The sequence below is a fragment of the Dasypus novemcinctus genome, chromosome 15 (genome assembly GCF_030445035.2).
Source record: "Dasypus novemcinctus isolate mDasNov1 chromosome 15, mDasNov1.1.hap2, whole genome shotgun sequence".
NCBI classification, from domain to species: Eukaryota; Metazoa; Chordata; class Mammalia; order Cingulata; family Dasypodidae; genus Dasypus; species Dasypus novemcinctus.
In genome coordinates, this window is record NC_080687.1 from 69,992,829 (window position 1) to 70,137,007 (window position 144,179).

General features: G+C 36.3%; 1 pseudogene; it reads left to right on the forward strand.

Annotated features, from left to right (window-relative positions):
* Nucleotides 1-29,232: 29,232 nt before the first annotated feature.
* LOC101431693 (thiopurine S-methyltransferase-like) lies at nucleotides 29,233-88,406 on the forward strand (annotated as a pseudogene).
* Nucleotides 88,407-144,179: the final 55,773 nt, after the last annotated feature.

Consider the following 144,179-nt stretch of genomic DNA (forward strand, 5'->3'; position numbering starts at 1 on the left):
TATCCCAGCAAGCTGACAGGGAGGTGAAGAAGGTCAACCACCACACCAGTGAGCTAAGAGTGCCTACAACTGCAAGCAGGAGAATTGTATCCATCGTCCATGTGGAATCAAAACCCCCTGTCAATATAGAGATGGAGTGGACATAACCATCCTAGGGTCCACAGGATGGAGAAATAGAGTATGGATTAAAGTGGACTTACTAATATTCCACTATGGAACTAGTGTGATTAGTAATGGAAGAAATTGTAGCATTGATGTGGAAAAAGTGGCCACATTAGTGACTGAGAGTAGGGAGAGGGAAGAAGAGATATAATAAGGGGACATTTTAGGACTTGGAGTTGTCCTGGATGGTACTGCAGGGACAGATGCTGGACTTTGTATGTACTGCTGTGGCCCACTAGGTGGACTGCGAAGAGTGTAAACTACAATGTACCATTATCTATGTGGTGCAGCAGTGCTTCAAAATGTATTCACCAAATGCAATGAACATGCCATGATGATGAAAGAGGTTGTTGATGTGGGAGGGTTGGAGTGAGGGCGGTGGGGGGTATATGGGGACCTCTTATATTTTTTTAATGTAACATTTAAAAAAATAAAGAGAAAAAAAGGAAAGAAAAAATAACAAAAAAATAAACTGAGTTAAAAAAAGAAATAATTCCTTCTTTATTTTTAACTCATATTATTTTAAGTGTATCTTTAAAAACAAAACATGATCATTTGATTTGATTATTTTTATTTAGTTTTATTATAAATAATGAATTATCTTAAATGAAAATTTTATGATGACAAAAAATAAATAAATAAATAAAATCATTATTGTGGATTTCTCCATTTCTACCCTGAAATCTGCCAGTATTTTTTCATTCATTTGAAGCTTTGTTATTATCCACATACAAATGCATGGCTATGGCATCTTTCTGAAGAATTGATCAATTTATTATGATCTGTCACTCTTTATTTTGGGTAATAATATTTGCCTGAATTTGATATTAATCTAGCCATTCCAACCTTCCATGTGTGGAGGGAATATATATTTTCATCCATTTAACTCAGAAATTTTTAAATATCTTTATATAAAATATGTGATTTTTTAAAATATCTTTTTTTGGTATTGCTCTTTTAATAATCTTGAAAAGAACTCCTTTCTAATTGGTGAGTTTATCCACTTGTACTTAATGATATTACTCATATAGTTGGATTTAGGCCAAACATTTGGCTTTTTTTATTTTGATATAATTGGATTTAGGTCTAACATTTAGCTTTTTTTTGTTTTTGTCCCACCAGTTTATTTTATGTTGTTGTTATTTCCTCTTTTTCCAATTTCTTACTTTTGGCAGGTTAGATTGCAAGGTGTTAAGAGAAACACTCAGTATTTGAGATGTACTTATGTGTTTTCCATTTTCAGGGTTCTTTATTCTTTCCGAATATCTTAGTATTGTCATCTATCAATTTTCTGCAGATCAATAAATTCTTTTAGTAAATCTAGCGTGGCATTGCTTAAGTTTCAGTTTATCTAAAAATGCCTTTATTTTATCTTTGTTCTTACATGATATTGTTTCTGGTTGGACAATTAGGAACTGGCATTATTCTCTCTGTTCAGTATTTGAAGGATGATGATGTTTCACTCACTTCCAGCTTATAAGTTTTTGATTTGATGTCACTGTCAAACCGCCTTATCTATTTTTTTTCTGACTGCTTTCAGCATTTCCTCTATTTTTTGAGTATGATTGATAGATATAGGATGACTAAATACCTGAAAGTAACTTGTTTCTTTCCCTGTTGCTAGGATGCAAAGAAAAGAATTGTATGTAAATCAGAAAGTAATGAAATGCAACCCTCTTTTTAGGCCAGATTCCACTTTTGGTGGTTAAGAATATCCTGTTGCAGCAATGAAGTATCAAAACCAACTTTAACCAGTTGGCTGGCCCTGCGCAAAAGCAGCCCTTGCTATTCTCACTTCAACTTGCTTAATTAATATAGTGAAATTCCCACCCAGGGGTGGAGTTATCCACCCCTTTCTTGATCATGTAATGTATGTGCAAGCATGATTTTCTGAACATACTAATTTTACAATTATATAACCAGCTATGTGTGTTCATCTATATGGATGAACACTGATGCATAATTAAAGCAAATGCTAAGTAGTAACTTGGGTATTTAAACAAGAGTGGAACTGCAGCATGGGGAGTTGGTTGGAGTTACTTTAAACTGGCCTTGGCTCTTTACTTCTGCAGACATAATAAATGTGAGTTTGCTTAACTTTCGTGTTACAGTTTTTTTTCTTGCCATCTCTGGTTATTCATAAAGGCCTTGCTTTGAGGTTTAATAAATTGGTGATCCAGATGGGACAAAATAAATAAATAAAAATAGTAACCAGAAAATGTTTCCAAGGTGAGCTGTGGAGGTGGTTGTCTGCACCGAGGCATCCCTGAGTCCAGCAGCCACTCAGGATTTTCCCAAGGTCTCGGGGGTTACCCGGGCAGAGCCCCTTTCCAGCTGCCAAAGGAGCCAAGGCTCACAAGGTTAGGACAGAGGACTGGGTCGTCTCCTTCCCCTGGCAGGTGAGTTTGTTCCTTTATTCATTACTCTTTTTGTTTTAGCTAACTGCAAGTTAGCATTTAGTTTACCTTCACTGTGGTAGTGGAGGTTTGGTTACAGTGGGAGAGGTCTTGGTGGGTTTGAGTCCCATTCCCTCACTCCCTTAAAGGGGAAACTTGCTGTTTGGCTTTGGCTAACTGTGAGTTATAGCATTTGGTTTACCTTCGCTACCTTAGCGAAGGTTTGGTGGTAGTGGGAGAGGTTTCATAGGTTTGAGTTCCACTCCCTCAGTCCTTTAAGGGGAAGCCTGCTGCCTTTTGTGCCTTTACTTTTGGCTGTTCTCTCTCTCTCTCTTTCTGCCGCCATGGGGAATGAGTCTTCGGTACATGAGTGCTCCCCACTAGGATGCATCCTGAAAATTTGGTCTAAATTTGGGGGATCTGAATTACAGAAAAATAAATTAATTACTTTTTGTAATGAAGCTTGGCCTAGATATAGATTAAATAACAGAACAATTTGACCAGAAAATAGATCTTTAAATTTTAATACTGTACTGCAATTGAATTTGTTTTGTAAACAGCAAGAGAAATGGGCAAAAATCCCATCAAGTCTTGAGTTGTGGAAAGATAAAGAAACTAGAAAGAGTTGTGGGTTAATGTTGTGTGGGCCCCCTTCAGCCCTGGTTACAAAAACAGTTGAAATCCTAGGATGTCCTCTCTTAAAACCCATTAATGAACTCCTTGACTTAAGTACTCCATCCCCTCTCCCCCACTTATCGCAGGCAAAGGCCTTGAGAGCATTGAAGAACTGAAAACCAAAGCCAATGACCTCACTACACAGGAAAGTAATTTTTCCTTTTTGAACCCATCTAACCTTTCCAAATGGCTGCTCCCCTACATAGAACCATTTGTTACTATCTTAATTCTTTTAGCACTTGTACCTTTACTTATATCATGCATGCAACGCTTTATTCAAAAGCAACTGCACACTTTAACAGACCAACTTTTCCTCCTTATGCCACCCTCTTACAATAGTTTCCTAAGAGCTCAATGCCCATAATGGCATAAGGTAGTTACAGAAGATCTGAGCTTCGTCCCTTTCCCCTGTGATAAGAATATCGCCAAAAACTAGGAGGGAATTGATAGATGTAGGATGACCAAATACCTGAAAGAAACTTGTTTCTCTCCCTGTTGCTAGGATACAAAGAAAAGAATTGTATGTAAATCAGAAAGTAATGAAATGCAACCCTCTCTTTAGGCCAAATTCTGCTTTTGGTGATCAAGAATATCCTGTTGAAGTAATGAAGTATGAAAACCAGCTTTAATCAGTTGGCTGGACCTGTGCAGAAGCAGCCCCTTGCTGTCCTCACTTCAAATTGCTTAGTTAACATAGTAAAATTCCCACCCAGGGGTGGAGTTATCCACCCCTTTCTTGATAATGCAATATATGTGCAAGAGTGTTTTCCTAAACTTACTAATCATACAATTATATAATCAGCTATGTGTATTTGTCCATATGGATGAACACTAGTGCATAATCAAAGCAAATGCTAAGTAGTAACTTGGGTATTTAAACAAGAGTGGAATTGCAGCATGGGGTGTCGGGTCTGAGTCACTTTAAACTGGCCTTGGCTCCTTACCTCTGCAGATGTAATAAATGTGAGTTTGCCTAACTCTCGTGTTAAAGTTTTTTTCACGCTATCTCTGGTTATACATAAAGGTCCTGATTTGAGGCCTAACATGATATCTCTAGATATTATTTGCTTTCCACTCAACTGTTTTTGCTCTGCTTTCCATTCAACTGTTTTTGCTCTGCTTATTTACTTAAAATGTATCCTATTGTTTTCAAATTATTTGGTAAATTTCATTCATTCACATTCAAGTATATTTTTCTCCTCTATTTCCCCCTCCACTCTGTTATTCTAATCACAGGTAAGTTGGATTTTGATAATGGCACTTAGGTTTCCAAAATTCTGCTCATTTATTTTTCTATTTTTAATTTTTTTCTTTAATGAATTTTTTAAATTTACATTTATATATCTAATAAATAACTGACACATTCTGCTCTATCTTCTCCTATGCTCAAACCCCTACTCTGAATTCTTATTTTAAATCCATTATTTTTTAATTTTAGAAACATTGCTTTATTTTCATAAATATATTGACCTCAGCTGACATCCAATTTGTTCATTCACTATGAATACAGTTTATGTTACTTCCCCAAGCAGATAATGGTTTCTTTGAAATATGTATTGTTAACCCAAAATCTCTGTTTTCTCAAGGACATTATTTAGGGATTGCCCTTTTTCTTGAATATGGCTAACACTTTCATGCTACTTTATACATCTAGTAATTTTGGTTTGCATCATGGACAGAGTGACTTCTTTGTTGTAAAACTTTGGATTCTGTTATGTTCTTTTGAAGAGTAATGACTAGTTGTTTTAGAAAACTGTCAATTTTGCTAGATGCAAATTGAACATTTTGTATTGCCTGTGATGGGCAGCAAAAGAAATTACCATGCAGATGCAGTTCTTTTAATATCAGCAGAGATACTCAGAATTATTTCTTTTCTTGAATGTCAGGAGCCACCTAGAGATTTTATCCTAGTTTATATGAAAAATCTAGGTCTTCCCTTCAGTTAATCCTTTCTGAAGTTTCTATATTGCTTTCCAGCCACAGTAATTATATTAAATTCTGTCCTCTGTTCTTCAATCCAAAGGGACTATGGAATTTCTAGACATTACTTGGGGGTGAATAATGCCTAATCTCAGGGGGAAAAAAAAGTAAATAAAACAAAAATATTAATATAGAAAAACAGATTTTTTTTAAATTTTCCCAAAATTTATAGTAATTTTCTTGGAACAGGATCAGTCAGTTAATGTTCTACCTCAAAGACATAAAACCATTGTGTTATTTTTAATGCATTATAGTATTTTAATTTATTTCACTCAATACTTCTATTGTTTTATTTGGTGTACTTATTCAGAGTACCCTCATAAATGGTCTTTAAGTCTTTAATATTGCCTGAAAAATTTTAATACATTTTGTCTACACAGTGAAATAATATTAGCTGTTAGAGAAATAATTATTTTTCTGACTTTAAAGTGTGGTAAAAAACATGTGCTGAGGCTACTCCTAAAATATAAGCTGAGTGATGCAGTGTCAGATCCTCCAAAATATTTTAATAATAAATGAAGTAATTATCTAAACTTAAATTTGTGTTTGATAGAGAGCTAATATTATAAATAGATGCTTAGATGCCTCAATTGTTATCAGTTTGAAGGCAAATAGGGCAACATTCTTCCTTCTACATTTAAACCACCAGAGAATTTCTCCATAAACTGTTTTATAAGTTTTACTTAAAATTTATTTTGAAAATAAAACTTTTACCTTCTGAAAATATTTTTGAAGTTTGTCCTATATTATTCCTTTCTCATTTTGGAGTTTATTCCTTTATAAATGCAGAAGTTAAATTTTAAACTCCATGAAATGGTCAATTAAAAAAGAACACTCTCTTATCAACTCAGTTATCACATCTAAGATTGTCAATCACAAAATAGTAAGTTCAGCATGCTATTCTGAATGAAATATCAGAGAGCATCTTTACTTTTTTTACATTAACTTTTTTCCACATTCTTCTATAGTTAAAATAAGACAATTTTCCATTTCTAGAAAGTTGCAAGGAAACTATGATGAAAAATATGTACCATGTTACTTTTTAAAGGTAGTAGAGTAATACAATGCACAATGGCTTTTAAACTTTTTATTCTTTCCATCCATTCATGAAAAACTTCAAAATTTATTTCATTTCTCCTATATCTGATTTTGTTCCCTGCCTTGCTCTTAATTTGGGGAATTTAAGTCAAATCCCTCTCCTATCCATATTATTCTACTTATTTATTTTTATTTTTACTACACACCTGTGGCTTTTGGCCATATTTTTTTTCCTGCTTTCTAATTAATTTTACCTTGGTCAATTCTTCTTGCTGATAGATAACTGGTTGAAATATTTTTGGCAGAAAATGATCTATGATTTAAAATTGTTAAATCTCCATGGGAAATAATCTGTCTCCTAAGAAGTACAGAAAATTTGTGATGGTTAGGTTGATGGACTCAGCAACTCAATGATTTCCTCAAAGAACCATGCATTTTCCATTCTCCATTATTACTATTTTCTTGTGCCTAGAGGGCAACAGCAGTTTTAACAGTAACAAACAAATCAATAGCATTCTGAAAAAAGAAGATAAATCATCCTTTGGCTTTTCTTAACCTTTCATTGCCCAAATTTATCACATATCTCTTCTTGAGTAACTAAGTGGCAAGCTGAAAGTAAGTATCTCATATTAATTAGTCTGACCCATGGAATTGGTAGTGGAGTAAATGACTTTGTAGCATAGAGTTGTCTGGAGAAGAAAGAGTAGCTAAAATATCTTTTATGATGGTAAATATCTGAAAAGATAGTAAAGAATAGATATTCTGTATGCAGTTAGTAATATATAAAAATATTTTTCTCGAATTATTTGCTATTCTATTTCTTAGTTTCTTGTTAAATGACTAATTAATCATCATTACTATTATTATCATTTCCAACATTATTATGTATTATTAAAGAAAAATTTGAAATATTAGTGAGTATAGTGAGTAAGGCACGTGGATTTCAATGCACACTGTAATTATTTTCCAAGTATTCTATGATAACAACAATGACTTCAACTTTTAGGAAGATTCATTTTAGATATTGATATATATATGCATATAAGAGAAATATGTGAGTATATACCTGTATATCCATATCTTTCCATCTATATTTGAAAAATCTTCTAAACATTATGTTTCTTTTATTTCATAATGATTGATTTTTTAACTTTTTAATATTTTATAAGTTTAGGAGGCCTACTTGCTTTTTAATTTTTGTAATTATTTGAGTATTGTGATATACAGAATATTGTCTATGTTAGAAATATCTCAGGAATGAATTAGATAAAGTTTCAGTTCTCTTTTACCAAAGACAATACTATGTTTTGCCATTTCAATTGCAATGGGGAATGGAATGAGAAGACCCACTTTCCATACCATTGAGACTCCCTTTCTATGCTATTTTGCTTCTTCAAGTGAAATTCACCCTGTCTGCTCATTTTCCTAAATAAGTGTGGTTTTGAACCAACAACAGTTTAATCATCTGTAGGCAGAGATTCAGCATTCATTTAACCTTATGGTGCTGTAGATACCTTGAAGACAGTAATTTCTTTTTTTATCCTTGGACCAGACTGCTCTACTAAATTTAGGACCTCCAGCATGCTTAGCAACACATTCTATAAAATTCTCAGCTAAATCTCATACTCCAGCTGGGGTCACAGGAAATTCTGGATGTTTTACTATGCAAAGCCTGATAGAACTTGAACATACTTGGACATAATGAGTTCTCTTACAGATGGTCTCATATCTCTATACACCACATTACCATTCTGGTCTGCATTGCTCCACCATATACAAGAAAGAATCTCCTACAGTATTTTTCTGGGTACTTAGGCCTTACCTGGATTCAAGATTCAAATTCTGTCTGCTCTCTTCCTTTAGGATGGTTCTTTAATTGCTTCCAGTTCCCATTCTCAGTCCAAATATTTACAGGAAATTGGGTGCACATGGTTACCACATCTTATTCCATTACTTCTCCAACTTTTGAGAAGATTATTTAGTAACAGTGCTAAGTAAAATATCTTATTCTGATTTCTCACATCATGTTGAATCATGTCTATTTTAAACTTGGAGAATGACTTTTTAACTTTGAAGCTGAAAGTGTACTTTATCTGTTTTCTGGTCTTTTCTGACAAGACTAACCTGGGAAAATCTGCAGCCTCATGCCTCAAACCTACAACTGTCTTGTTCCAGGGAAGAGTTAAAGATAAAAAAGAGGTAAAGGGAATGTTGCATTCCATAACTATATTAGTCAGCCAAAGGGGTGATGATGCAAAATACCAGAAATTGGTTGGTTTTTAAAAAGGGTATTTATTTGGTGTAGAAGATGACAGTCACAAGGCCCAAAAATGCTCAACTCAAGGTACCATAAGAGGAACTTTCTCACCCAGAGTCTGTTGGTTCAAGATGGAGGGCAATGTCTGTGAAGGTTCAGTCTTCCTCCTCCTCCCAAGGCTCCATGGTTCCAACTTCTTCCAATCTCAGCTTCAGTCTGGGACAAGGCTTGTCTCTTTCCCAGGGCTTAGTTCTCTCCAGGACTCAGCTTCTCTGTTCTCTCCACAAGGTTAGCTGTAAACCATCAGGTGAATGGCTCATTTCTCTTCCTAGGACCTCTGCATGTCTAATGGAGTCTTCTCTCTTTCCTTACTTATCTGCTTCTCTGGGTACTTACTTTCCAGACTCCAGGATTAATACTCCAATCTCCCTGCTCTGTGGTGCAGTTTCTCTGTGAGTCTCAGGCAAAACCTTAATCATTATTCAATCAAGTAAAGGTGAAATCTCTGAATCCAATATAATCTAATATGCCCAGAGGAACAGACCAGTTTATAAATACTATCCAATATCTATTTTTGGAATTCATGAACAATATCAAACTGCTACAATAATATTCTTTGTGTAAATCCAAAATTAAAAATCAAAGACCAATATTTAGAAAGAATTAAAAAACAGATGAGGTATCCACAATTGTTTTCTGAGCAACAACCCGAGCTCTGTTAAAAAGTACACTGCCAAATTGCTTAGGAAGAGAGAATTTTGAAGGGGAAGTGAGCATGTGCAAAGGGCATTGCTTTTGTGCCCATGCTTCATTCCCTAAACTAATTTCTGTAGCTGGGGCTTGGAGATGGTGATAAAATCCTGCCGTAGTTTTACAGGTTCTAAGATAAGAGAACTAGAAAACCAGAGACCTTTCTCTGAATGAAAAAATATTTGTTTCTTCTATGATGTTCCTCAGTTCAATAAAGAGTAGCAATTACTCCAAGTTGTTAATGCCAGCAACTAGGAAATTGATCTATGTGCCTCCCTCTTCCTAACCTTCTATTTATCTACCAGCTTTTAGAATTTTACCTCCTAATCTTCATCTGTTTGTCCAAATTACTGCCCAGTTTTCCACTAATTCATAGTCCATACAGTTGCTTAAGCAACAATGAATAATGCACAATGGATCATTTCACTCTCCCCTCTTAAAATCCCTTAGGTAGTATCTAAAACTTTTAATGTGTTCTTAACATGGTAGAACTCTGGTTATCTTAATAAATATGTTTTATGATAATCACTGTCTTCTCTCTGACTCACCCATTTTTAATATAGTTCTGAGTTTTGAAATTTATGTTCTCATCCAGTTCTCCATCCCTGCATGAGTTATCCCTTCTGTCTAGACTGTGTTTCTCCCTGTCTTCATGTCAGTTCATTCAATCCCAGTTATCCTTCTGGTTTTAGCTTGAAAGTTCTGCTTTGCTCAAATGCAAATATATAATGTCTGTTTTTCACACTTTACCAAGTCAGGAAAAGCCTCTATTTTGCTCACTAATCTATTCTGAATATTCAGAACAATAAGTGGGGAAAACTCAGTTTTTTAAAAAAGTTGCAACTAATCAATAGAAAAAGTGACATGGGAGACCCGAATTATTCAACATTGAATACTGCATTTATTAAATAAATTGCATTGCACTCTATAGTCGATGGAGATTATGTCATCAGGATTTCTTAAATATATCAGTCTTTGGTTTTCTAGAATAACATATGTCTAAAAAATCATTGGTTTTATCTATCATAAAATGTGAGATGTAAAATATCTTGGGAATTGGTTTGTAATTTCATGATATGGGTGGCAGGGAAATGAGACAATAAATGCTCATATGCTTCTTAGAAAAAAAAATGGTACTTTTGCAACAAATATCAAGTTATCTTATAAAAAGAAATTTTTACTAGCTAAACAGAAAGCATCAGCATCTGTGTTTGTAAAAGAATAGCCATCAGAGAAAACAACTTACAACATTCTTTAGTGTAAGATAAGTATATGAAAAAGTAAGAGTATATACAAAATTCACAGACATTTGCTCATGAGAACCCCAAAGCAGGACATACATTTGTGAAATAATTTTTATATTTTGACACAATATAAAGTGGCTTACCATTTCAATCATAAAAATTAATAACCATTTGCTGATTGCATGAGAAGCCAAAAACGCCAAAAAAATATCTATCATAGCCCTTCACGTGCCCAACCACAAATATGTTACATTGGTCTATTAGGCTGAAACATAAAAGAAATGACAGTGAAAGGGCTAGAGAGAAAAATCTTTGACTGGTATGGTATTAATTATTGCCGTATTTCAGACAATTTTACAACTTCAGTTTAACATGAAAAATGCTGACTCAAGAATAATTTACAGTATTCAGAGTGATACAACAGCAGGTCTTTCCAGAGCATTGTAAATTTAAATGAAATATTTTAAGACCTAATGAGGTAACTTGATAAGAATATTTATGATGTGCTGTCATAATTTCATAACTTGGAAAAGAAATATGATAGTTTCCACAGTCATCTCTTTTATTTTACCAAATCATATTGTGTCTTTATCAATTATGATTTTAAACCTTATCACACTCTGACATGTATTGTGATTAGATGTATATGTGTTCATTTCACTGAGTAAATTGTGAGTAACTTGGGGAATTGAACTATGTCTTACTCATTTTTCATGTCATAGTGTTCTTTTATATAGAAGAGGCTTAATATTAGAAAATTTAAATGTACCAAAAACAGTATAAAATAAACGAGATTCCAAGATACAATTATATATTATAAAATTTTCTGGATTTAAAATAATGGAGGAAAGACAGCATTGGCGCATTTCTTTGAATCCAACTGAAATGAGGGGAACAAGAAACATTAATTCTATCTTGGTTTAAAATAGGTCAAGCTCTAATCTTGACTATAAGAATATAAAGAAATTGTCAAGTTAAATTAAGAAAAAATGTGTGCTGCAGAATGAGGGAAGGTACAAGGAGGACATTTTGTGTCTTAGAAATAAAGACATGTTGGCAGGTTAAGGAATTCTCCAATGTAGGTTACACACCTTGAAAACCGAAATCAAAGATCCCTGTTTGAACAGATCAGACAAAACAGAAGAGCAGGGAGGAGTGGGTGGAATTGGAAATCAGTTGGCATGTAATTTCACTAAGAGGTTTAGCCATGTCACAGTGCATAGGATTAACTTGTGGGTGGCAAGCTCTCTTGCTGATATTTATTATGAGCAGAAAGTAAAGGCTAACTCAACACACATGCTCATACATACACACATACACACACACAGACATACACACACACAGAGACAGGAAGAAATGCCCACGGTCACAACCTTTAAAGTATTCCTGGAGATCACCTAACTATTCAAAAGCATTATTCTGTGTCTTCCCAGAATAAATTAGTTTGGAAATAAGTTGCTCAGGGAGAAACCTCCTCTTTATAATGTGAAAGTAATTGACAATGAAAGGTATGGTGACTATGAAAATGTGTAAAAGAAAGAAAGAAATTAATAAGGAGAAAAAGTTATTTGAATAACCAGTATCATTGAAAAATGACTCTGCATTGGTTAAATATTTTCCAAATGCAGAATTTGGAAACTAATAACTAAATATTTTTCATTAAGTCAAAGGGTCTAATAAGTAAATACTGCATTTCTAAACTTGGATTTTTACTTAGAATACATAAAATTAAATAAAATGACCGTATAATGTGAAAAATCACCCAGCATTGTTAAGGAAGGAAGAAGTAAGAAAATAAACCACATGTGAGATAACAGAAAGAGGGAGAAGGGAGTATAGAGACATATAAATTTGCAATCAGAGTCATATAGATATGTAAAACAATCTTGAGGTATGTGGGCAAAATTAAATGGAAAAGATGAAAAATAAAAGACTAAAATGAAAATCGAGGAAATATGATAAATTGAACAAATGAGATGCAAAATATAAGCATTTTGCATTACTTTGAGAAGGAAACTGGTAGCAAATTTATATTTGAAAATATAATTTCTAAAATTTTACTATTATAATGATCTGTAGGAAACATGATTGTCTCATTCCTAGAAAGCATACACATAAGCCTGAAAAAACCCCTGGACACAGCTTGATCTGTATAATTACTGGAAACCATATTTTGGGAAATACAAGATATTTTACCACAAATTTTCAACTTCTACTTTAGTCAAGTACAAACATTATAAATATATTCTTAATCATAAAGCTGTTAAATGGGGTACCAGGTTATTTGTAATTTATTCTAAAATGCCAGCAGAAAAGATTCAGAGCTCACAGGATATGTGGAAATGGAAACAAACATAAACAATAATAGTATAGAAATATACATTACATATTTATACAAATATTGTATGAATACACACATTCAGGCATTTATTTTTAATTTAGTAATAGGGTAGGAGAAAATAATAAAAACTATTGGCATGTTAAATTCTCATTTTGGTGGGTCAGTAAATATTTTCCATTAATGATAATTCAGATATGAGTGATTTAAATATATTATATTAAAAGAGCAAAGATATCAGAAAGAACTTTTATTAATGTCATTTTTCATAAGGTGGCCATGGATAATATATAGCAAAAATGGGGATAAAATATATGATATATATGATACATACATATAATCACTAGAAGAACTAAATATAAACTATAAACTTTCAAATTAAAGAAAACAAAAATATAAATAAAGAAGAGGCAAGAGGAAATTTCTTGATTCTATTTATTTACACTTAATGTAGTTCTTTGTACAGTGAGTTTATGCATACCTCACTGACATTTTTTTCCTATTTAACCTCTAATGTTTGTTCCTCTGGTCCTGGTATTTTTCTTTCTTCTACTTCTCTGAGTAGATTATGCATTTTGCATGGAAAAAAAAGTAAAACTGAAGAATCAAATATCAAATAAGATAAATATAAATAAGTAAATAAAATCAAGAAATTATCTTCAACATTTGAGCACTCTCATTTTGTAGTTTACTTTTACATGTGCTGTCTACATGTTATAAATTCCATAATACATTATTTCTAAATGTGTTTTGAACAGATAATTGTTTCCCTCTTTACTTAAACCCATTTAAATCTATCTTTATAGCTCTACTAAGCTTTTTTAAAATGTTACCATTTTGTGCTCTTTATTCTATCACACATATCCAAAATGCCGATAGTATTTTGAATCTTTTGTGGGCCCCAGAAAATCAGTTCTTGGAACTGGTCCATGTCTGTATATGTAAGTCTATTGTAGGTGGGACATTTTGATTACATTATTTCAGTTAATGGACTTTGATTAGATTGCATGGCCCATGGTGGCTCTGAATCATTTTACTGGAATAAAAAGAAATAAAAAGCCACAGATAGAGAAAAAAGCTGTGGAGACAGATAGATGACTCCAGAAGTTGACAAACCCTAGAGACAGAAAAGCCATAGACCAAACAGCCCAAAGCTGAGACAAAGAGACCTGGAAGAGAAGGGAGAGCCAGGGCAACATCTCCCTGTGCCTGAATCCACAGCTGCAGGTCCAAGAAGAAAGAATCTCCTGATGATATCTTGATTTGGACACTTTCACAGCCTTTTCAACTAATAAGTTCCCATTGTATAAGCCAATTGGTTTCTGGTATATTGCTTCCAGCGGAATTTAGCAAACTGAAACAATACCTTTTGATATTTCCCATCTGCCCGAATATGTTTTTATCAAGAGATCTCTCTCTGCCTGTTTCTCATCCCTCATATTTCAGAGGGTAGAACAAGAGTTGGTGAAGACAAATGAGAAAAAAACTGATAAACTTGTACTGACTTGTTCTATGTTTCATTCTCAACAGAATTCTAATGCCATGTAGCACACAATTTCTTCTAACTTCTTGTAATTATGAATAACTTCCCCTCCACCCACTATACCAGCTTGGGATTTAGATCACTGTGATTTTTTTCTCTCATAGATAGTGCTATCACTTCTGGAATTCAGTTTAGTTATAATTCCTTATGTTCTGAAGTCTCTGGTGAATTAAAGATATATAAAACACCATGATTATGTAGCTTATTATGACAGCCTGAGATTATTTTTATGAATTCCAAAAAGAGAAGATTATGTTTGTAAACTAATCTATTTCTCTGGGTGTGATACTCTTTGATTATATTGAATTCACTTGAGGGGCTTTTGATTAGATTACCCATTAAGATTGCTTTGAGGGCTTTCTTTGATTTAACCACATCAGTAAGGCATGACTCAGATTGCATTCCCACCTCCTTGGTGGGTGGATATAAACAGACACTCACTCAAGAAGAAACATGTTCTGTCATTTTTTATCCTGGGACCTCAGGGGGCGATGAGCCATTCTACTGAAGGTTTGCTGCAGACTTTGGGAAAAGAATAGAGCAGCTGCGAAGGCCCAGAAAGAAACAAGAACGAAAACCCTGAGAGACAAGGTGTCTTCCAGCCTGCAGCTGAGGAAATGGAAGCCCAGAGGGAAAAGCTGAAGCATGCAGAGATCAGGGACCATCTTACTTCAACACGTGGCAACTGACTTTGGTGAGAAAGCAACCATGAGTTGAATTCTTTGGGGCCTTGTAAGTGTAAGCTTTTATCCCAAATAAATATCCTTTATAAAAGCCAATAGATTTCTGGTACTTTGCATTGGCACTCCTTCGGCAGACTTATATACTTGTCATACATTTTTATTTGTTTGATTTTTACAGTGAAAGTTATGGTTTCTTATAGCTTTTTTATATCCTTACTGGAGATGGCAGAATCCACAATATTTTAGGTTAAAAAATAGAACTTTATTTTATACAAATCCTGACATACATGTACACATGCATAATTTTCAATTACTAATTTATTCTTAATTTTATAATTACTCCAACTATTTTCAGAGATTTTAATGTGATAAACTTTGAGGCCATGTGTGCTTTGAATATATCATTATTGTGTCCTGTAATTTAGATGGATATAAAATACTTGAAATTTTATATAACCTGAGTCTGAAGTCCCTTTGATAATGTAAATTAGGTTAAATATAGAGAGAGATATATGATAGATAGATCACTAGATTGGTAGATAGAGGAAAGATACAAAGTTCTTAACTCTCTAAGAGCTTTTAGCTTCCTAATCCCTGTTATTTTTATAATGTGTCACTATATTTATTGAAGTATCTATTCCCCCTTGTTCCTGCTATGAGTAATTTTTTTGTATCCTTTGTGGTTTCTAAAAATAAGGTTTTACCTTCTCTCATGAAATTATGGATATTTTCAGTTATGCCACTTGATATTGACCTCTCCATTTATATTTTACTTTTCTACTGGGATTCTTATAGTATAGATACTGTGTTGCTTTCTCACTGCAAAAACAAATATCATAGAGTTGGTTGGTTTAGCAACAGGAATTTATTGACTCACATTTTCAGAGGCTAGAAGACTTGCTTTTACCTGCTGTCTGTCTTCTGGCTAGCCAGCCATACTTGGGATTCTTGGCTTTTCCAATATGTGGCAATGCACATGGTGATGTCCTCTCCTTTCTCTTCCAGGTTCCATTGACTTACGTCTTCTTGTTTCACCTATGGATTATTTCCTTGTGTGCAATTTTCTGTTTCTAAGGACTGAAGCCATATTGCAATAAAGGCCCATCCACATCCAGTTTGGACACATCTTTACTAATAACATCTTCAAAAGTCTTATTACAGAAGATTTCATACCGACAGTCCAGGGGTTGGGTCCTGAATATGCCTCTTTGTGGGTTACATGGTTTAATCCCCTCCAGTTATTAATATGGGCCCAAAATGAAACCACAAAATAAGTAAGATCAGATTTTGAAGAAAATGAAAATCGACATATTAAAATAGCTGAGATGCAGTCAAAACAGTACTGAGAGCAAAATAATATGTAGCTTTAAAAACGTTAGGAAAAGAATTTATACTTCTTTGTAAGGAAGCTAGAAAAAGATCAGAATAAACCCAAAGTCGATAAGAGGAAAGACATATGAATATGCAACAAAATTGAATAAAATAGAAAACAGAAATACATAGAAATACAATACTCCATTGGTGCATTTTCATTATTAGATACAAAGGAAAACTCAATGATTTGTATTTAACTGATGAGTTAAACCCTTAAAAGATGGTTATCCAATGAGAAATATTAGGGTCAAAAACTATTTTATTAATAATTTTAATTCTGCTATTAAAGTGGAGTTGAACTTGATTATGTTTGTGCTCTCCATTTATTTTGCCATGCTGCTAATATGCTCATGAGATTAAGTTTATGATTATGCCACACAAATTTTGTATATAATAACTATTAATATTGAATTTTCATTGGATAAAATACTGAGAAAACTGTGATAAAATTTCTCACAAAGATGGTAGATTTATCAGTATATCCTTTTGTGGCACAGCCAATTTTTTATTTATACATGGGCAATCTCAGTTATTAGCTATTTTTGGATTAAGACTTGTTAAACTTCCTAACATGTTGTAATTTATCAATATATGTACAGACCATTTTTATATATTATCTTTTGATATTTCCCTTTAGCCTATATGTTAGTAATTTTTTTTTCTTTCACCTTTAAGAACTATTTCAGTTACTATGTAGCCTTACTATAATATTGGGATATGTCTTAATATGTTATTTCTTTTTCTAACTTTATAATTGTTCTAACCTAACAATGTCATTGTATTTCATAAAGAGTATGGTTTTAAATAGAAAAATAAAATTTGACAAACATTGTCTTTTAATATTTTATGCTATTTTTTATATATTTCAGTCACATTTATTTAGGTTAATGCCGCTAAATTATTTTGTGATTTTTAAAAAATCTGCTTGGTTTGTGCTTTTATTTTTTCCTTTCTACATTATTTTGGAAGAAACAAATTTCTTTCTTCAGGCTCAATGTGTTTGTTTCATACATTCTATGCCCTTATATATTAGGCTATTTCTTATCTATTTATCTTTCTATCTACCTGCCTACCTACCTATTTATATCTTCATTATTTCTTCCAATCCAAATGTGGTGAATTGAGTCATATCACCCATGTAGCAGTTTGATATCGTTTATGAGTTCCAAAAATAGATATTGGATTATGTTTATAAATTGGTCTTTTCCTCTAGGCATATTAGATTACATTAACTTCAGAAGTTTCACTTTTACTTGATTAAATTATGATTAGGGCTTTGATTGGGTCACTTCAGTAGGACATTGACTCCCTGCCCCCATGGTGGGCAGGAATTCACAGAGAAAATGACATGGCAGAGGAGAGAGTTGAAATTTTATGATGCTGGAGCCCCAGGAAGTAAACACACAGTAGAAGAACACAGAGAAATAGAGATGGCTCCATAGACACAGCAAAGGGCCCAGGAGAGAGAGGGAGGCTGATAGTCTATAGCTGACCCTGTGGAGAGAACAGAGTAGCTGAGTTGAGAGAAATGAGCCCTGGGAGAGTGATGAGACTTATCCCAGCCTACAGCTGATATTGGAAGAAGCTGGGACCATGGAACCTTAAGAGGAACAGAAGGCAGGACCCTTGCAGATGTTGGCAGCCATCTTGCTCCAACACATGGCAACAGACTTTGGTGAGGGAAGTAACTTATGTTTTATGTCCTGATAACTGTAAGCTTCTACCCCAAATAAATATCCTTAATAAAAGCCAACAGATTTCTGGTATTTTGCACCAGCACCCATTTGGCTGACTAATACACCACACAAAGACCTGTGCAATCCTAACCCCTGTTATTGTGGGGTGTGAATCATTTGTAAAAAGGACCTTCAAAGATCCTATTTGAATGAGGCTAAGTTGAATCAGTGTGGGCCTTAATTCAAAATGGTTAAAACCCTTATACAAAAAGAAATTTGGACATAGTAGAAAGCAGAGGAGGAGACACAGGAGAGACATATCTCCATGTGATGGAGGATTGCCAAGGACCTGTCAATAGAATGCTACAGACTCCAGGAAAAAGCATGGCCTGGTAATACCTTCATGTTGAACTTCTAACCTTGAAAACTGTGAAATATAAATTCTGTTGTTTAAGCCAAACAGTTTGTTGTATTTATCAGAGCAGCCCTGGCAAACTAACATACCAAGAAAAACACATTTTTTAAATGGAGATTTAACCAAATGTCTTTGAATGTGCTTAATGACAAACTTTGATTCGTTATTACTACCTTACACTATACCCTCTATTTGTTCCCTTTCTCTACAGTTCTTATTTCCTTCATTAAGTATTTAATAAAACTGTTAATTAAATTCTTTTGTTTAATAATCTTTTTGAATATACTGCACTCTACTTCAATTCTTCTGGTGAATACTATATAATTTTGATGCAAATTTTAACTGTAATTTCTGAAATTAATCAGCAACTTTACCCATCTCTGAAACTGGCATAGTCCATTGTTTTTCTGAATCTGCTCCTTTTCCTGCCAATGTTTATGGAATATATTAATATTTTGATTTTTATTATACATAATAGATATTTTTTTCTTAAACTTAATCACGAGTCTATTTTTCTTGGTCAACATCCATTATTTAATCTCAGTTCTTCATTGGAGGTACTATTTTTTTTTTCTTACTGAAACGCACCCAAATGGGGATTCATTTACTAAAATCTATTCTATAATATTGTTTTATTTTTCTCTAAAATTTTATTTTGGTTTATTTTAGTTTATGGGTTATAGAATTCTAATCTGACTTTTTTCTCAGAAACTTGAATAAATCATTTACTCTTTCTGGGCTTTTCTTTCTTTTATTCTATTACTCATGTCTTATTTTAATGTATTTTTCCTTTATATTGTTTATTTTTCCGATGAAATATATAATAAAATACATAAGAATAATCTATCCATGAGAAATTTAGACAATTTATCTACAATTTCTGCTCTTAATTTGTGTAAAAGAATTATTTAAAAAGTTTATCAGTTGAACTCATTTAGACCATCAGATTATCTTTTAGTGAATATTGACTTAAAGTTATCTATTTTTTAAAGAAAAATTAAGATAAGGGTCCCAAATCTGGCAATCTGTCCTTCTTGACACCTCTGTGACCATCCTTGTCTTTCATCCTCACATCCAATTAAGCATTAATTCCTATTAAACGTTCTTCCTACATGTCTCCTAAGGTCAAGACTTTTCTCTAGGTACTCCACCACCACCCCATTCTAGGCAACTACACAAATTCAGTGGTCTCCACATGGTTCTTTCCAAATCCTTTTCTACTCTGTAGCAAGAGTGATTGGAAATGAAAATACAATTATCTCCCTTTCCCACTTGAAACCTTGCAAAGATATCCTGTTTCCCTTAGGATAAAGTCCAAACTCATGCACAGACTAAATGTATTTTGCTTTTTTACAGACAAAATATCTTGCCATTTTCATCCTTATTTGAAGAGTTCTAGCCCTAGCTTACTTATTTCATTAAAACATTTTATTGATGTATATCGTTTAAATATGAACATGTGTAAAAAATAACTGTATAATAAAAGTTACGAACTTACAAAACAAACATGCATCTCATCATACAGAGCTCCCATAATTCACTCCACCACCACCAACACATTGAATTGTTGTGAATCACTTGTTACAAACTATGAAAGAGCATCTTCAATATATTACCCTTAACTCTAGCCTATATATATATATTTTTAATGGGGGAAAATATATATATATATTTAATGGGGGAAAAACAATTTATATATATATATATTTTAAAGATACTTAGATTTCATAAATGTTACATTAAAAATGTAAGGATTCCCATATGCCCCACTCCCACACTTCCCCACATTTACAACATCCTTCATTAGCGTGGTACATGTTACAACTGATGGGCACATATTGGAGCATTGCCACTAAGTGTGGATTATAGTTTACATTAGAATTTGAACTCTCTCGCAAACAATTTTGTAAGTTATGACAAGATATATAATGGCAAATATCTGTCATTGCAACATCATTCAGACAGCTCCAATGTTCCAAAAATGCCTCCATGTTATACCTACTTTTCCCTCTGCCTCCCCTCAGAACCTCCAGTGACCACTGCATCCACATCAATGATAAAGGTTCTTCAACTGCTAGAATATCAGTAAGTCTATAGGAGAATAATATAAGTCTACTTTAGTTCATTGTTCATTTCCTAATCATGAGGTTTCTGGGATGGGAATGCCCACTTCACGTCTAATTGAGAGGAGGCTTAGGTCCCATGGGACAGATGGATGGAACTCTCTTTCCTGTAGTTGTAGACTCTCTCTATATTCCTTGAGATGGTCATTGCCCATTATCATCTCCTTGTCAGTTTCCCTGGATGAGTCCTATGAACCGGAGAGTAGGTATTGAAACTCTGCTGAGATTCAGGGCCCAACTGGCACATGGAAAGCCCAACATAAACCTATCAACTCTATGTTAAATATTAATAGAGAACAGAAGAGCCATGTGTAAGGAAACCACAACTGAGTCCAACTCGGTCACACTGGGGAGCATGAATTCCAAAGTAATATAGCCCACATCTTACATTGGGTGTATTTTTCCCCCAATGCACCAGATTGTTAACACCCTGTATTAATATTATATAATTGTTATAGTTCATGAGACATTGTGCTCATATTTGTTCTGTTAACCTCAATAAGAGAAATACTTCTCACACTAGTAGATGTTCTTATGTAAATTACTCTAATTTTCTCTAGTTGTTTAAATAATCTATTTTCATTTATCTATTATTCTTTAGTTTCAGTACAATATTTTCCTTTACTTTTGCTTTGGTTAATTAGCTATTTTTGAACCAGAAATCTAGTAGTTTTTCATTTAATTGGAAAATTTTGCAGTTATTTCCTCTTTAAATATTTTCTCTTGCATAGTTTGAATAATATCTGTTTTTTACAATTTCATTCAGAAAATGGTTATAAATCCATGCACATAATCATGTTATTGTCTTTTAAAATCCCTCAATATTTTTTTTTATCTCTGGTTCTCATCATTGAGTTTTGGGTTATTTTTCAGCCCAAATCTATTCAGATTTTAATAAATTATGTTTATTAAACTCTTCCACTTTCTCAGATGATCTTGCTTTTATTTCAATGAGTCCATGAAATTTTCACAAGGGAATTTTTCATGTACTCTCTCTTTACCACCTCTCTATGAAACATTCTTTTGACAGTATTACCACAAACTAACACTGTAAACAACATTTATTATCGCACCAATTCTATGGTTCTGGAATTCAGACATGGCCTGTCTCTGTTGCTCTTTGGGTCTCTGAAACAGCTGCAGTCAGTGAGATGCAGCCTCTCTGATGCATGATTAGGGAAGGATTCACTGCCAAACTCACAAGGTCGATAACATTATTCACTTCCTCCCACTACGTCAGACTCATGGTGGTCTTTGGCTCCTTTTAGACCCTCCATTAGTGACTACTCTCAGGTCCTTAAGACACATGCTTGTTCACAGTTTGGCTTTACTTCATAAAAGCCAGCAAGGGAGTTAGCAGAGAAAGACCTCTAGCGAGATGGAAGTTGTACTAAATGGGATTAGGGAAATGATAGTCCATCACCTTTTCTATTGTTAAGGTGCAAATTGGAGATTCCCAGCCACACTCATGATAGGAAATTTCAAAGTTTGTGAACACCAGGATTTGGGATAATTGAAGCCATCTTAGTGCTTGTACACCACAGTTTCTATCTAAATCCAACAGCATCACTTGTGCAGTATATCTTAATCCAAATTGATTAGAATTGAGTGCATACTAGATACAGATTTTGTTTTCCTAGTACTGTATATTTTTTCATATTTTATATTATATACTTATTATAAAATTTCCTTATACTTGCTAATGTGACCAAGTGTCAATTCATTTTTTTCCTTTTTGTATTTAGAAAGCACTTATGTAATTTCTGAAAATATAAAACTCTGCTATTTGCAAATAATATAGTAATTATTTTACTTACTTAATCTAACTTTTTCTTCATTTCAACTTCTATTACAAGCTAATCCAATTCTATACAATAGGATGAAATTTATACGGTAATTTCAGAGTCCCATCTTCCTTTACATTCTAAACTAAAGAAACGTTTTAATATACTTATGGCTCTTCCTTTTTCATGTCACACCAACTTTTTTGCCAACTTTAAGCTCCCAGTGCTTTAGTGAATAAGATTTCTAATTTCCCCTGTTAATTATGATTTTTATTGTAAGTAGTTGCTTTTTCCATTTGAAATAATATGTCATAATTTTGCAGAGCTGCTATAACAAATGACACACAATGATTAGCTTAAACAACAGGAAATTATTGTCCCACAGTTTCAGAGGCTGGTAGTCCAAACCAAGTTGTAGGAAAGTCATTCCTTCTATATAGTACGTAGCTTTGTAGCGGTGGATGGCTGGCAACCAATTTCTGTGTCTGTCACGTGGTAATCTGTCTCTTTCTAGATCCTGCTGTGGCTTTCACTTCCATGTGCAAATTTCCTTTGCTTATAAGGACTCCATTCATCTTGGATTAAGGCCATTCTGTTTCAATTCAGTCTTTTCTTAATAGGATGTCCAAAAATTTCATTTACAAAGGAGTTCACACTGGCTGGACCAGGGTGAGGGGATAAGCATTCAAATTTTCTATGATTAATAAATTTATACAAACAGGACTTGGGGTTAGGACATTAACATGTCTTTGTGGGGCATGATTCAGTCTACCATAGAATATTATACATACTTTTGAACCTCAGTATTGTGTTCTTTCCCTCAATATAGGACACAGCATGTGTCTTTTTTCCTCTAATACAACCTATAACTCCATTAAGACAGGTCATTTGTCTCCTTCAACATTCCTGAGTTAATAGGTGATGGTTTCTGATTATTTTGTCTGATGGACCAGCATTGTTCTCATCAGCTCAGTAAGTCTCAGATATTGTTATTGTGGTATATTGAAAACTGGAATATTTGCAGTATGTGAGACATAATAGAAATCCTGACCTTGATTTCCCACAGATTGAAGCAAACCTTTAGATTCCAGTTGATATTACTAATACTAGTTCCTGTGCTCTCATATTGAACTTCAGTCTTCACATTTCAGTAAAAAGGAAAGTGCATAGACTTTCAGTTATCTCTTGGCTTGTTCATGTTCCTAAGATGTAAAAATTCCTTTCAGTGTAGAGTTGATCTTTCCTCTTGAAGTCCTCATATCACTGAGGAACAGATCTTTCCCAGTATCTACCATTTTTTGGTGATCATCCTTGTACTCTGATTCTGTTCTCTGTTCATTTATCAAACCCAAGGACTAAGAAGTCTTGCAACAATTGTCTTGGTTGGGACCCACCAATGCTGAAAATCTTACTTATATTTAGTAGTCTACAGTATTGAGGAGTGCTAGACTCAAGTGAGCTAAGTATCTTTGAACTGGTTGTAGAGAAGGAAGCTGCATTCAATCCTCATGATCCTTTCAGCCCTTGTCCTTAAGTAATAAATAAAAATCTTATCTGATAAGAATGGTGCTCACTTTATTAGCTTTAGATTAAAAATAACTGAAACACAATGCAAAATACCAAATGTAAATATAAAGCTATATCTCTGAGATTTAGGAAACAGAGATCAACTCTTCTGAATAATTACCTACAGTTTTGTTTTTCTGGATGTCTTGGATTTATTCCCCTTAATGAAAGGGAAAGTGTTCCATTAATTAATAATTCCCATGTCACATAATTTGCTCTAGTAGACTAATAATTCACATGTTGCAAAGTTTTTGTTGGATATAATGAAATTCATTTATGAGTCATTTCTATAGCAACATATAATTAGACAACATTCTGACTTAGTTGACATGGTCTATATAAGTCATAGTCTGAAGGGAATTTTGTATCTAAAAAACTTCAGAGTCATACTCTTTCATTAAGGTAAAAACAGGTGATGAGAAATCATTATGAGATAATCAGACTTCTTATTTTTGTCTCATAAAACTCAAAATTTTGAAGAATAGGTAATGTTTTAATTATATCAATTTCGATTTCTGAATTACTTTCATATTTATTATGGAATCCATAAAAATAAGGAAGGCTATGTAATAGCATGGAAAGAGTAATGGATTTATAAATAAACTGACTTGATTTATACCCTGGCTCATTTAGTCTCTTTGATACCTTATAAATAATTACAGTTTTCCTTTAGTCTTAGTTTTTTTGTCTTCCTCATTGGTTACTATAAGATTTAAAAGAATTAATATACGTAAACATTTTATTATAGTGGGTAAAGTATAATAGCTTTGAAAATGTATGATTACTTAATTTATATTAGTTTTGTAACTTTTTTCTACACTCTTCTATTTTAAAACTGTATTGTATTATGGTTCAATACTCCCATAGTAAGAACTAATGCCACAATTCTTTACCGACCAATAATGTCAGATAAGCTATTTAGGTAAAAGCTTAGAGGTAGACTTTAGGTTCGCTTTAGTCCCAGAAGATGTTCTGATATTACCCATGGTTAAATGTGCCCACTGACTAGTTCTCACCTCTGATGAAATAAGGAGAGAGCAGCTGTCCCAGGAGATCTTAGAGGGTAAAAGTCTCTTGTTCTTCTTGACAGTATTAGCAGTCCAGCAAGAAAGGTGAAGGTCTCACTTCCTCTAAAAATGAGTTCACACAAAGGGCATTGGAGGGAAAATGTGTTAGTTTGTAAGTGTAGAATGATTGCTCTTTAGAAAAATAGAAGACCTACATCCCAACTATCTTTGAGCTGAAATCTCTCAGAAGTATTAAATTTACACAAAAAAAATCCCATGGGTTAAATATCTGTTCATGACTTTATTGTTTAAAAATATTAATCATTTAGCCAATTATAAAATAAAAGAATTGTAAAATCTCAGTACAATCCTCTGGTGATAAATTCCATTGTCACCCATAATTTCCATTCAAAAGATTTTCAATTTAAAAGTAGATATATTGTAGAAGGGTGAAATATATCAATTTATTTTCTGGTCTTATAATTTTTCAAAGAAAGTCAATTTTAACCAAGAATTCCTTGATGAATTACCATTGTGAATGCTTTAAAAAAAGAAAGCTAAAATCTGATTTAAAGAACAAAAGAGGCCTATTTTAGTACATGGCAATTATCCATTTATGTAATTTTTATCTTATCTTCATATATAACACAGTATTGTAAAATATGAGATTTTAATTTTTATGGTCTTTTTAAGTAAGATAGTTCAATAAACAAATTTGAATAAAAATTTTTCAAATAAATAAATCAAAAGTGTGCAATTACCATAAAGGCACTTCTTTCCTATGCAAAAAATACAAGTGGAAAGATAAATTCGTTAGAAAGAAATCAGACTGACAACCATTTAAATAGCAGTGTAGGGAAGCGGCTGTGGCCCAATCAGATGAGCGCCCATCTACCATATGGGTCCCAAACCCAGGGCCTCCTTGTGAAGGCAGGCTCACCCTTTTGCCGCAGAGTGCCACCCAGCCCGCAGATGCCATGGAGAGCTGACTCAGCAAGGCGATGCAACAAAAAGAAGGGAGACAAGTGAGAACACAGAAGAGCCCACAATGAATGGACACAGAGAATAGATAGCAAACAAGCTACAAAGGGGGGGGAGGGGGCGGGGGGCAGGAATAAAATAAATGTAGACACAGAAGAACATACAGGGAATGAGCAGAAAGAACAGAGAGCACGCCAAAAAAGCCACAAAAGGGGGGGGGATGGATTAAGAAATAATAAATAAATAAATAGTAATGTAGTGTTACAATTTATTTACTTTCCCATAGTTAAGCTTCCCAAAGTTGTTACTATGACTACGTAAATCCTTTGTTCTTTATCATTATTTTCTTCAACCTTGTAGAAAGGATCAAAATGCCCAACATCCATGGGAAATCACTGGTTTTGATTTTGATTTTGAAAATCACCCAGAGTTTTGAAAGATTAATTCTGAAAAACACTTCTGCTAGGGAAGTCATGGATATGTTCAGTGGCCATCTCCCAACCCTCACTTAGCACCCTCTTTTCCCTTCTTACTTGATTGTGTACAGATGTTACAATGTACACAACTAACAGATTTGAAGGGAAAAATTGACGGTTCTACATTAATAGTAGGAGACTTTAATATGCCACTTTTAATAATGGCCATACTTCTTATGAATTTCCCTTTCAGTATTTCACATAATCTACCATATGTCCATTTTATTTTGAATGGCATACTTTTGAATTTCTGAAAGAATCTTTATAACTTCTTGTCTCCAAATATTTGTCATTTCTGTGGTCAACATTTGTTTTCAATTAAATATTATCTTTGTCCTGTGTTGAACAAATGTTCTTATCCTGTCCTCAACCTTCTTCAGATCTATATTTCTTTCAGGCCTATAATCCTTATTTGTTTCTCCATTCCATACCTGTCTTTCTGCCATGAAAAGACTGAAAATATATTATTTACAAAGCTTGAGAAATTAAAAATAATTTATTTCCAAAAAAACAAAACTTAAGAAAATTATAAAAATAGGACAGAATGTTTTCTTAAACAAATGACACATCTTCTATGTAAGATATTTCAGAAAGTGGTAGTAAATTGATTTCCCAACTCATTTTTTTTATTCTTATTACACCCGATTTTAAAGTTAGAGAAATAACAATAAAAAAGTAAAAGAAAAAAGGATATCGAAATCCAATTCAACTTATGAAGAATGATGCAAAAATCCTAAAAAAGTATTATTTTTGTTCATCATTCAGTAAATAGAAAAACAAATTATACTAAGTGAAAGAAGTCAGACATAGAAGATATACATTGTATCACTCCACTTATATTACATTTCAAAAACTAATTATTGGAGTGCCGTGCCACGCAAGGGTGTCCCCCGCGTAGGGGAGCCCCACGCGCAAAGAGTGCGCCCGTGAGGAGAGCCGCCCAGCGTGAAAAGAAAGAGCAGCCTGCCCAGGAATGGCGCCGCCCACACTTCCCGTGCCGCTGACGACAACAGAAGCGAACAAAGAAACAAGACGCAGCAAATAGACACCAAGAACAGACAACCAGGGGAGGGGGGGAAATTAAATAAATAAATAAATCTTTAAAAAAAAAACAAAACTAATTATTGGGAGAAAACTATTCAATTTTGTCAGGAACCATGATATGAGAGTATGGATGTTTACAAAAGATAATTGTGGGGAAAGCTTTAGCGTGCTGTAAAAGTTCTGTAAGATACTGTGAAAGTAATTATGTGACTCCATGAAGATGCCAACAAACAAAAAATGATGTACCATAAAAGGTGAAATAGATTGTATGTAAATTAAAACAACATCCACCACCAGGATGGAGGGGGAGAGATAAAATGCCAGCTGTGTAAAATGAATCTTACTGTATGAAAATGAATCACATAACCAACAGAAGGGGATGGAGAAGAAAGATGCTGGCCTAAGTTAAGTGGGAAAGTAATATTTTTTACTGGGTATTTAAAAACTTAAGCAGAAATAACTGCAAGAGATGTATAAATATATTATAGATAATGATAACTACGTCTGTCACTGTAGGAGAAAAATGTTACAAATAAGGAAATTATTAACCCTTTGGTTCTAAAATGGAGTCTGAAGTATCAACAAAGACTAAGTTTTAGATACCTAGCTAGCTGTGGATATATAAATTGATATAATAGAGATAGAAAAAGAGGGCATTACAGAGGACGTACATACACATATATATGTTAGATAAACATATAGATGTAAACATAGAAATCATTAGAGCTGCACATGTACACATGATTTAGTGTGTGTGTGCATATATAAATTTTTTCCTCCTAATTCTATCTACTGAAAAGCAGTGACATTTCAGTAGATGTGAGTAAACCTACCACTAGCTCTTGGTTTCTAAATGCCATTTTCCAGTGAGAGGAGCTAGAATTTCTTGGAGAACTTGTTGATTACCTGGCTAAGGAAGAAGAAATACAATATTAACCTGGTACAGGCCTTGAAGTAGTAATAAAAGAAGAAGAATGATGACATATTTGAAATGGCATGGAAGCCAATTTGAAAGAGCTCCAATAATCAAATTGAACAATTTGAAAGCAAATTAAATAATGATAGTTAGTTTATAAGAAAAGGAATAATTACCCGAGTCAGTAACAATATAATAACTGAAAAAATAAATAGGGAAGAGTGACAATTCTTCATTACAGAAGAATTTTGTATCTAAAGGGAAATGAGGCAAATGAATGAATATATGAGGTAAAGTAAGGGGAAGGTAAATCACTATTAGAACAACATTAAAAAATGTGATGATTCCAAAGCCAGGACACATGGAGCCTTTCATTCAATAGGCAAACATTTAGGGAAAAAACTCATATATGTATTTTTCTTATACATTTAAGCCATCAAATGATTAGAATTTAAATAACATCATAAATCCATAGGTTGGAATTTAGAAGTTCATCCATTTTTATGAACATGCTTGTATTTATTATATTAGTGTTCAGCTACAAAAGCAAACCAGCTACTTAAGGTTTCAATATTTTACTTACGGAAGCATTGCTATAGCAATGAACTAGAAAGTCGAGGAAACACACATTTACTTAACTTTTGAAAAAAGACTGAGTTCCTTAATGACAGAATGGGTGTCTTACTTTTTTTTTTTTTCCCCCATTATCTACCCAAGGATAATGCCTGGTACAGACTGTTGCTTATTGAAATGTTTACTTGTGGGGAGCCGCCGGGAGCTATGTGCATTTGCGTCTCCAGCAACATGGCCGTTTACCTAAGTACGCCTACTCCACCCCTGTGCTTCTGCCTTCTTCTTCCCCTTTCCCCAGTTTCCCGGGCAAAAAGTGTCACGCCTACGCAACAAGATGTTGAACCCATGACCAGCATTAAAGGGTGTAACAGCATTTTATTGCCTTATATGGAAGAGCCGCTTCGTCAGTCTATCACCCCCTGCTAATACCCTCCCCTTAGTATATATTCTGATGCTCTACCCTCAATAAACAGAGACTTGATCAGAATCCTGTCTTGTCTCCGTTTCTCTCGCCTCTTGTCCCCCAATTCCCACTCCCTCTTTCAGGTGCCGGTTCGTTTGACCTGCGGGCCAGGTCATTTACTGAATGATGAAAAAAAAAAATCAAAAGTTTAGGACACTTGTTTGTAGATACTAATGCTGGGACACTATTTGAGCTTTCCTGTTTTTAAACACTTTTGATACATTGTATTCAATTTTGTAAAGCAGAAAGATATACTTTATTGCAGTTATTCTTGGTCGCTAACTTTTGTCCAATATGTATGTAAATACATAAATATTACATATATTACATATAAATACATATAAGGACATATAGTTATCATACATACATAAATGCATAAATTTCATCTACACATGTAGAGGAATGAACCATGTCCTGCAGAAAAGACATGTTCAAGTCCTAACACTCAGACTTTTGAAGATGTTGCTATTATTTAAGGTATGAACTCAGGCCAATAGGATCTTTGAAAAACCTGCTTAGATGAGGTCAAATTGAATCAGATTGGGTCCCATTTCATATGGCTAAGTTCTTATAAGCAAAGGAAACTGGGAACAGAAGTAGAATTTAATAGATCCAGAAATCAGAAAAAGCCAGAATCCAGTACAAATCAGAGGAACAAACATGAAGATAAGAGAGATAGCCCTGTGATGGAGTGTTGCATGTATGTCACAGACTCAAGAATAAAGTAAGCCATGCCAATACCTTGATGTTGCATTTCTAGCCTCTAAATCATGAGACAATGAATTCTCATTGTTGAAGCCAACTCAAGTGTGTGATAGTTGTCATAACCTTGGAAAACTAAGAAACATATACATGTGGTCTCTGCTATAAGATTGCATGCTCTCATGACTAGCTGTAGAAATAGCTCATCCTCTGCTTACAGATAATAGACAGCAGTCTTTATCTGTTAATATCATTTGCTTCCCAGGAAAGGGGAAACTCATTACATGGAAGTGATGGAGGGTCTCAACACCCAACTCTTAAGAGGTGTTGTTGTCAGGCACCCGGCCCAGAGGTAGATCTCCTATTGTTAACTGTGGTTTACACAGGACCTTCTGAGCTTCTTATTCTGTTTACAAAATTCATTCATTCATTCATTTATTCATTTATTCATTTATTTATAGGCAGCCAATATTCATATATGTTCATGCATCTGTTCTTATTTGCCCTCTATTGTGTATTTTCCACTAAATTACACCAACCCCCTTTAGCCAGGCAATGAATTTCATTACTCTCATAAGTGGGGTTGGGTATTTAGGGTAAGTGTGAGGAGATCCCTCTTAGTGGAGAGAAGAATGATTTTGCCCTTTCTAGCGTTCACATCTCATGGGTTTCTGTATGTGTATGTGTCTGTGTATGTGTGTGTGTAGAATTTTTTTAAGTTTGACAAAGAGGAAGTCAACTTCAGAAACATCTTTACAGGAAAACCACTCTTCCCAAATGGATGCATTATGGGGTAGAGAGGGCCCACTCTGGGTCAGGTGCAGGTGGGATTTTAAAGGAAATGTCTCCTCTATTTACCCCCATATACAATCATATACATTTTTACTTTTGTACTCATTGGATTATAATTACACTTTTCCAAGGAACATAATTGTTCACTATCAGTATTAAAGATATTTAAGAAAGGAAAGCTTCTTGTTGGAACATAGTCAACTACCATATGAATAATGCTATAGTACTTATGATGTCAAGAGTTTCACTTCCTACAGCTTTTCTTAAGCTTATCTGTCCATCCCTGCACTGTTCTACTTGACTCTGTGTGTACAGTCATCACAGTCTTAGATGCTACAGGAAAACCTCTCTTTTGGCTAAAACTGCCATAGGAAAGTAAAAATGTATGAGGTTCTTACATTTGAGTAGTACCTGTAATTTACAGTTATCAAGTGTACCTTGTTTGGTTGACAGTTTTATTGTGCATTCTATTCCCCATGTGTGTCTTGTTTTTAAGGCAGAGACAACTTGTAATAAGATGTGTGCTTCCAAGAGGTTGGCCAGGGAGTTTCCACAGTCGTTGGGATGAACAAGAAATATCGTGTGCACTTTGGTGTGAAGCAAATCTGTCTTCATAACTTTGATACATTACCCCAGAAAAATGTATAGAGCAGAAGTACTTGTTGGTGTAAATTTTCAGGTAAGCCAGGTAGCCCACGCATTCTTTACAGGGAATTAGAAGAAAAGCAAGTCTTTAACATAACAGCAATACGTCTTTTATGTGTTGAAGGAAACAATTAAAATGGAAGCTGAATCCAACATTGGCCTTCTCATAAAGATTTCATGCGGTATAAACCCCCCAGTCTTCTAAAATGCAGTTCACCATTCCTCAACACAATTGGCAAAACCTCAGCCCAGTTGGTGTCCTGTTTTATCTAACTGGTGTTTTCTACTAACAGATATTTAGGTTGCAAGTTGCTTAGATTTTTCCTTACATTCTCTTTACCTATTCTTACAAGCCAAGTTGAGTTCTGTGTATAACAGAGTTATTGATTTAGTAACTTCCAGAGTAGAAAGTTCCCACAGTTCAGTTTCCTAAATTCAAGTTGTATACAACATTTTTTTTCTACACATTGAAATCTCCAGCTTCCATTAAAGTGGGTAAGATTTTAAGAAAAGGTTTTAAGATATGTTTTTAAATATTTCACCTTCTAATCATAAGCCTTTGAACATAATCTTAGGAAACTTTAAAGGCTTTTGAATCCTGATGGAGTCTCATTTTTTTCCTATTCATTATATGTGCTTGCACTTATATACTTGAATTATAGAAATTAAATTTAATGTAATTGGATTTTGGATATTTTATGTGACTATATTTGATTTCAGGTTACTATTTATGGATTCAATTTATTGACATTGCCATTAGGTAAAAAATTCATTCTAACTCACATATTTACACCTAATTGTTTCTATATAGTTCATTGATACAATGTGTGTCAGTGACACTGATATGTTCATATATCTGCATGTATCTATATAGATATATCTATTATATATAATCTACAGATATCCTATAGCAATCTTCCCCTGCAGTGTTCAAATTCTAGTGTGTGCATATATATATATTTATCCTAATACCTGAACCCCAATTCCGTTCTAGCAGTAGTCTATTACATTCTAGATTCTATTAGCCTGTCTGATTTTTCTTATACTGAAAATTTTGACTCCTAAGAAACTAAACATATTCAGTTTTGCCTTATTTGATAATACAAAATTCCTAGTATTTCCTTCTACTTAAGACTATAGGCTTAAAAGAAATCACAATCATTTTTGTTGTTGTTCTAGAAGAACTCATAATTGTTTATTATATATATTAATATATATAAGCACTTGCCTCAATGGTTTCCTTAAGTTGTTTCAATTTTCTTTTAATTTGAGGGCCTTGTTACCAAAAACCTGACCGTATCTGCTTTCTTAAATGGTATAGGGCTTTCAGAGGAGCATGTCTACTATCAGTTCACTAAAAAAAAAAACCAAATAATTTAGTTTACAAAATTCTACACATCCTTTTGACTTTACCATCATGTAGAATCCATATATGATGACTAAAATATAGTTATAAATAAAATATACAAAATATTATCTAAATCTTAAAATTATCCAGTTCCAATGATGAAACTTCAAGTAATAAGAGAGCATGTATATTTCCACATAGTCAATATCTTCACGTCTGTTAAACCCTATTATAATCTTCCAAATGTAAAAAAAGACTCTTTTTTTGTACTATAAGCACTTCTTCATTTTATAAGTATAATATTCCATTATCAATATTAGATTTCACAATATTATTTATAATTGCTTAGTTAAATGCTATTCTTATGTTTTCAGGACATAAATCCAACTATTTTTCTGATTAGTCATATTTTGCCCCAGTACCATTCAAAATGTTTATTTTTGTTTAAGGGGGATCAATTTCATGTCTCAGACATTAAAATTCCACGTGATTAACAAAGAACAATTAGTGCAAATATAAGTGCTTAAGAAGTTGTCAGATTCCTTTTGAATCATGGAATACAGTTTAGTATTTACCTGATATATATAACAAACACTCTTGCTTTAATTACAGGACTCCTAATATGGATTACCCAGTTCTGACACCTTCAAAAAATGAAATATCCCTTATTCACTGCTGTGGATATTTGAAATTTCTAAATCAATTTAAAAATCCCAGGATGCCTGGGAATAATGTCTGATATTATACCTTTAAACGATATACAGATATACTCTCATTTTATTGTAATTTATTGTACTTCACAGATATTGTGTTTTTTACAAATTGAAGATTAATGGCAAAGCTTCACTGAGCAAGTCTATCAGCATCATTTTAGTACAAAGGTTTCAAAAGATGGTTAGTAATTTTTAGCAATATTTTTAAAGTTTGTATTAATAATGCTCTTGCACACTTAATAGATGACAGTATAGTGTAAACATAATTTGTACATGTACTGAAAAACCAAAAAAATCCCTGCTACTCACTTTGTAATAATATGCAATTTATCTGCAAGGTATGTCTGTACTGGAAATTCAAGTGGAAAATTTAGAAATTTTTTGAATTTTCTAGGCACTTCCAGAATCATTTCATAATATATATTTTTTATAATTAAAAATATTTCATAGTACATTAATATAAAATTTGAACTACTAACTTTCATTGTATAAACCTAAATTCTTGAGTAGAAACAAATACATCAGACACCAAAGTCTTAATTTTTCAAAAGAATAAAACAAAAACACAATGCTTTCTTTATATTAATTTTAGCCATAATATTAAGTTTTAATATAACTATATATTGTTTTCAATATCATAATTCAATATTTAATTAGCATTTGTATTAAACAGAATTTTTAATTATAGCTTGGAATTGGAATTAATTTTCTGTAAGTATAAAGCAGTGATATTATCATTTGAGCCTTTGCCAAGGAAATAAGATAGCTGGAGGTCTACCTTCCTAGAACCAGGGATTCTATTACTGGGCAATATTTGAAGACTTTTGACTCAAGGTCAAGAGTTTCAGTTCATTTCTGTTTGAATCACTAAAATCATCATAACATTTTTTGAGCTATATTTCTGATATGAAAAAAAATGTAGTGGTCAAAAACATTTTAACACATACAATTATTAGCTACATATATAGGTATTCAATGTTATCCTTTCTTTCTGGTGAAAAATCAATAAAACACAGTCAACCAAAATAATTAAATATAAACCCATCAAATATCTCCCTGTGTGTGTGTGTGTATATATATATACTTATATATATATACATATATATATATACTTATATATATACATACATATATATATATACACACACACACAGATATACTGTTTTATCAGACCTCTTATTCATCATAAAATTGGAAGGGTTTTCTGGCTACATATGCCATATTTTGTTGCAATTGCTGACTTCTAAAGACAAGGGTATGTGTTTGGAGATATTCATATTCTTATATATTACTCTGATGAGAAGGGCTGAATGGTGTTTATATTTAATATATTAACTTCATGGTCACTGTGGTAGATTTGTATTCTGTCTTCTTGATTAAGCATCACTTATTTTTCTCAGAATTCCCCTCCCTGTATGGCCTTGGGTTATATTTGAACATAGTACTTACATGAGATTTGGAATTTTACCCATAGCCATTTAAAGCAATTGCTAATTAAATGTATTATATTAATGACAAAGGTTATACTTCCTCAAAGCATATCCTAATTATTTTATGATACATTACTATTATCTATAATCTTGATGTTATTATGGCTGGCTGGTAGATCAAACAGGGCAGTCTAGCTCACCCTAAACCTATACGAGAGAGTGACTATATAATGGTGTTCTATTGCGTATGTCTTCCCAACTCTGCATTCAGTGACTTCATGTTGAGTGTCTGAAATCAGCCATCATGGGAGTATTTACACCATGGAAAACTGACAAAAACTACACTTGAGGGTTTTATAAATTGTTCTGTGATTGACCAGATTTATGGAAATGGTAGAGAAAATGTTAATAGATTACAATTAAATACATCATTGACACAATAGTAGTTATATTGTTAATATCATGATTCATTCTGAAGAGAAATTTTACCCACAGCCATTTAATAGAAATTCATTTGCTGTTCACATTAATTGCAATTTGTTAAAATATTAGCCACCTCATCAAGGGCAAGAGGAACGCATAATCTCTCCACATGCGTCTGTGTAGGCTGAGCAGCTGATTGTCTGTTCATGTGGTTTATGAATCCATGCAGCTTGCTTTAGGGGCCTGAGTCAAGAAACTGCTCTAATATTCTAATCATTCTTCTGAGACACCCATTGTTTTTGTTGTTGTTGTTGTTGTTGTCATTTTGTCTATTGGTGAACACCTACTTTGTTAATTTTATTTTTGATCCAAAAATCCATATAGATTTTCATAAATGCCTATTCATAACCAGAGAAGTGGATTACATTGAAGCTCTATCCTAGTACTCCCTAGGGGCAAAAATCAGGTGCTAATTTTGAGAAACACCTATTCTACTCTAGACACAACTATCCTAAAGCAGAAACAATCTTGGAAATAATTCAGTATTTGGAATGTGAATTCTCTATCAATTTGACTAACCTGGATGTGTTTGTCATCTGAGTTAGAAATGGGCAGAGTAATTTATTACATATAGATACCATATTTCTTCTCAGTCTCAGGACAGTTAACTCATTGAACTGTGTAATTGAAACACTTGTTAATGAAAACAAGGGTTCAAAAACAATTTCAAGGGTTAACGCATCGATTTAACTATTAAGGCTATTATATTCATATACTGAATATAAGAAAGTAAGGCAGGGGCTCCATTGGAAAGATTTTGAAGGATGTCAAAATTAAGGGTAGAGAAGGTAAAATTACACATGAAAGTGCACAATTCTACAACTCTGTATCTTTCACTGATCATTCTTTTATTTTCTTAATCCAATAGGCCCAGACACAATTTAAACCTCCTAAAAAGGGGGGTATTAATACTCAAAATACACTGCTGAAACCATAAAATTTGATAGTGTGTATTCCTAAATGTAATTTTGGATGGGTCATTTTGCCTCATGGGGACCAGTTGGAGCTAACTGTGGTTTGGCCCTATTACTAAGTGGCAAGGGCAATCCTGTAATTATATACCTGTCAAATACTGTCTTGTGAGAGTTGCCAAGGAGGAGTGTTAGAAAATCTGCTGCTATTGCCAGCTCTAGAAGAAAATACTTTATTCTGAGCTTGGATAACTCAAAAGACTAATAAAAGTAATAAGGAGAGACATTGGCCTTTTGAATTCTGCTCATTGTGGATTGTTGCTTGTGTGATTAATATTTTTTTCCTTCAATACAGATCTAAAATTTAGATCAGCATGTAGCACAGTTTATTTCTTATTCTCATTATATTGTAGACCCTAGGTTCTCACTGTTAGGTGGTAATCTTCTATCACATTCCTTTGATCATACTCTAAGCTTTATCACATGCCCTGGATGCTAATGCAGCTGTCAAAAGAAGCTCAATGTCTCAAGATTTGAAGAGAAACCCTCAAGGCAAGAGTTGGTATTAGTATTCTCTAAAGGTCAAGGATTCATTGTTTTTAATTTATTTTTGGTATGTATGCATCCATTAACTTTATGCCAGCTCATCATTGTATTTCAAAAGATATTTTAAAATATAACATACATTTAAGTAGTGGTGATCGGAGAGCTTTTTCCACGTTCAACTAAAACACTGCTAGAAACAGAAGGCAGATACTCTTTAATCTTGGTAATTCACATAAATACCTTTAATCACTCTTATTAGTTCCTTTGTAAAATTGCAATCAGTACCATTCAGAAATTCTATTTCAATATGTTTCTGGCTTAGTGTTTTCTATTTTTCCTTCTGGCTGCTGGGCCAGATAAGGAATGGGACATGGCAACTCTGAGAGAAACACCTGATGTATTTTGGCATATTACTGTTACCTACTACATAAACAGAACCACTTATTTTAATCCCTTTTTAAATGAATATATTTTAGGTAAATACTATAAGTTAAAGTAACACCTGGCATTTCTGTACTTTTTTCTTAAACAAAAGCTTTTTAGGGAAAAAGCAAACAAAATCTTTGCAGGAACCCATAACAGAATATGAGGTTATAGAAGAGCTTTGAATTAGGCACATCACCATATAGGTCAGTGATTATTATCTGGAGGCAATTTAGGCCTCTCCCCAGGGACTTTTGGCAATGTCTGGAGATATTTATGTTCACAACTGTCTTGGAGGTGCTATTGTCATCTAGTGGGTAGAAGCAGGGAATGTAAATTCCCAGAAAACAGGACTCCACAGGAGGGCTTGACTGAATAGCAATTAGTTAAGATATTAGAAATATGGCTTATGGATCCAACTAACCACCTCAGAGGAAGTGAAAATGGAGATGTGATATTCAGAATAAATCTATGAAAGATATTATTGGACACCCTTCAGTAGCTTGGAACACCAATAAACTTTAGAGAATTTTGTGTCGGCTGGATTGAAGGGAGAGAGAGAGGACAAAACTGAAGGAAGAATGACTTAAAGAGCAAAACAATGTAACCAGAGTTCTTGGCTGAAGAATTCTTCTCTGACCAAGAGACAATGAGCAAAGCCTCAAGTTTGGAGAGGTTGCGGCTCCCACTCTGACATTCAGGGAGAGTGTGGCTGCCACCGAAGTATTCATCATAGAGAGTTTGACCCCTTCCTTTATTCTTAGAGATGGTTGAACTGCCACTTCAGCAGGCCCAGAGGACAAAGCATTGAGCTACATATGACTCTCTGACCTTGAAATCTAATGGAATTGTCTCTGCTGGGTTTTGGACTTGCTTGGGACCCATGTCTGTGTTTTCCTTCAATTTCTCCTTTCTGGAATGGGACTGTCTATCCTATACCTTTCCCATTTTTGTATTTTGGAAGCAGATATTTTATTTTCAAGATTTCACAGGTCCACAAATGGAGAAGATTTTGCCCAAGGCTGCATCACGTTGATTAAAATGAGAGACTGGATTTAGAGTTGATACTGAAATAGCTAAAGTCTTTTTGGATGTTAGGATTGAATGAACATGTTTTGCGTGGTGGAAGTATATGTCCTTTTGGGGTCCAGAAGGTGTAATGTAATGACATTAATCATGTGTTCTGTATAACCTGTTCAAGTACTAACCTATGGATGTGAGCACATTTGTAAAGAGGATTTTGAAAGCCTGCTAATGTGAGGCAAAACTACACTAATGTGGTTTTTTCCCAAAGGTGTGGTACAATAAATTCCTAATGTTTAAGTCGTCTAGTCTGTGGTTTATGCATGTGGCATCATCAAAACAGCACAGGCTTGGAGATAAAACTGTAAAACTGACCTGGGTTTATCACTTACTATCAGTGTAGCACTTGTAAAGGCACTTAACCACTCTAAACCTTAATTTCCTCTTCTGCTTCTGGCTTCAGCTTACAATTTTTGTTTTCCAAAAGAATAATTCACATATAGCTTTATATATGCTAACCTCTAAATAACTGAAAGCAATAATAAACATCATGTAGATAAAATAAACAAAAAAACAACAAAAACAAAAATATCTTCTTTGTTTTTATAAGTCAGCAAACATTTGATTTCTAGATGTGGCATCAAAACTTTTGCTTTGATAGAATTTATGTTTTGCTTAGTCAAATTCATGTCTATGCTTGTGCACGTTGTTTATTTCAACCTATATAATTTGTTAAGAAAATTAATATTCACCCTTTAATGCAGGTGTTCTTAACCAGGAGTCCATAGACACTTGAGGGTCTGTGGAAAGAATTCGGGGAGTCGGTGAGCTTGAATTGAAAAAAATTGGTTTATAATCTTTTTTTCCTCTGACCTCTGATGTTGAGCATAAAACTCCCTGCTGCTACATTCTGAGAAGGGGTCCATGGTTTTCACCAACTGGTAAAGGGTCCATGGAAAAAAAAGGATAAGAACCACTGCTCTAATGATTTTATCATTTTCTTTCATTTCAGGCTAAGGAACTATTATAAAATTCTTTTTAATTGTAAATATTATTTAATTTATTTTAAAGGTATAAGTCCTAATGTCATAAAATATACAGTATGAACTTTAGACTATTATTTAATTGTGTATATCCCTTTAGAAACATTTAGCACATTGTAATTATCTTGGATGCTTGATAATATTATATTTTTCACAGTTAAATTACTTAAATTGGATACATCGTACAATAAATGTGAAAAGAAACTTTATAGTTTAAAAGCAGAGGCGTATGCTTGAGAGAGCGTTGTCATTGACTTCTCAAGATAATATTCAGCCATGCATGGAAAGTTAATCCACTTCTTACTTTGTTTTAGTTTTATTGATATAACATACAACTGAGTTTTATTTGAGTCTTAAGTTTAGCTTGACAGTTTTAAAAAGTAATCAAAGTCAATGTTCTGATGGAACAATAGGTTGGTACATATAGTAGAAGGCCAATTGTCACATATAAGACAATTTAATTGAGAATAATAGAAAGTACAAAATATTAGAAAATTTTGCATGAATAATTTACACAATGTGAAGTGATATCATTCAAACATTAAGAGAACTTCATGTCAGAAATTCTGACAGTTTTAAAGAGCCTTTGTTTAAATATAAGTGCATTTTTTTAATTATGAGAAAAGTAATAATAATAACTTAAAAATACAGAAAATAGAGAAAAATCCAAAATCTATATTTATAGGCCTCAACATTTATTTTAATATCAATCCTAAATATTGCTCAAGAGACAAAAATTATTGAGCTTGGGTTTTAAAACCTTTCACTTTCAGACTACTTATGCTTTTTGGTCTAAGGTAGATCACTTGTAAACAATGTATAGTTGGAACATCCTTTGTCATCCATTCTGCCAATGTGTGTCATTTGATTGGTGAGTTTAATCCATTAATATTCAGTGTTAGTACTGTAAAGGCAGAACTTACTTCAGCCATTTTGTCCTTTGGTTTTTATATGTCATGTATTTTTTGTCTCTCTTTTCCTTTTTTACAACATCCTTTTCTCTATAGTTGATCCTTTTTTATGTATCTGAGTAATACTTTACTCATTTCTGGTTATGTATACTTTTAAAATATTTTTATGGTCACCCAGGAGTTTATATTCCACAACCTACATCTATAAATTACTAATTAGAAAAGATATCAACTTAGCTTCAATAATATGTATAGTCTCTGAATTTTTTTGTTCATACTACACCAAGTCACTCTCATCTTTTCCTTTTAACCTGCATAATTCCTTTTAATGATTCTTGAAAGGCAGCCCTTTAGTCTTTTATTGACAAATTCAATTTCTGTTAATTTTCTAATATTTTAAACTCCCCCTGATTTTCAAAAGACAGCTTTTCCAAATAAAGAATTTTGGGTTGACACCTTTACTCTTTCAGTGCCTTAAATATATTATACCACTGCTTTCTTAGTCCCATGGTTTCCGATGAGAAACTGGCACTTTAGTCTTATTGGAGAGCATTTGTATGTGATGAATCACTTTTCTCTTCCTGCTTTCAGAATTTTCTCATCATCTTTGGCATTTGTTTCTTTGACTAAACCATATGTCCCATTCCTTAGTGTACCCTGTAACTTTTTGCCAATATCTAAGCTTCTAATATCTTGATGAATTAATTGACAGTCAGTTTCTCCCCCTTTTCCATGTTTTATTTTATAGTAGTTTTTTGATAGGTCTCTTCTTTGATGTTTGGTCTAACTTATTATGGACCTTTAGAATAGTCTGAGTTTAATTGTTTGTGTTTTCTCAGCTTTTCTTCATCTGATTCTTGCCCTGGACATGTGCTACAATTTTTAAGTTTGTTATTTTTATGTAATTGTTCACCTTTAGCAGAAAGTTTTCATTCCTCTGTTCTTTCTATAGGAATCTTGTCTATTAGGTTTGTTTTCTTGGCAAATTTTCTCTCTAGTACATATGGTTTGTTGAAATTATCACCCACAGTTATTTTCTCTTTTCCTTACAGTTTTCAGTTCTGGGACCCCTGCCCAGCCTTAAAGCAATTCATTTTGTTTTGTTTTTGTCTGAATCTTTTTTTTTAATTTCTAAATTTTTAAAAGATATTTAGATTACATAAATGTTACGTAAAATATATAGCAAATTCCCATATGCCCTGCTCCCCACACTGCCCACATTTTCCCCCAATAACAACATGCTTCATTAGTGTGGTACATTCATTGCAATTGATGAACACATTTTGGACATTGCCACTAAACATGGATTATAGTTTACATTGCAGTTTACTTTATCCCACACACGATTCTGTAGGTTATGGCAAAATATATAATGACCTGTATTTATCACGGCAAAGGCATTCAGAGCAATTCCCAAGTCCCAAAAATGTCCCCATATTACACCTGTTTTCCCTGTCCCTGACCTCAAAACCACCACTGCCTCCACATCAATAATATAAGTTCTGCCATTACTAGAATCACAGTAAGTTTATAGTAAAATACCAGTAAATCCACCCAGCCCATAATCCGTTCCCCAATCCTGAGGATTCTGGGATGGTGATGCTCATCCCATCTCTAATTGAGAGGGACTTCAGTCCCATATGGCTGATGGATGGGACTCTTTTTCTTGTAGTTGTAGGCTTTCTCGATTCCTTGGTATGGTGGTTGTCCATAATCACCTCCTTGTTATTTGTCCTGGATGAATACAATGAACTGGAAAGAAGGTGTTGCAACTCTGTTGAAGCTCAGGGCCCAGCTGGCACATGAACAGTCCAAAGATACAAGTCTCTTGGATGTACACTTAGCAACTCCAGCACCAAATATAGGTTCAAATAGAAGGGACTGAAGAGCCATGTAAAGGGAAACCACAACTGAGTCCAATTCTGTCATACTGGGAAGCACAAACCCCAAAGTAGGGCCCACTGGCAAGGCACCAAGCTCATGAGTTTCTGTCCTGACCATAGTGCCTGGGTATCTACAGAGCCCTCAGGACCTTGGAGTAGTGTCTAATTTGCCAGTCAATGAGATCCTGCTGAGATGTGCATAAACATAACCTCTGGAATAACCTTCTGACTCAATTTGAAAAGTCTCATAGCCATATAAACTCATTTGTCTTTACCTTTTCCCCCTTTTGGCCAAGGTCTTTTTCCAGTTGCATTGCTAGTTGGTGCTTGGTAGCAATCCTTTGATGCCAGGGAGGCTCATCCCTGGGAGTCATGTCCCACCCTGTGGGAAAGGTATTGCATTTATAGGCTGAGTTTGGCTTAGAGCTAGACCATATTTAAGCAACAGGGAGGCTCTCAGGAGATAACTAAAGAAATTCTTTTATCCACCCTTTTAATTTCTGATTCCTCTGTGTGGTTTTTCTGCATCTTGTTTCTTTCCCATTTAGAGTATCCCACCCCAGGGAGCCAAATGGGGTCAATCCAGAAAAGTGTTTCAGTCCAGAAAAGTCTGTTTTTGCCCTTATCTAGTCCAGCCAATATTAACTGGCTTCTGTGAATGCATAATTTGGTTGCCCTTCTTCCATGGTTTCTGTCTCTCCCAGCTATCCCAGAGGACCTTTTATATACAGCTCTCCTCAGCACCTTGTGTTTCACACGGGGTCTCTGTAGATTTTTGACCATGTGTCTGGATACATGTGGACTCCTAACTCACTGCTGTGAATTTCTCTGTAGTCATTATCCCTGGTGGTAGAGATCTGGGTCATTCATTCTGGAGAACTATGGGCTTCATGGGCCCATGTGAGGGAAATGGGAGAGGGCTGGCTGGTCGAGTTCAGACATTTCCTACTTGACATTTGTCTTGTTCTTTGATTCAGCATTTGTGGAGTCCTTTTCCAGTCTCAAACATCCTTCATATTTCTAAGTAAGTGGAATTTGTCCTTTACTGAATGGGGGGAGGTTTTATCAGGGGATATCTTACATTGCCATGTTGATGATGTCTTTTCCAGTCAATGACTTTTAACAAAGTTGTATGGAAAATTCAGTGAATAAAATATAATATATTCAATGAATGTTGCTAAATTGTAGGATAACCATATACAAATAAAATAACTTTGTCCCTACTTCATATTTTAACACTACTCAAAATAGAGAACAGAAAAAATATCAACAAAAAGTTGTAAACTTTCTATATAACATAGACACATTATTGACCTTGGGTTAACTAAAGATTAATTACACAAGATGTAAAAATTGCAATTAAGAAATGAAAAATTTTGTTCAACTGAATTTCACCAAGATTAAGAACTTTTGCTCCTTCAAGATTGTTAAGAAAATAAAAATGCAAGACACAGAGTTACAGAAAATATTTGCAAACCACATGTATTAAAGGACTTTATTCAAGAAAATACAATGAGTTCATGAAACTCAAGAAATAAAACAACCCAATAAAAATGGGCAAAATAATTGTACAAAAACTTTACTAAAGAAGATACACAGCACACAAAAATACAATCAGCATTAATATTCAGAGATACCACCACATGCAATAGAGCATGTCTGTTTTAGTTAATTACCATACCAAATGTTCTTTGACTTTGAAACAACTAGTACTTTCATGCACTTCACTTGGAATTATAATATGTTGTAACTACATTGGAAAACAGTTTGGTAATTCCTTAAATTTTAAACACACATCTTTAGTTCTATCATAAGATTCATCCATTTCGTACCTTGCTATTTACTCAAGAGAAATTACATCTTATGTCTTTATATAGACTTTTTATGAATATTATTAATGACTTTATTTCTAATAGTAAATAAGTAGAAACATTTCAATAGCCCATCAACAGGTAAAAGGATAAATACACTGTGGCTCAATTGTACAATAAAATGCAACTTGGCAACGAAAATGAACAATTTTTTATGCATGAAAGATTATCAACGTGACTATGCTGAATAAAAGAAGATGAGAAAAACAAACAAACAAACAGCACATTAAAAGAAAAGTGATCGGTAATAGGCCAAAGCAGATCAGTAGTTGCTCGGTGCTTGAAGTGAAAAATGGTGATGACAAGAGGACAATAGGAAATTTTGGGTATGTTGGACATATCCACTAGATTGATTATGGTGATGACTTTTAGGTTGCATGGTATATATCAACACATCTTTAATACCACCAAGTGATTTATTAATTCCATCCCTTGTTATTTACTCAGACATATTTGTGTTGTCAAAACATCAAAATGTACTTTTCAAATACGTGAAATTTCTTATGTCATTTATACCTCAATGATACTGTTAAAATAAAATACACAAACTAAAATGGTATAAAGGAAGGATATGTTAGAAACCACAAGAAGTATAAGAAAAATAAACAATATACATAGAGAGATTTAGAGATTCAGATTTAGGTAAAATTAAAATAAAATAAAATAGTACTTAACACTTCATACATCTATCCATAATATAAAGATAAAATATAATTTCCAAAATCAGTTGTAAAAATGGTAAAGAAAAAAGAAAATAATGGCAATTAGTAATCAAGAGATAGTGTCACAGTTTTAAGCTGAAAATCATTAAATCATAAAGTAGGGTGATATACATTGATTATTGAGCAAATATGGACAAATGTCCAGACAACACACACACAGCCAGACTACTTGGACAGTAATTATTTGGTGAATTTCATGGAAAGGAAAACAGTTCCTTCGTGGGTTGCCAATTGCCAACTGTACTCTGGGGTAGCCCCTGGGATCTGACATGGATAATCTTCAGACTTTGGACTACATGACATTTCTCATGCTTTGTTATTGAGGTACCATCACCGACTATTTATCCATCATAATCAAGAATTCTGTTTCAAGACCTGCAGTTCTCAGTGATGTATTGTGACAGACCTGCAGGTACACTATATTCCACTACCAGAGCATTATTTGTTTGGAGTCTTTGCACCTTCCCTAGTTTAATCAAATATGAGGGTCTAAGCTTGTGTTTTAGATATATGAATAACAGAATCTGTGGCCAGAGTCACCATCTCAATACTCTATCAGGAAGGATGACCTTAATCACTAAAACAGTTAACTCATGGGTTTATTTCAGTGGGATTCTAGCTGGACTCTATAATTAAGCATAAAAATAGAAATTGCATTGCAGCATTATTTATTGCATGAAAAATAAGAAGCAACAAGCTTCTATCTCTGAGGAGTGGCTAGAGAAATTATAGAAGATGCTTACCAATATGTACTATGAAAAGAGCTAAAAAATGACTCATGGCATCATGCGTGTATCTTAAAAAACCGACCTGTATGAATTAAAGCTAAGGAAGAGAAGACCATCTGTAACAAAATGGCATTTCTGTAAATTAAAAATACCTGGACACAAGCAACAATACACATTTATAAGGATATATGCAGGGAAGTGGACATGGCTCAGCTGATAGAGTGTCCACCTACCATATGGAAGGGTGCAGGGTTCGATCCCAGGCCCTCCTGGCCCATTTGGTGAACTGGCCCACGCACAGAGCTGTTTTGTGCAAGGAGTGCCATCCCACGCAGGGTGCCCCCGTGTGGAGGTGCCCCACATGCAAGGCGTCCACATGCAAGGAGTGGACCCTGCAAGGAGAGCACCCTGCAAGGAGAGCCGCCCTGTGTGAAAAAAGCGCAGCCCGCCCACGAGTGGCCGAAGCACACACGGAGAGCTGATGCAGCAAGATGATGTAACAACAAAAGAGACGCACTTTCTTGGTGCCACCGGGGTCCAGGAAGGCGCAGAAGAACACATAGTGAATGGACACAGAGAGCAGACAATGGGGGGGGGGCGGGGAATAAAAAAAGACATACGCAAAGATATAATATATGCAATATATGCAAATATATTAAAATATATACTGCATATGCAAATAAATACATATATATAAACAAATTACAAGATTTGCTTATGGGAGGAGTAGAGTAGTATGGACAGAAACAATAAAAAAGAAAATGATAAGAAGTGAGTGAAAGGAAAGCATTCCTGCGATGAGTGCTGATAATGTCCAATGAATGTCTGGAACATTAGCTCCATTCTTGGCAGCAGATGCTTATAAGGGTTGAGGAAAAAAAAAACCTACCAAAAGAACATATCATAAAATAAAACATAGACAACATTGATTACACTACAAAAACCACAATTATTCCTGCAAAAGACATCTCCAAAGCAAATTTTTCAAAAGTAACAAACTAGGAGAAATCATTTCATCATACATAACAAAGGATCTGAATATCAACTATTAAAGCACACACACATGCAAATTATAGACTAAAAGAACAAATCAAAGATATTTCCTTTGTAAATGGGCCAATTACATGTACATGGATATAACATAGAAGAAATGCAGTAGCCATCTATATGGGGAAATAAAATAATGCACAATTTCATTCCAGAGCCACTCTATTGATTTATGAATAAATGCAAAGTGCATACATATGTTTATGAGACAAACATATAAATTTAACTATAAAAAATTGTTTTTTTAAAGTAGTATCTCCTAGAGATGTAAAGAATGTTTCTAATGAATCTATACTATTTTAATTATTTATAAAATATTTTAAAGAACCATAACTCAATATTCATATTTACTTACTACACAAGAATATATTTTATTTTATAGAGTTTTCTGAATGAGAAATATAATCTTTGAAGTTTTCAATGTGAATTTTGGTTCAACTAATTTTATTCCTTGGGAAGATATTTCTCTGAATCTCAGTTTTCAAATAAATTAATGAGTAAATACTATATATATCATAGGTTGATGTAAGGAATAAATGACAAGAGTTTGTAAAGTATTCAGCCAATATCCAGATATTACAGACCTAGATATTACAGCACTATTAGTCTCTTTGCTGTTGGTGATTTTTTAAAATTATAATAATGACACAATGAGCATCTTTTAGTCCTTTTTTTTCCACAGTTCATCTTTTTATAAGAGAAAATACTAGAAACTGAAATGGGGAACTAAATAGTATGATATATCTTATAGTTATTACTTAATTATCCTCCAGAAAACTTATTAAACTAATCCCTTCACTTGTTGTTTCATTGATATCCTAATTTTTCAAATCATTATTATGAGATACCATTAGTTTACATATTTGCTTAACATAATAGACAATAAAATAGTTATTTTTATCATAACTTACAGGGCATTTCTATATTTCTGTGGAATGTGGCTCCTTTTCTTTTGTTCTATTGCACTGTTAATTTTTCCCCAAAAGTCTCAACATGTGAAAACAGATATTATCCTAAATTCTTATAAAGACTAAATAAAAGATACAAAAATTCAATTTGTTAAGTATCTTATTATTACATAATTATTATTGTCTAATTTTACTCTTAAAATACTAAAAACACCAATTGGGGTAAGTATGAGCAGATTCAAACACCATAAGTTTAATTAATATAAGTGGCAAGAATTTTAGTTAGCATTTTTGGAGGAGAAAATATAGGGCCGAAACTATTTAAGTGACTTTCACTAATTTCTATGGCTTTAAGTGGTATAATTAATAATTATAGCCTATCAATTCATAGTTTTCTTTTTTGCAAGGTGATTTTCCCCTGTAATATCACAATGGCATGGATCACAGTGATAGTTCTGATTTTGTACCATAAACTTTTCCCAGATAAGAGCCATAATAACTTTGACTAATTTTCCAAAACTTTCTATATTGCAGGCACTCTGCTGAGAGCTTTTCAGCTACATGTCATTAATTATTACAAACATATCTGCACAACCTCTGAAAGTTTGAGAGTTCACATAACTTGAAAAAGGACATTGCAATGGTTAATGTAAGGGCAATGCTGTTAGTAAATCCTGGGATCCAATACTTTCTGCACCACTGATGATGATTGAATAGTTGCAGTTCAATTTACCTGACTAATCCTCAGTCCATGTTCAGTTCTTTCTTTTTTAAAGTACCAAACTGGGGTTTACACTTGTGCTTAATTTACAAGGCTTTTGAGAGGATTAAGTGACATAGAATATGAAAATATGAAAAACCAGAACAGAGGCAACTGAACTCATTACAATCAGCCAAGACTTCATCATTTAAAGAGAGCAAAACAGAAATTAATATTAAGCCAATAGTAGAAGCCAATTTTATTTTCCACATAATGATCCTTAAGCATTAAAAAAGAAAAATGAATACAAAACATTTTGTGTCAATGATTTTTATTATTTTTTTTAAATTTTTTTATTTTTTTTTTGTTTCAAAAGAGCTTTAGATGACATAAATGTTACATGACTTTCTCCAAATCTTCAAGATTGAGGAATGAACAATGGATTTATTATTATTCTACTATAGACATTATTATTCTAACAATCAAAGAACTTGTAACAGTGATGTAAAGACACAGGTTCTGTGTGGCCACACAGCTTCTGAGGGGAGGGAAAGGGAAGAATAGGTGTAATATGGGGCATTTTCGGAACATTGGAATTGTCCTGCATGACAATGCAATGATACAGGCCATTATATATCTTGTCATAACCTACAAAATCGTGCAGGACAGATTGTAAACTATAAAACTGTATAAAACTATAAAACTGGTTCATCATGTGTTCAGCAATTGTAACAAATTGTACAACACTTGGAGGATATTGCCAATGGTTTTTAAATATCTTCTAACTTACATTGCATAATTATCTCTCTCTATCATGGGTAAGAAATCTTCAATATATTGCATAAAAACTTCACCAGATCTTAGTGCTGACATTAAAAAGAAAAATAAAACAATTCCCTTTATAGAGAAGTCTACAAAAGTCCAATTTTTTTGTGTTATTTGTGAATAAGATGACTGATGAAAAAGTCAGGTGCAGAACAACCAGCAAGATGGCGGAGGAGTAAGGAGCTCCTAGAGTCAGCTCCTGCTATGGGGCAGTTGTAAACACCCAGAGCTATCTGGAGCTAGCTGAAGTACCTGTTTGGGGGCTCCAGGAGACCAGAAAAGTATCCTGCAATATCCTTGAAGGAATGAAAGGAGGAGACTGCCCATCTGCAAAGAAGACTCCTAAGTAGAACAATATATGCCCCAGAGGCCAGTGCCCAACCTCCACTGGAGAAACAAGACACCTGGGAGCTGTTCCATGGCTGGAATTGAAAACTCCACTTCCAAAAATGGGAGAGGAAGAGATGGTTGGGGACTAACTTCAGCTACTGTTGAGTAAATTCAGTGGGCTAAAGTATAATCCTGAGAACAGCTAAAGTTGGAGCCTGTCCAAGTCAGAAGGAGGCCAGTAGCTGACATCTTAACTCTGTGCCTGGCATGAGGGGAAGCAGGGCAGACTGAAAATCACAGTGCTGGTGGGGAGTGGCTTCTTTCCATCCAGATCAGACTGTAGCTCTAGCATAGGTCCAGCATCACCTCCAGAGAGGAAGCTGGGGGGACCTGCACCAACCTCTCTGGGAAATTACTAGTCAAGCCACAGAAGCTGGTGATGATCCTATTCTGGCAGCACAAGCCACCCCTGGAACTATTCTGTGACTGGAATTGGAAACTCCATTTCCCAGAAACAGGGGAGGAGACAGTTGGCTGCAGATTTCAGCTACTGATTGGTAGACTCTGCTGGCTAAGATATAACCCTGGGAACAGCTGCTGTGTGAATCTGCCCAAGTCAGAAAAAGTCCAATGACTGCCATTTTGACTCCATCCACAGCCTTTGGGGAAGCCAGGCTGACCCAAAATCACAGTGATGGTAGGAACCTGTTTCTCTCACCCAGATTGGCCACAGCCTTAGACTAGATTTCAGCACCTCCTCTGGCAGGGAGGATGCTGGCAGGCCCTGCACCTGCCTATCTAGGTAACTGCATGTACTTCTGGCTGGCACAGACTGAAATTGGAAGCCTATTGGGGCAACTGCTGTCATCTTGGACCACACTTCATAGAATGCTGCCCACACCTGCAGCTCCATTCCCACCCCAGGCAGGGGAGAAAGGGGTATGAATCTTCATCCATCTCCCTGGACAACTACAATCTATGAATGGTTTATTCCATGTAGCTGTGACTCTGTCCCTACCCCTGACAAAAGAGAAAGTTGGGAGAAGCTTCATTAGTCCCCGTCACAATGAAGGCAGCTTGAGCCTGCACAGATTATCACACCAGTTACAACCTTGGTTCCTATTGCACAACCAGCAAGGGAAAAAGGGCAGGAAGTTCTAAACTAAAGAGAAAAACTGCACCCAGAATAAATATTCTAGTAATCCAGATGCAAAGACACCAACAAAATTTACAATGCACACCAAGAAACAGGAAGCTATGGCCCAGTTAAAGGAACAAGATAAGCCTCCAAATGATGTAAAGGAGTTGAGACAACTAATCATAAATGTTCAAACAAAACTCCTTAATAAATTCAATGAGATGATTAAAGAGATTAAGAATATTAAGAAGACACTGGATGAGCACACAGAAGAATTTGAAAGCATACATAGAAAAACAGTACATCTTATGGGAATGAAAGATGCAATCAATGAAATTTTAAAAACATTGAAATCATATAATAGCAGATTTGAGGAGGCAGAATAAAGTTTTGGTGAGCTTGAAGAAATGGCCTCTGAAAGTGAACATACAAAAGAACAGATGAAGAAAAGAATGGAAAAAATTGAACAAGGTCTCAGGGAACTAAATGACAGCAAATGTGCAAACATATGTGTCATGGGTGTCCCAGAAGGAGAAAAGGAGGGAAAAGGGCTAGAAGGAATATTTGAAGAAATAATAGTAGAAAATTTCCCAACGCTATTGAAGGACATGGGTTTCCACATTCAAGAAGCACAATGTACTCCCATCTGAAAAAATTCGAATAGATCAACTCCAAGAGAGTACTCATCAGAATGTCAAATGGCAATGACAAAGAGAGAATTCTGAAAACAGCAAGAGAAAAGCAATGCATAATATATAATGGATACCCAATAAGATGAAGTGCTGCTTTCTCACCAGAAACCATGGAGGCAAGAAGACAGTGTTCTGATATATTTAAGAAACTACAAGAGAAAAACTTCTTGCCAAGAATCTTATATCCAGCAAGACTGTCTTTCAAAAATTAGGGCGAGATTAGTATATTCACCAATAGACAGAAACTGAGAGAATTTCTAAGCAAAAGACCAGATTTTCAGGAAATACTAAAGGGTGTGCTAGAGCCTGAAAAGAAAAGACAGGAGAGAGAGGCCTGAAAGAGAGTCTAGAAATGAAAGTTTTATCAATAAAAGTAACTAAAAGTGTAAAAAGAGTGGTGAAAGTAAAATATGACAGATAAAACTAAAATAGGAATTAACTTAACTAATGATGTAAAGCACTTGTAATCAGAAAATTGCAACTCAATTTTAAAAGAAATAAAAAAAGTTCTAAATAACTGGAAGAATATTCCATGCTCATGGATTTGAAGACTTAATATCATTAAGATGTCAATTCTACTCAAATTGATATACAGATTCAATGTAATCCCAATAAAAAATCCACCAGCATTAAAAAAATTGAAAACATGGTCATCAAATTTATTTGGAAAGGTAAGGGGTCCTGAATAGCCAGAAACATCATAAGAAGGAAAAGCAAACCCTCATCTCCAGACTTTAAATCATATTACATAGCTATAGTGGTAAATACAGCAGAGTATTTGCATAAAAACAGACACATAGACCAAAAACAGACCCTCACATGTATGGTCAAGTGATTTTTGACTAGCCTGTCAAACCCACACAGCTTGGGCATAACAATTCATTCAACAAATGGTGCTGAAAGAATTGGATATCCATAGCTGAAAGAAGAAAAGAGGACCCCTATCTCACATCTTACCCAAAAATTAACTCAAAATGCATCAAAAAAACTAAAAATAAAAGCTAGAATCATAAAATTTCTAGAAGAAATTGTAGGAAAATTTCTTCCAACCTCTTGGTAGGTGGCAGATTCTTAAAGGAGATAAAAGGAGGCCTGAGATGGACAACTGATATTTAATGTATGTATAAGTTTTAATTAGCTTTACTTACGTGGGTGAGAATTGTGGTAAATGGTACAGTGCCCGAGCCGGTGGGGGCGAGTCCAGGGACCTATGGGAAGAAGCAGAGTGGGGCAGGGGACGAGAAGAATGGAGACAAGACAGGATTCTGATCAAGTCTTGTTTATTGGGGGTAAAACACGGGGATACATAGAGAGGGAAGGGAACGTGTACATAGGTGATAGGCTGGTCTTGTGGGTGGCAGACGTCCAAGAAGGGGATTGGCCAACATTTCGCACCGGGTCTGCGGAGTTTTGCGCCTTGCGCATGCGTATTGCTGTGGTCACCTGAGTAGTGGCAGGAGGGGGAGAACAAAGAAGCAGGGAGGAGAAGAATAAGGAAATGACAGGGCAGATTTGTGAACTCTGCCATGTTGTGAGAGGCTGTAAACAGACCTCACAGCAGGTGGTTCCCCACAGTACAGATGCAAGAGTGCCCTTTGTGAGGTAGAGCAAATGTACATCACTACTGCAGGGTCTTGGGAATGTGGAGAAGCATGGGAAAAGTAGAGCTGGAGTGACCTATGGACTGTGGTTAGCAGTAATAATATAATGTTCTTGCATTTATGGGAAAGACGTACTGTGTTGACAATGAGGCAGTGAGGAAAATATGAGCCAAATGTACACTATGGTCATGATAACAACCAGATGATATTATCATATCTGTAGCAAATGTTCCACCACATTGTGGTGTGTTGATGCAGGGGTGTTGTTTGGGGATTCTGCATATGTGCATGATTTTTTTTTTAAGTTTACAACTTCTGTCATAAAAAAATATTTAAAAAATAATAATAGGGTGGGGTTGGGAAAAAACACATCAAATGTAAGATAAGGACGATGACTAGTAGTGATATTTTGACAATATTCTTTCATAATTTGTAACAAATGTCTCATGACAATACAAGGTGTTGGTGGAGGATTGATGTATGGGACCCCTATATGATGTTACGCTTGTTTGCTTTGTAAGTTCACAATTTTTACTATACACTTAATTGTTTATGTTTGTTCCCATATAAATGTATAAAGATAATAATAATAGGGTTGGTTGTGGAAAATACTTTGGTTAGTAGTAATATTTTGAATGCTCTCTAATCATTAGTCAAAAAGGTTTAACAACAATGCAAGTTATTGGTGGTAAGGTGAGTTATGAGAGTCTTCTATGATGCTTTATATGTTTGTTTTGTAAGTTCACAACTATTATTATACACTTATTATTTATGTATGTTTATGTATGAATGATATTCTTCAATAAATTAATTTATTTTAAATAGGCAGGTGCAAAATGATCAGAGAGGAAAGAACTATGCGAAGAAAGAACTATGGGGTTTTTTTGGTGAGATACAAAATTATCACCAGATTCCTCCTGTTCATAATCTTCACTCAAAATGGTTGAAATTTAGCTATTGTTTCTATTCTTAAATGTATTTATATAAAAATAAGTTACTTGAAGACATAATGAGGGATTATCTTAAGTAGAGATCTGGTTATTGGTATTCTCAAACCTCCTTGTGATAAGATTACCAAAATGGATATTTCATTGCATATTTCTGGGACCAAAGCCCAGTAATTTTTGAAGTTTTCTGCTTTCTGATACAGATAAAAATAGTGAGAAGTAACATTTAATTTCCCAAATTTTAATGTCACTATTCTATAGCCTCTGAACACTAATGATTTCATAAAGCAATTATTATATCCATAAAAGAATAATTACTATAATCACCAGAATTTAGAATATTCAAGAGAGAGCTAATAAACAAATGCTGAAAAAATTTTAAAAATTAATCTGTTATTATTATTATTTTACCTAATACAGGAGAGTTTGGGTACTCCAGGCAAATTATAAGAAGTGAAATATAATATTGATCCTTCACATTGATCCTTTAATAATTTTACTTGTTGATGATTTTGTTGATATATTTTGATATATTTGGAATTCCATTAGAAAAAAATTACTCCACTTTTTCATGGAAAATGTTAAAATTTAATAACCACAGTTTGGGACAATAAGAATAGCTTTAAAATTTGGTGAAATTACTGTTAAAGTATAGTGATTAGTAAATATGTCAGTGAATGAGGGCATGTTTCACAACTTTCCAGTACTCTAAACCAGGTATCAGGAAAATTTTTTATGGCTAGTGATCCAGCTTTTAATTTTTACTTTTTAAATTCTTAAAGTTTTAACATAATACCAAAATGAAGAATACTTAACAGACACCATATATGATTCAATAAGTCTCAATAATGACTCTATCAACCTTTACAGGATCAAGTTTACTGACCTCTGATCTAAATGAATATTTTTTAGTATATGAAGTAAAAAAATAATCATTCAAATAATATATGGCATGACATCAGGAATAAGGCAGAGAAAGAAGCCCTGACTAATGGACCACTCCCCACTTAGAAATAGCAAAAGTGGGCAAAATTTGTCAGAATTGATTTTTTCAGAATTCTGGAAAATGGTTAAGGACTGACCACAATTCTAAAATTGCTATGGTATGAAAGGTACAGGGTACTTTTATCTGTCCTGGCTCCATCACCTCTCTGGCAGTTTAAGCCTTTGTGAACCCCAGAGAATCCTGTTCTTAAAGTCAATCCATGCCTCTGCATGTAAGCCTATTGTAGATGGTTTTGAATAGATTCAGATAAAGGACCTTTTTCAAAATTAGATCATTTCTTTCTGTAGGGAATAAATGAGGGTGGGTCTTAATACTCTTACTGGATTCCTTTATAAATGGAGGAATAAAGAATTACAGACAAAGAGAAAAAGGCCAAAGACACAGAGAGAAGACTCTAAAAGTTGATAATCCCTGGAGAAAGAATATCCACAGACAGAGCAGCCCAAAGCAGAACTGGCAATGCAACCTAGATGAGATTGGAGAGATGAACTGACACCACCATTATGCCCTGCCTTGTGCCTGATTGCTCACAGTTGACCTTGGGGAGGAGGGAGCCTGGAAGAGAAGGCACAGGCTGGCAGAGCTGCCGCTGTGCCTTGCCATATGACAGGAGTCCAGGATTGCCAGGAGTCAAACTTTGGGGCAGAGCCTCACCTAATGAGAGAAATCCCTTTTTGTGGAGGGGAAATACCAGCAGTCTGTTGTGCCAGCAAATCTGTTGGTTTAATAAAGGATATTTATTTGGGGTAAAATCTTACAGTTACAAGGCCCTAATGAGTCCTGAAGATTAATTTCTCACCAAAGTCAGTTGCCACCTCATTTCTGTGAGGATTCAGCTTTTCTCTCTCTCTGCTCCAGGCTGTCATAGGGCTTATTTCTGGGCTTTGTCAGCACTACAAACTAAAGGCAAATGGCTTATCTATCTTCTTCTGGATCAAAGTTCTCTCCTTTGCAGTATCAATGGAGCTCTTTCTCTTCCTGTGTGTATCATCTTCTCTGTCTTCTTAAGTAAGTGCCCATTTATATCAGCCCACCAAGGGGGCAGGGACTTAACCTGAGTTACATGTTACTGATGTGGTCAAATAAAAGTCCTAATCTTAACATAATTTAATCAAAGACATCTCAGCTGAATCTAATGCAATCAAGGGGTATCACACCCAGAGGAACAAACCAGTTTACAAACATAATCCTTGCTTTTTTGAGTTCATAAATAGTATCAAACTGCTACACACACATACTGGGTAATTCTTGAGAGCAATCGTGCATGCCCAGGGCAGGATGTGTTGTTGGAAAAAACTAAGAAGAACTTAAATGTTCTCTATATATTGAACTATAATTCCAGTATAAACTGGGCTAAGTACTGAAGAAGAGCCTCAATACAGAGCCCAAATAACACTAGAACCCTGAGGAAGGAGAATAATCTGAATTCCAGAATTAACATATCAAATATTCAGATATTCAATCTTCAACAAAAAAATCTCAAAACATTCAAAGAAACAGGAAAAGAGGACTCATTCATAGGAAAACAAATGCAGAAACTATATCTGAAGTATGCAACTAATAAAATATGTGTGTTAATAACTCTCTTAAATTAGTTCAATCTGATAATGGAAAACATGAATATAAAATTAAAGGAAAGAATGAAATAAATGCAGGAACTAAAAGAAGAAATAGAAATTTTTAAAAGTAAGCAAAAAAATTCTGGAGATGAAAAGCCTAATAAAAACAACAAAAAATACACCAAAGCAGTTCAACAGAAGATTTGAACAGGGAAAAAAAAAAAAAGAATCAGTGACCATGAAGATAGGAAAATTGAAATTGAGAAGAGCCTAAGTTACTCACAACATGAAGCACATGAATATATGCATCATGGGAGTTCCAGAAAAAGAGAAAGAGTCAGGAAAAATGTTTGCAGTAAATGTCCAAAACTTCCAAAATTTGATAAGATATATGAATATAAACTTCCAAGAAGCCCAAAGAGATCCAAATAGGACAAAATCAAAGATATTCACACCAAAACACACTATAGGCAAACTGTTGAAGAACAAAGAAAAAAAAAAAGAATCCTAAAAGCAGCAAGAAGAGGTGACTTATTACATACAAGAGATCTTCAATAAAGTTAATGTTGATTTCTCATCAGAACCATGGAGAGTAAAAAGGAGTGGGATGCCAAATTTAAAGTGCTGAAAGGAGAACACTGCCAACCAAGAATCCCATTACTAGTAAAACTGTCACTCAAAAATTAGGGAGAAATCAAAGATACCCACAGATAAAAGCATCTGAGGCAGTTCATTTCCATTGGATTTGCCCTCCAAGAAATACTAAATGGAGTACTTGAAACTATTTGAAGGAATGAAGAACCACAATAAAGGTAGATATAAATGACAGTATTTTTTTTTTTAAAGATTTTATTTATTTAATTCCCCCCCTCCCCTGGTTGTCTGTTCTTGGTGTCTATTTGCTGAATCTTGTTTCTTTGTCCACTTCTGTTGTCGTCAGCGGCACGGGAAGTGTGGGCGGCGCCATTCCTGGGCAGGCTGCTCTTTCTTTTCACGCTGGGCGGCTTTCCTCACGGGCGCACTCCTTGCGCGTGGGGCTCCCCCACGCGGGGGACACCCTTGCGTGGCACGGCACTCCTTGCGCGCATCAGCACTGCGCATGGCCAGCTCCACACGGGTCAAGGAGGCCCGGGGCTTGAACCGCGGACCTCCCATGTGGTAGACGGACGCCCTAACCACTGGGCCAAAGTCCGTTTCCCTAAATGACAGTATTTTTGTGTTCTTGTAATGTAAGTATATTTTTATTTTTTACATAATCAAAAATGCAAATTCCTAAGAATAAATATTTCTGTGTTATTGGATACACAAAATACAAAGATGCCACTTGTGACAAGAATGCACAAAAAGGGAGGACAGTGGGACATAGCAGTAGAAAATGTATATGTAAAGGAAGACAAGTTGGAATAAATTTAAACTAGATTATTACAGATTTAGGATTTCTATACAAAGCCATGGTAACCAGGAAAAAAAATTTTTTTAATGTATACAATAGGAATGTAAAGGGAATGAAACTGTTTACTGCAAAAGATCAAGTATACACAAAAGAAAGCAATATCTCACAAAACCAAAAGTTATATATTACCATTATAAATATGTCTGCCTCTATTATCAGAGCCTCTAGATACATGAAGAAACCATAGACAAAATGAAGGAGGATATAGTTCCACAATAATAATTTAGACTTCACTACTGTACTTTTGTGATATTGATAGACTATCCATACAGAAGATCAACAAGAAAAACAGAAGACTTCAAAAAATACTATAAACAATTTAACCTAACAAACATACATAAAGCACTCCACCCAACAGCAGCAGAATACATATTTTTATCAGTGCATAGGTATCCTTCTCCAGAATAGACTATATGTCAGATCATACAAGTCACAATAAATTTTAAAAGATTAAAATCATAAAAAGCACCTTAATTTTTTGAAGTGTAGTCCTACTTGAACATAGGAATCTAGGTTCACAGTTTCCTCTACCATACAACCTCGATTGCTTGAAATTTCATTCTATTTTCTTTTGTCTTGAAAATTGTCTGCTGAGAAGCTTATGGTCATTCTTAATTTTTCTCCCAAATACCAAATATGAATTTATCTCTTCTTGCTTTTGAGATTTATCTCTTTTATCTTTGTTTTCAGCATTTCCATTATAATATTCCACATAGTGTTTCTTTTTGTTCATTCTGCTTGGAATTGGTTGAGATGCATGGATATGCAGGCTAATATTTTTCAATAGATTTGGAAATATTTTGGTTGTTAGTTCTTTAACGTCTTCTAATCCATACACATACATGTGTTTACATATATGTGTGCATGTATGTGTGCATGTATGTGTATTTATTTTCTATTTCTTATTTTATCACAAGTTGTAGAGACTTTATCCATTTTTTAAAACCTTTCAAAGAGTACTTTATTTGAATACCTTCTTTTATGATGCTTTCAACTTACTGTTCTTCTCTTATGCAGTGTCTAAAAGAAAGGATGTAGATACTGAGGAAGAAATGAAAGAAATTGCCTTGCCACTGTATATACAGGGCAACACCTATTATAGTGATGAAAGGCAAAATGTCAAAAACAAAGTTTTACAATATTTTTCAATTTTTAATACCCAAATTTATTTTTACTTTATTTTAGTTTTTCTAAATTAGTATGTATTCTATTTCTAATCTTTAAACCTATCACTACTATTTCATTTTCCTATTAATTGAATTTGGCAATATATTTGGCTTCATTTTTGAAGAAGTTTTGGACCACAGAAAGGTTCAACTATGGCAGGGGAGAAACACTGGTGCGGGGTGTTATTGACGGGGTGCACATGGTTGGGAGGGAATTCTCCAGGCAAGTATTTAGGGTACATAAAAATGTTAGGGTATGTGTTGGATATTTTCATACTAGTCACAGTTACAAATGACAACTGAGGGAGTGCTGAGTTCCTAGCCAGGAGAACTCTGTCACATTCCCCAATGGAATAGCAACAATCTCCCAAGTGCAATGGCAAGGACCAACAGGAAGGATGGTCCAATGATGAGCCCTTGATACTGATGACTGTGCTTATGAGCATGTGTGCCTGAAATATGAAGTAGGCCTAGAGCTGAAGGGTGCCTAAGAGTTACCTCCTGAGAGCCTCCATGTTGCTCAAATGTGGCCACTCTCTAAGCCAAACTCAGCATCTAAATGCATTACCTTCACCCCAGCATGGGACATGACTCCTGGGGATGAGCCTCCCTAGTGCTGAGGGATTACTACCAATCACTAACTGGTGATGTAACTAGAAAGAGGCCTTGAATAAAAGGGTCAACTCAGACCAACAGAATATCTCAGCCTACATGTAGGATCATGTGTTAAAAACTGCTTTTTGACCTTGAATAAAAGCGGGAAATGGCAAAGACAAATGAGTTTATATGGCTAAGAGTCTTCAAAAAAGAGTCAGGAGGTCATCAGAGGGGTTGTGTTTACATACGCCTCAGCAGGATCCCAGAGACAGCCAGAGTAGAGACAACTCCAGGTACTGGTGCTCCTGAGGGCTACAGAGACACACAGGTTCTATGGTCATGGCAGATGGTTCTGGAGTTCAGTGCCATGTCAGTGGCCCCAACTTTGGAATTTGTGTTCCTGAGTGTGATGGAATTGGCCTCAGATGTGACCTATCTACACATGCTTCTTCTGTCACTTTTACTGAACCCTGTGGTTGGCACTAGGTTGGTGTATACTCAGGAGACTTAAATCTCTATACTGGCCAATTGCCAGCTGGGCTCTGAGCCTCAGCAGAGTTGCAACTCCTACTCTCCGGTTCATTGGACTTACACAGGTCAGCTAACAGGGAGATGAGGATGGTCAACCACCACACCTGGGAACTGAGAGTGCCTACAACTGCAAGCAGCAGAATTGCATCCATTAGCCATGTGGGATCTAAGCCCCTTCTCAATATAGAGGTAGAGTGGACATCACTATCCCAGGGTCCACAGGATGGATGAATAAAATATGGATTAGAGTGGACGTACTGATATTCTACTATAGAACTGTTGTGACTAGTAATGGAAGAAATTGTAGTATTGATGTGGAGAAAGTGGCCATGGTAGTTACTGAGGGCAGGGAGAGGGAAGAAGAGAGGTGATGTGGGGACATTTGGGGGACTTGGAGTTGTCCTAAATGATATTGCAGGGACAGATGCTGGACATTATATATCCTGCCATAACCCACTGAATGGACTGGGGGAGAGTGCAAACTACAATGTAAACTATTACCCATGTGGTGCAGGAGTGCTCCAAAATGTGTTCACCAAATGCAAGGAATGTGCCAAAATGATGAAAGAGCTTGTTGATGTGGGAGGAATGGGGTAGGAGAGTGGTGTGGAGTATATGGGAACCTCTTATGTTTTTTAACGTAATGTTTTGGGTGATCTATTAACTTTTTAAAAAGATAATTAAAAAATTAAATAAAACACTGCTTTTAAAATCATTCAATGGATTATTAATTTTTTTTCTAATTCAGCTTTAGAATTACATTTCTTTTTATATACTTTCCATTTCTCTTTTCATTATAAAAATCCTTTAACATATATATGTATAAATAATATAAGTATGTGTACATATATGCGCATATCTATGGGTATGTGTATTTGTTTCCTTTCTTTCATATCAAATTCCAATATTGTCCATTGTACAATATCTATAAAGAGTTGTTTCATGTACGTTTGTCCAGTTTTCTACTTGTAAAAGGTGGGAGGAAGTCAGAACCAGTCAATAGCTGGTTGTCTCATTTCAGAAATGATTAAACTGAAATTCAGAAAATTTAAATGACTTGTCATAATCTAGTATGTTAAAATGCCTGGAATTCTGTATTTTACGCATGATTTTTCTGAAAGCCTACTTCTTCAACTTAAAAAAAGTCTGAAAATTAATTCAGAATCCATTATTTATTCTTTCACCTTATCTTAAAAGTTTTCATATTTAGAATCCTGGGTTAATTATGGGGAAAGAAACCTGAGCTATAGTTTTATGATAAAGAGTCTATAAATACTTTAATCAAAATATTTTATATATCTAGGTTATATTCTATTTTGTCCATCCTAGAATTTAATCCTTAAATTCCATCAACCCATTATTGTCAACTCATTTGAAAAGTACCTAGGAAATACCACTATTACAGAATTTTACATCTTAACCCATAATGGCAGAAAATATGGTATACATCAGAAATATCATTGTTCTTCTTTATTTTCTCTCTCTTTATTTTTTTAATATTATGTTCAAAAAATATGAGGTCCCCACATACCCCCCATCCCCCTCACCCCACTCCTCCCAAATCAAAAACCGCTTTCATCATCATCATTCTTCTTTGAAATAAGGCTTGCAGATTTTGTTACTTATAAAGTGAATACCTGCTTGAATAAATAATAGAAATTCTAAATTTGCCTATGTTTGAAATTAACAATAATAAGATGCTGAGTGAGAGCAAGGAATTTGAGTTGAAGAATTGGAGTTATGAAAGAAGCTATATGAAATAAGCTGATGTTGATTTTATTTTTAATAACTTTAGAAAATTTAGAAATAGAATACCTTGAAAACTTTCAGAAATACGTTAGGAAGATAATGAAAAACATTATAAAAACATCAGTGAATGTACACAGAAAATATATGTATGTAATCTTAAAAATAATGAATAGCAACAACTGAATACATATATTTTTTTAAATTAAGAAAGAGAAGGCATGTGTTATGGATTATTATGGTTACTTGAAGTCAGTTCCTGCCAGGCAACCTCATGACTCAACTACAGGTTCCAATTTAACCCCTAAGTGGACAGGATATTTTTCAGGCTTCTTACCATAAAAAAGGTTAATATTCAAAGGAAAATCCATAATTAATATTTTCAGTGACACAACAAAATCTCCTTTAGTGAATCTCATGGCACAGGGGAGAATTTATTGACCAATGTCTTTATTTCCTTTCTGTTTTTATTTTATTCCTATAAAATAACAACCCTTATATGTTGTAAGTCATATTTTTTGGTAAAATGACTGCCTGTTTTACAGAAATATTATGTTGAAAAAAAAAAGTCTTGTAATTTACTCTGGAGATCTCTTTATGCATAAGTTGTTTGCCAGTTTGGAAGAGAATCATTAGAAGTACAGCAGCAATCAGTCTTTTACTCCAATGAAGAAAAATATTTTAACACAATTTTTAGAAACCTAAAATATTTGAAAGTCTCCATCCTGTCACATGGTCATGAATCATCAGCCATGGGATTATTTTAATTACATAATAGTATAAAATATATTTTTGATTCATTCATTTTTTAAAAAACTAATATATATACTCTTCATAATCCTTCCTTTTCTAAAATATACTCCATTTAAAAAATACCAAACAAATTTGAACTATATTCTCATCCCATCCTTTACGTCATATCTCATTTTTATAGCTTTTGACACATAAATGGCTAAATATTACTCTTCCCATTGTCATTTTCATCATTATCATCATCACCATAGTCCATGTCATGATCATGTCCTTATCTCTATTTCCATCCATATCTATGTCTATCTATAAAACTCTGGGCCATTATGCAATAACGTTTTCAGTAGGATAACTTGTTCTGGAGCAAACACACCAAATTTAAATGATGCTATGAGAAATGCCTTGCCTTAGTTTTTCCTTGAGGACTTTTGTTTTATTTTTATAATAATGATGTGTTTGATGTTTTTTTTTGGCCAAAGTTTCTATTCATCATTCATGTGAACATAATATTAGATCATATATTCATAAAAGTCTAATTCAGAACATTGTTCCTTTCATCACAAAAGATTGTTATGCTTGCAGTAAATTGTCAGTTAATGGAGAAACAAAACTTCTGTTTCTCTGTTCCCAGATACAGTGAAACTTGCCTATTTTAAGTACATGACTCCCACTTTCAGTCATTTAGAATATAACCTGTTAGGATAATTTAGAAAAAAATAAAACAAAACTTTAAATATTTGACCCTATTACTGAATTTCATTACTTTGTATGTAGTGAATTCACTCAGAAACATCCAACTATAAATTCACTCAGAAGGGTGGCCAAACTCAATTTTACAGACCTTGCAAGCGTGTATATATACACTGTGATCTACTCTGATTTACACTGTGATTTAAATTGTGAGTTTTTGGAAATGAAGTAATTTTCCATATTTAGTTCCACTTTCTCTCCTTATTACTATTTTTTCATCTCAATAATTGGGTTTGTATATTCTCAAAAGTATTATTATTATAACATCCAAAGAACATTTTTAACATAATTAAGATCATCTGGGAAATTTACCTAAGTTATTTCATTAATCATGACAAGGTCACTGTTATCATCCACAGCATCCTGAAAGCAGAATGTGAGATGATAACACAAAGTGATTTATTAGAAGTCTTATCCACAAAAACTCCCAGAAGAATGGGGAATTGTTACAGGAGATGGAAGGTAAGGGAGGAAAAGTCCTGAGTATTGCATGCTAGGGGAATGTGACTTTCCAGTTACTTTTAATTCCCCAGGCATAGGTAGAATGAGTTCAGAAAGCCTGTAAACAGTTTTCTGAAAAAGAAGTAGAAGTGCTTCCTGTAGGAATATGAAAAAAAAATGGTAAGGGAATTTTTAAAAATGGGGTGGCACACTCTTCTTGCTTGCTACAAACTGTAATGTATAATAAAACTCCACCTAACCCTGTACCTTTGCTAAGTTTCATCATTTCCTAATTCAAAATATTTCAGTGTTTTCACTTGACCTTAGTTATTTTAATAGTCCAATTAATTTGTGGTTTATGTTGATGAACATTATAATTTTATATCCAAGACTTTGTTTTTGGTAGACTGTTCCTTCTAAAATCCTTGATTTTAATTCAAGGATTCTCATAAGATAAATGGTAATGTTATTCTTACTATGAATTTGGCAACTGCTGACTGTCACAATTGTATAGGCAAATAGCAGACAAATAGGTTTAAGAACATAGATATCTGGTATTCTTACATTAAATTATTTTATTATTCTGAAAATTATTTAGAAATTATAAACATTTGCAACCTGTCTGTATTAGTCAGCCAAAGGAGTCTTGATATAAAATACCAGAAATTATTTATTTTGTTTTTTGTTTTATGTTTGTTTGGTTTTTTTTGTTTGTTTTTTTCAGGTCAATAGCTCTTGCAGTTTATTTTTAGCAGAGTAGATATTTTGGTTTAGATGATAATCACTTCTAGCAGGCATCTATACTTGTTTATTCCATGTACTAAACTGAGTCAGCAGGGATACATAGTGCCTCAGGATACACTGCATTAGGACAAACATTTATTTTTTATTTTTTGTATGTTTTTGAAGATATATAGATCACAAAAAAATGCTACACCAAAAAATACAAGATGTTCCCATATACCCCACTCCCACCCACCTCCTCTCCTCCCACATCAACAGTTTTTATAAGGGGTATTTATGTGGCATAGAAGCTTATAGTAACAAGGCTGTAAAGAGTACAACTCAAGGTACCATAAGAGGTACTTTGTCATGCAGAGTGTGTTGCAAGACCTGTTAATGCAAGATGGTGGGCAATGTCTTCGAGGGTTCAGGCTTCCTCCTCCTCCCAAGGCTTCATGGTCCCAGCTTCTTCTAATCTCAGTCACAGGCTGGGACATGTCTTGTTATCTCCTGGGGCTCACTTCTCTCCAGGCTCAGCTGCCCTGCTCTTCACAAGGCCAGTTGTAAACTGTCAGGCTAATGACTCATCTCTCTTCCCAGGGCCTCTGCTGTGTCTAATGGAAACTTCTCTCTTTCCTCGTGTTTCTGCTTCTCTGTGTGCTTACTTCCCAGGTTCTGTAATCAAAACTCAAGCTTTTTTCTCTGCCATGTTGTTTTCTTATGTCGTTTCTTCATGAGTCCCCACCCACCAAGGGGATAGGGACTTAAAGACCTATGACATGGTTCAATCAAGGCCTTAATCATTATAAAATGAAGTAAAAGTGAAACCTCTGAATCCAACCTAAACTAAGATGTCCAAAAGAACAGACCAGTTCACAGACAAAAGCTAGTGTCTATTTTTGGATTCCATAAAAAATATCAAACTGCACAATCTTAACTATGCAATTATATATTAATTGCAATTATGACAATATATGCCTATTATTAAATTATATATTATGTGCATATTTATGTTTCTTTTAAAGGTGTATACACACATTGTTTAAATAAAACGGCAATGGGAGGATTTATTCCAGCCAAGAATTAAGGTAACTTTTGTGTAGGCATGGGGGAAAGAAATAGTGAATGTGCAATATCTATCTATTTATTCTTGTCTATCCAGCCTCTATATTTCTATCCATCTATCCATTTGAATCTTCTCAGCTATTTTTTAAACTTTCATATATACTTTGGATATATCACCTTAGATGTTTCAGTCTTTTATTTTGTTACGCTCCTCTATTGATTAAAAGAAAAAAATTCTCACAAAAGTTTTCAAATATTATTCTTTCATCATTCGAGCCTTTCAAATTTGTGCAACTTTATCACAACTAAACTCCTCTTCCTCTCTTCTCTTCTATTCTCCCTTACATTACTAAAATACAAAAAAGTAATAGTAAATGTCATGTAGACATAGCTTCTTTATCCCTTGTATTTTTTTTTTCATGTGCATCCTTTCAACTTTTTTTCTAGGTCTTTCCAAATTTGAAGTGTTTCTTTTGTTACTTAAATTTATTTGTAAAATTTCATCTCAAAATAATTCCTTAAAACCACTTGAAAAGTAATTGCCCACATCCAGACAAAGAAAAAATGTTGATGTCCTTAAGTAGTCATAATCCTTGAAAATGTATGCAGAATATCACCAATAAGAAAAAGTTTTGGAATTAAATGATTAGAAAAATATATTCAAATTAGAAGAGAAAAGAAAAAGAGATGGTTTGACTGTCCACTATAAATATAAGGTCAATCTCAGTTATTACATGAGTTTTTAAATAACAGCTTTATTGAGGTATAATGCACTTCCTATACAATTCAAAATTTTAAAGGATACAAATCAGCATTTCTTAGTCTATTCAGAGTTGTACAGTCATAACAACCATATAATTTTAGAATATTTTCATCATCTTAAAAAGAAATCCCATACCCATAAGCAGTCACTTTACACTTCACCCTCCCCCAGCCACTGACAGCCATTAATCTACTTTCTGTCTTTATGGCTTTGTGTCTATTTTGGTCTTTTCATATAAATACAAACAATATATGGTATTTGTCATTGGCTTCTTTCATTTAGAATAATACTTTCAAGGTTCATCAATATTGTATAATGTGTCAACTATCAAACTCATTTCAGAATAATGCCATGTAGGATAAAAGAAAAAAAAATTTTATTATGTACTCCTGCATCTTTGAAAATCAAATCGCTCTAAGAGTATCTCAGTAGTGAGATGTCAAAAAATGTTTTAAGTGTATTTTAAAAACAGCAGAAAATTTCAAAACCAGATGGTGATAGTCATTGTAAAATACAAGAGATATGACTAAATCTAGTTAGAAGAAAACAAGAGAAGCAAGAGTCTGCCCAAGTGGCTTGCACCATTAAGTCTTTAAAAAAATCAAAAAAAAACACAACAAGTTAAATTAGATTGAACTAGGATCCATTCTTTGATGAACCTAAGCAGTGGGGTAGAAATGATAGATAGCTGTTTATACATTTCCAAAATTCAGTGATTCTCAAACTTATTCTCTCATACTCTCAAATGCTAGAAAGATTTAAAAATAATTAGTTTTCCAGATACAAAAGAACAAGTTTTGAAAATTTGAGGAAAATCGATGTTTAGAAGCATAGATATTCCCAGAGTGTGACCAACTTTGGTGCATGCTTATCCTATTCATCTTAATCCAAATTTTTAGTAGCATTAGACAAAGTTGAACATTACATTCATCTTAAAATAGTCTTGTCTGTGCAAAAGCAATGGCCAAATTACTGTTATGCCTCTCCTAGTAAATAACAACTGTACATCTTAAGTTTCTTTGAATCAGTTTAAAACTACAAATTCATTAAATTCTAAAATTTTTCAAACCTCTTCGCCAATTCCCCATTGTTTTCTTTTCTGTTTTAACTTGGTAATGCACTGACCTCTAAATACCATCTTCTATCACAAGACATTGTTTTGTGTCTGTTTTTTAGAGCTTCCAAGTCTCTTTTTCTTTCACACTTGTTTGTTGCCGAAATAGTCTTACTATTTTGTTTTTCTTTTAATAAAGTAGCTATGTTCTGAAAATACTAGTGCTCATCTGGATATTATTTCCAGATTTTTCTCTCACCTGGGTACTGCATTTGATAAGGGTCAACTGAGAAACAAAGTCAACTGATGAAAGCACACTCACTTGAGCATGTATACACTCCCCACACACAAACAAACAGATGTTTTGCATTTCAGCTTAATTTATTCTAAATTATAACCTTTTTTTTAAGTTTAACAATTCAGCTACAGGAGGAAACAACTTATTCAAATTTTGAAACACCTTGAAGACTGTTACACTTGTCATCAAATCTTAAAACATTTTTAACAGCAAAGGAAACAAAAAATTGCCGGAGATGCTGCTTCCAGGATTTCTCATAGCACAGAAGATTGAAGAGACAGACCTGCCTCTTTCTAAAACATTGGTCCCTTGACCATTTAACACTATTTTCTTTATCTCTCATCTTCATGATCTCTCTTTAGCTCTATCCCATTTTTTCTAGTAGAAATCACTATGCTTTTTCTAGTCCTAGTATAGTGACTTGGAGCTAAGTATCCCAGAAATACAGGCTCTTAATTTTAATCCATTCAGTTTACATATGAACCCATTATAAATAGGGCTTTTTTTTTTTATGAGGTTACTTCTGGTAAGGTGTGGCCCAGTTGAATCTGGGAGAGTCTTAGCCCTATTACTGGAGTCCTCTATAAGCAGAAAGAAATTCAGATTCATAGAGAGAAGAGAGGTTTGAAATCAAAACACTCTTGAAAAGCCAGGTGAGGCTGCCATGTGCATTGCCATGTGACAGAAGAGCCAAGGAGCAAGGATAGTCAACATCCAGCCAGCAACACCAGTCTTCTGGAAAAAAGCATTGCCTTGATGATGGCTTGACTTTGAACTTCTAGATTCAATGCTGTGATCCAATATGTTCCCCTTGTTTAAGTCAATCCATTACATGGTATGTGTTTTAGTAGCCAGGAAACTGACATCGCCTTGCTTGTCTGTATTCCTACTCTATTCAATGACCTCATGCATGGGCTTATGTTCATTATGCAGGAGCTAGACTAAAAACTAGTCACTTATTTCCAACCCTGTCATGGAAATCTGTTTATCTATCTAATATTGTACATGTCTAGAGTACTTCCTCTATGCTGGTCATATTTCTATATGACCTTATAGAAGCATCACAGCAACCACATGCAATATGTACTTATTATCCCTATTTTCCAGACTAGAAAACTGAGGCACAGAGAGCCTAAGTAATGATTCCAAGGTCTTTGAAGCTTTGATATTACACACATCTTCATTTTGGAGAAGGTCCACACCTTCATTTTATTTTACCCATAACTTCTTATGCTCCATCAGAGACTTTTTCACACTTGGACTCACTCCACATCTGCCCATAAAATTAAATATTCCTTGAAATATAAACTCCTATGCACCATCATTTCCCTCATGTGTACTCACTCCATTTACGATTCGACCACATGACAACTTCTAATTTTTCCTATCTTCATTTAGTTCTTAATCTCTTTTATCTTGGAAGGCCAATTACTTCATTCACTCTCCTTTTAATCTTAGCAAACTTGCCACAATATTTCTCTACATCAACTATACTGGTAAATTGTATCCCAACTATAAGCCTGCCCCTTTCTATGCCTAGGTTTCTGAAAACCAAACAAGTAGTGAAAAAAAAAAAAAAAAAAAAAAAAGATTAACTTGATTGCAATGCATTTTATTGATCACATTTGTTTTCCAAATTGTGTAGTCATGATTTGGGCCTAATACATCTAATTTCTTACAGGGTAGCTCAAAGGCATCCCCCAAAAAGCACGTTTTAATTTTAACTTTGTTTCTGCCTATGTACTTAAATGCTGAAATCTCAGGTAAATTAGGAATTCTAACATGTGGTCTAAAAACCAACAGATGTTTCTCACATTAAATAAACTTTAATCCTTCTAGTTGCTCTCTGTTGCCATTGATAAGAGAACATGAATCCTTAGGTCCTCCTGTGAAAGAGGCCTATCGGGCCTTGTGTGATCTGATATGCTCCCTATCTCTCTCACCTCATTTTTGACTCTTTCTATGATCATGCTCTGGATGCCCTGGTCTTTTTTCAGTTTATCAAGCACAGCAACCCTTCCTATCTCAGGCATTTGCACAAATTATTCCCTCTTCTTGAAGCACCCTTTCAAGTACTCCCTACCTTCCTTAACCTCATCCTTTATTTCTCAGCTTAAATGTTGCTGCTATAGAGAAGTCCCCTATGATAGCCCATGGCTGTCCCCATTATTCTTATTGTGATATACATACTTACATTATCAATTTGTTGCATATTTATTTGTGGATTTGCCTCCTGATAAGAACACTATCTAGGTGGGAATCAAAACAAAACAAAACAAAACAAGATCGAGTAAATTTCCTTCCAGTTTAATCAATAATGCCAAAGATATTGTCTAACAGAATAAACACTCAAAAACATGTTGGGGTAAAAAATTAATGAGAGCAAATGTTTACATGCTCCCCCAAGGGCACCCTCTCCTCAGCCTACCATGTACATAAAATGAATTATAGGGAAAGTCCAAAAACATACAGGGTTGAAATTTTACCTGCAAAATATATTCCAGGAATTTGACTTAATTTGCTTAGCATCACTTCTTCTTCAGCCAGTGAATAGTGGAGTTGTTCTACACCCTGCATTACCACTATTCTAGTACATATGTCGCCTTACTGTGATCACATTTTTACTTGTCCAAATCCCTCCAAAAACAAGGGATCCATGAAACTATCATTGGAATGGCTATACCTAGAACACTACGTCATTACTGAGGTCACTCTGAAATTATTGCTGAAAAAAACAAACTTATTTATCAAATCATATTTCTTCTTCCTGTAGTCACCTCTGAATACTGCTCTGTTTGGAAAAATCCTGCTTGCGCAGTAACAGTGAGCTGAAATATTTCTTCTTTATTGTGACTCTATCAGTGGAAGAAATTATCTCACTGATGTGGAGACAGTGGCCACTGGAGTTGCTGAAGGCAGAGAGAGGGAAAAGGAGATGTGATGTGGGGGCATTTTTGGGATTTGGAGTTGCCCTGAATGATATCGCAGGGACAGATGCAGGACATTATATATCCTGCCATAACCCGTTGAATGCAATAGGAGAGAGCTCCAATGTTAACTATAATTCATGCTGTGTAGCCATGCTCCCAAATGTAGTCATCAAATTTAAAGAACGTACCATACTAATGAAAGAAGTTGTTGATGTGGGGAAAGTGGAGGGTGTGAGGAATGGGGCATCTGTTTAATGTAACATTTTGTGTGATCTATGCATCTTTTAAAAATAAATAAAAACTATGTTAAAAAAAAAAGAAAACTAATGCTATGAACCAGTAAACTCTGCCTCACATAGCTCCTATCCTGTAACATGAACATGAAGTATTAAAAATATTGAATAAAGTATAGGAAAAATATGATTATTATATGATGCTAGGGGTTCCGAACGTCATATCTGAATGTACAGAAACATACAAGTGCACACATTGTCTCTCTGACCACCACCCCAGGAGCTCAGAAGTAAGAGATTTAATGATAATGATAACAAAGCATGCTATAAGTGCCTCATGGCTTAAAGAAATAAATAAATGAATCAAAAAACAACAGCAACAACAGATACTCTTAAAATAGAAAAAGGTCTTAGTAATGTATTCCTAGAGAAATGGAGACACACATACAGTTTGCCTATTTTTCTAAGGGAGAGCATATAGTATGTCTCAAGGTGTTTCGTGTCATTTATTTTTCTATTTTCATTTTGCTTGCCTTCTCCTCCCAGGTTTCTCATCATAACAGCTATCCACACTACTTTCACAAAGTCTAATATTTATATATACATGTTATATAAAATATGAATATATGTACCTATCAAAATCCTTATGTGTGTACTCAAACATGTACATTTATATGTACATAAAAGGCATTGGTATATTTTTACAAAAAATGGAACATAAAATACAAAAATGGAAGATAAAATTCACAGACATATTTCAATATAATTCATATGTTCATGTTAGAATGCACATATGTGGATTTCATATATATCAGTGCATATATATATTTGCTTTTATGTAAATATTTCCAAATCAAATGATATAGAGTTAATTAATTATTTCAGTGACTATATAACTTAGATTTGACAGAAAAACCTTGATATGTAAAGCAATTATCTATCTAAAGGCTATTAATTTATTTCCAATTACTGATATCTCAGAGCTACTAGCTATAAACATCCTTGCATACATAACTTTGCATACTCATGGCTTTATTGCTAGGGATGTTTCCCAGCAAATGGTCTATGGTTTAGAGTGCATCTGCAAATTTTAATAGATCTTGCCCAAGAGTTTTCCATATATGCTGCAACTTGTTTTTTTCTCATAACAGTGGTTTCATATTTTCATTGCTTTTTCAGTTATCTTTATGGTGTACATCATATTAGTTTTTGTGTACGCTTTACTCAGCTAAAATATTTTGTTTTTATGTTCACTTAAAATATCTGCCTTTATTTTTTTCACATTGAAATGGGGGATTTTATCTAATTACTTTGTCCCCAAATACGCTGGTGTTCTAATTGACATCACATTATACTTGCATTTTGATTTGGGGAGATGTTAGAATATCACAATATTTGTTTAAAATTAGTTAAATTGTATTTTAGATTTGATTTTGGATGGCCTGATGCAATAGGAGACCTAGGTCATACTGCATGAGAAAAGATAGTCTGTTACTCACAGGTCCCAGACAGAGTGGGGTGCCATGAAGGGTCAACAGGAAATGTGATCAGCTCCGGTGGCTCAATCAAGCAGGTGTGGAACACAGAAACAGAGCCAGAGGGACCCAGGCACTTGTGCCTTTATTGTGGTCCTGGGGTAGAGATTAGTGGATTTCCTATAGTAAATTATACGTAAAATAAACACAAGCCAAAAGGGAAAGGGACTTGGGGCTCAAGGGCAGGAGGAATAGCTAGCTAATCATTTGAGACACCTGTGGGTTTTGGGTGAAGTTTGTGGGTGTGGCTACAGAAGTGATTTTGAGCTCTGAGGATGTTTCTGCCCCAGGGCTGGAAAACTGCATATTAACTAGTCCAAAGATCAGTGTTGAGGCAAGTGGCTTGAGCAAAGTGAGATGGATGCCCAGGGAGCACATGCAAGAAAATTGGTAGTTATAACAATATTAAAACTACCTGTTCAAAAATGCTTTTTTCTTTCAATGTATTCAGATTTTGTTTTTTAACTTTGTTAAGATTCTCTCGGCTTATCTACATGTAACATGAGGTTTTATTGTTACATTTTCCTAACCATTTTGATCCTATATAAATGATTTTAAGAAATGGAAAAGTTATTTTTGTATTTTCATCTTGCCTTTAAATACTTTACCAGCATGTTTTCATTAATTATATTAATTGTCTTTCTTTAAATGAGTCTTTATAATTTCTTGGTCATTCATACTATTAGTAAAAGTAGATATATCTATCTCTTGCCAATTTATTTCATTTTTTTTCATGTTTTTTCATTTCTATGGAGAATAGAACTTTCAAGTCAATCATAAATGTTGATGATTGTTTTTGGCAGTCTTGCTTAATTCCTGTTTTCAAATTTCATGATTTCAGAATTAAATAAGTTAGCCTTTTTAATATTCAAATTTACCTGAATTTTTTATTAGAAATTTAAATTTACTTTCATTATCTCTTCAACCTCTACCAATAAGGGCCTATGATTCTCTCCTCTGAATTTTAATATGATAGATTGGTTTCACCATTTTTAATGTTAAAAAGTCTTTGTATTACAATTCCTGATTAGACTCCATGTTTTTGTTTTATCACTAAATTTTTGTTAAGATTATATTGAGAAATTTTACATCAATATTCATAGAATAATTTATTTCTTTGGTTTTATTTTAATTATATACATAAGATTATAAGGTTTTAGTAGTCGGGTTCTGTCTTCGTTTGCTGAAGCTGCTGCACAAGTACCACAAACTGGTTTTGGCTTAAACTACAGGAATTTATTGGCTAATTTTTTTATTGGTACATTTATAACCTATACATATTAATAAAACTTAATTCATCCAAAGTGTACAATTAATGATGTTATGGTTTTGATGCTAGAAGCCTAAAATCAAGAAAGTCTTACCCTCTCCCCACAATCTGGTATATTCCTTCTGGTTCCTTAGCTTTCCCTTTGCATGATGATGTCCCTTTTTCCCCTCCTCCAATTCTGTGACCTCCCAGTTCTCTTAATAAAGCCACAATAATACAGATGAAGGCTCCCTTGCTTCAATTGGCTACTATTTAACTAAAAAATTTTTTTAAAAACCTTCAAGACATCCTATTTACTATAGATTCACAACCACAGTAATTCAGATTAAGATTAAGGCCATGTGTTTGTTAGGGAATATAATCAAACTATCACAGGTTGTATTTCTTTAAGAAAATTTGATAATTTTCATTTCTTTATCAGTCCTGTTGTTGTAGAATTTGAGAGAGGTTTAATTATGTGCGTATAGAGAGGCCAGGACTCAGGAATGATTTTGAGAAGGAAAAATGGCTTATTGACAGCGGGCCAGACTTGGGAGCTTTCTGTTTTAATTCTGAGCCTGGATCAAGATTTTTGAGTCCCTTTTATACAGAGAGGAAAGGCCAAATGGTCCTTTTGTTTCAGTTCTCAGTAGGCTTGAATTAGCATATATATCTTCTACATCTTAGGTAAGCTTTTAGCATGGACCTCAGGCATTCTAGATAAGCTTTTAGCATATTTTGTTTGCATTTCCCTTGAATACTTAAAGTTTATAGACCTTGCATTGTTAAACTGTTTCCTGGGACTGGAGTCTTTGCCATGGTTACCAAGGGCAGGACTGCAGCCTTTTATCACCCCACACCCACAAGTGACAGATAGTTTAGGTTATCTCTGAAGAGACAAAGAGCCTCCCACCCATAGCCTACATCATTTCCCCCCTTTGCCAAAGTTTAACTTGTTAAGCTTTGGCATAATTATTGTTGGAGCTATGAGGTGGATGGCTGTTTGTTGTTTTGATTGATTATTTATTAATCTTTAGAGTAGCATCCAAGACTGTTTTTATAAGTTTAGAAGTTTTTATTCTGGACAGCAGAATCCTGGGGCAGGGGCCCCCTGCAGTCATCTTGGGGCCACCGGTGCTCTCATGGATTTTCATTCAGGTTCCAGATCTATTTATTAATTTTGTTTTACCTTTAAAGAGTTTACACCTTTAATTTAAAAGGGATGCTGAAGGGAGATGATTTCTTTTCTGTAACTGCTTCCTGCTGGCCATGGGCTGTAGTAATTGCCTAAAAAGGTGTAAACTCCTTATTTTAACTGGAGGAAGATGGATCCGGCATTCTGTATGAAGTTGGATGAAGTTTTCATTTGGTTAATAAGGTATTCACTTTGAAAGAAACAAACTTAATTAAAAATTTGGAATACCCGTTTTTAAAAGAGGACATTGGATTACAGAGGTAGACAAGGTTAAGTTCTTATAAAGATGGCACTTCTTTTTAAAAGCTGGTGGGAACAGCATATATGTTCTTTTTCAAGTTATTTATCTTTAGAGAGAAATTGCAACAGACACTTAGCTTTGTTTGAAGACACATTCTAAGCTGTTCAATGATTGGCACTCATTCGCTCTATCAGATGCTCCTGGTGAACTGGCACTCCTTGGGCAACTGGCTTCATTCAGGATTAGAACACTAAGTTGGAAATTCTCCTAGTTTTCAAGCTGTGGGAGTGATCAGAACTACAGCACTTAATATTAACTAATGTATTATTTAATGCATAAGGATTCAGAGTTGCAATTATTAGTTTCAAGTTTCAGGTTTGTAATATTTTACATGTTATCTCTCCATGAGAGCAGGCCATAATTCCAATTGTGTTTAAGTTTTACTTACAGTATCCTGTATCATGGCTCCACTTAGCATGTTCTTCATGCAGTGAGCAAGTCGCAGCACCATTGATCCTAGAGAGATTTTCCAGTGTTCTACTAGCCTGGTGCATAGTGCTCTCTGGCACTATGGAACAGTGCCAGTCTGGAGGTGATGTCCATTGTACACTTGGTTGTACTGAGTCATCATTGGCTGCTGCAGGAGCTTGAAACTGCAACATAGTTCCCATCGACTTCAGGAGCAGAACCAGAGGCTGATACAGCAAATATTTTAACTGAGGGGTCAGTGATTAGCCTAGCCAATAACTCACATGGAGAGGCAAAATGCAATGTATACAAGGCCTGGTTTGAATGCACAAAAGAGTTTGATAATGTTAAAGTTTATTCTTTTTTTATATATATATATATATTTTAAACAATTTAATGCAACATATCATATATCAAATGACTGTTTACTTACACAATTTTACCATGAAGATAACATAACAGTAGGTACTTTACTTTAGTAATAGAGGAAAAAAAAAACATTTTTCATTGTTAAAATGAAAACAGAATATTTCCAATAGAATCAAGATAACTTTTTATTACTATTTACTTAAATATGTACCTTGCGGTGACCTTCAGACAGGTTTTATTATCACGAAGTTAATTTTTGCAACTAATACCAATTTAAGTTTTAGTTAATAATGACTTTTAGAACTAGAACTATTTAAACATTTTTAGTTTGGAAGATATTTTATAAACTCTTTATAATTGACTATAACCCCATTGACTAGCCACCTCATGTTTAAATAAACTTATTAAATTACAATTACTAACCAATTTACTCTATTTAAGAGAGCATATCTACAATTTTTTAGCCTATTTTACTAATGTGAACTTATAATTTTGTTACTCTAAAGATTTTGTACATATAATGTTAATTTAGTTTATAAATTAACTATGGGAGATTACACTCAAGTTAAATAAAATTGAAACTATTATAGTTTATGCAAGGAATGTTTTCTTTTTTCCTTACAGGAAGCAAAAAACTTTTTTCTTTGTTTAAGTTATGAAAATGAATAATTTAAAAGCATACTGACTACTAGGTTTTAAAACACATTACACAATTTTTAAATTTGTTTAATCATAATCCAGGAAAGATTTTTCTGTAGTTTTTATGGACTTTTGTTTACTTACTGAAATTTGTTAACAGAGCCACTAATTACCTTTATTTTGTTGGAAAGAAATCTTCTGGAAGAAAATAAAGCTCACCAGATTGTGGAGAAGAAGAAAATAATTTACTCTCAATCTTGCAAGAAGGGGCGCAGAGCCAGATATGGCTGGCGCCATGAACAAATAAAAATGACACAATTTATACTCCTAAACCTAGCATGCAAGCTTTTTCTCTGTTTCTCCATAGATTGGATACTTCAGAAGTTACAGCTTATCTGAGAAGATTTAACTTTCCCGCGCAAAAGTTTGTGACTTAACTGCTTCTTCTATCACATTCTAACCATTTTAGTTTTCACTTGTTCCCTTTTGTTAAATAAGGAATAGAATTTAGTGCTGAAATGGCACCAACTTAGCTTCTTCTTGGGCATCCTTTTACTGCCCATAGGACTGGCCTAAGCTGGTTTCCTCCACTGCTGTTCAACCCTGGAGTGGGAGACTGAGGCAGCAGGCTGCCAGGTTACACAAATTAACTTTTTTTTTTATATGAAAACTAACTTAATCTTTGTTTTTTTTTTACATTTTATAGCTGACAAAAGGTTTAAAGTGGGAAATTACTGGGCAAACTGATTCTTAATTCCCTAGCCTAGTAGATAGGTTTAATTTGCCACACCTAGTTTTGCCTTTAAAGCTCTTGCAAAGAGGAGGCCTTTTCCCAATTGTTTTTATAATTAGATTTTTTTTGACTTTTTCATCCTGCTTAGTTTAATTTGGGCTTTAAGAATATTTACATATATAACTGCATATTTAATTTTTAACAATTTGAATAGAGCCCTTTTAAGAATTTTCATTTGTTAATTTGATATTATTATTCTGATGTATGAAGACATACACTGAGCAAATGGGCAGACATAAAGTTAGACACAGAAATACAACTCATTGATATTACTTATAATTTGCATTATTTTGTATACTATTTAGCTTAATTTGGGGTCCAGAAATATATATTACTTATATAACTGCATATTTAACCTCAACAATTTGAGCAAATAGGCAGACATGAATAGTTTGACACAAAAACGTAACTTTAGTTACTTTAAACTTCTAATTTTCACAAAACAAGTGTGACTGCAAAACATTTCAAGGCTCTTGAAATTTTTTTTACTTTGCACTATGATTGTGCAGTTTTACACTATGACCATGCAGTTTTACACAAGAATTTTCTTTCTTAATTAATGGATTGTAACTAAAATGTTCTCAATGCTTTAGCACTATTTTGTTTTAGAACTTTATATTTTACTTTGAAATTAGCAGAATTTTGGGTAAATAACAAGATTAATTTTATATCTATATACTGAGGTTATTTGAAGCCTCAGGGAGACAGACTGGTTTCTCTCATGAATTACTACTCTTAGGAACACTGACCATCAGGGCAGGAGACTTTTCCCCCTCCATCCCCCTTTTGATTTTGGAGATAATAAAACTCCAGTGGTCATTTAACTTTATCCCATTAGGCAGTAATTTACTTAGTTTACACTTGAATTCATTAGAGAAAGGGTTACTAATACTAGGACAGGAGACAGTGATGTCCCAGCTTTTCTCTGGCCTGTAGGGGCAGAAGCTATTATGAAATAACCGTAGGCAAAGGCAAGGGATGAGGTTAGGCTTGAAGTAACCATAAACTAAGGAAAGGTTAGTTTAGAATTTACACTTAAATAATAATTTCAGGCTAAATTCACTCAGCTATAATTTCAGTTTCTATTTTTTTACTGTTTTATAATATAAATGCATTTATAAATGATTTTAACTCTTAGTTACAGTTTTTATTAATTTTTTAAAAACCTGTTAATTTTATAACACCTTTAAACACCTTTTATGTGACTTATAATGTATTAAATCAACTTAACCATTACTTTAATTTTTCTTTTAAGGTAAAAGAATAAATCTCTTGCAGTGAGTTTGAAATAAAAAGCTACTTTTCAGGATTTGATTTCTAGAACATAATGTTTTGTTTTGTTTTTTTTTTAAAAGAGATAAGACCCTTTCTTTTTCAAACACTGAGGAAATGAGGTTAAAGCACAAGAAGCTATTTTGATAAAAGATTTTCTTTGTATATTGATTTTACTTAATTTTAATCATAAAAATTTTCTTTCCACAAACCTTCTACACTTTCAAGATTCATTCAGGTTTTGTCCCACACTCTACTCTTTCCAATAATCAATCATTTTATCTTAGGACAAAATCATTTTCTGTTTCCTTAACAATAAAAACACATTCCATATATTCTACATACTAAGTTACCAGGCAAACTTCTTACAATATATAATTGCCATTAATACTAAACAAGCTTGTTAAAATAATGAACTTTTCTTCACTTTAAATACTTAGTAGCATGTAATACCAGAAACAGTTTTTTTGGAAGCAAGTTGGCAGGGGAGGCTGGCTGCCAAAGAAAAGTTTTCTTGTTATAAAATTACCTTTTATTATTATTATTATCATCAATTCTGTTTTTGTTTAATAATGACTTTCTGCAATTAGCCATTTAAATACTTAATTTAAACAATGCTTTGTTAGACTTTTATAATTATTTATACCTTTAAGACAAATTTTACCTTCACAGAACACATTCTCTTATTAAAGTTACTACAATACCTTTTAAGAACTTGGGCAGAATGCAAACGTATTTTGGCTTTGACACCCTAGGGAGGGAATTTTACTGCATTTTTTCTGATTCTGCTTTTTACTGCCTTCACTTACCCCCCTTCCAGGCAGTCAGGTGCACAACAATCAAATAGGAATGCAGCTTATGAATAGAAGGTGTGGACTCATTGGAAAGGGGCAAGCTGCTCCTCTCTTTCCAGCTTTCAGCCAAAATGGGCAGACAGAACCTACTCAAATTTGGCAACTCTCCCAGGGACCCAGCCACTTTGACTGGGGCAGCCCCAACAAACTTGGGTACATGGTGCATACACAAGATGGCCTCCAAGCCCCAGCAAAGGGGCAGACTAGAGACAAGACAGCAGAGCATGCACAAACATCTATACTCCGCAAACACAGAGACTCCTCAGTTTTGCCCCATAATCATTTCACCCCCTTGCCAATGGCAAGGGAGGGCTCCAGCTCAACTGAATTTTACTTTACATAACCACATAACTCCAACACTAGCATTGAGCTGACAGACAGAAGCACAAAGGTCACTTATCTGAACCACAAGTTCTATATATATATTTTCAGCACTGCTGCCCCCACAGCCATCACAAACCTTAGAACACTTAACATTTGGTATAAGGCAAATTCATCCACAATTTAGCACTATAACAAAAGATTTCAGCTAGACTTTTTCCACTGTTTAAGTTTACACCCAGACCAAGCTCCACTAGAAAAGCTGATCCATTTTCCTGTAACCAAGTTTTGTTTTTTTTTTTTAATCCAGATGAATTTCCAGGATGTTAGGACTTGAACCTATAAATAGCCCTTCTTTTTTTTTTTTTTTTTAATTTTTTTATTTTTTATTGACTTTGTAATAATATTACATTAAAAATATATATGTGAGGTCCCATTCAACCCCACCCCCCCACCCCCCTCTCCCCACCCCCAACAACACTCGTTCCCATCATCATGACACATCCATTGGATTTGGTAAGTACATCTTTGGGCACCTCTGCACCTCATATACATTGGTTCACATCATGGCCCATACTCTCCTCTATTCCATCAAGTAGGCCCTGTGAGGATTTACAATGTCCGGTGATTACCTCTGAAGCACCATCCAGGGCAGCTCCATGTCCCGAAGACGCCTCCACCTCTCATCTCTTCCTGCCTTTCCCCATACCCTTTGTCCATTATGTCCACTTTTCCCAATCCAATGCCACCTCTTCTATGTGGACACTGGATTGGTTGTGTCCATTGCACCTTTATGTCAAGAGGAGGCTCAGATTCCACCTGGATGCTGGATGCAATCCTCCCATTTTCAGTTGTAATCACTCTAGGCTCCATGGTGTGGTGGTTGTCCTTCTTCACCTCCATCTTAGCTGAGTGTGGTAAGTCCAATAAATCAGATTGTAGGTGCTGGAGTCTGTTGAGGCTCAGGATCTGGAGACAGATAAATAGCCCTTCTTATTAAAATCAAGCCTCCACTCCTTTAGTGGATATAAGACTAGTACCAGATTCTAACATGCAGTTAGACAAACCCAAAACACCAGGGCTTTTTCCCAGTTTTTCTCCAGGACATTTGGACTTGAACCTATAAACAACCCTTCCTATTAAAATCAAGCCTCCACTCCTTTAGTGGATATAAGACTAGTACCAGCTTTTAACGTGCAGTTAGGCAAACTTAAAACACCAGGGCTTTTTCCCAGTTTTTCTCCTTTTCTCAGGCCTAGAGAGAATGGCTCCCCCCCAATTTTGAGGGACTACTAGGGTTCTCTCGGGAGGTGATCAGCCTCCCCTTCCTAGCAATTAAAGCTAGGGCTTTCCAGACTGTGCTTACCTGGGGAGTCTTACCTTCTTCCATGTTCAGAGTTCTTTTTCATTCCCAGAATCTTTCTCTTCAGACCTTCCATTGCCCTCAATTTTTGTCGGGAAGATTCTGGTGGAGCCCACATCTTTTTTGGATTAAATTTAATCCAGGGGTGCCCAGATTTGGGGTTCACCTGAGTCCTCCCTGCTTCCTTGGGAATTTGGAAGGGGCAGCAAAATGCTACCATTTCTGGCCTTCATTTGCTGTCCCACCAGAGTCACCAAAAATGTTGTAGAATTTGAGAGAGGTTTAATTATGTGTGTATAGAGAGACCAGGACTCAGGAATGATTTTGAGAAGGAAAAATGGCTTATTGACAGCCGGCCAGACTTGGGAGCTTTCTGTTTTAATTTCTGAGCCTGGATCAAGATTTTTGAGTCCCTTTTATACAGAGAGGAAAGGCCAAATGGTCCTTTTGTTTCAGTTCTCAATAGGCTTGAATTAGCATATATATCTTCTACATCTTAGGTAAGCTTTTAGCATGGACCTCAGGCAATCTAGATAAGCTTTTAGCATATTTTGTTTGCATTTCCCTTGAATACTTAAAGTTTATAGACCTTGCATTGTTAAAGTTAAACTGTTTCCTGGGACTGGAGTCCTTGCCATGGTTACCAAGGGCAGGACTGCAGCCTTTTATCACCCCACATCCACAAGTGACAGATAGTTTAGGTTATCTCTGAAGAGACAAAGAGCCTCCACCCATAGCCCACATCATTGTAATCATTTAAATAACATTTGAACTCTCTCAAGGTTAGATGAATCTCAGCTATCAGGCATTTGCTCCTAATAAGTTTTTCAATGTTAGATCTTTAAACTGCTATTCAGTCTCTTATTTGTCATCTTCAATTTAGGTAATTCATTTTTTTTTTTGGCTAGGAAATCATGCATTCACTGAGATGACTATTACATGTATTTGTGACTGAGTACATGGCTGACTTTTGTCAAAGTAAAATGGAACTATTCAGTTGAAGGTGTACTGCAAAGATCAATGATTTTATTATTTTAATTTTATACTTTAAAAACACATTTTCTACCTATTAAATCTGCCATATTATTAAAAAGTTTTAGTAAGTTTGCAGTCATAAAAATGTGATATCAACTTTTCTGTTTTTCTTTTAAAAGCAGATACTGTAAAAAAAACTTTTACTATACTCAGCAAAATATTGTAAAATGATATTGTCATTGTATGAAACCTGTATCAATTCAATGCCATGTGTTTAAATTAAATTATACAGTATCCTAATATTAAAACTGTCACTTGTCACTGCTGGCTTATTTTGCATTATCTGGCATTACCTTTCACAAAATTCTAATTGAAACTCTTATTAAATGTTTGTTTTAGGTGTATATTATGTTGAAATACATCATTTTACATTTTTACTTTTTGAACAATTTGGCATCTTCTGTCTTTTAACAAAAAGTGTCGATACTTTCTTACTGTTATTTTTTAAAATATTTTATTTGTTTTTCCATTTTCATTGGTCATTGTAATTGGAAGTATTTATTTATCTGTTATTTATTTTGAAAAGCTCTAAGATAATTTCTCATTTTATTGTTGATTACCTTTCCTTTCCGGTTAGTCATAATTGAACATATATTTCTCTTCTATCTTTATAAATAAGGTATCAATCAACTATTTTCCCTGCTAAGTTACATTGCATCTCCTACCAAAATACTGTATACAACTATCTCTCTATTATGCCTTCACAAAAGACAAGGTATTTAGTAAACAAAAAGCCTTTCTACCCTCATCATCCTCCATATTTTTCATTATTTTAGACTATTGTATGGAAGTTTATTGCTCACAGAAGTTTTTTACTGTCACAATCTTTCAGGTTCTTCTGTGGCAAATGAGAAAACAGATTGCCATCTCATACCTTGTATTTGATATATCGTAATCTTTTCCTTTTCAATCTTATATTAATAGTATTTACCTTTTACCTTTGAACTGGGTATTTCTTTCTGCATATTTCTTTTGTGGGTATATTTTCTGCTCAGTTCCCACAGAATCTCAGTGAAATCTTTCAAATGCAGATTTAAAAATATCAGGAGAATTTTCTTCTAAATTTTGTATAATACTCTCATATTTATTTTTTAAAAATTATCACCAGTAAACTCTTGTTATTCTTTTTTTGTTTCTTTTGTACCTATTCTCTAAGTTTCTTTTTTTTTCTTCATGACTCAAACTTTCTTGTTTCATCTCTATGGCCAAACATCAAACAAATCTATTCTCTTTATTTCAGGTCTCTAATTTAGAACTTTACAGTGACCACACTATTCTTCAAGTTATGTACTAATAAAACAAAACAAACAAACAAAACATTATGTTTTGGATCCATGTTCAAAAAATCTATTATATGTGAATTTTAAATAGTCATATATTTTCTTTCATATTAAAAAAAGTATGTCCTCCTACAATAGTTGGAGTGATCTATAATCTCTGTGGATTTAGACAAAGTATTAGCTTTCTTGGTTTCCCAGGGGCTAGGTCCAGTTGTTGGATTAATTTATTATAAGTCCCGAAGAAGAAAATATTTCTTCCATATATGTCTTAGCAGAGTGGCCAAAATTACACATCTGAGGATTCAGGAGACATACTACCTGTCTCTCTTCTACCTGAAATGCATCCTACCTGTCCCCTTTCTACCTGAAATCTCTTGTAGAAGTAGGGGAGTCTCTGTCTAGTGATTTAGATGATTCCTTGAGTTTTCTTGTTCCTGAGGGAGGAGGCAAAATGATTTCTCTGTGGCTTGGAGAATATCTATTGAGCAACAACCTCTAGACTCTGCTGCTTTCTCACTCACCCACATGAGCAATCTGATCTCCTTCCACTCCACATGGGAGAAACCACAAGAATTTGTGTATGGCTAGACATCTACAGAAATACCAATGCCCCTCTCTCACTAAGCTGCCTCTCAGCTCCAGCATGAGCATGATTTAGAAGATGCTTATATCTGCTAGTATAGATATTTTTTGGTGTGAAGACATATGTTAACTCTAAAGATTATATTTTATTATTTGTATACTAGTTCTTTTAATAGATATGAACACCATATTCATAATTAAGAGACAAAAACTATGGCTTATAACCCAATAAAATGTGAAAATAAATGATAGTATCATTTTATATTATGATATGGTTCTAAGTATAAATAAATAATGACATTTTACTACATATTTTTATACATTGATGTGGAAAAATTAAAAACATAAGTCTCTATTTTTTCATTTTGTCACTTACAGGAAACCTCACACTTAAGTTACTATATTTCAGGTTGATAAAATGTTTTCTGTATTTTGATTAGGATACTTTAATGTTTATCCACTTAATATAATTGCTAGAAATGACAACTGAATATGTGAATATCCTTGCCATTTAGGACAATTGGAAAAGGTTTAGTCTTTAATATTTGCTAGCCATATAAAATGAACCATACTAGAAACTCTATAATAACTTCTATATGATTATTTTAAAACTTCATTCTCAAACGCTTAACTATTCCATAATAAATTTATTTTCTGTTTTTTTGGAATAAAAAGAATGCTGGGGAAAATTTTTGCTTAAAAGAATCATTTGTCAAACAAATAATTGACTTACAATTCACTTCTTCAATATGAATTTATAATCCCCAATGAGAAATACACTAAAACAAATATATTTTGATTTTTAACTAGACTTTTTCAATGCCATATAATTATATGTTAAACAAGGTTTGACTTGGTGCAAATGTTTATGATTGATGTGAAAGCATATGGCTGTGGACAATGACAAATATATAATTTCATATTAAATCTTGCAGAACAGGAGGACTACCAAATACAAAATCTTTTCATAAATATAAGCAACTGCTTCGAGTCTTCGTCTATTTTTAATATGAAAATATATTCCCATTTTCGTTGACTAGAGAAGACATAAATGCTTTCATATGTATATGCTATCAAATAAACCTTTAAGGAAATTTTAACATTTAATTAAAATATTATTAAATATTGAATTAATAAAATATGTTAGTAAGTATTTACTAAGATTATTTTACTAAGAAAACAATTGGTTCAGTGCCAGGTTTTTTCCAATAGAAATGTATTTCCCATTCTTAAAATTTCCATTTTACTGCCTATAATCTTTTCCCAACTCTGTTTAACCAGTCTTTCTTATAACACTCTGCCTTTCTATCTCTCACTTTCTTTCTAAAACACAAACATACACAGACACACACAGAGAAATGGAGAAAGTGTGTGGTAAATATTTAAAAAGGGTCCTTGTGAATTATTCCTGAAGATCTGAATTTAATCTTAAACCTACAAATAATGAACTGAAAGAACCTTATTTGAAGGCATATTGAGGACCAGAGTCATAATTACCCTTACAAAATTACTGGACTTTCAAGAAGAATGCAAATAGTTCCAAAATCAATAATGGAATGTCCTATGTTGGTTCAAGGTTTTTGTATATTTCTGTAAAGCAGAGAATGTACTATATGCTGTTTATTAATTTCCAGTTTTTATAAGGAGATTATCAAGGGTTAAAATAATCCTATAGTTTATAAAGGAGAATAAAACCCCAAAAATATTTTGAAAATTTTTAAAAACAACAGCAAGAGTTAGATTGCTTTACAATATGACAGAAGAATTAAAATGCCATGGGACAGTTTGTGTTCTTAAAGCTAATCCATTCATGTGGGTGTGGGACTCTGATGGGATTGGATTCGTTTGGGGGAACTTTGATTTATTTCAATGAAGTGTAACCAAGGGCGGTTTTTGTCCTCTAGCTGGAAAGCAGAGACACACAGAAAAATTGCAAATACAGAGAAATGACCAAGAGGCAGAGGTAGAGAGGTCCTGGAGGCCTGGGGCTAGAGTCTGCTGAGCACGGAGGCATGGAAAGAGGCCCCTGAGAGGCTCAAAGAGACAAGGCCCAGAGGAGAAGGGAGAGATGAGGCCTAAAACTGATCACCCAGCTGAGTTCAGGGACAAACTAAGCCTGGAGCAGAAGGCAGAGACCCAGACTGAAGTTTCGCCATAGTGAAGGAGTCCAGGATCACAAGCAGCTGAATTTGGTGAGACAGCATCTCTGATGACGCCTTGAATTGGACATTTTCAAAGCCTCAGAAATATAAACTTTTATTTAATAAATTGCCATTATAAAAGTCAACCCACCTCTGGTATACTGGGCCCAGGAGCTTTTAGCAAAATAAAACAAGCCACCATAAAAAAATAAATATGCTCTTGTTTATAGTAGATTATTTAAATCAGAGGAACAGAATTAAAAATCCAGTTATAAGTCTTACTTTATAGTAGAGTTTAGTTTTGAATATGTCAATGATTTTAGATAAGTTGAAAAGCATTGGTGTTTATAATCCATGGTGCTTCCACGATGAGCAAATAATGTAGAAAAAAGTAAACCATCACTTTTCTCTGTTACCGTAAATAAACTGTGCCACCCATATTAAAGACATAAATGTTTTGAAAAGGTAAGGCACTCTAAATATTGAAAGAAAGTTTTAATTAATAACAAAATAAACAGTAAACTATAATATATGATTACAGAAGAGCTTAATGAAAAAGGAATATATAAAAATTTAGTCATATTTAGCCACCTAAAAACTAAGACATTTAGGAATAATTTTCCAAAATCATGACAAAGGTTGTATCCAGAATAACAACAAAAGAATTAGATAGTAAACTCCTGGTTTAGAATGTAAAATTTTCTCAAACGATTCTTTAATGATTAGGCTAATGTGTCAACCTGGCTAGCTAAGGGTGCCCAGTTGTTTTGTTAAGCATGCTCTTAACTAATAGTAATACAAAGACATTTAATGGACTTTAATCATCAATGAGTTGATTACATATATGGTTGATTACATCTACAATCAACTGAGGAGATTGACTTCAGCAATGACAGGTGTTCATCCAATCAATTGAAGATCTTAAAAGGATAAGTAGAGAATAGCAGCAGGCAGTAGGCGGCTGAGGAGGTATTGGAGATATCTGCCAATGTGGCAAGGGTGTCTACAAAACCATGTGTGATACAAGAAACTTTACTCAAAATTGAAGCATACCACACTAATGAGATGCAGAAAAATGGAATACTAACTCTGAAAGAATGGCAAGAAAAGTAGGTGACCTGTAAAATTCAATTTCATCAAGACAAAGGACAACAGCTATTTAAAAAACATTTGGATATTTTTCTTAATGGTAAGTGGACTCAGGATATTTTCCCTCTTTATGGAAAAGCAGCTGAGATGAGATGGCTTGCAGAAGGAGGAAAATATAATGGGTGTGGAAATCAGTGAACTTGGGATGCAAGAATTTTGTACAGTGTATAATCTTTCTTACTCAGAAGAACCAATTGCTGAAATTTCTGCAAAGTATTTAAAAGTTCTTCAGGGAACATTTCATTGTACTGTTGCAGCACTTTTTATCTTTCCAGAGTCAATATCAGCAAATTTGACAGGATTTGGGATAGAGGAGCATTAGTTGCTATTAATCCAGATGATTGAGAATGCTATGCTGATATTGTAGGATTTTGATATAATTGATGAATTCCAAAAAGAAATATTAGATTATGCTTGTAATCTGATCTGTACCTGGGTATGGCTGAGTTATGATTAGGGCATTGCATCCCCATCCCTTGGTGAGTGGGGACACACAGATAAAAGGCATGGCAAAGAATAGAGTTGGGGTTTACTTATGTTGAAGTTTTGATGTTGAAGTTTGATGCTGAAGACTTAAGCTGGAGCTCTGGGAAGCAAGCTTGCAGAGGAAAGAGAAGCCAGCCCCAGGAAGGAAGAAACCTTGAACCCAGAGAAAAGCAAGCCCAGGAATGTAGGAACCCAGAAAGCCTGAACCCTCACAGATGTCAGCAACCATCTTGCTCCAAATAGACTTTGATGAGGGAAGTAACTTATGCTTTATAGCCTGGTATCTGTAAGCTCCTACCCCAAATAAATACCCTTTATAAAGCCCAGCAAATTTCTGGTAATTTGCATCAACACCCCTTTGACTGACTAATACAGGTATAATGCTGTCCCTAACAAGGAAAGGGTTTCAATCCTTCATACCTGTTGTTTCTTAAGATCCAACTAAACATGCAGGCCCACCATTTTATGTTCCAGATTAAAAGGTTATTTGTCACAATATGCAGTATTAATTTCCTTGAGAAACTTGATGTTTTTGGAGAATAACAGATCAAGGATCCATACTATAAACACCATTTACCACTTTTGATGTTTTGACCTTGGACCATTTGGCTTTGGTAGTATTTGTCAGCTTTCTCTACTAAAAAGTTACTCCTTTACCCCTTCCATACCATACTCTTTGAATGAGGTCACTATGTACAGTCCCTATGTGAGGAGTAGAAATTTATGCTACACCTCCTTGAGGGTGGAGTAGCCACATAAATCTTTTGGGATTATTCTACATGGGAGATTAACCCAACACTATTTTTTTTATTTTGTTGGCACTTTGCTTGAAAGACACTAACTACCAAAATTTATACCAAGAGAAATAGAAATTTGAATAGGCCTATATCTGTTAAATAAGTTCATATTCAATTTAAAAAATAATAATCTTACACAAAAGAAAGAATTAAGCTCAGATGGCTTCAGTAGTGAATTCTACCAAATATTTATGGGAGAAATTATGCCAGTTTTCCACAATCTTTTCCAGAATTTATAGCAAACAGAACACGTCTTAACATGTTTAATGAGGCCAGCATTGTACTTACACAAATTAGATAAAGACATTAAAAGAAAGGAAACTACTTGCCAATATGAATCTTGAACATAAATGCAAAAATCCTTAACAATGTATGAGCAGAAAAACGATTTATATACCATCTCTACATGTATTTATTCCCAGCATGCAAGGTTAGTTCCACATTGGAAATGCAATCAATATAATCCATAACACCAACATTTTATTTTATTTATTTATTTTTTAATTGATTTTGTAAAAATATTACATTAAAAAAATATATATGAGGACCCATTCAACCCCACCACCCCCACCCCACCACTCTCCCCCCAGCAACACTCATTCCCATCATCATGACACATCCATTGCATTTGGTAAGTACATCTCTAGGCACCTCTGCACCTCATGGTCAATGGTCCACATCATGGCCCATACTCTCCCCCATTCCATCCAGTGGGCCCTGGGAGGATTTACAATGTCCGGTGATTGCCCCTGAAGCATCATCCAGGGCAGCTCCAAGTCCCTAAGATGCCTCCATATCTCGTCTCTTCCTGCCATTCCCCATACCCATTAGCCACCATGTCCACTTTTCCCACTCCTATGCCACCTTTTCTCTGTGGACATTGGATTGGTTGTGTCCATTGCACCTCTATGTCAAGAGGAGGCTCAGATTCCACATGGATACTGGATGCAATCCTCCCACTTTCAGTTGTAGGCACTCTAGGCTCCATGGTGTGGTGGTTGTCCTTCTTCAACTCCATCTTAGCTGAGTGAGGTGAGTCCAATAAATCAGATTGTAGGTGCTGGAGTCTGTTGAGGCTCAGGGCTTGGCTATCACATTGTCAGTTCAGAGATTCAGATCCCCTAAATATATCTTAAACCCCAATACCAACTACAACTCCAGCACAGTAGCATGAAAGTCTTAAGAGAGATCCCATCTGAGTCCAGATTCATCACGCATAAACACCAGCTCCAAAGAAGGGCCATCTGACATGGCAGTTAACCCCATCTGCCATGACCATAACACCCATGGGCCTCTTTAGCCCTCAAAGGAACCAATACCTGGGGGTTGTATCTACTTTATCTGTCTCTTAGACTCTGCTCAGTTGTGCATAAGGGCAATCCTTCTGACAGCCTCCAGACTCTTTTTTAGAGACTAGTAGCCATATAAACTCATTTCTCCTTTCCATTTCCCCCTTACATTAGGTCAAACAGCATTTTAAAGTCATGTTATTTTATGTAGACAGGGATATTCTGCTGATCCGCATTGAACCTTCCATTCAAGGTCATTCTCCAGTTGCATCATCAGTTGGTAGTTGATAGTGATCCCTCAGTGCCAGGGAGGCTCATCCCCGGGTGTCATGTCCCACGCTGGGGGGAAGGCATTGCATTTACATGCTGAGTTTGGCTTCGAGACTGGCCACATTTGAGTAACATGAAGGCTGTCAGGAGGAAATTCCCAGGCACAATGCTGCTCTAGGCCTTGTTCTTATTTCAGGCATATCAGCTCACAAGCATAGTCAGTGTCAGGGGCTCACTGTTGGACCCTCATTCTTTTCTTGCAGGTCCTTGCCGCTGCACCTGGGAGACTGTCACTGCTCCCCTAGGGACCACAACAGAGCACCATCAGCCAGGAATCCAGTACCCCCCCCCAGCTGTAGTTTTTAATTGTTGCCACTATGAGTATATCCAAACATTACAATGCACCCTGGACATATGCCCTGTATAGCTCCCTGTCAGCCATATATCACCTGTCAATAGTATCCTATAACAGTATTCCTCCATTGCCATTGTTGAACCACTCTGTGATCCAGAACTTCCTGAAAATTGAAGCCCAATATAATGTCAGTATCCCTTACTAGCAAAATGGCATATAGCGATGGGTTTAAAGGTTAGATATAGAATACGTGTTGACTTGGAAAAAATGCTACATCCTATCTTTTTCTTTTTTTTTTTTCCCCTAATTATTGAACTTCTCTTAACAAGAGCCCTAGACCACAGCAATTCATATATATAATATACAGCACTCCCACACATCCATCACAAAACCTTTTCCCTTCCACGGCGATACTTTTACACCCTATTCACATCATATTTACTTAAAGTGATGTACAGAGTCTGAGACAATAGCTTTCAAACAAGGTGACATCTGTGCTTACATTGTGGTGCTTACTTTAGGATACACAGTTTTCTAATTTTTTAGTTATCCTATGTTTTACATTATGGTTTACATTATCATACACCTATATGTTATGGTGTAATATTACATGTTTTATATCCATCCTTGTGTACTCTCACAAAACTCCTCTCTTACCCCCCATTTACCTTGGTTCCACACATTTAACATCCATTTTTCCATCCATCTTGGTGCTCACAGTGACAGCCAACCTCCGTTTCCCAAGGAGCCACATCCAGAGATAGTTGGAATAGTGTTCAGGGCCTAACTTGCTCAACTGCCCCAATGCCCTGGGAGCCACCCTTTCTCTCGAGAGATACAATTCCCTCTATTTGATGGCATTAGTCCTCCCCAGGATGTGGGTCCACCCCCACTCTCACTACTTGGGTCTCTACCCAATGGTGCCACCCACTCTGGCAAAATGAGCATTCAGACTTTCCCCAGGAGACCGTCCCGCATCGGACCATCCCCTCCGAGCATTCTAAACAGGTAACCCTCTTAATTATATTTTGATACGTTTTCCTCGGCATTTTACTCTCCACCAACACCTGACACTCTCCTGTGTTCATATGCTACCCTTCCCTCCCCCCAGTTTTGGGCAATATTACCCATCCGCCCATCCCCAGCCACCCTCAAACCCGCAGAGCCCCTCCAAAAGGCAACCCCTTGCCCCCATTTTATCTCTTCTTTGTTTCATACTTACCACCAGCTCGTCATAAATTCCACCCCTGCAGACATCGCCTCATATCCTTCCTCCACCCCCCAATTTCCTGTAAGCCTATCATTCAGTCTCTTGCTCTCTGAGACAGCTTGCTTATTTCATATCATTGAGGTCATGTAGTATTTGTCCTTCAATGCCTGGATTGCTTCACTCAACATAAGGTTCTCAAGATTCATCCATGTTATCACGTGTGTTTGTAGTGTATTCCATTGTGTGTATATACCACATTTTATTGATCCACTCATCTGTTGATGGGCATTTGGGTTGATTCCAACTTTTGGTGATAGTGAACAATGCTGCTATGAACATTGGTGTACATATATCGGTTTGCATTTCCCTGATAGATAGAGATTTGGAGCATTTTTTCATGTGCTTTTTAGCCATTTCTATTTCTTCTTTGGAGAAGTGTCTGTTTAAATCTTTTTCCCATTTTTTAAATGGGTTGTTTATCTTTTTATTTTCAAGATATAGGAGTTCTTTATATATGCAAGTTATAAGTTTCTTATCAGATATATGGTTGCCAAATATTTTCTCCCACTGTGTGGGCTCCCTTTTTACTTTCTTGACAAACTCCTTTGATGTGCAGAAGGCTTTAATTTTGAGGAAGTCCCATTTATCTATTAGTTCTTTTGCTGCTCGTGCTTTTGGTGTGATATTCATTAATCCATTTCCTATTACAAGGTCCTGTAGATGTTTCCCTACACTGCTTTCTAAGGTTTTTATGACCTTGGCTCTAATATTTAGGTCTTTGATCCATTTTGAGTTGATCTTTGTATAAGGTGTGAGATGGTAATCCTCTTTCATTCTTCTACATATGGCTATCCAGTTCTCCAGACACCATTTGTTGAATAGGCCACTCTCTCCCAGTTGAGAGGGTTTGGTGGCTTTATCGAATATTATGTGGCTATATATGTGAGGTTCTATATCAGAGCTTTCAATTCGATTCCATTGGTCTGTGTGTCTCTCCTTATGCTAATACCATGCTGTTTTCACCACCGTAGCTTTGTAGTATGTTTTGAAGTCAGGTAGTGTGATTCCTCCAATTTCGTTTTTCTTTTTCAGTATGTCTTTGGCTATTCAGGGTCTCTTTCCTTTCCAAATATATTTCATAGTAAGTTTTTCTAGTTCCTTAAAGAAGGCTGTGTTGATTTTTATTGGGATTGCATTGAATGTGTAGATCAGTTTTGGTAGGATAGACATCTTAATAATATTCAGTCTTCCTATCCATGAACCAGGAATATTCTTCCATTTATTTAGGTCTTCTTTGATTTCCTTGAACAGTCTTGTATAGTTCTCGGTGTATAAGTTTTTTACCTCTTTAGTTAAATTTATTCCTAAGTATTTGATTTTTTTATTTGCTATTGTGAATGGTATTTGTTTCTTGATTTCCTCCTGATCTTGCTCATTATTGGTGTACAGAAATGCTACTGATTTTTGTGCATTGATCTTATAACCTGTGACTTTACTAAACTCATTTATGAGTTCTAGAAGCTTTGTTGTAGACTTCTCAGAGTTTTCTATGTATAGGATCATGTCATCTGCAAATAATGAAATTTTGACTTCTTCCTTTCCAATTTGAATGCATTTTATATCTGGTTCTTGCCTCAGTGCTCGAGCAAGTACTTCTAAGACAATGTTAAATAGAAGAGGCGATAGTGGGCATCCTTGTCTTGTTCCTGATATTAGAGGGAAGGATTTTAGGATTTCACCTTTGTAAACAATGTTGGCTGTGGGTTTTTCATATATACTCTTTATCATGTTCAGAAAATTTCCTTGTATTCTGATCTTTTGCAGTGTTTTTATTAAGAAAGTGTGCTGTATTTTGTCAAATGCTCTTTCTGCATCTATAGGTAGAATCATGTGATTTTTTTTCCTTCAATATGTTTATATGGTGTATTACATTGATTGATTTTCTTATGTTGAACCATCCTTGCATACCTGGGATGAATCTCACTTGGTCATGGTGTATAATTCATTTAATGTGTTGTTGGATATGGTTAGCAAGTATTTTGTTGAGTATTTTTGTGTCTAGGTTCATTAGAGAAATGGGTCTGTAATTTTCCTTTCTTGTGGTGTCTTTGTTTGGCTTAGACACTAGGGTAATGTTGGCATCATAGAATGAGTTTGGTAATGTTCCTTCTGTTTCAATTTTTTGGAAGAGTTTCTGCAGGACTGGTGTTAGTTCTTTCTGGAACGCTTTGCCATCTGGCCCTGGGCTCTTCTTGGTTGAGAGGTTTTTAATGACTGATTCTATCTCTTTACTTGTGATTGGTTTGTTGAGATCATCAATTTCTTCTTTCATCAATATAGGCTGCTTCTGTGTTTCTAGGAATTTGTCCATTTCCTATTGTCATTTTTGTTGGGTTATAGTTTTTCAAAGTATTCTGTTATGATAGTCTTTATTTCTGTGGGGTCAGTGGTGATATCTCCTTTCTCATTTCTTATTTTGTGTATTTGCAACTTCTCTCTTTTTTTCTTTGTTAGTCTAGCTAAGGGTTTGTTAATTTTATTCATCTTCTCAAAGAACCAGCACTTGGTTCATTTATCTATTCAAGTGCTTTCTTATTTTCTATTTCATTTATTTCTGCTCTTATCTTTGTTCTTTCTTTCTTCTTCCTGTGGGGTTACATTGTTGATTTTTTTACTAATTCCTCCAAATGTCCAGTTAGTTCTTCAATTTTTGCTCTTTCTTCTTTTTTGATGTGTGAATTTATGGCTATAAATTTCCCTCTCAGTACTGCTTTTCTGCATCCCATAAATTTTGGTATGTTGTGTTATCATTTTCATTAGTTTCAAGGTAGTTATTAATTTCTTTTGATTTCCTCTTTGATCCAATGTTTTTCTAAGAGTGTGCTGCTTAATTTCCATATCTTGGTGTGAAATCTGGGTTTCTCGCCCTTGCAGATTTCCAGCTTCACTCCACTGTGGTCAGAAATATTATTTTGTATGATTTTGATCTTTCTGAATTCATTGAGCCTTTCTTTGTGGCCTAGCATATGGTCTATCTTGGAGAATCATCCATGTGAGCTTGAGAAAAATGTATATCCTACTGTATTCAGGTGTAATGATCTGTATATGTCTATTAGATCCAGCTCCTCTACTATACTGTTCAAAGTTTTTGTTTCTTTATTGATTCTCTTTTGAGATGTTCTGTCCAAAGTTGGCAGTGGTGTATTAAAGTCTCCCACTATAATTGTAGAGGCATCTATTCTTTCACTTAGTTTTTCCAATGTTTGCCTCACAAATTTGGAGGTGCCCTTGTTAGGAGCATAAATATTTATGATTGTTCATTCTTCTTGAAAGATTATCCCTTTCACTAAGATGTAATACCCATCTTTGTCTCTCACAATTGTTTTCCATTTAAAGTCTATTTTGTCTGATATTAGTATAGCTACTCCTGCCTTTTTTTTTTTTGGTTATTGTTTGCTTGTAAGATTATTTTCTAGCCATTCACTTTCAGCCTCCATGAATCTCTGTGTCTAAGATGTGTCTCTTGTAGACAGCATATAGATGGGTCATATTTCCTTATCCAATGTCCTAGTCTAAATCTTTTGTTAGGTGAGTTTAATCCATTGACATTCAGTGTTATTACTTTCAAGGAATTATTTATGTTAGCGATAGTTTGTTTGGACTTGTGTTTGTCATATTTTGTTTGTTTGTTTGTCCTTCTCCTTTTGTTGCTCTTACACTCTCCTCCAACTCTGCCTCTCCTGTTTTTTTTTTTTGTTCTTCCTGCAGAACTCCCTTTAGTATTTCTTGAAGGACAGGTATCTTGTTGGCATACTCTTTAATTTCTGTTTATCTATGAATATTTTGAACTCTCCATCATTTGTGAATCCTAGCTTACCTGGGTAGAGTATTCTTGGTTGGAATTTTTTTTTCTTTTAATACCTTGACTATATCATGCCTCTGCCTTCTTGCCTCCATGGTTTCAGATGAGAAATCAGCACTTAATTTTATGGAGCCTATTTTGTATGTGATAGATCTCTTTTCTCTTGCTGCTTTTAGCATTTTCCCTTTGTCTTGAGCATTGGATAATTTGACAAGTATATATCTTGGGGTGGGCCTGTTGGGATTTATGGTGTTTGGGGTGCATTGTGCTTCCTGGACATGTACATCCATCTCTTTCAGTAGATTTAGGAAGTTTTCAGCCATTATTTCCTCCAAAACCCCTTTTGTTCCCTTTCCCTTCTCTTCTCCTTCTGGGATGCCTATAATATGTATGTTTGTGCATTTTGCATGGTCATTCAGGTCCCTAAGTCCTAGCTGGATTTTTTCTATCTTTTTATCAATCAGTTCTACTATTTGTTTGATTTTAGATGTACTGTCTTCCATGTCGCTAATTCTCTCCTCTGCCTCTCCTAATCTGCTGCTATTTGCTAAGAGTGTATTTTTGATTTCTTGAACTGTGGTGTTCATCACTATCATATCTGTTATCTTTTTGCATATGTCTGCAATTTCCTCTCCAAGTGTTTTCTTCATATTGTTAATCTCTTCCTTTACTTCATTAAGTTGGTCTCTAACATATGAGATCTTTAATTACTTGTCCAATGTTCTGCTCTGCTTCCTGGTTTTTAGTTTGTTGATTGGATTTAGCCATGTTTTCCTGATTATTGGCTTGGTTTGTAGTTTTTTGTTACTGTCTGGTCATCATTTTATCTTGACAGATTTAATCAGTTCCTTAGCTTCTTTGTCTAGTCTTGGGGATTAATTGTTTTTCATGCATAAGTATTATGTCATCTCTTTGTCACTTTGTTTTTCCTACTCCACTTTCCTGTTTCTGGCTGAGTTCACTTTGAAGGAAAATATTAGGGTCAGGGAAAGCAAAGTGAGAAAGAAAAGAAAATGAATAAAGTAGTATTGGCAATAAATGTTAACAGAGCAACAATATGAGGTCTAGGAGAATGGATATTAGACTCATGTAAGTTGTGTAGAGCTATAGCAATAAGTAGAGTACTGATAATGAGACAGTCAACTGAATATTGGGAGGAATATAGTATGAATTAAAAGGCCAGTGTTTTCATGAGAGAGGGAAAGAGAAAAGAAAGACAATATCAAGAGTGCATAAGAGACAGAAAACAGAACAAAGGTATTAGAAATAATAATTCAGACAGGGGCCAAAGAAAGGGGGATAGAATGTTAGAGAAACAGCAGATGATGGAGGATAGGAAGATGTAGGGGAAAGGGGATAGTGTAGGTGGCCAAAATCAATACACACAGAAAAGAGGAAATGGAGGATGAGGAAACACAGCAAGTGTGAAATGCTCCCTGCAGCACCTATTATATAAAGAAAATAAAATTTAAAAAATAAGAAAAAGAGAGAAAAGGAAAAAAAAGAAGAGATAAAGGGGGGGGGCAAAGAAAAAGGAGGGAAAACAAACAAGAAAAAGAAAAAGAGAAAAAAACTAAATAAATGAAAAAGAACCTTGGGAGATACAATGGGAGAAAAGACCAGGAGACAATGCAATATTAGCAACCATGACCAAAAAAAAGAACCAACGTTTCAAGCTAGGAATCCTCTCTGAAGTTAAATAATACACTTAGGGATCTGACCTTCCCCATTTCTCCTTTCCTCACTTCTGTCTCTCCCAGGGCAGCAGGAAAGCTGCCTGACAGGTCCTGTAGGAGATTCAAGTAGGTCCTTTTTGAACCAACTCAACACAAAAGACTATGACTCTTTATTTCCAGCATGAGAGCACCTATACCACACCAGAAACCCCAAATATGTTATTGGAAGCTTGGATAGCACCTCCTACAGTCCCTCCCCCTTAGGTGTGCTAGGAGAGGTCTAATTGATTTTCTGACTCCACCATCTCCCAGACCAAGTTTCCTATCCCAGGATGTTTAGATAATTGGGCTTTCTCAGCAGATTCACCTCTCCTTTCTTCCTAGACTCTCCCCAAGACAGCTGGTACACTCCTCCAGTTTCAAGGAGAGAGAGGGGGAAAAAAAAAAACCATGAACGCCAAGGGCTAGGGTAATCAAAGACCTCAGATGGACCTCAGGATGCGGTGGATGCAGGGATGGGAAGTCTGTGATATTGCAGACTCAAGGTGTGTGAGTCTCTAGAGTGTGGGCCACCAGGGTTTAGGGGACACAGAACTGGGAACCACACATCCAGTTAACAGGGGGCCTGGGAGCACCTCAGCACAACACAGCCTTCAGGGATCCCTGCAGCTGGGCGCCAGTCCTAGGGGGAGGGGTCCCACCTGCAACCTCTGACCTCCATGTCAGAAACCCAAAATTCCACCTCTCACAAGAATCTCTTCTGTCACTGTCTCACCAAATTGACATCCAGGCACCTCCTGCCTTGCAAGCCCCCGAAACAGCTTGCACAGGGTTTGTGAGCGCTGCAGCACAGCTTAGATTTCAGGGACCACTGCAGATGGGCCGCCAGCCCTAGAGGGAGGGGTTCCACCTACAACTTCTGACCTCCATGTCAGAAACCGAAAGTTCCACCTCTTGTAAGAATCTCTTCTGTCACTGTTTCACCAAATCGACATCCAGATATTTCCTGCCCCGCAAGCCCCCAAAACAGCCCACTCCGGGTTTGGGAACACCACACACAACAAAGATCCCAGGGATCACTGCTGCCCGGCCGCCAGCCCTAGTAGGAGGGGCTCCACCCAGAACCTCTGACCTCCATGTCAGAAACCCAAAATTCCACCTTTCACCAGAATCTTCTCCATCACTGTCTCACCAAATTGACTTCCAGACACCTCCCACCCTGCAAGCCCCTGAAACAACCTGCTCAGGGCTTGGGAACTCCCCAGCACAGCAAAACCTTCAGGAATCGCTGCCGCCAGGTGCCAGCCCCAGGGGGAAGGGTCCCACCCACAACCTCAACCTCTGTGAAAGAGACCCAAAATTCTACCTCTTGCAAGAATCTCCTGTCACCATCCAACTAAATTGAGGTCCAGATACCTCTTGCCCTGTAAGCACCTGAAACAGCCCGGTCCAGCAGGACTCCAACCCTACTCAGCCACTTCTTTGTAGGAGAGATTATGAGGTGCACTCACTCAGACACCATCTTGCACCTCCTCTCCATCTGGTAAATTATTATAAGTGCTAACAAATTTCAATTAATTTGTAGAAAAACTATTTTAAAATGTGTATTCCAATATAATTTATTTTATATATATTTTAAAAGATATTAAGATCGCATAAATAAAAATATTTTTTAAAACATATTTAGATTACATAAATAAAAAATAGGGGATTCCCATATGCCCTTTTCCCTATCCTTCCCACATTTTCTCACATTGACAACGTCCTTCATTAGTGTGGTACATTTGTTACATTTGATGAACACATTTTGGAATGTTGTCACTAAGTGTGGATTAGAGTTTACATTGTAGTTTACACTCTTTCTCACAAAATTTTGAAAGTTATGGCAAGATATATAACGGCCAGTATCTGTCATTGCAATATCATTCAGGACAATACCAAAGTCCAAAAAATGCCCCCATATTACAATTATTTTTCCATTCTCCCTCCCCTTGGAATATCCAGTGGCTACTACTCCACATCAGTGATAAAATTTCTTCCATTCCTAGAAAAACATCAAGTGTATAATAAAATAATTGTAAGTCTACTCTAGCCTATCATTCATTCCCCAATCCTGAGGATTCTGGGATGGTGATGCCTGCTTTCCCTCTAACTAAGAGAGGGGCTTAGATCCCATGGGAAAGATGGATGGGACTATCTTGATTGCAGTTGTAGACTCTCCGTTTCTTAGGATGGTTATTGTCTATCAACATCTCCTTATTAGATGTCCTGGTTGAGTCCAATGAACTAAAGAGTATGTTTTGCAACTCTGTTGAGATTCAGGGCTCAACTGCCACATGGACAGCACAAAGATTTAAGTCTCTTGGACATATACATATCAACTCTAATACTAACTCTAGGTTCAAATAGAAGGGGCAAAAGAGCCGGTGTAGGGAAACCACAACAGAGTCCAAATCTGTCACACTGGAGAGCATAAATTACAAGAAGGGCCCTCTGGCAGGATGCCAAATCTCTGAACTGTCTGCTCTGCCTGTAGTCTCTGGATGTCTTCAGAAATCTCAGGAGTCCAGCTATTTGAGGCAATATTTACTTTGGCATTCAATGAGATCCTACTGAGAAGTGTGTAAGCGTAATCTCTGGAATGACCTCCTGACCATTTGAAGCCTCTTAGCCATATAAACTCATTTGTTTTTACCCTTTCCCCCTTTTGGTCAAGATCCTATTCCAGATGCATTGCTAGTTGGTGCTTGGTAGTAATTGCTTGGTGCCAGGGAATCTCATCCTCAGGAGTCATGTCCCATTCTAGGGTGAAGGTAGTCCATTTGTATGCTGAGTTTGACTTAGAGAGAGGCCACATTTGAGCAACAAGGATGCTTTCAGGAGGTAACTTAGGTACCCTATAATACTAGGCTAAGTTTCAATCTCTAAAGTAAAGGTTCATAAGTACAGTCATCAATATCAAGGGCCCATCAGTGGTCCATCCTCCTTCACTGTTCACTGCCCCCATCCTCAGGTGATTCTTGATGTTCCATTGGAGAATATGACAGAGCTCCCAAAAGAATTTGACATTCTTTTGGTTATTGTGTGAAACATCACCCATAGTAACAATGCCCCATGAACACCTGAACACGTTCATATGCCTTACAGGTATGTCCTGGGTGAACATTCTCCCATACATTCCCTGGCACTGACACCCCACACCAATGATCGTTCCCTGCCACAGTTGTAAACCTTCTGTGATACAAAGCTTCTTCAAGAATGAAGTCAAGAAGATAATCAAAAACAGTTAATAAGAAAATTAAATAAGAATCGAATACCTAGGAATAAATTTAACTAATGATGTAAACAATTTGTATGCAGAAAACTGTATAACACTGCTAAAGTAAATCAAAGAAGACCCAAATAAATTAGAAGAATATTTCCTGTTCATAGACAGGAAGACTTAACATCATTAAGATATCTATCCTACCCAAACTTATTTCTATATTTAATACAATCTCAATAAAAATTACCACAGCATTTTTTACTGAGGTGGAAAAACTAACTATGAAATCTATTTGGAAGGGCTAGGGGCTCTGAATAGCTGAAGACATATTGAAAAGGAAAAATGATATTGGAGGTGTAGCAGTTTGATATTGTTTATGAAATCCAGAAATAGTTATTGGATTATGTTTGTGAACTGGTCTTTTCCTCAGGCATTTATATTGTATTGTATTCAGAGGTTTCACTTTTACTTGATTAAATTATGATTAAGGCTCTGATTGGATCCCATCAGTAGGATTTTGAGTTTTTGCCCTCTTGGTGGGTGGGGACTCACAGAGAAAATGACATGGCAGAAGAGAAAGTTGGAGTTTTATTGCTGCAGCCCCAGGAAGTAAATACAGAGAGAAGCAGATATGTGAAGAAAGAGAGAAGGTTTCATTAGGCATGACAGAAGCCCCAGGAAGAAAGATGAACCATTCACCTGACAGTTTATGGCTGGCCTTATGGAGAGAGCAGGGCAGCCTAGCCTGGAGAGATGTTGCTGACTAATATAGGAGGAATCATACTACTTGACTTTAAAACATTCTACAAAGCTACAGTTGTCAAAACTGCATGGAATTGATACAAGGATAGATATACTGAGCAATAGAACTGAACTGAGAATTTTGTTATAGATCACGAATATGCAGTTAACAGATATTTGACAGGGCTACCAAACCCATTCAACTGCAAGAGAATGGCCTCTTCAACAAACGGTGCTTGGAGAATTGGATATCCATAACCTAAAGAATGAGAGAGGAGCACTATTTCACACCTTATACAAGAATTAATTCAAGATGGATCAAAGATCAAATATAAGAGCCAAAACCATAAAGATCTTGCAATATAAGTGTAGGGAAGCACCTAGAGGATCTTGAATTAGGAAATGGTTTCATGAACTTTACACCAAAAGCATAAGCAAGGAAATAAAATTAGATAAATAGAACCTCCTCAAAATTAAAACCTTTTTCACTTCAAAGGCATTTGTCAAGAAAGTGAAAAGGCAGCCTACTCAGTGGGAGAAAATATTTGGTAAACATATACCTGATAAGGATATCCTATCCAGCATATGTAAACAAATCCTACACCTTGAAAATAAAAAGACAAACAATCCGTTTTAAAAATGGGCAAGTAATATGAACAGACACTTCTCCAAAGAAGAAATACAAATGACTAAAAAGCACATGAAAAGATGCTCAACATCACTAGCTATTAGGGAAATGCAAATCAAAACTACAATGAGATATCATCTTACACTCATTTGATGGCAGTTATTTAAAAAAAAAAAGGACTACAAGTGTTGGAGAGGGTGTAGAGGAATGGGAAAACTTAGTCACTGCTGTGGTGATGTAGAATGGTGCAGCGATTATGGAGGATAGTTTGGTGGTTCTTTAGGAAGCTAACTATAGAAAAGAACTGCCATATGATCCAGCAATCCCACTGCTGGGTATATACCAAGAATTGAAAGCAGGGACACGAACAGATAGATGTACACCAATGTTCATAGCAGCATTATTCACTATTGCCAAAAGTTGGAAACAACCCAAATGGCCATTAACAGATGAATGAATAAACAAAATGTGGCATATATGTACATTGGAATATTACTCAGCTGTAAGAAGAAATGCAGTATTAATACACGGGATAACATGGATGAATCTTGAAGACCTTATGTTGAGTGACACAAGACAGGCACTGAAGGACCTGGCTGATAATGAATTAGGCAAATTGAGCAGACTCACATTGCTTCAATATAATTTAGACTTTCATAACACTTCATTCGTGTCATTATTAAGGACAGGTGATTTTTAAAAGCTCTTAAAAGTTTATGTATATATTTATATATATAATCTATTTTACCCAAAAGTCTGAATAAACATACTTAATTCCCACAAGTAATTAAATGTGAATACCTTACTTCCTACAGTCTTTCCATCATTGGAATTTTTAACAATTTTTTCTGTGCATATTTCTGTAGTTGGGAATATAATGTGTTTTTCCTAATAGATTATTTTTTGAATTTTCTATTCATCACACCATACAAATTGTTTATGTCTGTTTTGTCATTTATTCTGAAAATCTGGTAGAAGTTTTTTCTATCAAATAGTCAATATCTTATCATCTTTCATATGTGTAACAAATATTCTTCACAGATGCCCAGTAACGAATTATCATTTGTTATATATACATATATACATATATATATAATTTAAAACATTGAGAGCATGTCAAATTTTTCTTTGACTAATCTGGATTTCTTGCCTCACTTACAAAGTCCCTGCCATTCCTTTGTTATGCAAATATTCACTTACTTTTTAATAATATACAGACGTTTTTCCTATTCTGACAAATGGTCAGCCAACTCTCCTACTTCTATTTTTAATAAACCGGACTATTCCAAAATTTTTTATGAATTAATATTTTTTTAAAATATTAGTTTCTTCTAATTGAGAATACCTTTGCTGTGCTTTAAATCATCTAACTGGTAGAACTATAACATTGGCGTGCTGGTTAATGAACTCTATTTAAACAAGTCCTGATTTTTAATGTTGCAAATTGCCATGGTATAAAGTAAATATTCTTACCACAGCCAATTTTAAGCTACCAAGTGTTTAACAATTAGCTAGCAAGATTACTGGATATTTAATAGTCCACTCTCCCTGTAAGCTGATAATGGGCAAGTTCTGATATGCCAAAACCAGTGTTCTGGGATGTATTCATAGTGTGAAGTGAAACAAGCACATAAAAAAAATGTGATAAATAAATTAATTTCAGTAATATAAATAGAGTGGTTAATCAAAGGAGCTATTATCAAATCCTTTTGTTTAGGTAATAAAACATTTTGTGACAAGAGGGAAGATATTCTGGACAAAAGACTGGATTTACCCAATTATTTTGGAATTATTTGCAGTAGCTATTTAGTTTTGTGTCCATTTACTATTCTTTTGTTTCAGTTTTCCAGTTTTGCACTGAATGTTCCTTTATTCATAGAAACAGCATTTTAATTAGTTAATTTTCTAACTATTACTTCTACAATTATAAAGTTGACTTTTAACCCAATTTCTTCCTGAAGTTTATTTTTCACTTTTATAAGATGACCAGATCCTTTATTTCCTAAGCAAAGTGTTATTTTGCCAATTAAAATTGACATTTAATATGATGATTAAATTTTTTAATTTTATGAAAAGTTGATGTGCCTTTATTTGCCAGATATTTTTGTAGCAAGTAGAGTGGACCTGTATCTACCACATTTCCTGCGTAATTGCCAATGTTTAAAATATTTTAAAATATCTATCAAATGATCACATGAATAAGTCTTTACACCATTCTAATCTATCTCCTACTGCTACTGCTGAAATCAATGAAAAAAATTGACAAAATATTATTTCATTTCCACAAGCTCTTTTTCCTGAAAGTTTCTTGAAATTTTCTACTTCCTTCAGGTCTTGTTCTTTCAGGTAATAATGCTTCTACAAACAAATACTTTTGTACATTTGAGTATATATTAATGCTTGCACTAAATACTGCCCATTTTTTTATCTTTTATTTTAAACCATCTTGATATCACCTATTTTGTGTTCTTCATATTATGTAATTTTCCAAATTCTTATCTCAGTTATTTTGCTTAGGAACAGAATATTTTCATCAACTGCTGTGGATCTTTCAAGCTTTATTTTCCTTTTAAATGGGGTAGTTTGCATATTTGTTTCACTTGGGCAATGTGGCCTAGTTTCACTCAGCTATAGAATTGGCTCTTAAAAAGTAAACTATAATTTAAATGCTCACATGCCTACTGATTGGGTCTCTACACCAGGACTTCTACAAGTATATGTGCATACTCAGCTTATACACCATGAGTTATATGAGTTAAGTACGGTGATTATAGAGGACAGCTTTCACCTAGTACATGAATTTCCTACAAATAGTCCAAGTATAAGTTATCAAAATCCTTTAAATTGGCATATCTATTCTGAGAAGGGTTTTGCATAAATATATTTCTATTCTCAAATAGTTTAAGATAAAAATTTTAACTTTTAACACTACATTGTATTCTTACATTTGATAATTCTCATTTTTACTTCTTACTGAACTATAATATATGAAAAGAATATACCCAAGTACTAAGTGCACGGGTATCTGAATTTTAACAAACTGAACACTCCTGTACAACAAGTTCACAGATTAAGAATTCTTTTCTTAAATGTAATTGACATCCCAGAAAACCTCTTTACAATGTTTACCTTTCATGTAACAGAATAACCACTATCCTATATTTACGATCATAGAATAGTTTCACCTTCTTTTGGTTTTTATATGAATGGTATCATGCATGTTTTCTTTTGTATCTGACTTCAGATAACATTTATATTTGTAGTTTCAACTATATTTTGTGTTTAGTTGTGATCATTCATAGTCAGTGCTGAATAGCTTTCTATTTTCTAAATATATCACAATTCATTTATCTCTGGCCCTGAGTAAATGGGCCAAAAAATGAACTCTTTTTCCTTGATGCTGAGTAAATGGCCCAAGAAAACATTTTTTTTAACAAAAAATTGTTGAAAGTTTCAATTAGAAAATACTTAGAGAGGGTAACTGAGGGACATGAATAATTTAGGGTTTTAGGATTAAAATGAGAATAGATCCAAAATAGAAGGTGCAAAAATCTATCTATCTAATGTTCTAGGGTTGTTTTTTTTTAAATATCACACCCTAGGCCTTTGGGCCAATCACTCTGCTGCCATCAGTGTTATAAAACTATGAACAAATCATTCTTTGTTATTTTAACTACAGACAAAAGTCTAATCTTATTTCAAAAAATTTATACAAGGGTATGTAATTAAGCTAGTGTATATTGATATATTAAAGATAGATTATATAATAACCAACAAAATTAATTTAAAAATTAAACAATCAGTATGAAAGCATTTAAGCAATCTAAAACCTTATATTTTTAATAGCTTACCCTGAAGCATAAAATTGAAGAAGATTCTATCTTAAAAAGATGATAAAACACAATTATATGACTAACAGAACTACATATGTTAAAATGTTGTAATAAGATTACCTTAAAAATATTAACTTTTCAGTTATTTTTTTAATTTGTGCAATGCCAAATAAAATAGTGATCTGTAAAATTAGTAATCCTGAGGAAACCAATCTTCTTATCTTTTTATCTCATTATAGCATCATCTGTAAAATTAAAAGTCTGCTAAAACCATGCAGGCAATGAGTATAGGAGTTAGGAAGCAAGCAACTGTGTTATAGTGGTGAAACTGGAGTGAACTGTAGAACCCTGGAAATCTTTGATTTTCAAGACAATTCATAAATTGCATTTTTTAAATGTGGAATTTCTTAATTTGTAAATCATGATACCATGAGTCAACAACTTTTGCCTACCACATTATATTTATACTAAAAAATGGGATTTCCAGTTTCAGTTTTGCATATAAAGCACTTTGATGTTGTCACACCTGATATTACAAAAAGAAAAAAAGATGAACAAAAAATCAATTACTTTTCTTAGACATGTGGTGGTTTGAAACTGTATGTACCCCAGAAAAAAAACATGCTCTTAAATCTAATCCATTCTGGTGGATGAAAACCCATTGTAAATAAAATCTTTTGAGGAGGCTACTTCACTTAAGGTGTGAGCCATCTCATTCAGGATGGGGTTAATCCTAAAATTGGAGTACTTTATAAATAGAATAAATACAGAGAGAGCAAGAGAAAGCCACAGAAGCAAGTTGAAAGCAAAACAACTTTGAAGAGAAGGGAGAGACCAGAAGGTGCCAACATGTCCCTTGTCATGTGGCAAAGGAACCAAGGTTCACTGGCATCTGGACTTTGAGAAGAAAGCATCACTCTGAAGATGTCTTGATTTGGCTATTTTCATGGCATCAAAATTGTAAGCTAATATATTCCCATTTTTTAAAGCTAACCCTTTTCATGGTTTGCTTTAAATGGCCTAGAAAACTAAAAAATCTGATCAGAAATTTGAGTTTAAAGATAGATGGATGGATAGAGTCAAAGCTAAGATCAGTTCAACTAAAGAAAAAATTACTGGCGTCATCACTAGTAACAACACTTTCATGGTAGTTTTGCTGAACTGATGGAGGAAGAGTGTGAAGTACAACAAGAGTGAGGAACTTCTCAGGACTGGAATCATAGGGTTTTATCTTCAGGAATTCCAGCATCTTCTCATAGGAAGAGCCAAAAGGGATACCTTTATGGCTTTGTCATCTGGAGAGGGAGACAACCATTTGACATATACCCAGACATGTCAACAAAGCCAAATTCTCTAAGAGAAAAGACTTTACCAGACCTTATCTCACTAAGGGAAATGACATTTCTGTGACACTAGCCCCATCGAACTTTCCTGTTTAAAACATGAGGTTATAGCAAAGAAAAACTTCTCAAGGTCACTGCCCAAGGACACAGGTGGCTCATTACATGACTGGGGTTTGGTCAAAGGATTATAGGACACTTCAACCCTATACTTTATCACCACACCAACAGGTCCAGCATCATAATAGTGGATTAAAGCTAAAAGATCTGAAAGGTATAGACACTAGCTAACGATGGTGTCTTAGGGAAGCCTGAAGCAAAAAAGGGAAAAACAAAAACACAGGACACCTTGCAAACCTTTGGCATGTACAGGTATAGCAAACATTAAACATAGTCCAACTCCTAGGTATATTTACATAAAAACTCATGGTAGACACCTATTTACCTCACTATCTATTATGTAATATATCTGTGTAGGCCCTCAATATGAAATTATAAGGCATGCTAAAATGCAAGAAATGAAAATTAAGACAGTTTGAAGAGACAAGCAATCATCAGAAGAAGACTTAGATAAGACATAGATTTTTGAATTTCAGAAAGGGTATTTAAAATAAATGTTAAGGACTCTAATGGAGAAATCAGACAACATGTAAGAATGGGTAGAAAATGTAAGCAGAAAGACAGAAACTCTAAGAAAGTAGCAATAAGAAATCCCAAAAATCAAAAAACACTGTAAGCAAAATAAAGAACACCTTTGACAAAGAGCTCTTTTACATTCAAGATGGCAGAATGAGATGTTCATGACTCTGTATACCTTAAGAAACTTTGGTCAACCATCAAGTCTGTAGCAGCAGGATGAGCATTGAAAGAAGACAGAAACTATTTAAAAGCAGTGGGATCCATGGTCAACTGGCTACCGGTCCCTCGCTACCCACTCACTGGCTCTGTGTAGAGTCAGTCACACTTCCATTGTGTGTCCATGGTCCCAGTCCCGAGAGCAGAGAAACCCTTGGGCTCATGCTGTCTGGTGGTGGCATGAAGGTCTTTCCATCACAGAATATGCCCTGAATGTAGAAGGCCACTTACCAAGCTCTCTTACAAAATGCTGTGGTAGAGGAGACAAGTCATGCTGCCTAGGGCAAGATATTGTTGACTGTAGGACATAAAGTGCATACTTGAGAAAATTGTATCCTAAGGAAGAAAACACACTTAGAATTATGTAAATGTAGGAATTCAAAGAGCTACATGCACATGAACAAAACAAAATGCATGATAAAATAGAATTAGAGGATCATACTCTTTGGCTGGGAGCTGTTCTCCAAACATGTATGGAATGAGCCTTGAAGAAGAGCATTTGAACAGATCAAGCTATAAAGACTGAGAAATGATGTTTTTTTTCATACATTTTCTTTCTTTTTTGTGTGTGTTCCTGGTGATCAAGTAAAGCTCTGTCAATACCAACTTGACTCAAACTAAAGGAAAATATTACTCACAGTATACATTTCAGTGATAACCCTATAAAATATCAAAATATCCAAGTGTAACAAAAGATCATAAAACATTAAAAAATCAAAAACAAACAAACAAACAAAAAAACAGGAAGCCCAGACAAAGGAGATGATTAAAACATTAGAAACCATTACAGGAAGACCAGACCTGGGATGTACCAGACAAAGACATTTTAAAAATATTTCTAGAGCTAGTAAAACATGGACAAAAAATGAAAAATCAGGAATATAATGAAAGAATATAAATAGAATAAAAATAGTGCTATGGAAATTATAAAAAGGACCCATAAAGAGCTGAAGAAAACAGTTGAAGAAATTAAAATTTTCTCAGAAGTGTTCAACAGCAGATTGGAACTGGCAGAAGAAAAAATGAGAATATTTGAAGGTAAGAAAGTTGAAATCATTCAGACTCAGGAGCAGAAGATGAAGGAATGAAAAAAGTGAATAGATCCCAAGGAAGCATTTACAATAATCAAGAGTACCGATATATGTGTTATGAGAATCCTAGAAGGAGAATAAAGATAGAAAGGTACAGAATGAATATTCACCAAAATAGTGGCTGAAAACTTCTCAAAATGAAAGCCATTCAAGATGCTCAAGGAACATCAAAGGAGGATAAATCTAAATAGACCCATACTACAGCAAATTACAATCAAACTGTTGAATGCCAAAGATAACCAAAAAAAATCCTGAGAGTAAGAAAAGAGAAGCAATGTCACATGCAAGGGAGTCTGCATAAGATTGTCATTTTTTCATTTGACACCATGGAGGCAAAAAGACAGTGGGATAACATATTTAATGTGCTTAAAAAAAAAAAGCAATTGTCAACCACGTGTTCCATATCTGGCAAAAATATCTTTCAAAAAATGAGAGAGATTAAAACTTCCAGGATAAACAAAAGCTGAGGGAGCTTGTTACAACTAGACTGGCTCTGTCTGAAAGGCTAAAGAGTGTTCTGTGTGTTCAAAGGAAAGGACAATAGACAATAGAATAAACTGCATGGAGAAATAATGAATTCTAGATAGCTTAAATGACATGGGAAAATATAAATGCTGGTATTATTACATTTTGATTTGTAACTCCACTTTTTATTTTCTATAGGATCAGATCCTAAATGCAAAGCCTAAAATGTAAGGATTAATCTGTGGTTTTGGACATAATGTTAAACATGTAATTTGTGAAAAGAAGCAGATAAAAATGCAGAGATGACAGTTTAAAGGAATATAGTTTGTGTATACTATTGAAGTTAATGCAGTATCAAACAAAAAGATTGTTATAGTTTTAGGATGTTAAATATAAGCCCCATTGTAACTACTAGGAAAATATTGGAGAATATGCAGGACCATAGAAACAGAAATTAGAGTACTTGTTGCTGGAGTTAGGAAGCAGGGAGAATGGGGAGTTAATGCATAATGGATTTAATTTTTTGGGGGGGGGACTGGAAAGTATTAGTAATGGAGGATGGTGATGATGTGGGCTATGGGTGGAAGGCTCTTTGTCTCTTCAGAGATAACTAAGTTGTTTGACTTGTGGGTGTGAAACGGTAAGAGGCTGCAGTCCTGCTCTTGGGGACCAGCAGGCTCCAGTCCCAGGAAATGTTTAACAAAGCAAGGGCTATAAACTTTAAGTATTTAGGGGAAATGCAAAAACCAAGGCTTATCTAAAATGTCTGGAGTCCTTGCTAAAAGCTTACCTAAGATGTGGAAGAGATATATGCTAATTGAAGCCTATTGAGAACTGAAACAAAGGGACGATTTGGCCTTTCCTCTCTGTATAAAAGACGTTTGAAAATCTTGTTCCGGGCTCGGGATTCAAACAGAAAGCTCCCGAGTCCGGCCGGCCGTCAATAAACCATTTTTTCCTTCTCAAAATCATTCCTGAGTCCTGGCCTCTCTATACTCAAATAATTGAACTTCTCTTAAATTCCACAACATTAATGGCGACCACGAAGGGACAATAAATGAAGGCCAGAGACGGTAGCATTTTGCTGCCCCTTCCAAATCCCCGAGGAAGCCGGGAGGACTCGGGTGAACCCCAAATCTGGGCGCCCCTGGATTAAATTTAATCCAGAAAAGATGTGGGCTCCACCAGAATCTTCCCGACAAAATCAAGGGGCAATGGAAGGTCTGAAGAGAAAGATTCTGGGAACGAAAAAGAGCTCCGAACAGGGAAGAAGGTAAGACTCCCCGGGTGAGCAGAGTCTGGAAGGCCCTAGCTTTAATTGCTAGGAAGGGGAGGCTGATCACCTCCCGAGAGAACCCTAGTAGCCCCAGAAGGCTGGGGGGAAGCCGTTCTCTCTAGGCTTGGGAAAAGGAGGAAAACCGGGGAAAAGCCCTGGTGTTTTGGGTTTGTCTAACTGCATGTTAGAATCTGGTACTGGTCTTATATCCACTAAAGGAGTGGAGTCTTGATTTTAATAGGAAGGGTATTTATAGGTTCGAGTCCTAATATCCTGGAAATTGGTCTAGATTAAGGAAAACAAAACTTGGTTACAGGAAAATGGATCGGCTTTTCTGGTGGAGCTTGGTCTGGGTGTAAAGTTTAAACAGTGGAAAAGTCTAGCTGGAATCTTTTGTTATGGTGCTAATTTGTGAATGAATTTGCTTTATACCAAATGTTAAGTGTTCTGAGGTTTGTGATGGCTGTGGGGGCAGCCGTGGTGAAAATAAATATATAAACTTGTGAGTCAGATTAGTGACCTTTGTGCTTCTGTCTGTGTCAGCTCAATGTTAGTGTTAGAGTTGTGTCCTTACATGAAGTAGAATTACAGCTGAGCTGGAGCCCTCCCTTGCCATTGGCAAGGGGGTGAAATGATTCTGGGGCAAAAGCTGAGGAGTCTAGATGTTTGTGCATGTTCTGGTGTCTTGTCTCTGGTCTGGCCCTTTGCCGGGGCTTGGAGGCCATCTGTGTCCGAGCCAAGCACCCAAGTCTGTTGGGAATGTCCCAGTCAGGGCGGCTGGGTTCCTGGGAGAGTTGCCAAATTTGAGTAGGTTCTGTCTGCCCATTTTGGCTGAAAGCTGGAAAGGGGGGAGCGGCTTGCCCCTTTCCAGTGAGTCCACCCTTCTATTCATAAGCCGCATTCCTGTTTGTTGTGCACCCGACTGCCTGGAAGGGGGGGAAGTGAAGGAGGTGAAAAGCAGAATCAGAATAAATGCAGTAAAGTTCCCTCCTTAGGGTGTCAAAGCCAAAATACGTTTGCATTCTGCTCAGGTTCTTAGAAGGTATTGTAGTAACCTTCAGTGAGAGAATGTGTTCTGTGAAGGTAAACTTTGTATTAAGGGTATAAATAATTATAAAAGTTTTACAAAGCATTGTTTAAGGTATTTAAGTGGCTAATTGCAGAAAGTCATTATTTAACAAAACTGAATTGATAATAATAATAATAAAAGGCAATTTTATAACAAACTTATTCGGCAGCCAATCTCCCCTGCCAACTTGCTTCCAAAAAAACTGTTTCTGGTATTACATGCTACTAAGTATTTAAAGTGAAGAAAAGTTCATTATTTTAACAAACTTGTTTAGTATTAATGGCAATTATATGTTGTAAGAAGTTTGCCTGGTAACTCAGTATGTGGGATATATGGAATGTGTTTTTATTGTTAAGGCAACAGAAGATGATTTTGTCCTAAGATAAAATGATTGATTATTGGAAAGAGTAGAGTGTGGGACAGAACCTGAATGAATACTGAAAGTGTAGAAGGTTTGTGGAAGGGAAATTTTTATGATTAAAATTGAGTAAGATCAATATACAAAGAAAATATTTTATCAATAGCTTCTTGTGCTTTAACCTCATCATATCCTCAATGTTTGAAGAAGAGTTCTTTTAAAAGAACATTTTATGTTCTAGAAATCAAATCCTGAAAAGTAGCCTTTTATTTCAAACTAACTGCAAGAGATTTATTCTTTCACTTTAAAGGAAAAATTAAAGTAATGGTTAAGTTCATTTAATATGTTATAAGTTGAATGAAAGGTATTTAAAGGTGTTATAAAATTAATAGGTTTTAAAAAAAATTAATAAAAACTGTAACTAAGAGTTAAAATCATTTATAAATGCATTTATATTGTAAAACAGTGGAAAGACAATAACTGAGATTATAGCTGGGTGAATTTAGCCTGAAACTATTATTTAAGTGTAAATTCTACACTAACCTTTCCTTTGTTTATGGTTACTTCAAGCCTAACCTCACCCTTTGCCTTTGCCTATGGTTATTTCATAATTGAGAAGAGCTGGGACATCACTGTCTCCTCTTCTGGTATTAGTAACCCTTTCTCTCATGAATTCAAGTGTAAACTAAATAAATGGCTGCCTGATAGAATAAGGTTAAATGGCCACTGGAGTTTTATTATCTCCAAAATCAAAAGGGGGGTGGAGGGGGAGAAGTCTCCTGCCTTGACGGTCAGTGTTCCTAAGAGTGGCAATTCATGAGAGAAAGCAGTCTGTCTCCCTGAGGCTTCAAATAGCCTCAGTAAATATATATAAAATTAATCTTGTTACTTATCCAAAATTCTGCTAATTTCAAAGTAAAATATAAAGTTCTAAAACAAAATGGTGCTAAGGCATTGAGAACATTTTGGTTATTACAATCCATTAAGTAAGAAAGAAAATTCTTGTGGTAAACTGCATGGTCATAGTGCAAATTAAGAAGAGTTTCAAAAGTCTTTGAAAAGTTTAAAGTAACTAAAGTCATGTTGTTGTGTCAAACTATTCATGTCTGCCTATTTGCTCAAATTGTTAAAAAATATGCAGTTATATTTATAAATATTCTTAAAGCCCAAATTGAACTAAGCAGGATGAAAAAGTCATAGAAATCTGATTATGGAAACAATTGGGAAAGGGCCTCCTCTTTGCAAGAGCTTTTAAGGCAAGACTAGGTGTGGCAGATTAAACCTATCTACTAGGCTAGGGAATTAAGAATCAGTTTGCCTGGTAATTTCCCAGTTTAAACCTTTTGTCAGCCATAAAATGCAAAAAAAAAAAAAAAAATTAGGTTAATTTTCACAGAAGAAAAATGTTGATGTAACCCGGCGGCCTGCTGCCTCAGTCTCCCACTCCCGGGATGGACAGCAGTGGAGGAGACCAGTTTAGGCCAGTCCTATGGGCAGTGGAAGGATGCCCAAGAAGGAGCTAACTAAATCGGTGCCATTTCAGCACTAAATTCTATTCCTTATTTGACAAAGGGGGGGAGCAGGTAAAAACTAAAATGGTTGGAATGTGATAGAAGAAGCAGTTAAATCAAACTTTTGCGTGGGAAAGTTAAATCTCAGATAAGCTGTAACTTCTGAAGTATCCAATCTATGGAAAAACAGGAAGAGCTTGCATGCTAGGCTTAGGGGTATAAATTGTGTCATTTTTCTTTGTTCGGGGCACCAGCCATATCTGGCTCTGCGCCCCTTCTTGCAAGATTGAGAATAAAGTATTTTCTTCTCCACAATCTGGTGAGCCTTATTTTCTTCCAGAAGATTTCTTTCCAACAAAATAAGGTAATTAGTGGCTCTATTAACAAATTTCAGTAAGAAAAGGAAAGTCCATAAAAACTATGGAGAGATCTTTCCTGGGTTATGATTTTAAAAAATTAAGTAATTGTGTAATGTGTTTTGAAACCTGGAAGTCAGTATGCATGTGTTTTAAAACCTGGTAGTCAGTTATGCTTTTAAATTAATAATTTTCATAACTTAAAGAAAAGAAGTTTTTAGCTTCCTGTAAGGGAAAAAGAGAACATTCCTTGCATAAACTATTATGGTTTCAATTTTATTTAACTTGAGTGTAATCTCCCATAGTTAATTTATAAACTAAATTAACATATGTACAAAATCTTTACAGTAATGAAAATTGTAAGTGAAAATTGTAAGTTCACATTGGTGAAATTAGGCTAAAGGGAAAAGATTGTAGATATGCTCTCTTAAATAAAGAGTAAATTTCTTTCATTGGTAATTGTAATTTAGTAAGTTTATTTAAACATGAGGTGGCTAGTCAATGTGGTTATAGTCAATTATAAAGAGTTTGTAAAACATCTTCCAAACTGAAAATGTTTAAATAGTTCTAGTTGTAGAAGTCATTGTTAACTAAAGAAACTTAGATTGGTATTGGTAGCAGAAATAACTTCATGATAATAAACCTGTCTGAAGGCCACTGCAAAATACACATTTAAGTAAATGATAATAAAAAGTTGTCTTGATTCTATTGGAAAAATTGTTTTCATTCTAACAATGAAAAATAATATTTTTCCTCTATTACTAAAGTAAAGCACCTACTGTTATCTTCATAGTAAAATTGTGTAAGTAAATAGTCATTTGATATATGTATTGCGTTAAGTTGTTTAAAATATATATAAAACAAGGAATAAACTTTAACATTGTCAAACTCTTGTGCATTCGAACCAGGCCTTGTATACATTACAGGTGGCCTCTCCATGTGAGTTATTGGCTAGGCTGGTCACTGACCCCTCAATTAAAAATATGTGCTATATCAGTCTCTGGTTCTGCTCCTGAAGTCGATGGAAACTATATTGCAGTTTCAAGCTCCTGCAGCCAATAATGACTCGGTACAGCCAAGTGTACAATGGATATCGCCTCCAGACTGGCACTGTTCCATGGTGCCAGAGAGCACTATGCACCAGGCTAGTAGAATACTGGAAAATCTCTGGAATACTGGAAGGATGCTGCAACTTGCTCACTGCGTTGAAGAACATGCTAAGTGGAGCCATGATACCAGGAGACTGTAAGTAAAACTTAAACACAATTGGCATTATGGCCTGCTCTCATGGAGAGATAACATGTAAAGTATTACAAACCTGAAACTCAAAACTAATAATGGCAACTCTGAATCCTTATGCATTAAGTAATACATTAGTTAATATTAAGTGCTGTACTTTTATCCTGTACTAAATATATGCCTAATAATTGTAATGTTATCTTTTCTATTTTGGATCAAGTGCAGAAGTATATTAGACATGTTAAATTCCTGGTAAAATCATTTTCTAAACAGTTAATAACATGTCTATAGAATAAGGTGGCAGTCTCAGCCAGTCTCAAGTTAGCAAAAGTGAGGCTTGCTTGCTGATGGTGAGTCACCTATTGAACAAGTCAAAATTGCTAGAAATTGTACAATGAAAACCAAGGTGTAAAAATCTTTATTCTGTAGTTCTGATCACTCCCACAGGTGAAAACTAAGAGTATTTCCAAATTAGTGTTCTAATCCTGAGTGAAGCCAGTTGCCCAAGGAGTGCCAGTTCACCAGGAGCATCTGACAGAGCGAATGAGTGTCAATCATTGAACAGCTTGGAATGTGTCTTCAGACAAAGCTAAGTGTCTGTTGCAATTTCTCTCTAAAGATGGATAACTTAAAAAAGAATATATGCTGTTCCCACCAGCTTTTAAGGAGTGCCATCTTTATAGGCACCTAATCTTGTCTATCTCTGTAATCCAATGTGTCCTCTTTTAAAAACGGGTATTCCAAATTTTTAATTAAGTTTGTTTCTTTCAGAGTGAACATCTTATTAACCATATGAAAACTTCATCCAACTTCGTACAGAATGCCAGATCCATCTTCCTCCAGTTAGAATAAATTAAAGAGTTTTTACACCTTATTAGGCAATGACTACAGCCCATGGCCAGCAGGAAGCAGTTACAGAAAAGAGATCGTCTCCCTTCAGCACCCCTTTTAAATTAAAGGTGTAAACTCTTTAAGAGTAAAATAAAAGTAATAGATGGATCTGGAACCTGACTGGAAATCCACGTGAGTGCCAGTGGCAGCAGAATAACTGCAGGAGACCCCTGCCCAAGATTCTGCTGTCCAGAATGAAAAGTTCTAAACTTCTAAAAACGGTCCTGGATGCTGTACTAAAGACTGATAAATAATCAGTCAAGACAACAAACAGCCATCCACCTCATAGCTCCAACAATAATTATGCCAAAGCTTAGCAAGTTAATCTTTGGCAGAAAGGGGGGAATGATGTGGGCTATGGGTGGAAGGCTCTTTGTCTCTTCAGAGATAACTAAGTTGTTTGACTTGTGGGTGTGAAATGGTAAGAGGCTGCAGTCCTGCTCTTGGGGACCAGCAGGCTCCAGTCCCAGGAAATGTTTAACAAAGCAAGGGCTATAAACTTTAAGTATTTAGGGGAAATGCAAAAACCAAGGCTTATCTAAAATGTCTGGAGTCCTTGCTAAAAGCTTACCTAAGATGTGGAAGAGATATATGCTAATTGAAGCCTATTGAGAACTGAAACAAAGGGACGATTTGGCCTTTCCTCTCTGTATAAAAGACGTTTGAAAATCTTGTTCCGGGCTCGGGATTCAAACAGAAAGCTCCCGAGTCCGGCCGGCCGTCAATAAACCATTTTTTCCTTCTCAAAATCATTCCTGAGTCCTGGCCTCTCTATACTCAAATAATTGAACTTCTCTTAAATTCCACAACAGTGAAGGTACCACAAATTTGTGAATATGATAAATCTCATTGAATGGTATGTTTGAGAGCAGAGGAAATTTTATGTTGTATATATTCTCAAAATGAAAAATAAGAAAGGGCAATTAAAGTGAATTAAAATTTAAAACATGATAGTGGATGGCACCCAAGAATGAAGGAAAGAAGGCTCAGAGGGACATTCTTGGAACATATACAAAATTGGAATATAGACTGTATGCTTTATATCAATGTTAAATATCTTGAACTTGATAACTGTACTTAAGGTGATTACATAAGTAAATATTCTTGATATTCTTGTTAGGAAATATACATGGTGTTATTAAGTGCTCAAGGAGCATTATTAAATACGTTTACAACCTAAACTCAAGTGTTCTGAAAAGGGATTGATAAATGATAGTTGATGGATATATGATAGATAGATAGATAGATGATAGATAGATAGATAGATAGATAGATAGATAGATAGATAGATTAAAGGAAGGAAGGGAGGAGAAAGAAAGGAAATAAAGAAAAAGAAAGAAAGAAGAAAGAAAGAAAGAAAGAAAGAAAGAAAGAAAGAAAGAAAGAAAGAAAGAAAGAGAGAAAGGAAGAAAGAAAGAGGAAGGAAGGAAGGAAGAGAAAGAAAGGAAGAAAGAAATAAAAGCTAAATTTGGCAAAATGATAAAAATGGTGAATCTGAGTGTCTGGGTATATATCGGTATGCATATGGTTTGTGTTTTGCAAAACTGCCATGAAATTGAAAGCATTTTCCAAATAAAAAGTTAAAAAGGTGCTTTTGATGTGCTCATTAGGATACGTGACATGACTGAGGGGAAAATTTATATCTGAAGATATGTTAAGAGGAACTTCTAAACTAAACTACAAATAGAAAATATAATGAATTTAAGTAAGCAACACATCCAAGCATTGTGGAACAATTTTAGAAAGTGTAACATCCATGCAATTGGATTACAAGAAACAGAAGTGGGAAAAAAAAAAAAAAAACAGAGAAGAAGAAATACTTGAAGTAATAATAGCAGAAAATTTTCCAAAATTAATGGTAGATGACAAACCACAGATCCAGGAATCTCAGATAACATTTAGCAGGCTACATGCCATATATATTTAAATACCAAGGTATATCATTTTTAAACTGCAGAAAACTAAAGATGAGGAAGAAATCTTGAAAGGAGTCACAGGAGGTTAGAGAGACGTACCTTACCTATGGAGGAATAAGGATAATAATTATACCAGTCTTCTCATCAGAAATCAGAAGAGTAAAGTGAAAAAATTAGAGTTAAAAGAAATAACCAATCCAGAATTGTATACCCAGTGAAATTAACCTTCAAAATTGAAGAAGAAATCAAGACTTCTCCAGGGAATTTTTTCACCAGAAGAGATGGAATTCAAGAGATGTTAAGAAAAGTGTTTAGAAAGAAATAAAATGACAGAACAGAAAATAAGTTGACATAATGAAAGAAAGAGAATAGGAAAAGGAAAAACTTGAGGTAAAATACAAACTTTTATTTTTCTTACTCTTAGTTAACCTAAAAGTTATGTATTTATGGTAATAATGCAAACAAGATATTTTATGAAAATAGGATATAAGTAAAATAATTAACAATATCATAAAGGAAGGGAAAGAGGAATTGTGAAGAATCTGTTATAGGATATTTGCACCATATATGAAGCTGCTTAATGGTGTTTGAATTTGGGCATGTATTAATTATATGTATATACTGAAAATTATAGGAAATTATGTAAAATGCAATAAAGAAATATATATTCATGCTAGGAGAAGAAATAAAATGGAGTTATTTAAAATATTCAACTAAAATGATAGAATATCGAAAAAAAGGAATAAAATTAATTACAAGTATAATGAATAAAATAATTATAAACATCAACCAAACAATATCAATAAATTATTTTAATATTAATTCTGAAAATACAGCAATAATAAGATAGTGACATCAGAGTAGATAAAAAAGATCCAAGTCTTTAAATTGATTTTAAATATAGAGACTCAGATAAGTAAAGTAAAAAAATGAGGATAGAAATATCATGTAGCACTAATCAAAGAAAATTTGAGTAAGTATATTAATTCCTAACAAAGCAGACTTGAGAATCAGAAAAATCATCAGAGATATAGGGGATATTCTATAATTAAAAAGTGGTCAATTATCCAGTAAGGCACAACAATCTTTAAGTGTACCTAACAATAGACTATCAGATATCTAAATGATAGAACTGAAATAAATTGGATAAATCCACTCTTATACTTGAGCCTTTTGCACACTTCATTCATTAATTGGTACATTAAGCAGGCAGAAAAGCAGTAAGGGTAACGTTAACTTAAAGAAGACTGTCAAGTAAACTGATCCTATGGGGATTTATGGATTTATGTAAAACTCCACCCAATGTAGTAGAATACACATTCTTCTCAAGCCACTTGGAACATTCCTCAAGATAAAGCAAAATCTAGCCAAAAAATAATAATCTTAACAAATCTAAAGACGACAAATAATGCAAAGTGTTACCTCGTACCACAATTGAAATAAACTAGAAAACAAAAACAAAGAGATATCTGTTAATACCCTTGAAATACATGTAGATTGAACAGTGTGTTTCTGAACAACACATGGGTCAAAGAAGATTTCTCAAGTGAAAATAAAGAACTATTTTATAAAGGATTTCATAGACGAAAATGAAAATACATCTGTGGGATACAGTATAATCAGTACTTAAAGGAGTTTTTATAGCATTTAATTAGAAAATCAAAGAAATTTAACTTTAAATTTTAAGAAGGAAAATAAGTAATAGGACAAAAATTAATGAAGGTGAAAATAGAAAAACATGAGCAAATGATAAGTGAAATAAAAATCTAGTTCTTTGCTTATTCACTGCGGGTGGGAATTTAGAATGGTACCCTTCTACACCTATTAGAATGGCTAAATTTCAAACCTAAAATATCAACTGCTGATTTCCTTTAATAGATGAATGGATAAACTTTTTCATACCCATTCAAATGAAACATTATTTAGTGACAAAAAATAAATAAATGGATTATCAAACCCTAGAATGGCATGGTTGAATCTTAAATGCAATTTATTAAGTGAAAAAAGCCAGTCTGAAAATGTTATATATTGTATGATTCAAATTATATGACATTTTGGAAAAGGCAAACACATAGAGACAATAAAAAACAGTGGCTGCCAGAGGTTCAAAGGGAGGCAGAAATGGTTGAATAACTGATGTACAAGGGGTATTTTAGGGCAGTGACATTATTCCAGATTTAAAGATATCAGTGTGAGTTCATGTTTAGCTTAGTACAGAAACACAGCCATATATATATACACATACAGGTCCCTATTTACAATATTTCTCCTTGTTCTATCATCTGAAAGGTCTTAGAAGTAATGACAATGACATTTAGTTTCTAACACTGTTCTCCAATTAAAGGAACATTGGCTCCTTGTGAAAAGAGCTGATTCTAGGACTGAGGCAAAAAGTAAAGATTAACCTAAACCTCTTATAGTGCCAAAGGTAAGATAGAGCTTAAATCAAAAACAAAACAAATAAAATACAAGGATGAGTGTAGGTCAAATATCATACAAAATAAAAGAAAGAGCTCCCCATGGCCAAAGTTGGAACAATTTGAACAAAAAAGTAAAGTAGTATTGGATTATAAACCAAGATATAAAGTAAATATCCATGAGAACATACCAATATAAATAGATGAATAACTAACTAACTGACTAAGGAGAAGATAAATGCCTCTTTCTCATGGAGGAAACACTCCTTTTGGAACTAAGACCTATGAATCAGCAGAGCCTAAGAGTGTGGGGACAGGGAGCAAAAATTTTTCTAGTGTATCACTGGGGGTAATAGTCATTGGTGCCAATTCTATTTGCCTAATGGGAATTTTAACTCCTTGACATCCCGTATCCTCCTTCTCACTATTTATCTCTATAGCGTTTTTCACCGTTTCGTCTTTCAGTATTTTCTTCCTGTATTTCCTTCCTTCCCACCTTCCCACCTTCCTTCCTTCCTTCCTTCCTTCCTTCCTTCCTTCCTTCCTTCCTTCCTTCCTTCCTTCCTTCCTTCCTTCCTTCCTTCCTCCCTCCCTTCCTCCCTCCCTTCTTCCATTCCTCCCTTCCTCCATTCCTCCCTTCCTCCCTTCCCTCCTTCCTTCTTTCCTTCCCTCCCTCCTTCCACCCATCCATTGCATTGCCTGTCTCTTCCTTTTTAGGAAGGTTCCAGTTTTTAGAACCTTATCTTGAACATAGAACACTTTATTTTATTGGTTGATTGAATGAATGAAAAGTCTAGTAGACTACAACTACTGCTGGTAGTTCCATTGTTAATGCTGCCACTATGATGAACAAATCCCAAAGATGTAAGCTCTTTCTATGCAATCACACAAAATTAAAATTTCTACAACAGGTATCCGATTGGCTGAGTTAAGACTATATACCCATACCAGTTTTATCATGTAAAGGAGAGGGAGGATATATTCCTGTGCCTTGGATGGAATTAACATGATACCCTGAGAACACAAAATAGGAGGTGATTCTCAACAGGAAATCCCATTGTTATGAGGCAAATGGGTTCAATCATGGCCATCAGAAAATTCCCATATCCATTACACATCCAACAGAGTTTTAGAAGATAAGAAAGAATTCATATTTAATGAATATTTAGTATGTACACTATCATTTGCTAAGTAATTGCATTCATTTTGTATCATTTCTGAAAATTCTCTTAAATATATTCTATTCCTATTTCCTTTTTACAATATAGAAGACTGTTCTCAAAGACATCAAAAAGGCCAAGATTTAAACCCAGATATGTCTAATGCAAATGTCTGTTTTAACTTTCTCTTTCATTTAGAGAAAGTCAAATATTTGTAAGCCATATTTTAAGCATTTCATAGATGCTCTTGGAGACACAAAATTAAAAATACATGTGAAGAAATCTCTGCCATTTCATAACAGGCCAGAGAAAATATACTTATAATATAAATTACATAACTATTAAATTTATATAAGTATCATGCAAGATATCCAACATATAAAGTTCATAAGTTAAAGATACAATCTCTGGATGTATGAACTACAGAAACAGTAAGAAAATATGTAAACTGTAAATAGGCAAATGTTTAGGATATGAATATTTAAAGAAATTAGAATATTTCAATAATAGCATAAAGGAATTTGGTCCATTTATGAAATTAATAAGGAAATGTAAAACTGTTTTTACTGATAAAATGATCTCAAAGGTCGTGGTATGGAATAAAGTGTACATAAAACACCTTTGCATTGCTTACAATAGGTATTTGAAAGATTTAGCTATAGACAAGATATGATTGAGGAAATATTTTAATAAAGTAAATCTGGAGATAATGATGCAAGACTAAATCTTATTTGAAAACTGCTTTCAAGACACCCTCTTTTTGTAATACATTTTAAAGGAAATTATCAAATGAAAGAAAATAAGTAAAAAAACAAAAGGAGGATGGTTCTTTAGCAAGACAGTACTCTTTTTTCATGCAGCCCCGAAAATATAAAACAGCAGTAGAGGAAATAAAGAACCAATACATTATCTCAGTAGATTGTCCATAAGTTATATTTTTTCCCGGTGTTTAATGTGGAGCATCAGCAGATTTTTAAGTAATCTGGAAAAACTGCCAAAAATGAGCAAAACCAAGGATAAAACAAAGCAACACTAAAAAAGGACCAATTTAAAACTAGGATGAACCATTTAACATATTAAAATGGACAGCAAAAGAAGAAAACACTAAATTTTATTTGTCATAATGTCTTGGTTTTTAAGTATGACTTGTGTAGCGCAAATGCCAACTGCTGTGTTCATGCTAAGACTTCCATTGTCCAATCAATCAGTTGATCATAAACTGGTGAAGCTGCTGCTTTGTAGCAGAGCAAAAAAATGTTAATTTGGCTATTACTCTACCACAAAGCAGCTGTGATTGCAACCTCCTGAGCACTGAAAATACTTCCTCCTAGACTCATGTAAAACTTTCATATGGAAAAGTTCAAAAAAGCTAAATATGCATATTTCATAATTTACCGAGATATATTTTGCATCATGCTGTTATATTGTGCAATTCAGTGAGAATAAATACCATATCCTGGGAATTTTCCCCTCATAAACTGTGTTCTAACAGCCACATACACGATATACTTTTTTGTGTTTAATATAGTTCATTTGAGCTTAAGCGGCAACCCCAAGGAGAAAATAAGAAAAGAAAAAGCACAGCTAATCAAAGAGCTCCATAAATGTTATCACCCCATCCCCCATAAAGTTTAAACATTTTGTATTAATTTGCATAGAATTTTCATACTCTCAATGAAATTTTGAAAATATCTCCTAGTTTTATTTTAATCTAGAGTGCTAATTTTATTTGAAATATAACTCAAGGATATTAAGGAGAGGGATGTAATATTTTAGCTTCAGATATAACTCTTAGTTATATGAATTGATATTTGGTGAAATTCAAGACTTTTTATAATGAATGGCACCCAAGTATATTAAACTGAATTTTTAAATTAATATGTTATGAAAATGACAGGGTCATTAAAGAATACGTTCTACATTGACAAATAATTGTACCACAAGCTTTTGTATGTTCTATATTGACAAATAATTGCACCACAAGCTTTATTCAAATATTTCTTTTATTTTTTGAACACTTTTTCTAAACTTATTTGTAGATAAGTTGCAGTTATCTTCTTCCCCTCCATCATATATTTGTGAAAATATTAAAACAATTATTATGTGTGTTAAATATTGCCACCAAGGTGAATGCAGAGAGGATGAAGCCTCAGTATCAAGGTGCATGACAATGTCACTTGTTCCTTTTTCAGAAGACTGTGTTTTCAGGACTCACTGGAGTCATTTCATGCATGTGAAGACATTAATAGGCCAAAGGGACCCAAGTGGCCTAAAGATAACAAGGTGTTTCAAATGTTGAAATCATTGCGGTAGGCTACAATAATGAAGACCATTTTGTGAACAATCAGGACAGGATTCACATAGAATGTTCTCATTCCATCTCATATCCTTAATATTTATCACACACACTGATGAAAAATTAAAGAAATTATTGGGTCATATCATACAGGATACAGAAAATATCAAAAGCAGGATGAAAAAAATTCCCAATATAGATTGTGGAGTCAATTTTCTGTACATGAATACCCAATGCCCTTTCCCACCCATCACCATCATTAACACCGTCACATTCACTCAGCCTTTATACTGAACACAGCTATGGAGTGGTATGCATAAGTGGGTTGGAAGACATGAAACCAATCATTTAGATACATAGAAACTCAGATGTCAATTTGATCTAAGTCCATTAATTCTCTCACTCTAATCTTTTAACAAATTGCCCTCTTTTCTTTATCTTTAGTAAGAAAGTTGCACCCCATAGATTATTGCAGTAGTCATCTAACTGAGCTTTCTATCCTCTAAATGGTCTCTTTCAACTGTAGCTTCTGCAAGCCACAGAGTCATATAGCATGATAGTCTGACCATGATTCAATTGCTGTCTAACACACAGGATAAATCTAAAATTCCTTAGTCTTATAAATAAAGTAATCCATATTATGATCCTTACCAACTAATCCAGCACCAGCTCTTGTCATTCCCTTCTTCATGTTCTACACTACAACAATTACTCAATCATACACTCTTATTTGCAGCATAGGTCCTCTGCTTAAACTGCTTGCTCTTCTAGGAACATCCTTCCTTGTGTGCTATTTTTCATTTTTTCCTCATTTTTAATTTTCAATTTCTTTTAATTTCTTTGGCATTGCCTAGTGTTTCATCTTAGATGGATTAGGCATTTAGTTCTGTACCCTCACTTTTCCTATTCATATTTTTATATAGAAATTTGAGATTTTAATTAATTTTTTCATTAAGTATTATATTTAAATACTTACAAATTAAAATTTAATTACATGAACAGTATTTCTAACTGTGATAAAAAGAGTTTACAGAATCCTAAGACACGCACCAGGTGTCATGTTACCTTCTCCATTATATGGGGTGCAAGATGTGATAGATGTCTTCAGCTTTGGAGGAAATCTCTGCATGAAATTGAACACTGGACCCCTTCTAACTTTACTAATGTGTTAAGCATCTTGAAACTTCATGATTTTATCTTCTGCATTTTAGATATCCATCATTCTGGCCAACTTTTGTTCATCTGGTTATGGTGGCTTAATATCCTCAAGGTATTGGATATATATCACAATCAGAAAAATGTCTATAAAATCCAAATCCTCTCAGACTGTTTTTTTTTTTTTTAAGATTTATTTATTTATTTATTTCTCTCCCCTTCCCGGTTGTCTGTTCTCTGTGTCTATTTGCTGTGGCTTCTTTGTCCTCTTCTGTTGTTGTCAGTGGCACAGGAATCTGTGTTTCTTTTTGTTGTGTCATCTTGCTGTGTCAGCTCTCTGTGTGTGTGGCACCATTCCTGGGCAGGCTACACTTTCTTTCGCTCTGGGCAGCTCTCCTTACGGGGCACACTCCTTGAGCGTGGGGCTGCCCTACGTGGGGGACACCCCTGCATGGCACTCCTTGCGCACATCAGCCCTGAACAAGGGCCAGCTCCACACGGGTCAAGGAGGCCCGGGGTTTGAACTGCGGACCTCCCATGTGGTAGATGGACTGTTTTGCCACATCTCAGACTGTATTATGACAATGTTTGGTAAAGATGGCATAGTCCTGGGGAGAAACACTACATAAATACTGTTGCCTATTTCATATAAGTGTGAACTGTATTTAAACTTCTTTTCTGATTGGAAGAAAAAAAAATCTCAAAATTGATAGTCACATACCATCTACCTAAAACTATAGTAACAAGCTTTAACAAAATTATCACATCATGCTTGGCAGCTGAAATCACAGTTACTAGTTGATTGAGTGAGTGGTAGTTTATAATCCCTGCTAAGATCCAGTCAGATTCTACAGGGTCAGACTGGTAAATTGAATGAACATATCAGAGATGCACTATTGCATTTTAGATCCTTAAGAGTGACAGTAATACCCAGCAACCCTCTGAAATGTATTTTTTTAACTTATTATCTTGGCTGGATGAAAGAGCAGTTTCAGGAGTTTTGACTTGGCCTTTCTTACTATGATATCTCTTGCCTCACAGACATGGGACTAAAATGTGGCGTTGCATCAACAAACAAGTATGGCAATCCCATTTATATATTTGGGGTATAGGAAAATGACCACTATCTAAGCCAGACACTGGCCAGGAATACATTTATTACCATTCTAAATGTCACATTCTAACAGAGTGGGATATGATACTTTGGGTCTCTATATATCAACATTATATCATAACTGGTATCTAAAAGTCTTCAAAATGTCTGGATAGTTCCCTTTAATCTAGTGTAGAGTTACTCATGTACATGAAGTTAATGTTTTAGTTACCTCTTCCTATGTAATAAATTACCTTAAAACTTAATGGAATAAAATAACAATAAACACTTATGATCATCACATTTCTTGTCTGTCAAGAATTTAGGAATATCTTAGCTAGTGGTGGCCAGGAAGTGACCTGGCCCACAGGTCAAACAAACCGGCACCTGAAAGAGAGAGCGGGAATTGGGGGACAAGAGGCGAGAGAAACGGAGACAAGACAGGATTCTGATCAAGTCTCCGTTTATTGAGGGTAGAGCATCAGAATATATACTAAGGGGAGGGTATTAGCAGGGGGTGATAGGCTGACGAAGCGGCTCTTCCATATAAGGCAATAAAATGCTGTTACACCATTTGCTATAGGTTGTTGAGTCTTCAATGCTGGTCATGGCTTCAACATCTTGTTGCGCAGGCGCGACACTTTTTGCCCGGGAAACTGGGGAAAGGGGAAGAAGAAGGCGGAAGCACAGGGGTGGAGTAGACGTACTTATGAAAACCGCCATGTTGCTGGAGACTGCAAATGCATGTAGCTCCGGGCGGCTCCCCATAGGTCGCCCTTCTTTATTATATTTTATGAAGCACCCTGAGTTTGGGGGGAACTGTGCCTATCTTAGGTCAGGGCGTGCAAACGGTTAGGCGGATTGCCTTACCCAGCATGGAGAATGCAACAGCAGCGAAAGGCTGTGTGTCTGTCTTAGGTGGCTCCGCCTTGGAACCGATCACGCCCAGTTGCCCATCATTGGCTATCCAGTTCATCACCTCAGAACCTGACAGGGTTCATATGTATTTGAGAACCGCTGCCAGCAGTCAGGGTGCTCCTATTTTGGTTATAATGTGTGGAGGCCAGAGGGAGGTGCAGTACACACCGCATTCTCTTACTGCAGTTTCATAATGGAGGTTTGGGGAGGTGAAAGCAAGAGGGGGAGAGAAACATGAGGGAGCTGTAGCAAGGATGGGCTCTTCAGTCGCAAACAGCTGGCGCTGGCGGATGTGGTGTGCGGCGTTGGCCGATACACTCTTAGGTTGTACTAAAGTCTCGGAGTGCTGGCGTCACAGAAGGATTCCAGGGGGGCTGTACAGCCACATGGGTTTTAGCATAGATTGCTCTCCTGCAAGAAAGCAGAGTTCATCTCAGGGAGAGTTCTCTACCCTGGATAGGTTGTCATTATCTATTTGTTTTACCAATCATTCCAGCAGCCACCTGGCTGCATCTAGTTCTTTGGAATAGACGCAAACTGATCCTCTGCTCCATATTAGGATGGGATTGGGTCCATGCCAGGTATTATCCATTGGGTCTTTCCATAGGACTGTGGCATGTTTTGTGCTGGTATTAGGGTGCCAGAAGCGGTCAGCCGCAGAATGTCCTTTTTGATCTAAGCTTAAAAAATTTAGAATAGAGAGTGAGATAATAGATTTTTGGGGATCCTTTGATGGGGTACCACTCCCCCTTTTTTATTTTTTCTATGATGTTTTTTAGAGACAGATGCACTCTTTCGACTATACCTTGGCCTTGGGGGTTATATGGCATGCCTGTGATGTGTTTTATGCCCAGATGTTGGCAGAAGGTGGCAAATATGTGACTGGTATAACCGGGGCCATTATCTGTTTTTATTTGTTGTGGGATTCCTAATACTGACATGGCAGTTAACACATGTGCAATAACGTTTTTTCCTGCTTCCTCTGTTTGTGGGGTGGTGAAAATAAAGCCGCTAAAGTATCAACAGTAACATGCACATATTTTAGATTACCAAATTCAGGAATATGAGTTATGTCCATTTGCCAGAGGGCATTGGGTATGAGACCTTGAGGATTCACTCCTAAATGAGGTGTAGGTAAAAGGGTTACACAGGAAGGGCATCCTTTAACAATCTGACAAGGCTGTTCTCTGGTAATTTTGAACATAAGCCTTAAAGTATGTGCATTAATATGATGTAATTGGTGAGCTTTAACAGCCTTGTTAAGGTTATCTGAGTTGTTATGCATGCCCTGGTTAACATAGCACAGTAGCCGAGTGGCTTGATCGGCTAAATGGTTTCCTAGGGTAAGGGGACCGGGAAGATTGGAATGAGTTCTAGAGTGACCAATAAAAAAGGGGTGATTTCTTTTTTGAATAAGAGATTGTAGTTGAGTAAATAAGGTTGTCACTTCCGGGACATTCTTTATTTGAGCGGCAGTTTCAAGCAAAGGGACTGACTGAACTATATAAGTGCTATCTGTGAAGAGATTGAAAGAGACATCTCGGAATGCAGAGAATACAGCTATGACAGCTTGTAGCTCTGTAAGCTGTGCAGATTTGGAGTGGGTTTGAAACTGGACAGTTTTGTTATTAAAGACATAAGCAGCCATTCCCGAGGAGGACCCATCGGTGAATACTGATAGGGCTCCAGTGATGGGTTGGAGAGAAGTGGTGAAGGGGAAAATGAAGTCATGTGTACTCAAAATTGTAGTAGCTTATCATTGGGGTAATGGTTATCTATTTGTCCGGCATAAGATGCACAAGCAATAGGCCAGCTGATTTGTTCCTTAGTATCGGGCTGAATAACGGCATTGGGTTCCTTACCAAAATAATGTTTGCTTTGTTCTCTCCCTAGGTGGACAATATCTGCGACAGCTTGGTAGTAAGGATAAATTACTTTAGCGGGTGATGCGGGTAAGTGCACCCACATTATAGGGGCTGTTTGCCAGAATACTGCCATGGGAGAGAGAGAAGTTTTACATATGACAAAAAACAAGGGTTGGCTATAGTCAATGGTAGTGACAAATTATGATTGTATAGCTTGCTCGACTATTTTAAGGGCTTGGCGTCCTTCCGGAGTAAGACTTCTAGGGGAGTTGGGGTTAGAGTCTCCTTGTAATATGTTAAATAGGGGTTTTAAGTCTCCTGTGGTTAATTTTAAGTAGGGACGGAGCCAATTTATGTTGCCTAAGAGCTTTTGGAAGTCCTTTAGGGTTTTTAGTCTATCTAGTCTGAGGTTGGCCTTCTGGGTGGTTATTTTATTTCCTGCCATATGAAATCCCAGGTAGGTATAAGGGTCTTGTAATTGTACTTTATCAGGGGCAATTTGAAGCCCGTGTGCCTTTAAGGCTGTTTTCATATCATGGTAACATGTGAGGACATCTTGTTCCTTTTTACCAGCCATTAAAATGTCATCCATGTAGTGAATAACATAAAGGTCTTTCCACATTGCCCTTACTTCTCTTATGGCAGTAGCCACAAATTTTTGACATAAGGTAGGGCTGTTTGTCATGCCTTGGGGCAAAACCTTCCAGTGATATTTCCTCATAGGTTCTTTGAAATTCACAGAGGGGAGGCTATTGCAAAGCATTTTTGATCCACCAGGTGTAATGGGATAGTAAAGAAACAATCTTTTAGATCTATGATAATTTTATAATATCCAAAGGGGATGGCTACAGGGGTTGGAAGACCAGGCTGCAAGGCTCCCATAGGTATCATTGTTTTGTTTACTGCTCTTAAGTCTTGCAATAATCACCATTTTCCAGATTTCTTTTTAATGACAAAAATAGGAGTATTCCAGGGAGAGTCACTTTCTGTAATATGTCCTGCCGCTAGCTGTTCCTGCACTAACCGCTGGGCGGCCTGTAGCTTGTCTGAGGATAAAGGCCATTGATCGACCCATACAGGTTCATCTGAAAGCCAGGTGATTTGGTCTGCATGGAGTACAGGAAGATCAAAGACCTCTAGGCTAAATTTCCCAGGCCTTTTTTGTGGGTGTGTCCTGTAGCTGATATAGGTTGAGTAATGCCTGTCTCAAGCTTTCCTAAGCCTTTTCCTGGCTTAAATCCCTGGGAAAGCATTTGAGCTGTGACTATATCATTGGGGCTACCCATACAAGAGTCCCATTTGGGCAAGTAAGTCTCATCCCCACAGATTGACAGGGAGCCCTTGGAGGACATAGGGCTGTATAGTTCCTTGATTTCCCTCCCTATCTTTCCAAGTCAAGAGCTTGGGACTTCTTTTGGGGTTTCGGGTTTGCCCAGTGCCTTGTAAGTTGGTTAAGGAGGGAGAAAGGGGCCAGGTGGATGGCCAATCAGCCTTTTTAAAGATGGTAATGTCTGCCCCTATATCTATTAGGCCTTTGAACTGTTTACCATCAAGCCAAAGATACATGGTAGGTTTGTGGGTGGTGATGGGGTGTACCCAGTATGCATCAGAGGAGCCGAATGCTCTATCCCTGTGGTCACTATCAATGGCAGTGTTGTTGGTGGGTATTAGGGGGAGTGTTAGTAGTTGAGCGACCCACTGTCCAGCAGGGAAGGAAATAATGCCTTTTGGAGCAGAAGCCATAATTTTTATTTCTCCGGTGAAATCACTATCCACAACTCCAGGGGAAATGTGGAGGCCACTAATAAGGGAGCTGCCTCACCCAATGATGAGGCCAAAAGTGCCTTTTGGTAGTGGGCCCAAAACGCCTGTATGCAGGGCTTGAACTCCCATAGGGGGTGTTAGTGCTGTGTGGGAGGAGGTACAGAGGTCTAATCCTGCACTCCCTGAGGTGGCTCTACAGAGATTGGAAATAGATTGCCGCTGGCGGGAACAAAGCTGATTGCCCCATAAGTCTGATTGTTTGTCAGGCCCTGGGGCTGGCCCCTTCTCCTGTTTCCCTGATAAGGAGGGAGTGGGCAACCTGAAGAATCGGTTCTTGATTTGCATTCATTAGCCCAGTGTCTGCCCCTGTGGCAACGAGGGCAGGAGTTGGGAAGGGGGGGTGGCTTTTGGCTAGCAGGGGGGCTGCGATGACAATCTCTGGCTAGATGGCCAGGGTTGCCACAAGAGAAACAGGCCCTAGGTGCACGGGGCACCGGGGATGGAAGCACTTCTCTCAAGGCCGCGGCAAAGGCTTGGGCCTGTTCAGAGGTGGCCTCCCTTATGGCGGCAGCTATAGCCAGACCCTGCTGCTTTGTGGGGCCTATGTCTGAGCAAAGCTTAATGTAGTCAGAGAGATTTTCCCTTTTTCTATAGGGCTGGATAGCTGCTTGGCAGGCTGCATTAGCATTTTCAAAGGCAAGTTGTTTTACATAGCCAGCATTAGTATTTGCATCACCAAACAAAACATTCTCTCAGTGGCGGTGCAAAGTCTACCTACAAAGTCGGAGAATGAGAATAGTTCCTCGGGGCCCTGAGGGATAGAAGTTAAAGAGGTAAGGGATTGTCCCTTGGTAGGCAGTCTTTTCCAGGCCTTAAGGGCTGTGGCACAGACTTGTTCAAAAAGGCCGGCATCATAATGCAACTGATTTGAGTTCTGCTTAATATCTCCTGTGCCGAGAAATGTCCTCGGTCCACCCATTCTCAGTTCTGAGATTCCGCTGTGCGGTTTCCTTGCAAAACTCACAATATTCTGACTTCTAGAGGAGATAATCTCCTGCACTGAGAGCAGAGCGGGCAAGGGTGTGCCAGTCATGGGGGGTGAGCCACCCATCAGAAATGGTTATAGATGCGCTCAGGCTCAGGTTCAACAGCAACCTCGCTCCCCTCACCAGCCTCATTAGGGCTCCCAGGCCTCTCGATAACAGGGAATGAAAAAAGGGGTGGTTTGCGGAAGTTGGCAGTTAGGGGATTTTTTAGACGAGGGGTTAATTTGAGGGGATGCTGCAGAGTTGTGCATTGATATTGTAGATCCTTTCTCTCTTTTAAAAGAGAGCCATAACTTTAGATCTGCATTGGGGTCTAGGCTAGCGGGGGCGGAAGCTGGGGATGCATATGGGGTGGGCGGAAACCAACAGAGCATTCTTTAGCCTCAGGGTTGGAGTTATCGGAATCTGTACTCTGGCGTTAGGGTTTGGATTACTAATAACTCTCCTCCTCTGATTAGGGCCAGCTCTTCTCTTAGAGATATTATTTTTGCAAGGGGAAGGGGCACTCTCATCATCGCTATCTATTTTAATAGACACCGAGTCTGAAGGGGGGGTATTTAGCAGGACTTTTTGCTGGGGGGGGGATTTAGAGAGCGTCCCCAACTCTACTCCACCATCTTTCATTTATGGTCCCTTCCTGAGGAAGCCACGGACAGACTTCTCTCAAAAATCTAAAGAATTCTATTAGATCCTTAAATTTAACCTTTATTCCTCTCACCTTTAACGCCTCTCTGAGGCTCTTAATAAAAAGTTCATGCTCACTCATTGCTTGTCCCATATTCGCCAATCACTTACAGTGGCTTCACAACCGGGAGGCAGGTTCCCTCGCCGCATCCTCTTATTACTCTCTGATTCTCCTTCTTGATTCTGGGCATTACACTTGGTCCGGCCGGACTGTCTGTCGGTGTTCCTCACTGGATCCCTCGTTTTCAGGTCCCTGTGCTCCGGCACCAATTGACCTGGCCCGCAGGTCAAACGAACCGGCACCTGAAAGAGGGAGTGGGAATTGGGGGACAAGAGGCAAGAGAAACGGAGACAAGACAGGATTCTGATCAAGTCTCCATTTATTGAGGGTAGAGCATCAGAATATATACTAAGGGGAGGGTATTAGCAGGGGGTGATAGGCTGATGAAGCGGCTCTTCCATATAAGGCAATAAAATGCTGTTACACCACTTGCTATAGGTTGCGAGTCTTCAATGCTGGTCATGGCTTCAACATCTTGTTGCGCAGGCATGACACTTTTTGCCCGGGAAACTGGGGAAAGGGGAAGAAGAAGGCGGAAGCACAGGGGTGGAGTAGGCGTAGTTATGAAAACTGCCATGTTGCTGGAGACCGCAAATGCACGTAGCTCCGGGTGGCTCCCCACAAGGAAGGGCTCTGCTCCCTGACCCACAAGATATTAAGCTAGGTAAAACCCCTGGATCACTGCACCTGACTGAGAGCAGAACAGACATCTTCCTTCCTGTCAGCTGTTTGAGGGGTAAAGCGGGGCGTGGTCCAGTCATTTCTTCAGAGAATTCAGCCAGCAGAGTTCACTGAATCTCCAGGTTGGAGATTCAACACAAGAACACAAGAACACAGAAACACCTGTGTGGAAAAGTGCACTGATGAGGGTCATCTGCTGGCCTGTCTGGGAATAACATGGTCAAAAACTGTTCTCCATGCTCTCTTTATCAAACCCTTGGGAGAAAATCTGTGCCCCACTAGTGTATCCCTGGCCTGATTTTGAAAACTTGAGCTGGGAATTTTTAAAGACCTAGAATAATTTAAACCAAATATCAAAGAAGAGCTGTGAGAAAGAAAAAATAAATAGGCAAGAGAGAAATTAGTCATCAGCCTATATTCACCAACATATTCTGATACCTGACATCACCAAAAAATTTCAAGCCATACTAGGAAACAATCATAACAATCAGTCGTAAGAACAAACCAAATATCCTGCAGAGATATGGAATTCAAGACAATCGGTGATAATTATACAACTCTCCTAAATCACTTCAAAGAATTTAAAGAAGATAATGCTAAAGAAATAAGCATATTTAGAAGACAATGAGAGAGCATAAAGAACAACTTAAAAGCCTGCAAAGAAAAAAATTACAGACCTTATGTGAGGGCGCGGATTTCCGCGGAGGAGTAGAGCAGGAGCCGAGGAGCACAGCGACGCGAGGGACGACTGCGGAGACTCTGAGGATGGTGCGAACAGCTCTACTTTATTGGGGGATACAGTGCTTATATATGCGCAGGGTAACACCAAATAAGGCAAAGAGTGAGGGGAGAGTTGCTGATTGGCTGGGGGAAGGCGGGAAGGAGCTGGGTGGGGAGGGCTGACGTATAGGATGCCGATTGGCTGAAACTGCTGACGCTGCCGTTGCTGGGCAGGGGAGCCGCGGAGAGGTTACACTTTAGGGAGTAGGCGGGAAGTTCTGGGAGGCAGGGCAGAGGCTGGCTGATTGCTGCAGGGCACCTTCCCAGTGGTCCAAATGGTGGATAAAGATAGAGGGCCAGTGCTTGGGCAGGGCACCTTGGGGGCACTAATCAACCCGCACCAAGCACCCACCCAATGGGAGACAGCGCTTATCTCAACTCACCGGGCTTGCCCAATGGCGACGGGCCTCCCCATCAATTCATCCCTGTTTTTTATTAAATGGAGATGGGGGGGGCTCGCAGCAATGGCCGGGCTGGTGATTTGGGGAAGGGGACATGGCGAGGGCAAGGAGGGGGAGTGGGGCTAAACAGACAGCTTGATTTTGCCAGGTGCAGCGTTGCCTTCTGGGTCTCCTCGGCTCCTGGTGGCGGGTAGATTTCCGGGGCTTCGGCTGCGGTCCTACGGGCTGCTCGGTGGTGGCGATTCGATGGTAATGGACCTGAAGGTTGGAACTAAAGGCAGCATTAGCTTGATCTTTAATCATTGGGGGGCAGTAGAAACTTTGCAGAAGTGTTAGGAGTGCAGGCAATGCTGCAAATTGTTTTCATAGTGGAGGAAACGTTGCCGCTGATTCGAGTGACGCAGAGTCTGCTCTGGGAAACACGCTGGAATGTGAGACCTACTTGGGTTGAGTTCCACTTACATGAGGCGGGATTCGTATCCGTGGAGGTGCTATAAGAGGCATGGGTAGCTATAGCCTCGTAGTAGGGGAGTTCGGAGGAGTAACAGAGTCAGCAGTTTTGGATGAGGTTGGGGTTGGAGGAGTTAAGGGAGTAAAATGTGGCATTGATAAGGGATATAAGCAGGTGGCTAAGGTCCAGAAGGGGTGGGCTGTTAGCAGTAATGGGTGCACTGTTGCTGTTAGTAGTAATGGTTGTACTGTTGCTAGTAGGAACTTGTGTGCCATGCAGAGGGGGTGCAGGGTTAGCCTGGGGGGGGGGGTTATAACCTTATTTGGGCCAACGGGGACTGAAGGTGATGAGGAGGAGACTGGTGCTTTCTGGATTATAAAAAAGGAGATCAATTGAAAGGTTGATGTTGTGGATTGGAGAGCACCGTCGGGGTTGTGAGGAGGAGCAAGAGCATGGAGAGGAGAAGAGCAGAGAGGTTTGGGTGAGGGGCGGGGTGAGCGCGTTTAGCTGCGCGGTATAGACGAAGTAGATTCCTCGTTTCCTCTGGATCCGTCGCACCCAGGGAGAGCTGGTTCATCTGGTGTTGCAGGGCCCTCAGGCGGCGGCGCTCCCTCCTTGTTGGCCTCGGCTGCGGTGGCAGGTTTGGTGTTCCGGCCCGGGATCCAGATTGGCTGTGAGGCATTTTCTGGAAAGACACAAGCAAACCCTCTCCCTTGGGTGAGGAGGGGACTGGGCCCTTTCCAGGCATTAGTTTCTGGGTCTTTCCAGTAGACCATAGGCATAGGTGTAGGTAAGTATGATGGTCCCCAGTGTTTATGTGTGGCCGAGAGGCCCTTGCTGTCAAATGTGAGGAGGTTAAGATGGATGAGACATGCCGTAATGACCTCATCTGCAGAGTTTTGGGGGTGTATACCCCTCTCCTTTTGTATTAATGCCTTTAGACGGTGGTGGGTATTCTCCACCATGGCCTGTCCCTGTGGATTGTAAGGGATGCCAAAGTGGTTTGTGATATTATAGTTCTGAAGGAAGAGCTGGAAGCTTTTACTATGATATGTGGGCCTGTTGTCAGTTTTTAAGTCCCAGGGGATGCCCATGAACAGAATGGCCTGTCTCAAGGCTTTGATGGAATACTTTGCAGATTCCCCCGGGAGGGCGGCCGCGTAAGTGAGATGCGAGTAGGTGTCGATAACGACGTGGACATACTTAAGCCTCCCAAATGAAGGGACGTGAGTTATGTCAATTTGCCACCGGGAGTTGGCCTTGAGCCCTCGGGGGTTCACCCCTTGGGGCTGCAGGGGCCCAAGTGGGTGGAATGGCGCACAGGTTTGGCAAGAGCGCACGAGGTGTTTACAGGTTTCTATGGGCAAGTCTGGTAGTAGGTGTTTCAGCGAGGCGGCCGAGAAGTGAAACCTGGCGTGCAAGGACTTTGCTTGATTTATGTGGTCTCCCGCCATGTTAAGGGTGTGAGCGGAGACAGCACGGCCTGCTAGATCATTACCAGCAGCCAGGGGTCACGGTAGGGACATGTGGCTCCGAATGTGTGCAATATACCATGGGTATATTCCCTCAAGAAGCCGTTGCAGCACAGTGAGTGATAGATTGAGCAGCGTATCCTTGGGGAAGAAGGTGGCATAGGCGAGAGCTTTACAGACCTGCATGGTGTATAGGCTGTCCGTAAAGATGTTTATGGGCTGGTCTGCAAAAGCGTGGAGGCAGGCGACGACGGCTGAAATCTCCCCTGCTTGCACCGAGTTAGGGTTTTCAAAGACTCGCCGTACGGGCTGCTTTTGGTGTTTGACGTAAGCAATAAATGCAAACTTAGTTTTGGAGGCATCCATAAATGCGGTGGTGCAGTGTGGCAGTGGTGTGGAGCTAGGAAAAGGGTGATGTTGGCTGGCCAAGGGCATATGGATCAGCCCTTGGAGAAGCTTATGACTGGGGTAGTGGTTGTCAAAGGTCCCCGAGTAACGCTCCAGCAGCACCTGCATGGATATGTTTTCTTGTATGAGGTAATCAATGGTCCCTGTAGAGAGTGGCCAGATAGTGGAAGCCGGTTGTGTGTTGTAGGTGTGAAGGCAGAGTGTTAGGAGGTCATGCGCCAGGCTGATGAAGGCCTGGAAGATCGGGCAGATTTTGGGGATCTGGCTTTTGGATAAGTGTAGCCATTGGAGAGGGCCCTCTTGCCAGAGGACACCGGTAGGTGTCTTAGGGGTATGGAGGATGAGGGTGAGGATAGGCTTTTCTGGATCGTGTCTCTGCAGTGACATGGTGGCTATGGCTTTGTTGACCCGCTCTAGGGCAACCTGGGCCTCTGGAGTAAACTTTATGTGCCGAGCCGCCATGGATGTTGGTTGGCATGGCTCTCGCAAGAGGGAGAACAGCGGCTTGAGCTGCGCAGTGGTGACAGGGATAGCCGTGCGTATCCAGTTAATGTTTCCGCATAGCTGCTGCAGCTCGGCCAGGGTTAGGCTGTTGGGAATGCTTAACTGTGGGGACACGGGCTGCACATGAGATGTGATATGGAACCCGAGAAAGGTGAATGGGGGTGCATGTTGCACCTTCTCTCTGCTAACGGTTAGGCCGAGAGCCAGCAAGCCTGTGAGGAGTTTGGTCATGGTGTCTTGTAGATGCTGTGCGTCTGGATGGGCCAGGAGGATATCATCCATGTAATGGATGATGTATGCCTCCTGCCTCAATGGTTCAACGGCCAGATTGACAAAGTTTTGGCAGATGGTGGGACTGTTGCGCATGCCCTGTGGGAGGACGCGCCATTGATACCGGGGGTTAGTCCCTTTGTGATTGCCTAGGGGTATAGTGAAGGCAAACCTGTGCTTGTCCCTAGGGTACAAAGCAATAGAAAAGAAGCAGTCCTTGATGTCCAAGATGAGTATATGATAGTGCGCAGGAATGACCGATGGGTGGGGTAGGCCGGGCTGCGCTGAACCCATGGGAATAATGTGTTTGTTAATTTCCCTGAGGTCATGTAAAAGCTGGTATTTGCCTGTGGATTTTTTGTGAATGACAAAGACAGGCGAATTGTAGGGGCTGGTGGAAGGCTCTATATGTCCCTTTTCCAATTGTTCCCATACCAGTAACGACAAGGCCTCGCGTTTGTGGGGGGTAAAGGCCATTGCTCAACCCATATGGGGTCCTCTGTGTCCCACTGCAGGGGAGCGGGTTTTGGCTGAGTGCCGCGAGCAATGGCCCATCCTATTGGGGGGGAGCCGTGGCGATGAAAGCTCCACTCTGTGAGAGGACATCTCTTCCCCAAAGGATGGTGGGCAAGTCAGGGAGGAGGAGGGGCCGGAAACTGCCCATGTGCCCCTCCTCATCTTCCCAAGTTAGGGGGTCCCTGACCTGCTGGGAGGATGCTGCTCCCGTGGCGCCCTGCACTGGGGGGCCCTCGACCAGATTCCAGTATCTTTCATAGTAGATGGGGAAGCAGGAGACTTCTGCCCCCGAGTCCAATGTACTGCGAATCCAATGCCCATCTATTCTTAATGCCAGGGAGGGTCGGTCCTTGCTTATTGGAAGCGTCCACATCAGGGTTTTGGCAGTGGGCGGGTGACCTCTTGGTGGCGGGGCTGAGGCTTGCCCCCTTGGAAGTTTAAAGGCCTCCCTGTCTTGCTGGGGTGCACCCGGCAATCTCTGGCCCAATGATAGCCATGCCCGCATCTAGGGCAGGGTGTGGCAGGCCTGTCTGGCCTGCGGCCACCACCAGGAGGCGGGGGGCCGCTAGTGCTGTCGCGTGCAAAATGTCCCGACTCGCCGCACTTGAAGCAGCCAGTGTTGAGGGCGAGGGCCGTTGCAAGGGACTGACCTAGGGAGGCGGCCAGGGCCTGGGAAGAGGGGTTTAAGTCTCTGCATGCCAGTATCCAGTCGTGGAGCTCCTTGTCCCGGATGGGCAGCAGGGCCTGCTTACAGACCGAGTTGGCCCCCTCAAGGATAAGCTCCCTGGCCAGGGAGCGCCGGGCCTGACTGTCCTTGACCCTGCGCTCGCAAGCCTCTTGGACCTGCGAGACAAAGGAGGCGAAATCCTCATCCCCCTTCTGAATAAGTTTGGCAAGGCTGTCGGCCTTGCTGGCGGAGCAATTTTGGAAGGCACGCAAAGCGACTGAGCGAATTTGTTCTCAGAACTGGGGCGGGGCCTGATAGTATGCTGCAGGGTCGGCATAAGGGCGGGTGCTTAGGAAACTCTCAAGCGGGTAGGGCATATTAAGCCGCCTGTTGGCGGCGGCCTGCTGCTCAGCCTGATCCTGGTAGTGCGCTCGCCAGTCTACGAACTGGCCGGGAGTAAGGATGGCACGGGCCATTGAGAACCAGTCGTAGGGAAGATTCAGGTGACCGGACAGATCATCTATCAACTGTCGAGCGTATGGGCTATTCAGACTGTCCTCCTTAAAAGCCTTCCGGAGGCGTTTAATATCATCGGCGTTATGCTGGTACCAGGCAAGAGGTCGTTGCAGAGAGGGGGCAAGATTAAGCGGGTATAACTGGGGGGTCGTGCCAGGCGCGGGGGCTCCGCGAGAGATCTGCTGGCATTGCATGCGAATGAGGGAGACTGGGAGGTCGGTAGGAGGGGCCGGGAGGGAAGTAGCGGGGGGGGGGGGTGCGAAGTCCAAAGGGCACTAGGTAGCCCCCAGGCCTAGCCTGCGTTGGCAGTTGCAGCATTATATGCCGGAGGAGGGGGAGGAGGGCCAGGAGGCCCAAATCCAGGCCAGGGGGCGGGCTCATGCCCGGCAGCCGGGGGCGCGGCAGCGGCGGAAGGCGGAAGCTCGCCATTTTTGGCAGCGGTCTGTTCAGGCCAAGAGGAGCAGGGGCAGGTGGCGCGGAAGGCACGGAAGGAGGGGAGCTAGGAGCTGGTGGGGGCGACTGGGCGGGGGGCGTCTCTTCTAAGAGGCTGTCAACCTGTGACACGAGGAAGACCTCGTCGTCATCAGGAGCAGCGGAGCCGGCTTTCTCACAAGCGTAAGCAGTAGTGGGGGGGGCGGAACCGGGCGGAGTGGAGCCATAGAGGCTACGGGAAAGGGAGGACCCCATACCGGGAGCGGAGATAGGTAAAAACTAGGGGAAGGGGGAAGACGTGCCGTAGTCCAGCCCAGAGGGCAGATGTGAAGAGTCCGGTTCCTAGAATCGGACGGCGGGAGTCCGTACCTCAGTGAGAGGGGGACGCGAGTCCGGCCTGAAAGGGTCGGACGGCAAGAGTCCTGCCCCGGGCGATCAGAGGTCCCAGGGATGGACGAGAGTCCAGTGGACGAGAGTCCTTACCTGCCCCACGTTGGGCACCAAATGAGGGCGCGGATTTCTGCGGAGGAGTAGAGCAGGAGCTGAGGACGCACAGCGACACGAGGGACGACTGCGGAGACTCTGAGGATGGTGCGAACAGGTCTACTTTATTGGGGGATACAGCACTTACATATGCGCAGGGTAACACCAAATAAGGCAAAGAGTGAGGGGAGAGTTGCTGATTGGCTGGGGGAAGGCGGGAAGGAGCTGGGTGGGGAGGGCTGACATATAGGATGCCGATTGGCTGAAACTGCTGACGCAGCCGTTGCTGGGCAGGGGAGCCATGGAGAGGTTACACTTTAGGGAGTAGGCGGGAAGTTCTGGGAGGCAGGGCAGAGGCTGACTGATTGCTGCAGGGCACCTTCCCAGTGGTCCAAATGGTGGATGAAGATAGAGGGCCAGTGCTCGGGCAGGGCACCTTGGGGGCACTAATCAACCCGCACCAAGCACCCACCCAATGGGAGACAGCACTTATCTCAACTCACCGGGCTTGCCAATGGCGACGGGCCTCCCCATCACTTATGGTAATGAAAAACATGATGGATGTGATTAAAAATATATTAGACACAAGAGAGAAGATTTGATTTGCTTGAAGACAGACTTAGTGATTTTGAAGATGCAACATCTGAACTGGAAAAAAACAGAACAGAAAGAGAAGAGAATGGAAAAAGTGGAACAGAGTTTCAGGAAATTGAATGACAATGCAAAATGCACAAACATTTGCATTATTGGTGTCCCAGAAGGGGAATAGAATAGAAAAGGGACAGAACGAATATTTGAAGAAATAATGACTGAAAACTTCCTAACCCTTATGAAGGACATACATGTCAATTTCCAAGAAGGGCAATGCATCCCAAGCAGAATAAATCTGAATAGACCTACCCTAAGACACCTACTATTCAGAATGAAAAATATCAGAGATAGAGGATTCTGAAAACAGCAAGAGAAAAGCAAGTCATCACATGCAAGGGAAGTTCAATAAGATTAAATACCTACTTCTCATCAGAAACCATGGAGGAGAGAAGAAAGAGGTATGATGTGTATAAAGTACTGAAAGAGAAAATCTGCCAGCCAGGAATTCTGTATTTGGCAAAGCTGTCTTCAGAAATGAGAGTGAGTTCAAATTATTAACAGACAAACAAAAACTGAGAGTCAAAGGACAAAATGGATTAAGTAAATAATGCCTTTACCATAATAACACCAAATGTTAATGAAGTGAACTCCCCAAACAAAAGACATAGACTAATAGAAAAGATTTAAAAAATGAGCCATCTATATGTTGTCTATAAGAGATTCCCTTCAGATGTAAGGACACCATCAGGACAAAAGTGAAATGTTGGAAACAGATATTCCATGCAAACAGACATTTAGAAAGCACTAGAGTAGTGATACTAGTATCAGAAAAAAAAAATTTCAAATGCAAAAGTGCTATGAAGGATGAAGAAAGTAATTGTATATTAATAAAAGAGACAATTCACAAAGAGGAAATAACTATACTAAATATTTATGCGCCTAATCTGAATGCCCCAATGATACATGAGACTCACAGTGGCAAACTGAATGGAGAAATAGATGTCTCTACAATAATATTTGGAGACTGCAATACACAACTCTCAGTATTGGATGGAACATCTGGACAGAGGATAAATAAAGAAACAAAGAGCTTGAATAATATGATAAATGAAGTAGACCTAACAGACTTCTATAGAGCATTGTACCCAAAAACAGCAGGATATATATTCTTTTCAAGTGTCCATGAATATTTCTCTAAGATGGACCATACGTTGAATCACAAGACATGTCTCAATAAATTTAAAAAGACGGAAATTATACAAAACATTTCCTCTGATCATAATGGAGTGAAGCGAAAATCAATAATGGATGGAAAAAGGGACAGATTCATAAATATATGGAGATTAAACAATATGCTTTTAAATAATCGCTGAGTAAAAGAAGAAATTGCAAGAGAATTCAGCAAATATCTTGAGAGGAATGAAAATTAGAAAACAACACATCACAACCTGTGGGACACTGCAAAGGCAGTGAAGGGAGGGAAATTTATAGCCTTGATTCTTACCTTAAAAAAGAAGAGCTAAAATTGAAGATCTAACTGCACACCTGGAGGAACTAGAAAATAACAGCAAACTAATCCCAAATGAAGTTGAAGGAAAGAAATAGTAAAGATCAGAGAAGAAATAAATGAAATTAAGAACAACAACAACAAAAAAAACAGAATCACCAAAACCAAAAGTTGATTCTTTGAGAAGATCAAAAAAATGGACAAAACCTTAGCTAAACTGACAAAGAAAAAAAAGAGAGAAGATGCAAATGAATAAAATCAGAATTCAGAGGGAGTTCTGACCCCACAGAAATAAGAGAGATCTTAAGAGGACACTATGAACAACTGAATGACAAAACACTAGACAGTGTAGAGGAGATGAACAAATTCCTAGAAACACACAAACTTCCTACACTGACCCCGGAAGAAATAGAAGACCTTTACAAACCAATCACAAGTGAAGAGATTGAAATGGTTATCAAAAACCTCCCAAAGATGAAATGCATGGGACCAAATGGCTTTACAGTTGAATATTACCAATCATTCAAAGACGATCTAATACCAATCTTGCTCAAGATCTTCCAAAAAATTGAACAGGAAAGAAATGCTACCAAAGTCATTCTATGAAGCCAACAGCATCCTAATACCAAAACTAGATAAAGATACTACCAAAACAATAAAATTACAGGTCTACATCACTAACGAATATAGATGCAAAAAACCTCCACAAAATACTTGTAAACACAATCCAAAAGCACGTTAAAAGAATCATACGCCACAATCAAGTGGGTTTTATCCCAAGTATGCAAGGGTGGTTCAACACATAAAAAATTGATTAGTGTAATAAACCACATTGATACATTGAAGAAGAAAAATCACATGTCCCTCTCAATTGATGCAGAAAAGGCATTTGACAAAATACAGCATACTTTTTTGATAAAAAACACTCCAAAAGATAGGAACAGAAGGAGGCTTTTTCAATATGGTAAAGTGCTTGTATAAAAAACCTACAACTACCATTGTACTCAATGGTTAAAAGACGGTAAGCATTCCCACTGAGATCGGAAACAAGCCAAGGATGCCCACTCTCACCATTGTACTCAATATGTGTTAGAGGTTCTAGCTAGCACAGTTAGGCTAGATAAAGAAATAAAAGATGCCTAAATAGGAAAGGAAGAAGTAAAACCTCCACTCTTCACTGATGATATGATCCTATATCTAGAATCTCTAGAAAAATCCATAAAAAAGCTGCTAGAACTAATGCACAAGTTCAGTAAAGTGGCAGGGTACAAGAGTAATATGCAAAAATCAATAGTGTTTCTATACACTGCTGATGTGCAATCTGAGGAGGAAATCAGAAAAAAAATTCCATTTATGAAAGCAACTAAAACATTCAAATATTAATATTTAGGAAAAAACTTAGCCAAGGACATAAAGGACCTGTATTCAGAAAACTACAAAACATTGCTAAAAGAAACTAAAGAAGACTTAAATAAATGGAAAGGCATTTCATGTTCATGGATTGGAAGACTAAATTAAGTTGTCAATTCTACACAAATTGATTTACAGATTCAAAGCAATTCCAATAAAAATCCCAACAACCTTTTTTGCAGAAGTAGAAAAAACAATTATCACATTTATTTGGAAGTTTAAGTGTCCCTGAATAGCCAAAAAGATCTTAAAGTGGAAGAACAAACTTGGAGGACTCTCACTTCTGGACTTTAATACATATTACTTAGCTACAGTGGTAGAAGAAGTATAGTACTGGCATAAAGACACACCTTGATCAATGGAACCAAACCAAGAACTCAAAAATAGACCCTCACATCTAAAGTCAAGTGATTTTTGAAAAGGTGGTCAAGCCTTTCCAGCTAGACCAGAAGAGTCTATTTGGTGTTGGGAGAAT